A 108,548-nucleotide genomic window follows, 5' to 3' on the forward strand; every position below is an offset into this window, starting at 1 on the left:
GCCATCATCACACGCTATTTTGAATTCAGAAATTTCCCTTACTCTTTTTTTCATTTGTATCAATTAGAAATTGAAAAAAATATATATATTCCGAAGTTAATATGCGAATATGCCAATAATATATTTACAAGGTTCAAGGAACAAGCAGAGACGTTGATACTATACCAGAATTACAGAGGGATCCCTTGTATCCTTTAGAACATCCTTGTAGACAAGTACCGTTGATATGATGACATTGTTCATCATTTAGGCAGTGACCATAGCTGCAGATCTGTAGCTCTCCGAAAAAAATATATATTGATAGACCGGAGAGCTACAGTGCCACCCATTGAAAAAACTGTATATTTATTGCGCACAAAAAAGTGCGCTCGGTTTTCGATTTATTTCTCCATGTTCCTAAAACTGTAATCTCAAAATATTACTAACCGTGTGTTCCTAACATATTCTTTGACTCTTTCCACAACAAAACATTCGTCATAATTGTTGTTAATAGTCCTCCTGACCCTGATATTGTAATCATCGAACATTTCGCTTATTTATGCTGCCATTTTGGTTTCAAAGATAATTCGGTCCAATATGCGTCGTTCAGATGTCAACTACGAGAGTACTTGATAGAGGAGAGAGAATTTTTTTCAAATCTTCTATTTTTGCAACTGAGGTAAGAATTTAGAAGAAATAATCAAGAACCGAGCGCACTTTTTTGTGCGCAATAAATATACAGTTTTTTCAATGGGTGGCACTGTAGCTCTCCGGTCTATCAATATATATTTTTTTCGGAGAGCTACAGATCTGCAGCTAGCAGTGACCACAGACTTGAGTGCAGTTAACACCGCACATTCTTCCGTCACATTCTAGATATTTTAAAAATTTCATAAACTATTAGTATATCATTTTTGTCCGCTTTTAAGTTTGTATTTTTTATCGAATATTTTTTCTTTAAATTTTGAAAAGTTTAAATATATATATATATGTTATATTATTTCATTGTGGAATACACGCGTGGTATAAACAAGTGATTTAATGTTGATATTCTTTGTCAAAATATTACTTGTTTTGCAGAGGGACCCCATGTATCCAGCAGAGCAGCCTTGTAAACAAGTACCATTGATATGATGACATTGTTCATTGTGTAAGCAATGACCACATGACTGAGTACAGTTAACACCATACATCCTGTCCTCACATTCTGAAGATATATTTTAAAAGATGATTTATAGTAAATTCCTTTTACCTCTTTTTTCTCTGTATTGTTGTATATTATGAGTTACACAGCCAGTTAAGGGTTAAATATGGAATTATACAAGGTGTGAAATTGAAATCCATATTGGGCGAGGCGAAGCCGAGTTCTTCCGAATGGATTTCCATTTCACACCCTGTATGACTCCGTATTAGGTCCCTAACTGACTGAGTTACGAATTTATCCCGTTGAAGACTTTTTATATATATAAAAAATATATGCCCATATTGTGAAAATATCTAGTTTTAATTTAATAAAATTAATTGATGACCGTCAAACAAAAACCAGCCTTAAGTAAAATTTTGACATTTTGAGCTGTTTAGTGATCCTAATAGACAAATTTCTCCTCTTTCAAATGATATATAACACGTTGTTGTTCAAAGAATAATATTAGTGAAATTTTTCACATAGAAAAAAATACAAATTCTTCGTCATGACGCTGTGTTTTATCGGTTAACATCAATTATTTTGTTCTCACAATTCCATGGTTGTGTTGTAAAAACTGCACTATAAAAATTACATCGAACAAAAACTGACACTACATAAGTGATTTTTTAATTAATTACAATGTTATTGTTTCTTTTTATAAATGATACTTTTAGCATTTCAAAAGAAAAATCAGGTTTTATTAACCCCCCTCCCCCTTCAAAAAGAGACACAAGATCACGAGATGTTTTGTTTCGTTTTTTATTATCATTTTTTTGTCAGTTTATTATTATTTTTTTTTTGGGGGGGGGGGGTTTATTGTGCCTTTATTGTGTCATTTAACGCATTGTACGCGCATGCACGTGAATGCATATGCAAGATGATCATGGCATGTTGTCTAAACAACTAAAATATCTATATACCGTGAGAATAAATAAAAAATGTTTACAATATACATTTTACTGTTTTTCAAATATATTGGCCATTTTGCGTGCGCAAGTGCATCAATGCATGTTTGTGCATTCATTTTGATAGTACCCTAATGTAGGAATCCATTATACGTATTCATATTCTAAATTTTATCCCGTTCCCTTGAAAACTAAGAAAGTTATAGGCATTTAAAGTTTCAGCCAATCAGATTGCAGCACACATGCATGCGCATGCTTTTCATGATAATTCATGCTGTAGATCTTTATAACGTATAACAATGTTCAAAATTTCAAAGGATTTTGTCGAAAAGCAAGAAAGGTATTGAGACTTTAGTTTCAGCCAATCAGAACGAAGCGCACGTGCATGCGCGTGAAATTTTGCTTTTTTGACCATGTCATCTTGTCTATGCTTCAAATATATACTTATTATATGAGTTTCAAAGCATTTAATCAATAATTTTAATAGTTATGTCTATATCAATTATATTGGACATTTCTCGTGTTGCACGTGCGAGTTCTTGCAAGCACACGTGCATGCACATGCTTTCATGATAATTCTTATATATCAGGATGTAGATCCCCCTAATGTATGACTATGTTCAAAATCTCTTGCAAGCATGTGCGCGCAAAATGCATAACATGCCTACTTACCCTATAAAGGTTTTACCTAACTCGGATGTGTAGTTTCCCAGGAAGAAAAATAATAACTAGAAAGTCTGCTATTGCAAGCAATAGCGTATGTCGTGCATGCGTATGCGCGCAAAATGACCTTCGTTCCATACATCTACACAACATGCCTATTAACTCTAAAAAGGTTTAAGCTCAATTGAATGGACAGTTTCCTAGAACTAGAAGCTTGGACACCATCAACTCATATCAGTCCTTTTAGTACTTTCAGTACTTTGATTTAAAAAATAAATTTCATTATTTCCCTGTTTCCATGGAAACTTTTGACAATTAGCAATTTATAAATCTAATGAGCACAATAACAGATACTAATCATCAATAAAATTTCATGAAGAATGTTCAAGGGACCAAAGAGAAAACTCGCCGACAAAATTCGTCAGTTTGGAGAATAAAAACATGCGTACAATCGCAATATGTCGCCCGACTTCGTTCGGGGCGACATAACAAGAAAGTCTGCTATTGAAAGCAATAGCGTATGTCGCCCCGAACTGGACAAGACTTTCATTTTTTTCATCAGTAATACAATACCCATTAGCTAAGCTTGGACAACCATCAACTCGTATCCGTTGTCTCAGTACTTTGATTTAAAAACCAGAGCAAAGCGCACGTGCACCCGCGTGCATGCATATGCATGATGACCATACCTTCATGTAGGGATCTATTATGTCTATGTTATAAATCCAATCCTGTTTGGTTGAAAACCAAAGGAGTTGTGGCCATTTAAAGTTTTAGCCAATCAGATTGCAGCGCAAGTGCATGCACGTGTTTTCATGATTATATCATGTAGGATATACTAATGCATGACTATATTTGTAATTTCAAAGTATTTCTCAAAAAACAAAAAAGATATTAAGATTTTTGTTTCAGCCAATCAGAGCAAAGTGCACCTGCATGCACGTGATTTCGTGCTAATTTGACAGTGTCATATTATCTATACCATTAATATATTATTATATAATAATCTTATATAATGAGTTTCAAAGCATTCCATCAAAAAATGTAAAAGTTATAGCTATATTACTTATACAAGTCATTTCACGTGTTGCACGCGCCCGCACTTGCATGCTATACGCGCAAAATGACCTTCGTTCCATACATCTACACAACAGGCATATTAACCCTAAAAGGGTTTTAGCTCAATTGGATGGCCAGTTTCCTAGAACTAGAAGCTTGGACAACCATCAACTTGTATTAGTCCTTTCTGTACTTCCAGTCATTTGATTTAAAAATCAAAGTTAAAGAATTTTCTTTTTTCCCCTTTTTCATCGGAAACTATTGATAATTTGCAATTTTAAATCCAATGAGCACAATTACACATCATTACATAAATAAAAGAAGAAGGTATGGTTTTAGATGTATTGCGCCCTAAAAATGTAATGACGTCAAAAAGTTTTGAAACTGGCTTAAATATTAGTTGAATAAATGAATCAGGAAAGAATATGGCATGAAGGTTTACCATTCAGCAAATATAACGTCATTAATGTGAAGCATTTCTCTATTTTCAACAGAAAAAGCCTCAAAATGGCACATTTCAAGGGTGATTTTCCTTTAGAAAACAGTGTCCACAGCCGTCGCCCACGTTAATTTTTTGATATTTTGTGCAAAATTCAATAACAAATCACATATCTCAAGATCTTTGTGGGCGATGCCTGTGGACAATGTTATCTGAAAGAAAATTCCATTGAAAATGTGTGTCTTCTGCAACTTTTTAAGAAAATACGGGAAAATGCACATGTTTATGACGTCATGATTAGCATTAAAAAACACATATGAGAAACTTGACTTGTATGATTTTTCTGCATTGAATTTCAATTATTTAAAAAGCATTAGTTTTCAACTTTTACACCAGTTTCATTTTTTAGAAAATCACAGGGCAAAATTTGTATGGAAACCATACCTTCTTCTTTCATGAAGAATGTTCAAGGGACCAGAGAGAAAACTCGCCGACAAAATTCGTCGCTTTTTGCAGGTTTCCATGGCAACAGTAGCCATTTTGAAACTGAATGACCACACAACACAACTACAACCAGTGATCCTCCTTTGAGGAAAGCTTCAGAAAGATTGTCGCAGCCATCTTCGAGAAACAGTCTGGAGAACAAAAACATGCGTACAATCGCAATATGTTGCCCGACTTCGTTCGGGGCGACATAATAAAAGACAGAGTAAAAACAATATGTTCCCCAACTTCGTTTGGGGAACATAATAAAGAACCTAGACTTTATTAATAGGTTAAAATAGTATGAAACACAAATTTTGTAAAATCAACCAGATGTTAATTGTAACAATAAATATTGAAATCATCAACAACGATCATAAAGTAAGAAAAACAGATTCTACTGATCTTAGAGACTTTTAAGACATTGACTTACGGATTTCGCCCGACTGCATAATACTGGTAGTGGTGTCTGAAAAAAAATTACCTCGTGTAAATAAATAACATAAAATCACACGCATAATTCCATGTAAATGTTGTTTTCCATGCCATATTTGTATAAATAATTAAAACAGTCATGCAACCACTCATTCACTGCAGGTGCAGTTATGTGACGCTCAGCTGGTCCAGTGTAACACCGTGGGAAATTTGTGACAGGGATGAGGTAAAATGATGTGATTTTCTAACCATATTTGTACACAATAAATAATTAGTTCATCACACTTACCTAAACATGAAAGAATGTCACCCGAAGTTATCAATTCAATGGTTTTCACCCCCTGCTGACAAAATTTTTTATACTGTGTTATATTACCGCATTCTCCTCTTACTAGTAACTGTTCAATGATCACGTCAGTTTTGATGTTTTTTAGCCAGCACTCGACTTCGACATATTTTGCCCCATATACACATACATATACTCCCGAACATGTGGCATAGTCTCCGACAAAGTATTTGCACTCCTGACAGGCGCTGGTAAACAAAATGACGTTGAAAAACAAACTGAATACAATTAAATTTTCCATTTTAGTGATACCTTAAATTAATAATCAACGAGTTCAAAATATAGTTCTGGTGGACTTTTATCTAAGGGTATACACTGGTCAGTGTGGTCATCCTTCCTTTTCACTCGTGATTTTATTCGCTTATCAACTGATTTCACTGATTAAAATTGATGTACAGTGCATGCATTCATAATAAAAGTCACTGAATTTGATCAGAAATGTGCTAATTGATCGTTAGGAACTGATTGTAAAAATGTTATCGGAATAATTTCTGTGGCATCTTTCATTTACAGTTTTTTATTTTCACGCTGATGGAATTTCTTTTTCCTCTCGTTTCTCTCTGATTTAAAAAAACGATGACCAGCACATATTTTACATTTTTCTCTCATCGTCAGATTCACTGTATACATTTCAAAATCCCGAATTTATTATCATTCAAATTGGGAACTCATATCACGTGTTTTTCCCCAATAAAAAGAGAAAAAATACCCTTCAAATTTTACCTATCTCTTGACAAGATGGATAAGTATGTTAATATATATTCTTCTACACATTCGATTAATATTTGGGCTCTTTAAATGATTTTTATTTTTTTTAAATTTTTTAATCGACAAATTTTTACTCTCATAGATGCATTTGCGAAGGGAAGCGAAAAACTATTGAATTCTAAAAGAAGTTGGAGTGTCCGTGAGTACTTTAGTATCTTTTTTTTAATTTAGAAACTATGATGTATTTAATAAGTAATTATCTTATTTCATTATAATTGTAATCTTTTACTTTTTATAGTTTTGAAAAAAGATATGGGAAGAGAATAAGATTCATAAAAAAATACTGCCTACCTTTCATTGACTTTTATTTTTTTATCCTTTCTTGTATTAAAATATATATATAATATTTCCAACTTAATTTAGATTCATTATCTTTCATAAGTTAACTAACTCGTATCAGTGATGGAGTCAATTAATGAAAAATATTTTTCTTTAGTACGCCAAATAAAGAGTACCTATGATTCTCATTACCATCATTTCGCTATTCGCTAAATATATATTTTTCACAAGAAATAATAATAAATTGGATTTTTTTTCTTTATATACAGTCCACAATTGACCCCTTAACGGGAGTGGCGACTAGGTTAGTGAATTATAACTTGAATAAAACCAAATCGATTTTAAGTCTATTTTATTAAAGATGTATCGTTTTTAACGAATATATATTGTAACTTTGAAAACAAAATTTAAAACATATCTTTTTATCCATAGAATTCCGAGGGCACCAAAAAGGCCAACGTTAGTACTTTTAAAAAATCGTTTCATTTTGGATAAACGTTTTCTGATAATAATTCAAACTCTTTCATTCCAACTGAGTAAAGAATTAATCGCTGTGATAAATGTAACGATGTAATATGTGATCATTATCTCTCTTTCAGCTCACAAATGGAGACGGAGGGGGAGGACACTCAAGAGGAGACTGACCGGGCTAGGCCTGGCTGGGCTGGGACACTCAAGAGGAGACTGACCAGGACACTCAAGACGAGACTGACCGGGCTAGGACTGACCGGGACACTCAAGAGGAGGAGACTGACCGGGCAAGGGCTGACCGGAACACTCAAGAGGAGACTGACTGGGCTAGGGCTGGCTGGGCTGGGACACTCAAGAGGAGACTGACCAGGATTCTCAAAACGAGACTGACCTGGCTAGGACTGACTGGCACACTCAAGAGGATACTGACCGGCACACTCAAGAGGAGACTAACCGGCACACTCAAGAGGAGACTGACCGGCCTAGGATTGGCCGGGACACTCAAGAGGAGACTGGCCGGGACACTCAAGAGGAGGAGACTGACCGGGCTAGGACTGGCTGGGCTGGAACACTCAAGAGGAGACTGACCAGGACACTCAAGACGAGACTGACCGGGCTAGGACTGACCGGGACACTCAAGAGGAGACTGACCGGCCTAGGACTGGCCGGGACACTCAAGAGGAGACTGGCCGGGACACTCAAGAGGGGACTGGCCGGGACACTCAAGAGGGGACTGGCCAGGACACTCAAGAAGAGACTGACCGGGACACTCAAGAGGAGACTGGCCGGGACACTCTAGAGGAGACTGACCGGGGTAGGACTGACTGGCACACTCAAGAGGAGACTTGCCGAGACACTCAAGAGGAGACTGGCCGGGACACTCAAGAGGAGACTGACCGGGACATTCAAGAGGAGACTGACCGGGCTAGGACTGGCCGGGACACTCTAGAGGAGACTGGCCGGGACACTCTAGAGGAGACTGACCGGGCTAGGACTGACCGGGCTAGGGCTGGCCGGGAGTGAGAAGGGCCAGGAAGACAAACATGTAGTTTCAGTAAGTTTTATATTTATATCTTTGCATACTCAGAAATACGATGTATACATTTTATACATATATATGTTTTAATTTTTCTTTTTTTAAAGAAAGAAATTGTTATTTATACATACAATTGAAGTCTATGAATGATTATTGTTTCATCATTATTGTTAATTTATGAGTAAACCATCTATAGATAGTTGTTCGAATCTAACCCTTAAAAGTTCTGGGTTATTTTTTATTACAATTTCTGAATAACACTCTCTTTTCTGTTTTCAGACCGGATTGACTACATGTTTGAAATAAAATTGAACACAAAATTTATTTTTTGGTCTGAAGTGTTTTGTTTTCATTGAAAAGGTAAACTTCTGTAAGGACAAAGCATATCGATGATTGGACTTTACTTGATTGTTAGAAAACATGTATATATAAAAAAAGATACATAAGTTGTCGTATTCAGTCATTTAACACCTAAACTTCGGTATGTGGCCAGGTTTTATCAGTTCATTCATGTAAAGGGTTTTAAATGATAAACTTTAAGTACCTTGGACAAAACATGCCGATGTTTGAGTTTTATTTCATTGTTAGAAAACATGTGTATTTCTTTCTAAATACAACAAGTTGTCGTATTCAGGCATTTAACATCCGATCTTCGGTATGTGTCCGCATTTTTAAACCGTTCATTCATGTAAAGGGTTTGAAATGATAAACTTTGAGTATGACAAAACATGCCGATGTTTGGGCTTTATTTGATTGTTAGAAAACATGTGTTTTTTTCTTATGAAAAAGATATACAAGTTGTCGTAATCAGTCATTTAAAATCCGAACTTCAGTATGCCAGAGATTTTAAAAGAATCAGTTCATTCATGTCAAGAGTTTCATTGAAAAGATAAACTTTGAGTTTCTTGAATAAAACGTGTCGATGTTGGGGCTTTATTTGATTGCTAGAAAACTTGTGTATTTTTTTTTAAAAATACACCAGTTGTCGTATTCAGTCATTTCACATCCGATCTTCGGTATACCCCTCTTGACTGGTGCTTGAAGGTACGTTATGGCTACATATGGTGAATAAATCTGTACAACATAATGATCTTTATGTAAACAAGACCCGGCATCTTGCTCTCTCTGATACTGTTAAAGATGCCCATTTAGGTTCTGATAATCCCTGAATCTGATAATCTACCTTAGTATTCCTCCTCCGATATATTATCGCCACGGACACAGAGATGTCTTCATGTATTTCAATGTATTCATGTGACAGTTAATATGTTTTGAAGTTTGATCGTGACGGATACAAAGATGTATTCGCGCATGGATAAATTACGAGGGGGGATTTAAAATACATCAGGTATTCGTTGTGTATAAAAGAATCTACCACATTTTACTGATAATGATGTTCTTCCTGAATTAGATAAAGATAACATTATACCTACTTCAATATTATATCTACTTCAATATTTTCATGAACTCTTCAGAGGGACAATAAAATAAGTATTTTCGCACTCTATTTCACAGTTTAGTTTTATCCATTGATCTTACACCCTTGTTCTCCCGGTGATGTCTCCTCCAGGTCACCCAACGGTCAGCCCTGACCTGCCTCTCTCGGACACGGTCTCCTCCAGGTTAAACATCCTTGACCTACCTCCATTTTTTCTCAGTCATGGTCAGGCCTCCTCTAGGTCAACCAGCGGTCATCCCTGACCTGTATCCATTGTTCTCGGTCCCGGTGATGCCCCCCTTCAGGTCAACCAGCGATCATCCCAGCGATCATCCCTGACCTGTCTCCATTGTTCTCGGTCCCAGTGATGCCCCCCTTCAGGTCAACCAGCGATCATCCCTGACCTTGCTCCATTGTTCTCAGTCACGGTCATGTCTCCTAGAGGTCAACCAGCGGTCAGCGCCATTGTTCTCCCATTGTCCTTTCCATTGTTCACCCAAACAATAGGCCCATTGTTTACCCCCTCCCCCCTATGTCGACTATACTACCCATGAACACGTATTCATTTAAAAAAGTAAAAAGCGAAAAATGAATTAACAATCAGAAATAAAAATATACCCCCGCTTTGGCATGTTTTTGTCTTTAACGATTTGTATTGTTAAAAAAACTACGATCATGCAATCTTCTTACAGGCAAGACTTGTCCACAAAAGAAACTAGATGTACTTTGAGCAATGAGCTCACTAAATGATACCCCCGCCTCCCATTGTGTACCTGTGTTGCTATATATTGTTTAACTGTAATGTGTAAAGAGGAATAACTGGTCCTATCAAATGTTATCCAGAAGCTTCTATATGTGACGTCATAGGTAATGTTTTGCTATGGGAAACCTAAAATACGTGTCGAATAAAAAAGAAAAATAGGAGGTGAACAATGGCAATATGTAATAAAAATTCTGTGAAAGTTTCATTAATTTTACTCGGTAGTATAAGAGGAGTTGCGGATAAGAGATAAAGCGTAACAGACTTACGACACTTGTCAACTAAAATATTTCAGGTTTGTGTTGTTCTTGTTAACTTGCAGGCCCCCCTTTTTAAAGGAAATAGCTGACAAGTATGAAATGGAATAAGCATCAATTGCATTCTAGTTTTGATGATTAGGGTGGCCGAAATTAATTCTAAGTTTAACGTCTCCTACATACTTCATAACCTACGAGGGCGGGAGGAAAAAAATGATCAAAATTTTAAACAAATGAGTCTCTACTCATCTACATGAATTCAAATACCCATCCAAGACCTTGGCATGGCACCCACCTACATGAGAAATGAAGCAACGCACCGTTACTTAAAGCAGTTGATGGCCCTCCAATTCCTACCACACCAGTGGAGGCCAAGGTCCACAGCGACAACCTGTGCCGGAAATCCACCACGACTGTGCAGAAGAGCTGACCAAGGCATGGGACAAATACGACGTAAGAGAAGTTAGTGCTGGACATTTCCTCCGTATTTTTGGCTCTGTGTATGCATCCATGTCCAAGGACTAGTTGAGATAGAAGGCAATGGGATAATTGTGACATGATTCAAATGATGTGAAGTGACTGTGCTTTATTTATTAGTATTGTGTATGGATTATTTATCTGTGAGTGACGGACACTTCGCCTGTTTGTGCCGATCATTGAATGCCTGCTTCCAAGGACTTAGAAAATTGGGACATGTGACGTGAATCATATGTGGAATCTAAATTTTAAGATGTGAAGTGATCTGATGTGTTTTATTTCTAGGTATTATATGTATTTTTTATGTCTAGTAAACTATTCAGGACACATAATATGCATTATTTATATGTGGCAATATGCATTGAGTATGATGGAAGAAAATATCAATAGAATTTAGAACAAAAAATGAGTCATCTCTCTTTTTTCTGTTGTCTGTAATTATTCCTATCTTACAATAAGGATGCTACGAACGGACTTGCGTGCTTGATTGTAATATTAATCTTTGACGGCGACTTGATACGGAATATTTCAGGGTGTCATGTGATAAACTTTTATCTTATCAGCTATCTACAAAATTATCTGAAGCGGGATAAAATAAAAATCTAAACAAAGATGACGAGAGATGTAGAAATTACCTCTCTGGCGGGTACGATACATATTCTTAAGATAATCCCTTGCTTTTGTGGATAAAATGTTTGAATGGAGTCAGTTTAATGTCGTCGTATCAAAGCCAAAGAATTTGTTATTTGAAAAAAATAGAAGAAAAATATTTTTACATGAATGTATACGTCTTTTGATTGTTAGATAATAATTCTAATAACAGAAGTCTTATCTACTCAAACCCTCCTGAAGAATATCAATCTAACCAATTTTACCTTTCTTTCATGAGGATGTTGCTAATAAAGGATATGGAGACATCAAACAGTATTCAAGATCAAAAGTCCATAAAACAATACAAAATAGGAGCAGAGCTAACCAGAACCTCTGAAACACCAGAGATTGGATCAGGTGCCATGGAGGAGTGAGTATCCCATGCTGACTGGTCACAGCCGTTGTGTGCTCCTTGTCAATGAGTATGAAAAATGTGCGTCAGCATTTGACTCAATGATAGATTATATTTGCTGACAAGGTCATTATAGCGACCATAGAACTTACGAATGATGACTTTAAACGAGACTGCTGAAATTTTTGTTTCATCAACTTGTTTGACAATAATATACCTCTTTTAAACTGTTCATACGTAGAGCGTGTTTGCGTATGAAATCAACTGAGATACATAAACTCCGTACGCAGGTGATGAAAGTATAGTATCCAAATCTAATTTACACCACTTCTTGAATATTTTGTAGAACAGTATTCTTGAAATTTCCCCTTTAAAACTGTTAATATCTAAGTGAGGAGTTAAGAAAGAGGCTTGGTTGAACATTTACTGGAACGCGCTTTGTATTTCTGTTTGTTGCGATTCTTATGAAGTTTCAGATTCCAGTATATATATGGTAGTTCAAAATCATATGATTTTGAAAAAAATTCTTCCTTAAAAAGGGAACTATGAGTACACGTATAGGTTTGATTACCACTTGCAGAATTTAGTATCTGTTCTTTTGAGATACAATTTATATAATGAGCCTTATAAACAAAGTCAATGTTCTTACTATTTCAAAGCTTTATGTTCATTAAAATATATCCCCCTTTAAATACAGTCCCCTAAAGAATTTTTCAACCTATTCACTAGTTCAAACTATTTAAATCTCTCATAGTTTCTGTTTCTCTTGGGAATAGTTGCTTGTAGGAAGTAAAACTCATTCACCCTATGCCTATGCTTATTCTCTCTAAAACTATTTATTTGGAATAAACAAGACACGGTTCTTCAGAAAAAGACACCTCCACTGTTTTTTTTAAATTTACTGTGAAGCATTTCCTTATCTAGTGTTAATAAGTGAGTCTCCTACCTTTATTTTTTTAACATTTATTTTAACAGTTACCTTGTTCACATAGGAATCCTTTGAAGCCTACAGAACACCCTCCTTGACATGTCCCGTTGACGTGGTTACACTGTGTATTGTTTACACAATGTCCACAAATCTTGTTACAGTTGTGTCCATACATACCACCATCACATTCTGTCAAAATATTGTTGTAAGTTTTTATGCTTGATTGGAATATAAAACCATGAAAGATATAATTTTTCACTGTGAATTATAAAGGCTCTAATACAGGGCCTTTCTTTCATCGGGTATTTTACTACGTTACATTATATACAAGTGCAAATAATGTGCATTTTTATATCATTTCTCAGGAACAAAGATGATAATTAATTACTTAGTTTTGCAGCCCGGTCCCTTGTATCCAGGAGAACATCCATATAAGCAACAACCGTTGATATGATGACATTGTTCATTGTGTAAGCAATGACCACAGGACTGAGTGCAGTTTACACCGTATATTTTCCCGTCACACTCTGTAGAAAAGATATTCTAAGACTGAGAGTATACAATGCAAATGGTTAAACATAAAAAAATATAGACAGATAATAAATTACTCGTTTTACAGCCAGGTCCCTTGTATCCATGAGAACACCCGTGTAAACAAGTACCGCTGATATAATGACACTGTTCATTGTTTAAGCAGTGACCACAGTACTGAGTGCAGTTAACACCGTATGTTCCTCCGTCACATTCTGAAAATTGATGGGGGATTTAAAAAAAAAAACGTAATCGAAGATCTTTGGGTATAAAATTGTTTTTACGTTTTTGTCAGACCGTCTGTATGTTTGTCTGTATGTCCGCAAAAAAAACTTAAACGCTGCCAATAACGTTTACTATGCGGTGCTATAACTTTAATTTTTCACAATTCCTTGTGACAAAACCTTTCTTGGATACCACCAAATCAGACACTTTTATATTGATCTTAGGGTTTAACCCGCTTAAGAAAAAACAAATTTTAAACCTTGGTCATAATTTTGCAACATGCTCATCTAGAGCTTTCATACTTAACATGTGCATTCATTGTAACACAACTTTTCAATGGGTTTACATATTTTTGACATTGATCTTAAATTTTGACCCAATTCCTAAAAACTTTAACCTTGGCCATAAATTTTGAACAGCGAGAACTAAGGCTTTCGTATTTCACAAGTGTATTCTTTGTGAAAAGGCGTTCCTCTAAATAATAAAGAAATGACCTTTGACCTTGGAGTTTGACTTAATTTTTGGCATGGATGTGAAAACCCCCAATCTTCGCCATTAGCTGCTATTCAGAAAATGTAGATAAACTTAGTTTCAAATGATTTTATGTACGCAAAAGCACACATAAACGCGTTTCTATACCCCTTCCAAATCAGAGCTAAGGGGATTAAAATAAAATAATCTTCTGACTCCTCAGTGTTTTACTTATTAAATGAAGGAGATAACGAGCAGAATTCAATATTAAAGTCCATAAAACAATACAAAAGAGGAGTAGAGCAAACACTGAGCTGTAAAACATCAGAGGTGGGATCGGGTGCCATGCAGGATTAATTGAGCATTCATATAAATTGCAAAAAACATATATATTATTTCTCTTTGGAAATATTTTCAACAAATGGAGGGAAATCACTTACTATCACCACATTGCAGACCTATATATCCTGGTAAACAACCATTTACACAGTCACCATTTACGACATCACACTGCTGTCTCTAACAATTGACTGGACATGTTTGATTACAATATTCTCCGTAATATCCTCGAATATGGCATCCTATTTAACAAAATTGTATAATTATTTTTTAATTTCTGTTTATAAATAGTTTTATCTGTCCAGATTATTCACAAAATTTAAGTATATTGAAAAGTAACTCAAAAACTCAAAACTCAGGATATCTATTTAGAAGTTATATTTCTTTTATAATTTGTATTATGCTTGCAACCGCTTTTTGGATTCGTTTTGCATTTTAACCGAAAAAAATGCAGTAATATTCTATAATTTACCATAGACTTCCAATTCACACAACTCATTGTATGCGTACTGAGAGTAGTAGTTAGGATAAGTCACATTCGGTTTCCTTTCATTGTAATATATCACATAACGTCCGTAGAGAGAGCAGTCGATTCTATGGTCCTCTATAGGTGTACCACTTACGTTTTGTATCTCATGGAAACAAAGGAAACCATCATCTTTTGAAGTCGTGTTTGAAATGTAGAGGGAAAATCCAGCAAATCTGCTAGTGTACAAACTTGGACCTGAAATAAAACCGATCGATTTAAATAGGTTTGTATAAAAACTTACATGTTTTTAAATACAAGGACATAAATTCCGAGTCTGCGAAGATTCGATGTAGATTTACTAATCCTGTTTTTCTTTTTCTTAAAGAAAACAATTTTAGAATCCACATAACGTTTTTCTGTCACCTCATTATCATCATTCGCTTCCTCTCTCAAGTGAAGAATAGTCAACGTTTTATCTTTATTTGAGAGAAGAAGTTGATTAATAGTAAAATTTTATGGTGTAAGTCATTTATAAATTTGAAGGGAAATGCTTGCAGTAAATTGGAAATCCCTATTTTTATGCGTTAAACATAGTCTTGTGCATATATTGCAGTTATTGAATATTAGAACATGCATACTTGGTTGATTATCTGTTCTGTAGATGTTGATGTAACTGATGCTGACTACACTCCCTAAATCCACTCTCCACTCGGCTGTAAATTGCTCAGCTGCTGATATGGTACACTGGTTTCCTGTTGCTCCAAGGTCAGTATAATCCCAGTCTACTACCTTGTCTGCTCCCCACGGCCATGCTCCTGAGTAATTGGTTCTCTGCAAGGCAGGTTTCCGTAATACTAAATTTTCTATAAAAAGACAGTAATGCACTTGTCATTTTGAAAAAAAAACTTCATTAGAGTTATTAATTTTAGGCAAAGATATGTAATGAAAAACTACTTTATGTAACTTAATTTCGCTGTTACTCTGTATATATACATTAAGATTTTTTTATGATAACAATGGCGACTTAATAAATTTAATGACCGGTATTTTTTTTGTTACATGTGTAGCAATATATCATCAGCTGCATATTGTGTTGATCTAGTTATTTCGACACACAAATGCAGGCTTTTTTATACAAACAATTTCTAAATCTAGATATGCTTTTGACAAAGACGTTGATGAAACAAAAATACGAACAGTTTTGTTTAAAATTAGCATATCGAAATCCAATGGACAATGCAATTACCCGGCTTGAAATATATTATATTCCTTATTGCCTCTTGGGTATATTTTCGACAAATGGAAAGACATTACTTACTATAACTACAGTGCAAACCAGTATATCCTGATGAGCATCCCTTTTAACATTGCCCTGTTACGGAGTCACACTGCAGTCTTTGACACGTTGCTGGACATTTCTGATTACAATAGTCTCCATAATATCCAGGAAAAGGGCACCCTGTTTATGAAATATTTAAGTTTTGATATCTGTTCATTAAAACTAAAAATTTTCCGGATTATCTTTAAATAATATTAATTTTCAAGTTCATTATCTATTAAAAAAGCATAAAAGCAGATTATTCATGAAGAACTTGTTTTTTTAATTCCTTGAATTAGCAATGAGCAATAAATATATTTGATATATATATTTAATATATTTGAAAGATTTTGTTTTCTTAAACATTTTTTATTGAAAAAGAAGAGTAAAACATGCAGTTATGTTCTGCAATTTACCGTAGACTTCCAATTCACACAATTCATTGAATGCGTGCGTAGAGTAGTACGCAGGGTAAACCACGTCTTGCCTCCGTTCATTGTAATATATCACATAACGTCAATACACAGAACAGATGATTCTCTGGTCCTCTATAGGTGTACCACTCACATTCTGTATCTCATTTTGAAGTAGTGTTAGAAATATAAAGGGAAAATCCAGCAAATCTGCTAGTATACACACTTGGACCTGAAATAAAACAGATTGATTATAATCGACGTGTATAAGAAAAAATATGCTGTTTATATATACGTACATAAATTCGAGATGTTTTTTCCAAGTCTTTGAAGATAAGATGTCGATTTACTGATCCTGTTTAGTTTGTAAAGAACACAATTCGAACAATAGGAAGCCAATGTGGCGTTTTCTGCCACGTGGAGTCTAGAAAATTCATCGTTTTATTTTATTGAGGGAAGAAGCTGCTCGATTTCTGGTTACCGCATGAAACAGTGAAATTCTATGGTAAAAGTCATTTGAATAAATAAAAAAGTAATTAATTTTAAGGGCCGAGCATTAACCGTCTCTCTTACTTCCTTGTACATGTATTGTTTGTACATGTTGTCTGTTTTGGTTTGCTGAAATCACCATTTTAAAAATGATTTCGATTTAATGACAGACATGTAAGTCCAAAAAACTTTTGATCACCCTCGTACCTTGACCCATTTACTGAATACTGTATATTAAAAACATTCATACTTTGTAGATTATCCGTTCTGTAGAAGATGTTGATGTAACTGAAGCTGACTAAACTCCCTAGATCTACTCTCCATTCTGCTGTCTGTTCTTTGTCTGCTGATATTGTACACTGGTTACCTAGTGCTCCTCGGTCAGTATACTTCCCATCCACAGCCTTTCTGCTCCCCATGGCCGGGATTGTGAATAATTGGCCTTCTGCCTGGCAAGTTTCCGTAATGCTAAGTTTTCTATGAAAAAAAACATTATATTTATCATTATTAGGGTTGTTATTTTATCCAAAGGTATATAATGAAAAGTTGTCCCTAGGCAATATGATTTTGCTGTTACTATACATATATAAACATTAAGGCGCTTTTTGATAATGATTGTGATTTCATCTATAAGTCGTTAATTTTCCTTACTTGTATGAAACAAGAATACTCGTATAAACAGTTTTGTTGAAATTTAGCATTTCTCATTTGTAATAAAACCTTGTCTGCAAATTTAATATCTCATTTTATCATATGCTGATGGACTTGTTACGTGTCAGGGTCCGTGTATTTGGGTATAGATCCTTAATCAATCAAATGATTCTATAAGGTAGAGATGGATCAACGAATTTTAGGGAATGATTAAAACTGATTGATGTCAAAACATGTAAGAATGTACAAGTCAATACCGGTATATACAGATAGTTTTAGGATTTCATATCCGTAACATAAAAAAACAAAAATTAATGAATATGGATCTGGCCTGTGTCCTTGTACCATTCTTCATGGAAAATTAAAATAATTTATTAATTGTTTTAAAAAATGAAAATAAATGAATATAACATACAGCCCGGAGAATTAAAATAAATAAATATAAAATAATATTTTACAATCATAATAGATTTATACTGTACATTCACACGCTTTGCTTGTATATACAATCTTTGGATTTATTTCGAATAAAATCACACATTCGATCTTTTAGCCCAATCGACATATCAATATGCCATTTTGATTGGTCGACGCGCTGATTGGTTAATCGCTAATCCTGATTGACAGCTCTATAAAGAAATACCAAACGCACGTTCGCTTTCTGGGACCCCTACTGACTTTGGCGTTCGCTCTCTGGATCCGCTTCGGGTTCACTCTGGGTCCACATCGGGTTCGCTTGGGGTCCGCTAAGGGTTCGTTCGGGGTCAGCCCTAGCGGACCCCGAGCGAACCCGAAGCAGACCCAGAGAGTGAACCTAGGGTTCGCTTTTAGGTTGTGTCCGGTCGGTATTGTATACTAGATACAGTATACTGTACTGCAATTGTCTTTAAATACAACCGTACCTTGTCGTAGTTATCCGTCCTTCTCTCTTGAGCTCCAACTGGCAACTGCCAGCTTTCTACGAACGATCTTTTATACTGTTGATTACCCAGACTACCCGCGGCCGCTATCGTAGCACACTACAATAAAGTAGGGCTGACGTGACTGCTTTACTGGCATCCCGTGCCCGATATGTCATAGACTTTTTCTATAGAAATTTTTAGGCCTTTATATACACACTCAATTGATTGTAGATTTTTACTCTTGTTTTTCCGATCATCACAAGGAGCAAACAACAGGTGTTTTCGTTCGAAAGCTGAAGAATACAGAACATGATCCTTCACGGCAGCTGATCTTATTTTTGATATGGAATATATATGGAGATAACGAACAGTACTCAAGCTCACAAGTCCATTAAACAAGACACTATAGGAGAAGAGGAAAAACGATCCGGCGAAACATCAAAGATGGGATCAGGTGCCACAGAGAAGTGAGCATCCCCAGCCGACCGGTCACGACCGCCGTTTGCTCCTTGTCATGATCTGGAGATACCTAAAAAAAACCATCGTCTATTCAGTATATAAATAAAGGACTAAAAAAATAGTATGAAAAACGTAAGTCAGCACTTGACTCTATGATAAATTGTATTTGCTATCATGTATCGACCATAGAACTTGTTTCATCTACTTGTTTGTCAATAATTTACCTCGTTTGAGAAATAGCACATATGTAGACCATGCTCTTGCATATCGAAATAACTGATAGATATAAAAAAAAACTTATGTAGGTAATGAAGATATATTGCTGTATAAGTAAGCCTAATTGATGGTTGAAAATGCAAAATCATCACCTTTATCATAGAGTTTAATTGTTAGATCTCCATTAACGTCTTTGTCAAGTAAAATATACAAATATGAAATAGATGTGTCAGACTCTGTTGTATCTTTTATCTCAATTTCATCCGGATATATCATATCGACACAAGTATTTTTGAGGCCCGCGTTTGCTGTGCCTCTGATTTGTACTGAATTGGTTTTTGAGCTTTAATAATGCTTGTTATCTCTATGTTTTACAATGGTATTTGTGTAGTTTGTATGCGGAGAAAATAGCACTTTTTCGGTTCATTTTAAATCATTTATTGTGCAAAATTATTCCACACTGACTTTCGCTTTTTTCTTTTACTTTAGATACATTACATGCTATGATTATGTCATTTTGTAGAAATTGATTTTTATTGCAAAAGCTATGGTTGAAATAAAATATTTATATAAATATTAAACCAGAGTTTAAATTAAAAAAATAGTAAAAACTCAATTATGTATAGGCAAAAGTGAATAAACATTAAATGTCATTTTCCTACCATATGCACAAGTAACCGTAGCAGACATCATGACGTAGAAAATACTGGGAATAACTTTCTTCATTCTGTAAGAGTAGTTAAAAAAGTATTCATGTCTTTTGATATAAACATGAAACTACAAATAATTAAAATTCAGTCTATATATCAATTTTCCTTCCTTGCTGTATTTGCCTTTAAACTTTAAGGTATAAATTGATTGAGGAAACTATTTTATATAAAAGAAAAGGGGTAGATCAAATACAGATTTCCTCTGATTTTCCTAAGAAATTAATTTTTTTTCACGTTTACATGTTGTTCTAACTATAAGGGTGACCGTCAAAGTTGTTATCCAACTTTTATTTTACTGTGCGATTTTATTAGATTTGACACCCAGCTCTAAAGATTTTTATTTTCAGAAAAAAGAAACAGTCACATGTAAAACATTTTAAGTTGGCGCTAGTTGAAATTTAAGAAGTTAATATTTGATTCGTTACTAAATAGACTTAACATATTTACAAACGCAATTTTCATTAAACAGTGTCATTTATGAAGCGGAGGTTCGCTTAGAAGAAGAAATGTTAAAATAAAACGTTCCTAATATGTTACATTGTAAAAACATTCCAATTGAATCTTAAACTAGTACAAATGAAAAAAATTAAATCTTACCTTTGAATGTAGATTTCTGTTAACAAAGGTAAAACCTACATTTATATTTGATCTACACTATAAAGTAAATTATGAACTTGATACAAATATTTTGAGAATGATATTTTCAACCTTCCAATTTTGAAAGATGCACAAAGAAGTAAAGGACTATGAAGGTCTTAACGGTATTTGCACTAACGAAAATTTAGATTTTGAACTAAAAAAAGTGTAATGTAGTGCAATTTGAGCGACACAGAATGGTGCAAAATTGATATTAAAATTGACACCTGATAAGGACATTTTCCCCTTTTCATATTGGTAGGCTTTGTATATATATATTTTTTTTGCACAAGAGTTAAAATATCAAATTAAGTCAGGTATTCATGCAAGGGTTATATAGGGAAATTGTAAGCAAAATGACTTGTGTTTATAATGATCTTTATTTTGTTCAGAAACGATTTTATAACAGGATTTAAAAATAAAAATAGTTGGGGTTAATATTTACATGTACCCTACAGTTACATGTATTCCATTCACGATTGTTAAAGCAGAAAGGTCATTAGCCTTGCAGATATTCAAACTTTATAATATGTAATAGGAGACTGCAAGCTTTTCTGTAATTTATTAAACACTATCAAAAAAAATTGCTGAGACAATATCAGAAGTCTCGAGAAAAGTCACATATGGAAAAATGGTGTACAATTTATTCATGAGGTTGCTACCACGTGATTTATTTCTCATTTATATTCATAAAATACTGTATAAACTTAAACTATTTTATTTCTTTATATCTTTTTATTAAAACCTGCAAGCCTTTATCGCTTTGCATTTTGTTTAAGCACTGGGTGAAAAAAGCGGTTTCCCATCATGGGAAACTTTATGGAAACCACATGGAAACCTCAAGTTTACATCATGTTTCCCAGTGGTTTCCGTAGCGGATGCTAGGTTATTCCGCCAAGTTTCCGTGACACGGAAACCCCCTACGCTCCGATTCCATAAGGTATCCCGAACCACGGAAACCTCTGTAAACCTGAAGTTTCCCGAACATCCATGTAGTTTCCCATAATGGGAAACCTGAAGATTCCACTGGTTTCCAGAATCAGGAAACTTGATGGAATCGGAGCGTAGGGGGTTTCCGTGGAATGGAAACTTGGTGGAATCTTTAGGTTTCCTTTTACGGGAAACTACATGGAAGCTCGGGAAACCTCACGATTCCTAAAGTTTCCTTGACTCAGGAAACCATATGGAATCGGAGCGTAGGGGGTTTCCGTGGAATGGAAACTTGATGGAATCTTTAGGTTTCCTTATACGGGAAACTACATGGAAGCTCGGGAAACCTCAGGATTCCTAAAGTTTCCTTGACTCAGGAAACCATAAGGAATATGAGCGTAGTGGTTTCTGTGGAATGGAAACTTGATGGAATCTTAAGGTTTTCTTTTATGGGAAACTACATGGAAGCTCGTGAAACCTTATGATTCCTGAAGTTTCCTTGACTCAGGAAACTATATGGAACTTGTGTAGCACTTTCTGTATGGCAGAAACTTGGTGGAATTATCTGGAGTCCCATTCCTGGTGGAAATTACTGGGAAACTTCAAGATTCCCTAACTTTTCTAAAGGAAGCAATGTGAAATAATGCGTATTCTTTTAAAAGTCTATCAAAAAAATTTATTGCATGTAAAAGAAAAAAGCATTACCATTTTATATGTTTAATAATTCATTTGATGTACAAAAACTGTAACTGAATTTTTCAATGATATCAAAATATTAAATAAATTCATATATCTTAGATAAACAATGGAACAGTCTTTCACATTTAAGTCCATTCATACGGGTCATTAAGTACTTCTTTCAACATCAGTTTCCTGGTTTTCTTCACATCACCTATGATCTGTAATATTCATACAAAATTATTATATGATGTCAGAATTATAATGCTTGAATATAACTTAGAAATCTGAAAGATTAGTCAATGTCCTTTAACATTTGTTTAATATACCAATATCAATGATTCCTTTCCATGACCATGATACATATGATTTCAGCATTTAATGTATCTCTTTAATATTTAATGCTTTATGATAAGCGAAAAAAAATAACATAATATAAATAATGTTTTCAGCCTTATTATGTCATTGAGAATATATTACTACATGTATCTCATACTAAGAACCCTGCTTTAAGTTTGATTAGTTTGAGAGAAAACATACCCTTTATGATAACAAAAATATTAGGGAGAGATTTTTTTTTAATTTTGATATTCGACCTAGAAATTGGTTGAAGATCATTGCAGACCCTCCACCCCATTGCACAAAAGGTAGATTACACCAGGGGAGAAATATACTCTGGACTACAATTTTAAATAAAGATATACAGTAGATTTTGATACTGACCTTTGACCTAGAAAATTAGTCCAAGGTCACTCTTCATCCTCTATTCACAGGCTCTTTGTAGTTTAAGTTTGAGAGAGAAATATGCACAGAACAAGTGATTTCAGATGGAGTGATGGGTAGACACTGTCTTAGGGCATCCACAGAACAGGACCTAAAAATAATGCAATTTTATATGTATTACAGTATATATACACATGTACTTGTATGTGTGACAGGATTTGGTTTTACCCTCAAACTAAGGTACCACTCACAGCACCAATGTAACCGGAATTCGCTACATGGTATCAATGCAATTTAGGAAATTCCACGATACCAGTGTAGCGAAAATGATCGAATGAAAATACCTCTTTAATAACACACACTTTCTTTATCAATAATAGTAATTCGCGTTTTATTCCAATTTCTTACTAACCAATAAACCTCTTGATTTTCAAATTGTCACGAAAGTGACTTACTAACCCAAAAATTTTAATAACAAGAGTTTGAAAATTAACAAATATTTATTATAGCCACAAATGTATTTTATTAACAGCACAAAAATATTTTATTTTACATTATATATTTACAACGAAAAACTGATGTACTAACGACCTTTCACTCACGAGCCTCAATAAAAATAAGTGCCTACCTAACAAATGTACAATGTCCAGAGCCCATCCTACCCAATGCTAAGTCCAAGGGAAAATTACCCATCCCTGCACGATAAATTTACTATGCCTAACCTAACCGGTTTACCAAAAATAGAAATAAGGAACTAGAAAATCGACATAAAAATAAGGAAAACAAAATGGATAATGATGAACGAATGAACGAGATAATCATATTGAATGAAACAGAGACAGAGACCGGGATCAACCCAATTACCCATCTTATCAAAAAGTGAGCTGGCACGAACCTTTGAGAAGGTTCCAAGCCAACTGATCTAATCGTGAAATGCTGGACTTTAAATACACCGCGGTCTAAAGGTGTGTCTCTCTTAACCAATCAAAATCTATGTCCTATGTATAACCCAGACAAGGGCTTTACCCAAATCACTGTATAAAGCTAGAAAGTTTCCGAATGTAAAACAAACGATCGTAACCAATAAGAATTATCGTTATTTACTAACTATGTACAATCAAATCCTACCACATATGTTAATGATTTATCATATGCTGCATTGGACACATATGATTTTATCATGGTTTAAGTATACATGTATCTTATGAGTAATTTTATACCGGTATTGCATGTACGCTCAGTTTATTTAAGAAATAAATAACAAGTTTATAAACTTCAATGGGAGAGATACCACAAATGTATATATAAACAAGTAATTTAATTTTTTTTTTACATATATTGACCAACAATATTTACATCCATTCATCATGTTCATGAATTGGCTGATCAAAATTCAGTCAGTTTTAGATCTATATGATATACCATAAAGGACTTTCACATTTACAAAAGTTATTCCCCTTCGCAGGGTCGATATGGGGTCAACTGGCTTAAGACGCTGTTTTCCCTCTTTAACCGTATCAACTTTGAGGGACAATATCTTAGAAATAAAATCTGTATGAACATATTCATTATGATTTTCATGTTGCCCCCATACTCTGGCAATACAGATACAGATCGTATTGTCCAATATTTTTGAAGATTGAAAATATTAACAAGTAACTTACAAAGGACAAATTTAAGTGGGAAAAATGAGCGATACGCCGACAATTGGAGAAAACTCTTAGAAATGAGAAATTTGTCTATTGGTGATGACAATTCCTGTTTTAATGTCACTGAAAAATTAAGAGACATTAAAAATTTAAGCCCTATTGTCATACACGCATGCTGTTTTTTCATCCATATAACCTTTTAGTATCATAAAATTTACCAAAATTTAATACTTCAAATAATTTCATTATATCTATAAAATAAATGAAACTCTAAAAACTTAATGACTTGCAGAAATTATTCCTTGAAGAGAAAAAAATCTATGATATTTCATATAAATATGTGCATAATGAGCCTTTTTTATGCATTTAGAACATGTGGTATGTGCCTCATTTCCCCAAGAAATTTTCAAAGACAATGGACTATCTGTAAGCAGAAATCATTGCTGTTTACTTACATTGGTAAAATTTATGAAAATAATTAATTTCCTATTTTTTTAATTTTAAATAATGCTAAAAATAATTTAATTTATTAAAAATAATTTAACTGACTGTAAAATAACATTTTTCATAATCTTAATCTATCGGCAGATCACTCTAACTTCATAAAACTACCTGAGATTAAAGTAGAACTCTTTAATGTGCAGTTTTTAGAGCTTCCTTTAAGTAATCAAAATACTGACCAGCAAGAAATCAGTTAATAAGCATTTCCTTTTTTTCATCCAAATTTTTGGAGAGATCTCAGAGTTTTTTCCTGTTCAATTCAGGTTCAAGACGACAAAGTTTTATTGAAGTGTATGTATTAGAGAACTGATTGTGTCAATCATAGCGATACACACATAACATGGAGGGGGGCAAATTGTTTCAGCCCTAGCTTTTACATAAAACTTCTTGTAGCTCACAGCTGATATACTACAGTTCAGTATTTAAATAAAATTTAGAATCTTTTTTTTTTTTCAGGCAATTGTCATACACATACTAATCATGAATGAATTACCACTTACCAAATGACCACATCCTGAATCATCTTACATTTTCTATGATTTTATCTCACTGGTTTTCTTTTAAAGTCACACAGTTTTCTTCTCTCTGAAATGATAAATTATGTCCAGGTACTATTGCATTCTAATTTAAACTAATTATGTAATAGCATTAGCAACAACCGGGATGGAAGAAAAAATAACCAGAAGTCTCTGTCGAGACTATAGCTCTACTGGTTTGTACTTATCAAAAACTGATGCACAGAATTATGTATCTTAGTATAGTCTACTTGTGTGCCAAGTTATATAGAAATCAGACTAAAATTTAAGGAGAAGTAGTGTTTGCAGACAGACGGACGCCGGACGCATTACTATCGCATAAGCTCTTCTGGTCTCTGACCAGTAGAGCTAAAAACAAGATGCGCTTGTGAAATACGGCAACAAAGTTCGAAAATGCAATTTTTTTTAGCATACAGGTCACAGTCAAGATCACATTTAATCATTGTCCTTGTTGCCATTTGAAAGCACTTCTTTAGTGGAGTATGCATACTAAATATGAAGCCACTATCTCGTATAGTTCTAAAGTTATGGTGAAGGTTTAAGTTGACAACAGACACTCAGACAGACACACAGATATACAGTTATGGCAAAAGTTTGAACATTATAACTTGGTATACACACAGCCACTTCGAGGTATCAAGGGTAAAATTCACAGAACAGCGGGACTGCATTTTGACTTCGTGGGATCAAGGGTTTCGAGAGATCAGGAGTTCGAGAAATCAAGAGCAAATCTGCTATTAAGTTATATAGTGAAAAAAATCGGGACCAGAGACTCACTTCAAGCGATCAAGAACTTCCGAGAAATCGAAGTTCAAGCCATCAAGAGTTACCTGTATATACAGATATAAGATTAGAAGCATGTTTCTTATTATTTGCAATTTTGACCTAATGACAGCTAAATCTGTTCAGCAATACAATACCGTGTACATGTATGTAAGTAGTTTTATTGTGCATGATTATTTACTTATTTTCTTGATCTTCTCAACTTGAAGTGTTCTGTATTTAATAACCAAGTTTGTAATAAACATAATGAAACATACCCTTTTCCATATCACATCCTGTATCAGACCTTCGACCATATCCTTCATGAATAATCGGATAAGCTGAGATTGAAGACACTTTTTGTAAAAATATCGATGCTTTTATCAAAGTTTTGAATCAAAAATATTTAATTTATACCTTGCCATAAGTCGTAAGTTCCCAAAAACAAGAGTTGGCTATCCGAAAAATCAGAAAACACATGTATTCAAACCGGATGTTCTACAGTATGAATTTAGCTACGAAACCATGCTCGGTGTAACTATTATCATCCGGATAATTTGAGCGGGGTTAAAAATATTTTTTTTAATTCCGAAAAGTATTCATTTATATATAGAGAGAGAGAACATACATTGGAGCATACATTTTAATTAACATGATAAAAGGTGAAATGTTGCCATTTTACAACATACAGCATGCACATGCACGGTGCCTTCAAATGGGGCCTCCATAATCTAAGTTATGCTATATCACTGTCTCAATTTTTTTTTTCTCTCTCTCTCTTTCTCTCTGCAATATATACACTTAACAATTTAAAACTTAGGTATCCAACTTTTCAAAATGGCGTCAGAACAAAAGTTGACTCCGATAGTGAAGATTTGTTGTTGCCAAATATTACAACTATTTACCGTAAAAAGTTAACAAAAATTTACGTACACTAATCCTTCATCGTTGGCCATTGCCTTTATCACAGTCTTAAAGACACTGGGTGGTGAAACCATCTTAACTTTTCAAATTTTCCAGCTGCTTACACCTTCTTCTTCGTCCTTCTCGATCCTCCAAAAATGGCGCCTCGGGAAATTGACCAATGAAATAAAGCGCCTACAGAGCGATGCAGGATGGGAAATATAAACTGTTTACATTCACTATGATTAAACTTGTGTGATTATGAGATCTTATATTAGAATTTAATTAAGTTTTCCCCTTTTCATGGAATAAAAAGAGGGGCTCCTAAATATTTTTGCCGATATGATGTGTAGGCCTAGTATATTTAGAAAAAAAGCGGTTAAATACATGAGGCAAGAGCAGAAAAAAAATGTTTCTTGCTTGACACCTCAATTTATTTGCCTTCGGGATATGGGTTTCGGGGCTTGGTTGTTGGTAGTGGCCGTCCTTGCTGAAAGTACCCCCCCCTTTCCCCCCTTCTTTTAACTGTTACATGTATGATTATGAATTTATAATGTCACACCAAAAGATGTTAAATTTTTAAAAGCACATTTTTTTTATTGTGAACTTTCCACAGGAATCCTAAAAGGCATGAAAATGAGCTACAATTATAATATGATTATCAAAAACAGTTTTTTTTATTTCAATAGTGATGATTGAAAAGTTCGGTGATTAATAATTCATTGCTAATAAATTGTTGTGTTTTTTTTTGGGGGGGGGGGATTAAATTACTAATTGAACTCCCTCCTTTTCGGGGTTTAATTAGATTTTGAGCCTGATATCAATATTACTGGTGGACCTGCTAGACTTTTCTCTAATTGCTACATGTACATTGTACTTTAAACTCCTTGGCCTTTAGCTAAAAAAAATTCCCACATCATTTTAACACGTAAAATTGTTAAATGAATCAGAATGTTGAAAACCTTTTTCTTACAGTGTAGGAGACTTATATCTCTAGGTGGAACAAAACTAACATCTTATCAAAGGCAGGAAAATATAACAGTATTTTAATTCAGTATTTTAGTCGTGATGGGTATATTAAGTGAATTAAGTCATGGGAAAGATTATGTCGAAAGTCATCTATACTCGTTGATGTGCAGGGCTGTACTTATGCATACAGCTTTAGCTGGTCCCGCCCTGTATTTCTTTAATGTTTTTTTTTTTTTTTTTTTTTTTTTTTTTGGTAAGGTATGCTAGTAAAAATAAATACCGGTTAGTTTATTACTCTTACGGAAATTACTTTCCTACAGGTCTGAAGATTGAGTCTATAGTCACGCAAGTTTTTTTTTAAAAAGAGTAGCATGTCGGCGAATAAAAATAAGGTAGTGTACAACATAGATAAAGAAATGTTTGTTGAAGTATTGACAAACTTCATACCTTTATAGAATGAAATCAACAAAAACTGCACAAAAATACAATCGTGACAATTATACAATGAATTAATTATACATTTCAATTAATTCTTTTAATAGATTGCCTTAGCAAGTACTACTTTAAAAGCCATTGTTCTTAAGGAAAACAAATTAAATCATGGAAAATATTATATATATATATAAACTTTTCTTTATCTAGAGCAATGGCCTTTGGAGAAAAAAAATGGCTGAAAATTTTAAAGTTTGTTGAATATAATGTATGTGCATTTAGGACCCTACATTGTAATTTCATGCGAAAAGTGCAGGCGTTTACTACACGGGGATCTGCGTACATATTTAAACAAAAAAAAGGAAAGAAAAAAACGTTTTATGTGATGAATTATATTATAAACATTTATCTAATAAATGTCTTTGTAGTACGTTAGATTACAAATTTCACACAAAAACCCATCAACAATATTAAATACAGTTTTGATTTCACATTGATCTATTAACGTCATTCTGATTTAATATAATTATACACGACGAGAATTAAGATCTATTCAATACCTATAGAAAATTATTTAATTTCTAAAGAGGATAGTTTTATTTTAAATCAGTAATGAAAATTGAAATAAAAATTCTAAATAGTTTGTTCTTTCATTGAACTTCTTAAATGTAGGTTATTTTATAAATATGTTCTCTTGTATAACTTTATTTATGGAATATACAATTTTTTAAATAATAAAAGAAACACGAATCATTATCTTAATTTAAAAGAATTTTCGGTCGGAGACTGTGTGTGTACATGCTCGACAACAGCCCATTGTTCCCTTTACGTACAAAACCGTCTCAATTCACATAGAATATACAAAAAAAACACAGTGACAGGTGTCTTCGCGGCACGTGTCTCCACCTGAAATGGCACGTGAGGACAGGTGTCCCTAATTACACAGGCCGACCATAGTGACTTTTTCAAAGCATTTTTTTTTGGGGGGGGGGGGGCTTCTCAAGGAAAAAATGAAAAGCAACCCACCCATCCCCAATAATAAAAATAATAATTTAATGAATTAAAAAAAAACAAACAATATTCACTATTAATAGTAAAATACTAGTATGATAATACTCAACCCCAGTCAATTCGATGAATGATTCTTATCTGACCAGTTTATATTAATATATTAATTAATTAAAACAAAATCTTTATCACTTTCTAAACTTGTATTTAAAAACTTGAAACACTAAAAATGTAATTTTGACAAACCAACTGAAGTATTTTTTTCCTGACGGATTACCCCGATATATAAGAAATGCCAACCTCTGGTATCTAACACATATACTTGGTAAGGTACCTTGATGTCTTGTGAATACATGTAATTATGTAAAAATAATTCTTCAATGTCAATTGCAAAATATTGGAAAAAAATTTAGTTATTTTATTGACCTGTCCTTAATCAGTAATCGTAACTTGACATATTTCTTTATTTACTTTTTAATCGATCTTTTTAGTAAACATTTTCTGTAAATAATTTCATTAAATGTACCCTTCCTTACAATGTACATGTAGCTCTTCCATTTTTTCAAAGGAACATTCATCATAGACAGCTTCAAGAAAGTGGGATCGGAAATGATTGATTTCTACATAACTGCATGCACTTACTTTTTTCTATTCCACTTCACGCATTCTATACGAGTTTACCAAAACTTATGTGATAAATCAAATTCAAAATTAAATTAAATTAAATTAATTCAGTTAAATAAAATTAAACTAAAATTGAATTGCGTTCACGGTGCTGAAATATTAAATTAATCACACAGAAATACACATCTAGTTATTTTAACTGTTTGAAGTAACTTATTTTGATACAGCATGTAAACACTTTTGAAATATTTCTATAATTGGTAAAAATATGGTAACATACATGTAATTAAATATTTAACTTTTTGTAAAATAAAAGGTAGGTGGGTTAGTATTGAGATATACTTTCAAAGTTTCCCTGCCTGGGAAACATGAAGAAAACTACACATTGGTGGCTTCCATGTCGGGAATCTGTATGGAAACCACTGAGGCTTGTTTACATGGTTTCCTATCTTAAGAAATTTACGGGAAACCACAGGTTGGTTGTTTCCATATCGGTAATCTACATGGAAACCACCGGGGCATGTTTCCATGGTTTCTATCTTGGGAAACTAACGGGAAACCACAGGTTGATTGTTTCCATGTCGGGAATCTCTGTGGAAACCAGCGGGGTATGTTTCCATGGTTTCCTATCTTGGGAAACTTACGGGAAACCACAGGTTGATTGTTTCCATGTCGGGAATCTATGTGGAAACCACTATGTGGTTTCCATAAAATGAAAACTATATGGAAACTACTGATGTCACGATTCCCATATGTTTCCATCGGGTTTCCAAATTTGGGAAACCTGGCTTTTCATCCTGTGTCCAATATAGTTACACAGCTAGAATTTTGTTCGATTAACACCTGACGACTCAGAATATCATTGTCCGTATATTATTTAGGACATCATAATGTAGGAAATTACCGTCTTCAAATTAGAAAGGCGGTCGTAACTCCTGCGCAGCACTGTTAAGGCCTACTATGTGAAATCAACGGAAAATAGACGTGCAAAAAAGGGGGATTGTTTAAAAATTGAATTTATCTTAATTAAGCTGTTTTATTATTACAGAACTTTAATACTTATGGAAATAGCATAGTATAACCCACTCTGTACTGTATGAAATTTAGTCCCATCAATGGACAGTCATGTGATGAATGCATAGTTCGTGTACTGAATGTAGGTCATTAACAAATTTCAATATCGCAAGGGCATACCCTAGTTGAAATAAAAAGTTTAAACTATTAATTGTTTCTGCATACTTTGAAGTATCTGAAAAGTGCTGCTGCTTGGAATAGAATTCGCGTTTTAATAGTTTAATCTTAAAGTGAATAGGCCAATGTCGAAATATGTTTGACTTTTACCAAATATATTGTGTACTTATAAAATCACGCCCTCGATTTAAAGAAAGCAGCAGCACTTTTCAAGTTAAGGAAAATACCCTTTATCTATATTCAAAAAATAGTTCATATCTATGTAGTGTATGCCCTTGCGAAAGTACGATTTTATGAGGCATCTCGATGTAAAATATAAGTAACCTGTACATAAAAACACGACATAATTAACAAAATACATTCTCTTGGTAGTTAATTAATAATCGCACTAAACAAAGGATATTCTTTGGTATTAATCGACTGTTTAAAACCTGTAAATAATATTCCGTTTAATAATAAGACGCATTTTTCATTGTTAAAAAATTCCTCAATCTGCCTCTCACAGCACATGAAATACGTCATGTTTACCAATATGACGTCATGTTTACAAGTTCATCGCGATCAGTACCATGTTTATACCCAGCTACGTGGGATTTAACTAGCAACATTTTTAATGCATTGATAAGTTATTTTATTGTTTATTATGCTAATATAGTTTAAAGTTGCAAATTGTTTCATTTTCACGTATTATGAGAAATGCATTAACAGTTATGTTTTTGTGTGACGTCACAGTAAACTTTTCCCGTATAAATTAGGCCCCGCCCCCTTTTTCAAGCCTTAACAATGCTGCGTGATGGAATAGTAAATCGTGTGTATTTTATAAAAATAGGCCCCCTTATGTACCTTTAAATCGGCGGAGGAACTCTATCAACTTGCAATAAACTCTTACATTTCATCATCAAAAATGATAAAAACACCATTTCTGTACTCCTTCCTTCATTAAAACAATTCACTCTCGCTTCGAATTTTTAAATTGAAAAGGCTTTCACTTTGGTTTTTACAATCTTGTCATTTCCGGAAGAAAATATAAGGTAGAATCAAACCATTGGCGGAAGAACTTCATCGGAAAGGATATTAAAAATTGCTTTTTTTTGTATTTTCTCTCTATAAACCTTCATGAAATCGGCCGCCATTATAGTTCCTAAATGGCTGATATGCAAATGAGCAGAATGAACACTATTTCTCCATATGATCATTTCGTATGTTCTATGGTCGATACAATGAACTTGTCAGTAAATACAATATATGTCATTCATATGCCTAATGACGTTTTTATACTAATTGTTTGGCTATTTTTACACACTGAATTGTCGACAAATTTTACCGTTATATGTCGAAAAGAAGCAAACGCCGGGTCTGACCGATTGGCAGGAGATGCCCATGTCCTCCATGGCACCTGATCACACTACCGATATTTTAGATTGTTTGATAGTCTTTTGCGCTTGAATACAGTTCGTTATCTCTAAATATTCTATTACTTCTCCTAGGTTCTTTATACTTAATGTATTTCTTGTGTTCAAAGCCTTCTGTAATTTTACCCTGTAAATGATTTATAAAATCGATCACCGTTTATGATCTCAATATCATTATGGCTATCAATAAATATGCTACCCAGTATAGATGAATGATGCATGTGAGTATATTTTTGCACGTTGGTTAAAAACAAAGGAATTATTAAACGTCAGAATACAAAGTGAATGTAAACCTCAAGTGAATCCGGTTCTTTTCAACTAAATTGCCGCTGGTGTAGCTAGATCGGTTTTACTATTCTGACATATACTAATGTGAAATTTTTATTCATTCAAAGCTTCAAATTATCTTTATTAGTTAATTACATGTACAAACCTTTGTCTCTAGAAAAGATACCACAGAGTCTAACACATCTGTTTCATATTTGGATATTTTACTTGAAAAAGAAAGACTTGGTAACCTAATAAACAAGCGTTATGAAAAATTTATTCACTTTAACTTTACAATCATCCATTTTCCTTAATTATGCAGCAAGATACCTTCAGCTTTAAATGAGTCATTCTGAAGTAATTCTGCATTTAATTTAGAAATATACCAAATAAGTGACGTCATATTTCCAGAAAGGTTATCCTTCATGCCATATTCTTTAATGACTTATCATATTTATCTACTCAGCTTTTGTAAAAGTCCATTTCATAAATTTTTAAGAACATGAAATTTTTAGGGCACAATAAAGCCCATACCGTACCTTCTTCTTGTAGCATCCACTCAAACAATGTGGTTTTACAGTATAAGTAACCTTCCTCTGTAATTTTTGCTTGTTTACTCAAAATGCAAAATCTCAAAATAAATAGTGTGGAATATTCTTTTCCAACATTAAAATATTTCTTTTATATGCACTTTGATACGAATACACTTTAGAAAATCTGGTAAAATATTCCTTGTACATGCATTGCGAATATTATCTCTTGTTTAAACTAGTACACCTGTCTAAGTTTAAATTGGAAATGACATTACGCTCATTGCAATAGACTTATTGTGGAGGGGGAAGTCGCGAAACTTTCTGACTAATAGCTTTTTATCTTAAGATTGTATATCATGTTTATGAATATTCAAAATAAGTTGAAGTATTGTCAGTACAAACCATTAAAAGTTATTAAACTAAAGCTGTCATGTAAAAATAAAATGTAAAAACGTGTAACCTTTTTTCACATGACATGAAGAAAGATTTTTTCTGTTAATAGATGTATTATGTTCAGGTCTCTGGATATCCCCTCTAGTCCGATGATCCATTTGTCCAACGGCCTAAAAAATCCGACCATCCACTATTTTGAAGGTCCACAATTCTGAATATTCACAAGTAAGATTAAAAAATGCCTAGCATGCCTGTCTGTATTTTAATGCGACTGTTCAAAACAATTTTTCATCGCTTTTTAGTTTTTTTTGTAATTACTTTTTTTTTTAAATGTTTAAAATTTAAGCACAGTCCTTGCTTAAGTATGTCATTTGGTGGGTTTCATTTTTGTACAAACCCCATATCAACTTTATGTTTATCCGTGTGGATGTCCTTTCTAAAGTTCTGTAGCAGTTTTCTAAGCATGTACTTAATACAAATGTTTAAAAATTTGAACACACTCTTTTTTGCGCATATTAAATCATAGGAATCATTGCAAATCATCCGATGTCAACTTCCACTTACTCCCCGCATCTCTCTATACCAAATATCCGTCACAGTTATCTCAGGAACTAAATATTGCAGATGCAAAATATTATTGCACACTCTTTCTGTTTCCATGCCATATGGTGGTATTTAAGTTTACTTAAGTCGTAGAAAATTTGAGAAATACAACAGAACCTTTAGAAAGTACTTTTTATTAAATTTTATTAATAAATATTAATTCAAAAAAGTGAAAGGATATCTGACATTTCAACGCGTCTCAAATTCATAATTTGAAAAAAAAAAATTAAGAAAAAATAATGTTTTGCATATTATAATATAGAGAATGTTTGTAAAGCTGAAACAACATATTACTTTTCTCTTTTGTACTAAAATCAGAGAAAAATATTCCCTTCAAATATGTGTTTAGATCTTGAATGCATACTTTATAGATACAAAATTGAAAAAAAATGATATGCAGTTTGTAGTAATTAAATTTTTCTGGCTCATCATAGGCTGAGGTAGAAAACAATTATAATAATTGTGGACAACGTAAAGTTAAAACCTTTGAACATTAGCATTACTATAATCTCCTTCCTCAATAATGTGTTGTTATAGAATTCCGTTGAGAGGTGTACAAAAGTCCAATTAGTAAATAAATTTGACACAGAATACATTTAAAGAAATATTCAAAGAAACACGCACGCTAACTCTCGATTCCCGCCTACATTTTGGAACCAATTTATTCAATATGAATAGCAATTTGGCCATAAAATCTTTGTTTAATACAAAGAACAGTTTAATGGTAATTGATAAGTCGTCCTAATACCAGCGCTTAACAGTAAATTATCCATAAATCCAGCTCTTGAAAAAAGGGGGGTAGACGATATTTTCCATTGAAATCGGAGTTTCAAGCATCACCGTATTTTGAAATAGTCTTGGATATGATTAAATGTTCCTTATATCTTTTCTTATGTTTTAGGCAAATAAATAAAACATAAATATATAATTCAATAGAATATAATGTTTCAGTTGTATATCGCTTTGAAATTGGTAGAAAATAAGCATTTTTATCGTTTTTTGTCAATAAACATATGTCCCCCCCCCCCGTGTCTCACAAAAAGGTTTGGTATGAATTTGTTAAATACCATTCCATATTACCTCTAAAAAGAATTTTTGTGACACGGGGGGGGGGAGATGTTTTAAAAATATTTTCCGTTTTCCATTGATTTCCATAGTGAAAAACACAAGTTTTACCAAAATTATAGAGTTATCTCTCTTAGTTTTCCCAAATAAATAATTGTTTATGAAAATCCATATAATTATCTATAAAAAGTAAAAAAAATCATCGAACATGTTAACTTTTGAAAATTGACTTGGAGGTAGGCGGGAGAACAATACTATCATAATTTAGGGTACATGTGGAATGGTTTTATATCAATGTTGAGTACAAGCTTATACGTAAACACATGGATATCAGCAATCTCTTCTCCACAACATGGTGTAGAAGGAGATTATGGTTGGGATATGTGAAGAAAGATAAAAAATGCCTATCAAAGCTGAGAGTATTTGACAGATGTCTTCTCAATAAGAAATGAACGCCACCATCTACATTTTCTCGTCTGCTTTTACATGTCGATGAATTTGTTCATAAGTGTTGGTGTGGTCAAGTTCTGTTAGTTCTGCATAAGGGGAAATATTCCTGTCAGAGTAAAAAATATTTAGAAATCAATCCTGGAAAAGGTTTTAAGTAAAGTGAAAAAGTTCAATATATAAGTGAATAAGACAATACATACATATCTTGCCCACTCTGTTTATCTGAAAATTATAAGCTTAAAAATTACTACCTTCCTGATAAAGTGTCCCTTTTTTTTCACATGTTATGTGATCGACATTTCATTTGTTAACAACAGCTTTACACTTTGTAGTTCTTTAACATTTTCCCAACAGTCGTCATCATTTGCAGACCAATTATATAATTCTTACTCAAGAATGAATGAAATGGAGTTTTTTTTAAACATAGCATTAGCTTTAATCTTTTAAGAAGATGATTTCAAAATACAGTGGTATTGATTGGATACTTCAACTAATATTGTAGACATCGAATTGAACACCATTGAATTTCATCGTTAACTTTGTTCATATTACAGTGTTAATATGATCAAAATGCCCTTTACATGTGTATATTTTATCATACCTCCTATACGAACAGATGGGAATTCGTTGTAATAGTCTTTGTCATTTGGGGTGTCTAAAACCGCCCCTTTTTCTGTAAAAAAAAAGTTGAATACATTGATACAGAAGGATTATTTTTTAAAAAAAAAGAAGATGTCTTATCGTGTACCATTTTTAACGGATTCTGTAAAAGCACTGAGTCTATTGATTAATGTCTTCCTATTATATGATATGTTAAAAAGTATTACTTTTTTCTTAAAAGAACAGGAATCTGTTTTTTTCTTTTCTTTCTTTATTTTTTTTTTTTGGAAATGTTAAGTTTAAATTGGCTTTTTCGGAGCAGTTTAAAAGACACATAAATGACAATGATAGAATAAAACATTTACGTACGCTGCATTTTCCTCCAGATGACAAAATTTAGGAGACTGCTCATCAACACAATTAAAATACAGACAACAACACTGGTAATGGTAATTGTATAGTCATTCTTACATGTGTTGGAAAACTGTGCCTGCAAAAATTTGGACAAAAAGGACTACAATTTAAATATAGAACATTTGCGACATAATTATGTATTTATAGTTTATCACAAAATGAAATTGGTTTCAACTACAAATAAAATAGATTTGATTATTTCATCACCTGTTTCAAATCTTTTTTTTAAGAGGCTTTGTCCTTCGTATGTTTTATTAGTTACATTACCTGTGCGTTTAATAGACAATGTCCTGACTCGTGATGACAAGTCTGGCTGACACACTCTGTACTACAGGTCTCTTTACAATTGACTCCCCAGTGCGATCGACTGCAAACTACAAAACAATTAACAGGTTGAAGGACATTAACGTTCAACCCGTGTATCAAAGAAGTACATAATGAAGTTTTTCATGATAGAGCACACAAAAAAGATAATAATTCTCCTGGCATAAAAGATGAAATTGAATAAAAAAAAAAACTTTCAAATAAACAAACATTACAAAATGAAACGTATTTTTCATACCATTTGTACAAAGAGGCCCGTGGTATCCCACAGAACATCCTTCTTGACATGTACCGTTGACGTGGTTACACGTGGTATTGTGCATACAGTGTCTACAGCTTTCATTGCAGTTATAGCCATACTTTCCAACTTCACACGCTATTAAAAATATCATTACTGATATCCTATTCTGTTTTTTTAGTACAAACATGTTAATCTAACTTTTCTAGGGGAAAAATCTATGTTTAGTTTCAACTAATCTTCCAAAAAACTTGTTTTCTATTACACACACAATATTGAAAATAACAGCTCTATAATCTAAAGAAGCTGGAGGGTTGCAGCCATTTTCAGACTATTTCGATCTCCTTTAGAAGAAGAGCTCCATATTAAGATATACAAAAACGATCAAATTTTAAAACTAAAATGTACGAATTTTTCCTTTGCCAAATGATGATTGACAGCTTAAGATACCGTATCTAAAAAAATTAGTTAAATCTGGTGGTTAATTTGATGACCCCCCCCCCCCCCCCGCCTCCTTAAAGCTTAAAAAACAATAATTTATTATCATTAATAAGTATTTTAATTGTGTATAACTACTAAATTTTGCAAATCCAGGGAAGTAAATGACAAATAAAAGTTGAATATCTACATGTAATATGAGAGATCACGAATAAATAAGTAAAGAGAATTGAAATTCAGAAGATGTAAACAAATTTAAATAAGTTTGTGATATCTTTGTTAGTTGTGCATGTTATTGTTCTAGATTTAGATGCCATAAACAAACCTACACACGGATTCTTCACGCCCAACCCCCATCACTACAAAAAAAATACCAATTTTGCAGAGGGTTCTCCTGTATCCTTTTGAACATCCTTGTAAACAGGTGCCGTTGATATGATGGCACTGCTCATTGTTCAGACAATGACCACATACTCGATTGCAATTAACGCCATACATTCCACCGTCACATGCTGAATATACAAAGGTTTGGGAAGAAACCATAATATGAACATATATTAAAGATTCGAAATAATTGACATGGAATTGAAAATAGGATACCGTTGTCGCAAAGTAATCCTTTGAATCCTACGGAGCATCCTTCATAACATAAACCATTAACGTGGTTACACTGAATATTGTTAATACAATGTCCACAGCTTTGGTTGCAGTTTTCCCCATACAAGCCATCATCACAAGCTATTTTGAATTCAGAAATTTTCCTTACTATTCCTTACTACATGTATTTGTTTTCATTTGTATCAAAATAGAAAATTAAAAAAAGAATGTATTTCGAAGTTAATATCTGAATATGCCAATAATATATTTACAATGTTCAAAGAACAAGCAAAGACGTTAATACCATACCAGAATTGCAGAAAGAAGCAAGGATGCTAATAATTTACCAGAATTGCAGAGAGATCCCTTATATCCTTGAGAACATCCTTGTAAACAACTACCGTTGATATGATGACATTGTTCATAATTAATGCAATGACCACATACTTGATTGCAGTTAATACCATACATCCCACTATCACATTCTAGATATTTTAAAAGTTTTATAAACCATTATGATATCGATATCATTTTGTCTGTATTTGTTTATAAGTTGATATTCTTCTATTGAACATTTTTCTGTTTTATTTTGCAAAATTGAAATATAATTAAGTTATATGATTTCATTGTGATATACAGTATAGAAGTGATGAAACAATTATGTATATGTATACGTTGTAGAATCCTATATAGGCTTTTTCATATTCTTTTCATATTCTTTATCAAAATCAATTTAATATAGATTGATAATTACTAGCTTTGCAGCCCGGTCCCTTGTATCCAGGAGAACAACCCTGTAAACAAGTACCGTTGATATGATGACACTGTTCATTGTTTAAGCAGTGACCACAGGACTGAGTGCAGTTAACACCATATGTTCCTCCGCCACATTCTGAAAATTAATGGAAGATATTTTAAAAACCCGTAATCGAAGATCTTTGGGTATAAAGTTTTTTTTTAATGTTTCCGTCTGAGCGTCTGTATGTTTGTCAGTTTGTCTACAAAAATGAAACTTAAACGCTGTCCGTAACATTTTACTTTGTGGTGCTATGATTTTAATTTTTCACAAGTTCATTCCTTGTGACAAGACCTTTCTTCGGACACCACCAAATGAAACCCTTTTACCTTGATCTTAGGGTTGAACCCACTTAAAAAATACTTAACCTTGGCTATAACTTTGTAACATTTTGATCTAAAGCTTTCATACTTAACATGTGCATTCATTGTGACACAACTTTTCAATAGTTTTAAATATTTTTAACATTGAACTCAAATTTTGACCCAATTCCTAAAAAACTTTAACCTTGGACATAATTTTTAAACAGTTAGAATCAGGACTTTTGTATTTCACAAGGTTATACTTTGTGAAAAGGCATTTCTCTAATAAATAAAAATATGATCTTGAAGTTTGACTTAAGTTTTGGCTTGCATATGAAAAACTGTAATCTTCGCTATTAGCTGCCATTCTTAAAATGTAAATAATCATGGTATATTCAATTATTTTATATACAGTATCATCTTTTTGTTTTGTCTTTGTATTGAGGTATATAACAAACAAGGAAACAAGAAAGAGTATGTTGAACGAAATGATCCGAAAGCATTTTCTTATAATAATATAACACTTAATTGTCGTAGAAAAAGCTTTTTTAGACATTATTTGAAGTCGAGTCTAATAGAAATTACACAACTTCTGTTTTGCCTATAGACAAACTAACACATACGCAAAAATACACATAAACGCGTTTCTATATCCCCTCCAACTCAGATCTGAGGTGATTAAAATAAAATAACCTACTGACTCTTCAGTGTTTTACTTATTAAATGAAGGAAATAACGAACAGTATTCAATATCATAGTCCATAAAGGAATAAAAAACAGGGTCCGTTGTTATAAAATATGCTTAAGTCTGAGAATGCTCTCAAGTCTGAGGATTTTCTCAAATCCAGAATTCTCAGACTCAGCGGCCGTCATAAAAAAGTTGAGAAAAATAAAAAATACCTTAAACTCTTTTATTATCAAATTCTCAGCTTCGTAATTCTGAAGATTTGAGTTGAGGATTATTTTAAAGAATTCTCAAAGTTTTATGACAGCGGACCCAGGAGCAGAACAAACATGGACCTCTGAAACATCAGAGGTGGGATCAGGTGCCATGGAGGAGTGGGCATTCATATAAATTGCAAATATATATATATATATATATATATATATATATATATATATATATATATATATATATATATATATATATATATATATATTTATAATTCCTTTTTGGAAATATTTTTAACAAATGGAGGGAAATCACTTACTATCACCACATTTCAGACCTATATATCCTGGTAAACATCCATTTACACAGTCACCATTTACGACATCACACTGCTGTCTCTGGCAATTGACTGGACATGTTTGATTACAAAATTCTCCATAATATCCTGGAATATGGCATCCTATTTAACAAATTGTATTATTTTTTTGAAATTTCTGTTAATCAATAGTTTTATCTGTCCAGATTATCCACAGATATTAAGTATATTGAAAGTAACTCAAAAACTCAGGATACCAATTTACAAGTTATGTTTCTTGAAATGTGAAATACATAAATTTTTATTATGCTTGCAACCACTTGTTGAATTCCTTTTGCATTTTAATAAAAAAAAAAATGCAGTAATGTTCTGTAATTTACCATATACTTCCAATTCACACAATTCATTGTATGCGTACTGAGAGTAATAGTTAGGATAAGTCACATTCGGTCTCCTTTCATTATAATATATCACATAACGTCCATAGACAGAACAGTTGATTCTCTGATCCTCTATAGGTGTACCACTCACATTCTGTATCTCGTGGAAACAAAGGTAGCCATCATCTTTTGAAGTCGTGTTTGAAATGAAGAGGAAAAATCCAGCAAATCTGCCAGTGTACGCACTTGGACCTGAAATGGAACCGATCGATTTTAATTTTAATTTTAACAAATTATATATACTGGTCATGGATGTACATACATAATAATACATACCCTTTTCCATATCACATCCTGTATCAGCCCGAGGCAGCAATATCAGCCAGAGCGCCGAAGGCCCGAGGACTGATATTGGTCGAGGGCTGATACAAGATGTGACAAGAAAGAGGGTATTTCTAGTAATAAAATACAGTTCACATTCAGTTGAGAAGAAAATTAGTAAATAATCATGCACTGACTTCTTACATGTACACAGTTAATTGTTGTCATACGGTTTGGGTTTGTTTCTTCATGTACTCCATTTTCAAATGTGCCCGATTCGTTATTTGAATATAATCTTTTCTTTGTCAATTAGACAATCCTTACATTCAAAAAAATAAAATTAAGATATACGTAACCCCAAAACATGTGTATGATCACAAGTACCGTTTTGTTGGTTTAATTTACTAGGGGTGTTACATCGATCCGTATCAGCACAGCAAATCCATATCATACCTGCAGGGCTGATACGGCTATTGTGACTTCAGGCATATCGCATATTCAAAAATCCTGTATTTATAACTTAGTATGTAATAAATAAATAAAACAACGTTCATACTACATACTAAGATAATTATCCGTCCTGTAGAAGATGTTGATGTAACTGATGCTGACCACACTACCTAAATCCACTCTCCACTCTGCTGTCAATTGTTCAACTGCTGATATTGTACACTGGTTACCATTTGCTCCGCGATCAGTATACTTCCCATCCACAGCCTTTCCTGCTCCCCATGGCCGGGGTTGTGAGTAATTGGCTCTCTGCCAGGCAGGTTTCCGTAATGCTAAATTTTCTATTAAAAGACAACAATGCACTTATCATTTTAAAAATAGTAATTAGAGTTATTAATTTTATGCAAAGATATGTAATGAAAAGCTACTTTGTGTTATGAAATTTCACTGTTATTCTATATATGTACATTAAGATTTTTTATGATGACAGTGTTGACCTTATCAATTTAATTACCGATATTAAAGGTATTTAATTTTTTTTACATGTTTAGTAATATATCATTATCATATTGCGTATTGAGTTGATCTAGTCATTTTGACACGGAAATGCAGGCTTTTTATAAAAACAATTTCTAAATCTAGATATGCTATTGTCAAAGACTTTAATGAAACATAAATATGAAGAGATTTGTTTAAAGGTAACATATAGAAAATTGCAATGGACAATACCATTACCTTGGCTAGAAAAAAAATTAAATTCTTTGTTTCTTCTTGGGAATTTTTTCGACAAATTGGAAGAAATTACTTACTATAATTACATTGCAAACCAGCATATCCTGATAAGCATCCCTTTACACATTGCCCTGTCACGGCGTCACACTGCTGTCCCTGGCATGTTACTGGACATGACTGATTACAGTAGTCTCCATAATATCCAGGAACAGGGCATCCTGTTAAACAAATGGTTATATTTTATCTCTGTTTATTAATACTATATTTTTTCCGGACTATCTAAAATTAATATTTATTTTCAAGTTCATGATCTATTAAAAATAAAAACACACGACACAGTTTATTTATGTAGAACTTGTTTTTTTTTTTAAATATTTCTTTGAAAGAGCAATATATATACTCACCGTCAATGAAAACGCAACACTCTAATATTAGGGTGAAAAGTATATACGGGTTATAACTATAGCAAAAAAGTTAGGACATTTTTTATTTTGCTAGATCAGTTATATAACGGTTGAATGAACTTCTTTCCTCTACCAGAAGTTGCTTTTTAGCCCTCTTAACAGAAATCAAATTTTTGCATTTTTAATAAAATTTTTAACAATATTTTGGGTTTTCAAGGTTTTGTAGCTGTTTATCACAAGTATTGTACTAAAATCTCGGGAAAAAATCCTTCTTTCTTTACCAGATGTGATGCCTATATTTCCTCAAAATGACTCATTTTCATTGCTAATGCTGGAGATTCTCAAAATAAAGAAAAAAAAATAGTGCAGATGCAAATGTACACTATTTAACGACTCATCAGGCTTATGTGTTTCAATAGATAAATAACAGTTTTTTGACCGGAAGTCCAAGAGTTACTACACTACGCCAAGTTAGAGAAAATTCGACCGCAGTATCTGAACAACAGGCAATTAAAAATGCCCAAGAATATTTATTTCGCTCAGATAAAGACATTGATAAACCTAATGCACGGTAGAAATCGGACTGCGTACATGTATGTTGTAAATGGCGGAATAGCATGTTTTGATTAAATGGTCGGAAGGGGGGGGGGGTGTTTTATTTAAATGTTATCTGTTAAGAGGGCTAAAAAATTAACTATCGGTAATGGCATGAAAACCATTCAACCATTAAATAATTGATTTGACAAAGTAAAGATGTCCTTACTTGTTTGGTACATAGTTGTTTTCTTAAACATTTTCTTTTATTAAAAAAGAACATTAAAACATGCAGTTATGAATATTCTGCAATTTACCGTATACTTCCAATTCACATAATTCATTGAATGCGTACGTAGAGTAGTAATCACGGTAAGTCACATTTGGTGTCCTTTCATTGTAATATATCACATAACGTCCATACACAGAACAGTTGATTATATATGAAAGATGATCGGACATTTAATCTCTCTGGAAGAATTTACATTTTGTTTTCTTAATCATTTTTTTTTATTGAAAAAGAACAGTAAAACATGCAGTTAGGTTCTGCAATTTACCGTAGACTTCCAATTCACACAATTCATTGAATGCGTACGTGGAGTAGTAATCAGGGTAAACCACGTCAGGTCTCCGTTCATTATAGTATATCACATAACGTCCATTAAGAGAGCAGTTGATTCGCTGATCCTCTATAGGTGTGCCACTAACGTTCTGTATCTCGTGGAAACAAAGGAAACCATCATCTTTTGAAGTCGTGTTTGAAATGTAGAGGAAAAATCCTGCAAATCTGCTTTCGTACCCACTTGGACCTGAAATGAAACCGATCGATTGTATTGCCTTGTATACAATTTTTATATATTGTTCATATATGTACAAAAATATGGTTTATCCTACACACTGGGACGATTATCCGTCCTGTAGAAGATGTTGATGTGACTGATGCTGACCACACTCTCTAGATCCACTCTCCACTCTGCTGTCTGTTGATAATCTGCTGATATCGTACACTGATTGCCAAGTGCTCCACGATAAGTATAATTCCCATCCACAGCTTTGTCAGCTCCCCATGTCCTGGCTCCTGGGTAATTGGATTTCTGCCAAGCAGGTTTCCCTAATGATAAATTTTCTATCGAAAGACAATGCACGTTTAATTTTAAAAGATTTTAAATTCTTTGCGAAGATATATAAAAGAAAAAAGCGTATGCAAAATTGATTTCACTGTTGCTCTCTATGTAAACGTACAGAAGTTTTATGATAACTGAGGTGACTTCATCATTTTAATTGTTAATTTCCATTACATGTGTAGAAATATGTAGTTATCACCTGCATATTGACTTTATTTCGTTCATTCGATGGGCAAGAGCAGGCTCTTTATACGAACAATTTGTAAAACGAGAGACCTTGATGGAATAAGAATATGGACAGATTTGTTTAACGTTCGCATTTCAAAATTGCAAAGGACAATTCAATAATCTTGGCTGCAAATTCAAACTATCCTTAAGTCGAATACTGATGAACTTGTTGGTAGAAATTGTAAGGCCATTACATATGCTCTAAACTGTCTGAAGATATTTTCTGTTTTTCTTGATCACGAATAGAAGCAAAGAACATACCGGGGTATGTATTCAGTCGGCAGGTGATGAATACAGGGTATGATCCTTCATGACACTTGATTCTACCTCTGATAATTAAGATGTCTGCGCTTACTTTTCTGCTGATTTGTATTGTCTGAATGGACTATAAAGGTTGAATATTGTTCGTTTCCTCTTAAAAGACATTTTTGTAGTTTTATTGTGTAGATCAAAACAGTGTGATTTTCTTTTAAATCAGTTACTGTGCAAAACAATACGACACTGACCTCTCACTCTTTTGACTATAGACTCATCAATTGCTTTAATTGAATTATTTGTCCAGGTCATCCAACACTCTATTGGAATTCACATAAGCAGCAATTGCACTCCCTTATTAGCAGACCTATTTTTGTATTCATATGAAGCAGAATTTGTGCAAAATCTTATGCGTGAAAAGAAACAAGAGGCCCATGGGCCACATCGCTCACCTGAGAATCTTTTGTCATATTGTTCTTTACCAGATTTCCCCCTTGTAATACATATTGTGGTCTCGCCCTACCCCCGGGGTCATGATTAGAACAACTTAGAATCTACACTACCCCAGGGTGCTTCCACATCAGTTTCAGCTTTTCTAGCCCAGTGGTTCTTGAGAAGAAGATTTTCAAAGATTTTTCCTGTATATTTCTATGTAAATCTTTGATTCCCCATTGTGGCCCCGCCCTACTCCCGGGGGTCATGATTTGAACAATTTAGAATCTTCACTACCCCAGGGTGCTTCTACATCACTTTCAGCTTTTCTGGCCTAGTGGTTCTTGAGAGGAAGATTTTCAAAGATTTTTCCAAAATATTTCTATGTAAGACTTTGATTCACCATTGTGGCACCGCCCAACCCCCAGGGGTCATGATTTGAACAATTTAGAATCAACACTACCCAACAATGCTACCACATGAGTTTCAACTTTTCTGGCCCAGTGGTTCTTGAGAAGAAGATTTTCAAAGATTTTCCCTATATATTTCTATGTTAAACTTTGATTCCCCATTGTGGCCCCGCCCTACTCCCGGGGTTCATGATTTGAACAATTTAGAATCTACACCACCTGAGGATGCTTCCACATCAGTTTCATCTTTTCTTGCCCAGTGGTTCTTGAGAAGAAGATTTTCAAAGATTTTTCCAAAATATTTCAATGTTAAACTTTGATTCCCCATTGTGGCCCCGCCCAACCCCCAGGGGTCATGATTTGAACAATTTAAAATCTACGCTACCCCACAATGCTACCACATGAGTTTCAGCTTTTCTGGCCCAGTGGTTGTTGAGAAGATTTTCAAAGATTTTCCCTATATATTTCTATGTAAAATTTTGATTCCGCATTGGTTCATGATTTGAACAATTTAGAATCAACACTACCCAACAATGCTACCACATGAGTTTCAACTTTTCTTGCCCAGTGGTTCTTGAGAAGAAGATTTTCCCTATATATTTCTATGTTAAACTTTGATTCCCCATTGTGGCCCCGCCCTACCCCCGGGGTTCATGATTTGAACAATTTAGAATCTACACCACCTGAGGATGCTTCCACATCAGTTTCATCTTTTCTTGCCCAGTGGTTCTTGAGAAGAAGATTTTCAAAGATTTTTCCAAAATATTTCTATGTTAAACTTTGATTCCCCATTGTGGCCCCGCCCAACCCCCAGGGGTCATGATTTGAACAATTTAAAATTTACGCTACCCCACAAAGCTACCACATGAGTTTCAGCTTTTCTGGCCCAGTGGTTGTTGAGAAGATTTTCAAAGATTTTCCCTATATATTTCTATGTAAAATTTTGATTCCGCATTGGTTCATGATTTGAACAATTTAGAATCAACACTACCCAACAATGCTACCACATGAGTTTCAACTTTTCTGGCCCAGTGGTTCTTGAGAAGAAGATTTTCCCTATATATTTCTATGTTAAACTTTGAATCCCCATTGTGGCCCCGCCCAACCCCCAGGGGTCATGATTTGAACAATTTAGAATATACGCTACCCCACAATGCTACCACATGAGTTTCAGCTTTTCTGGCCCAGTGGTTCTTGAGAAGATTTTCAAAGATTTTCCCTATATATTTCTATGTAAAACGTTGATTCCACATTGTGACCCCGTCCTACTCCCGGGGGTCATGATTTGAATAACTTAGAATCTACACTACACCAGGGTGCTTCCACATCAGTTTCAGCTTTTCTTGCCCAGTGGTTCTTGAGAAGAAGATTTTCAAAGATTTTTCCAAAATATTTCAATGTTAAACTTTGATTCCCCATTTTGGCCCCGCCCAACCCCCGGGGTCATGATTTGAGCAATATAGAATCTACTCTATCCCAGGGTGCCTCCACATCAGTTTAAGCCTTATTTGCCCAGTGGTTCTTGAGGAGAAGATTTTTTAATGACCCAACCCTATTTTGGTCTTTTCTTGATTATCTCCCCTTGTGAGGAGACTTGACCCTTCATTTTAACAATTTAAATTTCTCTTCACGCAAGAATGCTTTGTACCAAGTTTGGTCAAAATTGGCCTAGTGGTTCTTGAGAAGAAGTCGAAAATGTGAAAAGTTTACAGACGGACGGACGGTCAGACAGGCGGACGGACGACCGACAAAATGTGATCAGAAAAGCTCACCTGAGCTGAGCTGTGGCCTTCAACTCGACATTTAGATATATCGATGACGTATTGTTCATTAACGATGGTAATTTCAATTCCTATGTCAATAGTTATAGCAATGCCCAAGCAAGGGGGAGATAACTTTTCAGATTTCCTCAGCCTCGTTTTGATTCCGTATCAGAAAAGAGCTTGAAAAAAACGGCTTAATAAACTACTTTCCCTCGTGTTTTCAAACGTTTTGATGACTTTTCTATGAAGTTTGAGATGCCCCCTAGTATTACCAACCCTGAATGTTTGAAGTATGGCGCGATTAGTCGTTTTAAAAATAGATTGAAAAATTAAAAAAATCTCTAATTTTCATATACGGACGAGTAATGTGTCAAAACATGCATAAGTAGCTTCCTCTGTTAAAATACTACAAATGCTTATCACATGCAGGCAAATATTCAACCGTTCTTGTTCGCCATACGAATTTTCTAAGGTACTGGAGCAAATTCGGATCGTTCATATCCAGAATGGCAGCAAACATGCGTGTTGAAAAATATGTAAACACTGTGAATTGAACGTCTGACGGTCTGTTTACTTCATTGTCAAGGTGATACAATGTTATATTTTTGTTTTTGAACTATGCTTATTAATAAGCATTTTAATAATTAAATTTCGTGCAAAGGCTATTTCGTGTGCGAAAACGAAAGTAGGTTTCATCTCAATGTGAACAAGAATAAATTTCAAGATTGACTTACTTTGGTGAAGAAAACAGTGAAAGTCAAATAAAAACTTCATTTATAATCATACTTTGATTTTTATTGATAAGTTTATTACTTTAAATGACAACACAGCAAACGAATAATGAGACATAAGCTATTCTGTTTAAATTAGGAAAACAAAGGAAGACAACTCTTGCATTTTACATTCTGTGTCATATTTTCTTCTCAACAGAATATTATGAAATTTCAGATAAAGTTAACTACATGTAACTGGTACCTAAGTTATATCTAAAATTGTTTTAATCTAGCATTCCTGAATTATCTGCTTTTAATTTGCTGATGTACACTTTCCAATCATTTTCCTCGGAAAGATGGATAATTCTGTAAGAATTCTGCATTTTAAATACATTTATAAAAAGCTTAATTTTCACCCGATTTTTTAGAAATGATTGCTGATATGGAATCAGTGGGTTATACTTTACACAATGGACATAAAACACTGACAATTTTTTGACTCCTTAAAAATCATTGGGCATTGCTACAATAGATATATCCTGATGAGCTTCAGATGAAATATTCCAAAGAGTCTGACACATCTGTTTCATACTTGGATATTTTACTTTAAAAAGACGTTAATGGTAATCTAACAACTATGTTCTATGATAAACGTGATGATTTTAACGTCTCTATCGTCAACTTCCCTTACTTATGCAGCAATATACCTTCATTACTTGCATACGGCGTTTATATATCTCAGTTGATTCGATACTCAACAGCATGCTCTACGTTTTAAAAATTTTCTAAATCGAGGTAAATAATTGACAAACAAGTTGATGTAACATGAATAGCAGCAGTCTCATGTAAAATCATAATTTTGTAAGTTCTTTGGTCGATACAATGACCTTGTCACCAAATACAACTTATTATTGAGTCAAATGTTGACTGACATTTTTCATACTAATTGTTATTCCATTATTTATACACTGAATTGACGAATTATTTTCCGTTAATTCCCTATCATGGCAAGGATCACATGGCGGATGTGACCGGTCAGCAGGGGATGCTCCCTCCTCCATAGCACCTGTTCCCACCTCTGATGTTTTAGAGGTCCATGTTTTCTCTGCTCCTTTTTTGTATTGTGTTATGGATTTTGATATTGAATACTGTTCGTTATCTCCACATCCTTCATTTGAAATAAAATAATTTTTAATTTTAGTTGCTATGGTATTTATATGAATATATGATTATATCCTCAAAAAATAAAGAAGAAAAACACGTAAAACTTTATTGAAGTTTTTATGTTTTTCTTTTTTATTTTAAGTATTTCATTCCGACCAATTTTTTTTTCTTTTTATTGGATTTTCCATATATAATGATATCTTTATTTATCTATATCTGTATTTACATGAATATCAAGCCAGAAAGTTAAAGAACAACTAGAAAGAACTAAATTTTAGAGAAAATAAACATTAAATTTTCTTACGATATGCACAGGTACAAGTGGCATGCAAGAAGACGTAGATAATTCTGAGATTTATCCTCTTCATTCTGACAGAATTAAAGTTTTAAACACAATTTTTTTTATGACGAACTACACATAAAAAGTATACATGTATATTACAGCAGATGATATAAACATGAAACTAGATCAATTAAAAATAATAAAGATAAAGAATATCTTAATACAAATTCTATTGAGCTGCTTCTATCATCAACTCATCAATGTCTATTTTGTCATTTCAGTGTATATATCAAAGTTTCTTCAAAGTGTACGGTAGTAGCTCGCAGGTATATGAAGATAAAACGGTATAATGAATATATATTTACAAAGGACAAGTGCACTTAAGCAATACTTAATGGGCCCTTTTTATGTACCATTTTACATTAGAATATCTTACTAAATCGTTCTATGTTGGAAATACTTAGATACTACGGTATATTTCTGATTAAAATGCACGTTAAGCATCACCTAAAACAGCATGTATTTGAAACCATTAAATATTTTTAAATGCCTATGGATACCCTAAATCCGGAAAAGTCGTACCGACCCTTCTTTTAGTTTCGTTTATGTAAATCAAGGCGAACAGATATTTAAATCGACACAATCTGATGATGGATCATAGTCTGGCGCGTTTGTGGAATATGTTACTTTTTACCAAATATGTTTTAGAAAATTAAATGAAGTTGTGTAGTTGCCTGTAGTCATTATGATCAAACAAATTGGTATCTACTCTTGCATATGAACAATTTCTTAAACGAGGTAAATTATTGACAGGCAAGTTGATGAAACAAGAATATCAGCAGTCTCATTTGAAGTCATCATTTCGTAAGTTCTATGGTCGACACAATGACCTTGTCAGCAAATACAATTTATCATTGAGTCAAATGCTGACTGACGTTTTTCATACCAATTGTTAGTCCATTATTTATACACTGAATTGACGACGGATTTTTTCCGTTATTTCCTGATCATGACAACGAGCACACGGCGGGTGTGACCGGTCGGCAGGGGATGCTCACTCCTCCATGGCACCTGAGCCCACCTCTGATGTTTCGGAGGTCCGTGTTTGCTTTGCTCTGATTTTGTATATTGTTTAATGGACTTTGAGATTGAATACTGTTCGTTATCTCCATATCCTTCTTGCATTTTAAAAAAAAATACAACGATAGTTTCATTGAATTAGAAATTAAAAAGGAGTGTTTAGGTGGCTTTCGATTTACCTGTTTCAATGTCTTGCAAGAATGTTAAAAAATTTTGACACTTTTATGAATGGCATTAAACTCTCTTTACCCTCTCGTTATCTTAAACACAAATACAAATTCTAAGTGGCACAACTGACTAAATGATACAAAACCTGCCGATGTTTTATAGTGAGCCCTTTGAGGAAAGTTTACCTGAGTAGAACGCACGTCACTATCAGTATTTAAATAATTTATTCCACACGTAGGTTCAACATGGGTCATACAGGTGAATAGCACTCACTAGCTATTGGAAAAATATTGTACTTTTTGTAAATTTTTTATATTCTAAGTACCAGCCTAAGTACCAGCCTAATCGTGTACAAATTTCCTACTTTCACACAAGTTTTATAAATGTATTATGCGTCTTTTGTCATTCGCACAGTTTGTACACAGTTAGGCTCATATTAAATTAAAGCTTTGAAATGAATGATCGTTCTCTATTTCCTATAAAAAATCACAAATGTCGGCTGACCCCTGCCACATTCTATGGTTTTGTTCTTTGTATATTCGTGAATTTCAGCGGTAAAATTTGTTGAATCGTACGGTGAAGATATCAGTTAATGATTTGGAATGAAAAATTTTGCTTAATTTGATTGTTTATTTTTTCACATTTTACCGGGGCCCATAAGTGCACTCGTTCTTTAAAATATTTGGCGCAAATTTAAATATCAGCAAGTCAGCTAAGATTTGACTAAGTACAGTAGTGAATAAACATTTTTTTTTTACTTATTTGCATAAATACATGCCAGTATACAATGTTATTTACTAAGCGGAAGCTGTTTTCACGAAGCACGCATAAAAGAAGACATGTTTAAATATAGATCGCTCGCAATATTTATAAATTGTAAAGAGATACAATATTGAAAGTTTAATTATAAAATAATACAGATGACTAAAATTTTAATCTTACCTTAGTGTTAGGATATTTTGATAACAAAATTCTACTTTTATATTTGATATACACCAGGAAGTCAGCTATAAACTTAACACAAATATTTTGAGAATGATATGTAATATTTCACCTGCCTACTTTAAAAGATGCGGAAAAAGGTTGAACACCGTGAAGTGTATATGCTAAGGAAATTGTATCTCACTAAAATTTGAATTTTCAACCAGGTATTTCTGAATTACGCTATCATTTTCCTATGATTCACAATAAAAATTTAAATGTAAGATGACAATTAAATGTGCGAATAAAGTGACACACAATTAGACAAAATTAATTTTTAAGATTACATCTGATGAGGAAATTTTTCCCTCCTTTATATTTTTTATTTACTTATTTTACACAAAAGATGGAATTTTAAATGAAGTCAGGTATTTATGTAAGGGTTGTACAGGGAAATTGGTAACACACTGACTTATAATGATCTTTAAATTATTCAAGAAGGATTTCCTCCATTTTTATAATTATAAGAAAATTATATTTACCATAACATTATTCTATATACCAAGGGTAAATTAAAAAGGCCATCAGCATTATACTGGCAGATATTCAGTCTTTGAAAACTTTTAAAATTTGTTATCTATTAAACACTCCCAAACACTTGTCCTATTGTCTGCCTGTTAACAGTGTCCTTGCTAAACTTTGAAAATAGAGGAAGACTGGCATATTTTCCCCAAAGATTTCCTGTGTGTAAGGAATTGTCATGATGTTTCTTAGTGTCATTTTTCTGAGCCTTTTGCACTGAAAGAAAAGGTATACATACAATATTAGAACTGAATTAGATTATGAGTTCATACTTTACCTGATAAGAACTAAAAATCTTCAAACGAGAATAAATTGTATTTACTTGACCTAAGATACATGAGATCTGCACATGACTGCATTGACTGTGATATATGATACACGATGTCAACATATTGCTGTTTATGTAATTCTATGTTAAAATTTTCAAGCTTTGAAGTGAGTTAAAATACAAGTTGTCGGCGAATGGCTGCTTATGTTATTTGTATGTTAAAATCTGCCTGCATTTAATGTGAGCTACGGTACATGGGGTCAGCATATTGCTTCTCATGTAAATTGCATGATATCTTCCTGCGTTCTTGTCGTATGTTCAACCTCAACATAATTTTTCCATGAATTGTCTCCATTAGGTCAGCATAAGAATGCTAATATGAAATGTATTTAGTCCATGCATGTATATGTTTAGTCATTTAAATACACATGTCTGTTCATGTTTATGCACCACTATGTATGCATTATACTAATAATAACTTGTTTTAATACAATCTGAAATTTTATTCAGTTAATTGTAAATTTGATTACATGCATGTAGTTTTACCATAGTCAATTAAAGACAATTCAATAATTTCAACAAATCGTCCTTTTTTGGCAATTTTTATTTCAATGTTATTCAAATAAAATGCCTTTTACTTTGGTGGTGCTCCATGCGCCATGTAATCATTTTCATGTAGTATGCCTTCTGACTCCTTTTTTGTACGCTACCTTCTTGCTGGACAAACCATTCTAACATTATCTATACAATCGCTTGGATAAGTACTTGGTTGCAATGTAACATATCTTAATTGAAATTTTTTATCAATGACCTTATCCAAACTTTATTGTAACTTATATAATATTATACATTCTTTTGTTTCACTTCTTGTCATTTATCCTGGCAAAAAGAATTGAGAAACTTAAGTTTTGTTTTCCTTAAGTGGTTTAAGCAACAAGAACAAGCAAAAGAAAATGCATTTAACTAATGTAATGTGTGTAATTTGTTTAATGAAAACTTGAGAATATAAAAGCAATTTTATTAATTTATATTTACTTGAAAGAAGTAGGAAGCTCTCATAAAAAGTAAACTAAAATTAAAACAAATTAAATTCATGCACGCACGTGTAACATATTAGAAGAATATTTCCTTCAACAGAACACAACGCAATTCTACGGCGCTGCTGGAGGGCCAGGTAAAAAAATATTTATATTTGTTCGGACAAATTAGAAATTCGTTCGGACGAATTAGTTATTTGTTCGGACGAATTAGATATTCGTTCGGACAAATTAGAAATTCGTTCGGACGAATTAGAATTAGATATTCGTTCGGACAAATTAGAAATTCGTTCGGACGAATTAGAAATTTGTTCGGACGAATTAGAAATTTGTTCGGACGAATTAGAAATTTGTTCGGACAAATAGGTTATTTGTTCGAACAAATTAGATATTTGTTCGGACGAATTAGATATTTGTTCGGACAAATTAGATATTTGTTCGGACGAATTAGAAATTCGTTCGGACGAATTAGTTATTTGTTCGGACGAATTAGAAATTCGTTCGGACAAATTAGTTATTTGTACGGACGAATTAGAAATTCGTTCGGACGAATTAGTTATTTGTTCGGACAAATTAGAGAAAATGTGAACAACTGTCAGGACACCGCGATTAATGTGCGATTTGCACCAAGATGGTTCATTTTATTTTGATTCTTTGAAAATAACTTTAATGAACAACATCATCAATATATATTTTGAAGATAAGTCGTTTTAATGTTGACCTCTTTCTTATAATTTTATGTACATATTCACTACCCTGCAATTTATTAATCATGACATCTAAATGATTTTTGAAATACATTTCTGATACATATGTCGCCGATATGTAGCTGAAATATTGCCGATTCGGCGTAAAACATTCAATCAATCAATCTGGTACATATGCGGTGTATAAAATGAAAAAAGGTCCTCAATGAGTTTTTAATTAAATATTCCTGTTTGTGAATTAAGAAAACTTCACAAAAATGAACCTGTTCGTATTGATCTCAGGTTGTTCCTATGACGCGCGAGCCGGTGAATTAAGATGTCAACCGGTCAGTCTGGTATATTCCCTAGTCCATTGATTTACAGAGCATAATTATAGCCCCCTCCCCTTATTGGAGAGGTTCATGTAGTCGAACAAACTATTTAATTTCACTTTCAGCATTTCTTAATTTTGTTTAAACGCTTTTACAGTTGAATACCAGTTCGAAGGTTTGATAGGCCAATGACTCACTAGAAAGAGGAATTATGAAACCAACCCCTTTTATGGGGAAAATAAATCATGAATGAATGATTGTCAAAATATTTTCAAGTAACAACCCCCCCCCCCCCCCCTATTTAAAAACGATCGATTGTCTTAATCATTGAGAAGCTTAACTTGCATTAAATTATGATGTGTTTTTAATTTTTACTGCACTTTCTAGGAACGTAGATCTACATGTATTCATCTATATTTTTTTTTATCCTTTTCCTGGAAAAGGGCGTGTGTTTAATTTGGTCAATATTATACCTGCATGTTTTAATTCATGCGCTTTTCTGATATTGAAATATAAAACAAAATTTATATAGATACTTATTAATAGTTTTTATCGATCTTAGAAAGAATCCATTGGAAATGGACTTATGAGATTCCCTCTTTTTGTTCCTTTATCACAAAATACTTAAATGTGGGAACAGCGGTATAGAAGCCAAACTACAAATGTTCTAGGTAGTAAGCCCCACCTTAAAAAAATTAAGACCCATCGAATGAGAGGCTTCATATTTTGAGTCCGAAGTTTATCTTATATGATACAATACAGCCACGTTGCAGCGTCTTTGAAAGTGGGGGGGGGGGCTTAGAAAAAAAATTGACAAGCAAAAAAAAAGGGGGACACAGGAAAAGTTGCCTAAAGTTGACAGTCCTATTTCGTGGGGGGGGGGGGGCTTACCAATTTAACACCACCAGCAAAAGTTGGTCTGGTAGAACCAGATTGTTTGTTTATGACAAATCTTATGAGTGTGTCAGGGATGGGAGTGAAAAGCTGTTTGACACTTTGAATTTACTAGTGGGCTCAAAGATAATATACTTTCAGAATGGCAGACTTTAGGCCTATAATATATACCGGTATAGAGCCATTATTTCAGAATATTTACAATCAACATACCCGACTTTAATAGCACATTTCTAGTTGCAACGTGTGTATGTCATGGTCCAAAGAGCTATTTATGTATTAAAAAGGGATGAATCTTCCTGAATAGACAAATTGTATATCTCTCTTTACAAGATGATTTGTGCAAACATCTGATTTGTCCGAACAAATATCTAATCCGTCCGAACAAATTTCTAATTCGTCTGAACGAACATTTTATTCGTCCGAACAAATAACTAATTCGTCCGAACGAATTTCTAATTTGTCCGAACAAATATCTAATTTTTCCGAACAAATAACTTATATGTCTGAACAAATTTCTAATTCGTCCGAAAGAATTTCTAATTTGTCCGAACGAATATCTAATTTGTCCGAACAAATAACTTATATGTCCGAACAAATTTCTAATTCGTCCGAACGAATTTCTAATTTGTCCGAACGAATATTTTTTTCGTCCGAACGAATTTATAATTTGTCCGAACAAATAACTTATTTGTCCGAACAAATTTCTAATTCGTCCGAACAAATTTCTAATTTGTCCGAACGAATATCTAGTTCGTCCGAACAAATAACTAATTCATCCGAACGAATTTCTAATTTGTCCGAACAAATTTCTAATTCGTCCGAACGAATATCTAATTCGTCCGAACGAATATCTAATTCGTCCAAACGAATATCTAATTTGTCCGAACAAATAAAAATATTTTTTTACCTGGCCCTCCAGCGGCGCCGTACAATTCGAAGTTGATACAGGTAACTTACTCTTCATTTAACAAGAGGCCCACGGGCCTTATAGGTCACCTGACTATCATGTAACAACTTTCCAGCGATTGTATTTGGTTCGTGTTTTAATCCAAAAGCCATGAAATTCACAAATTTGAAGGAGGCACCATTGCTCATCAAAGGGCAGATTTCAAAGCATTAATTTATTTTTAGTCAAAGTACCCCCCTGGTACCCCTGACCCAGCGGCCCTGAAATTATCTATTTTGAAAGAGGCCCCTTTCTTCATTATAAGGCCAGCATTTTTTTTTATGTTTAGGTTTAGTTATGAACGTGAGAATGAAAAAGACCCGAAGGAGAAGGAAATAAAAAAATTTTTTGGATAAATCAATTATTAACATTTGTACATTCTTTTTTATGCTATTCAAATAGGCTCCTTACCACTGGACACATAATGCTTTAAAACAAATAGGAAAGTAGAACATTTAATTGCTTATTTCATCATCTGCCAGTTTGGGCCACTTATATAAATTTTGTGATGTTGGTCAAAATATATTTTAAAAAATCAATTCTTTAAAAGTCTTTCAATATATCTTCATTTTTTTTAATAGGTGAATGTGTGGACATTGTTCTAAAATTTACTTGATGCCTAAAATTATAATTCCTATCATAAAACAGACAGGGAGTATTGTGAACATTTTTTCAATTAAGTGTAAAATAATTTTTCTGGCTGATACAAATGATACTACATGCCTGTATATGTATATTCTTGCCTTTTAATAGTTGATTTTTTTTTAATTTCTTCGGGTTATTGTTTATTTCTTCCTCAAATGGACTTAACTTCTCCCATAGTTTTATTCATTACATCTGATGCATAAGCAACCCTTTTCAGAAGAATGATGCTTAGACTGTAAGCTATAACAGAGACCTAAACAAAGTCGCTGGCAATATGCAATAGCTACCACGGGCAGTTTAAAACCTGGGGGAGGAAAATAATTTACATGCAGACAGATACTTTTGAAACGAAAACAAAATTATCTCACCAGCATGTCATTGTGCAACAAAGTCGTCAGCATTATATTTGTCCTTTGAACGAGTGAAACGTTTTGAATGGCAGTCGTATCGATGGATTTTACACTAAACCAATTAGCTATCTTCTTAAATCTAGCTTTATTTACCCGCCGTTTCATCTTAAAACCGGAAGTGCGAGTTCGTAAATTTGAAATCTCGATCCCGACTCAAATTTGACATTGGAAAGAAAAAAAATTGTTTTATTTTTTTTCTGAAAATTCAAAACCTTGAGCGGAGGGTTTGTAAAACTGAAAATAAAATAAATCCTGGCCTTAAATATGTAATTAGATCATTAGTATATTAACCAGGAGGAAAGGATAAGATGTTCAAAGAATTCATGCATTTCACTATATAATCATTAGAGCCCCACCCTAAAACAAGAACCCCTGACCCTGGGGCCATAAAATTCAAAATTTTGGTAGAGGCACTCTTGCTCATCATAACTATGTACTTAGTTAGTTTATTGAATACCCAGGAGCAGAGAAGAAGATTTTCAAAGAATTAATGTATTTTCACTATGTAATCAATAGTGCCCCGCCCTAACATCAGAATTCCTGACCCTGGGGCCATAAAATTCATGAAATTCACAATTTTTGTTCCCCTTCACCCATAGATGCTTTGTGCTAAATTTGGTTGAAATTGGTTCAGTGGTTGCAGAGAAGAAGCTGAAAATGTTCAAATGTTAACGCACGACGGACGACGGACGACGACGGACGCAAACAGACAGCAATAGGTCACCTGAGTTTCAGGTGACCTAATAAAAAAATGTAAGCAAAAACGGGGTTGATTGAATTGAGATTTGTTTTTTCCTTAAAAAAAATTAAATTCAGTGACAATGACATTCTTTGGGACATTACGTTCGACATCTTCGATCTAAAGCATTGGAACAACGTTATATTATTGATTGTGTTTATCTTTATGTTTTATTTTGTTCTGCACTGAAAGCAGAGACTGACAAAACCTGTGCCATCACTTCGTTTTTAAAAACCTTTCTAAAGTTTTTAATGTTCAATTTTCATTATACCCCCACTTGAAAAATGGGAGGGTTTACTGTAATTATGTCGGTCCGTCCGTCTGTTACGCTTTAAGGTACCCATCTCTTATCCGCAACTCCTCTGATACCACTGAGTGAAATTTAATGAAACTTTCACAAAGCCTTTATTACATATTGCCATTGTGCACCTCATATTTTTTTTTTTGATCCCACACATATTTTGGTTTGTCCGGCAACAGCAAAACATGGACTTTTCCATTATAATCATATGGAAGGCGGGATGTATCATTTAGTGAGCTCATTGTTCACAATACCTCTAGTTCGGATTATAAGAACTTTTTTTTTCTCGCAAGTACACAATCATTTATATATTTGCCTGAAATATATAGGTAGAAATAGTACTCAAAATCTGTTTAAATTCCTTATTTATAAAGCATTAAAGGAGAAAAACAACAATAACTTGTGACATGCAAATAATTATGAACTGCTTTTCTATATCTTTTGTAAAAAGTTTATTCTTTCTATATTATTGTCACTTGTAGTATGTTTCTAATTTTTGATTTTTGTAAAAAATTAAATTTTACACGTTCTTTTAAAAGAATTTAAAGTATAACATATTTACACGTACATTTTCTATTCCTTGGCTATGTACATGTATTTTCCATATTTACATTACCAGAGTCACTGTCAGATCTACTCATGAACTCTTATTAACCGGTCAAAATATATTCGACTGAGTTTAAGCAACAAAGTTTCCTTGTAAACCGCATAACACAATTTTATAGGAGATCGAATCGTGATTTTATATCATGGACATTTAAATCTAATTCCAAAATATTCTTTCAAGGGGCGGGTAAGCCATATTAAGGTAAATATGGGAAATCAAATTCGTTGCATTCTTCCATATACATGTAATATAAAACGAGAGATGTCGTGCCTAAAACAAAATTTAAAAGTTGACAAAATAAATTTACAAAGAAAATGGAATCTTTGATTCTTAATGATACAAGAATATGAGTATTCAAACATGCATCAAATATGTAATTATATTGAAATTCCTAGATAAAAAAAGATGCATACTATGATAATGAGTAGGTGTGCAATAATATAACAACATATACTTTTTCATAATGTATAAAAAAGAGAAATATTAACTTCAATTACGTGCTTTATACACAGTACCATCTGCTCACGTTTTATATGAATACAATACAGTGGAATTCAATGTGATTATCAAATATCTCTGGCTCGTTATAAGCTTAGACGGTGTACATTTTGAAGAATAATGTGATAATTTTGATAACAAAAGTTTATAAAGTGCATTAAGGAGGGAATCATTCTACCTCCATAACGTGCTATAGATTGATTGATTAATTGTATATTGTTTAACGTTCCTCTCGAGATTTTTTCACTCATATGGAGACGTCACCGTATGCCGGTGAAGGGCTTCAAATTTTGACCTTTACTCGGCACTCAGGGCCATTGAGCAGTGGGGGATCTTTATCGTGCCAACGCCTGCCGCTGACACGGGACCTCGGTCTCATCCGAAGGACCCGCAACTTTCACTTCAAAGTGCCGAGCGCATGGCGAAGGAACAGTTGCTACCAATTTTAACGACTAGGTCAGTCGAGGCCGAGATACGAACTCACGACCTCCTGATCACGGAGCGAGCGCTCTACCGACTGAGCTACCATGAACGGTACGTGCTATAGAAGGTATTTGTTTGTAGTTGAGATGTTTGAAAAAATTTCAAATAAGTTTGACATAAAATAGAATTTGACACGATATAATTTGGAAAAATATGACAATCTTGATTCTCTAAAACACATATACATGTCCTGAGGTTTTACTTCAAAATTGACCCAGAGCTTATCCCTTAACATAAGAATATAACGATTTAAGCAATGTTATTATCCTTCAGAATTATACAGTCAATCTGATTGGTTTAGAGCAGGTCACGTGCAGGGAGACAACTCGTGATGTCTCCCTCACACGCAGGGTGACAACTGTTATCTCCCTTCAGATGACAATGAAATAGCGTAAGCGAGCATGCAGGGTTACAACTGTGTTGTCGCCCTTTTGATAAAAACTACCGTGGTTTAAGTGAGATAACTCCTATTTATAAGTACAATGGCTAAATATGCGGGATCGGTAAACAATAAATTGTAACGATGACGTCAAAGTTGTCTGTTGACATATTTTGAAAGGATGGAATCGGAGCAGAGTAGAAGAAAACAAGAGGTTTGATTACTATTTTCTACTCTATCTATAATTGATAATTGAATATTCTTCAGGATAATAAAACTATTATGGACTGTTTAGAAGGGAGACATCACCAATTATCAGGTCTGAGTAGGGTTGTCACCCTCGGGCACAAGCGCCCTCGGGCAACAACCCTACTCAGACCTGATAATTGGTGATGTCTCCCTTCTAAGCAGTCCATAATTGTATATTAAATCAATATGAGACTTTTGGTCCAAATGCGGTATTTGTAAAACAATGAATAAACATCACACATATTTTCCTCATGAACTTCACGTTTTTTTTCGAAATCGTTTAAGATTTTGAGAAAAACAAATGCCAGTTAACTTTTTCCGTGTTTAAAGAGGGGACATTAGCAAGAGGCCCATGGGCCTTATAGGTCTCCTGAGCATCATGCAACAACTTAACAACGATTGACTTTGTTTCAAGTTTTAAACTAGATGTCATGGCATTCAAAATTTTGAAAGAGGCACCATTACTAATCATAACTAAACACTCAGCATGTTTAGTTTGGTAACTTAATACCCATAGACAGAGTAGGGGAACAAAAAATGCATTTCGACTAGTCAGTAATATTCAGCAATAATCCGTATAGTGCACCTACCACACCTTAACCCCTGACCCTTGGTCCACACATTTCACAATATTTTATGAATACAAAGATTTCAATCAATTAATTCAATTTCATTATATAAGTAGAGCCCCCCCCCCCTCTATGGTACCCCTGACCCAGGGGCATAGAAATTCACAATTCAGAAAGAATGGCCCTTGCTCATCATAGCTATATAGGTAGTTCATCTGCTTAATTCCCAGGAGCAAAGAAAAAGATTTTCAAACAATTTCTGGATTTTCTCTATATAACCAATAGAGCCCCGCCCTAACACCATACCTCCTGACCCTGGGGTTATACAATTCACAAAGGTATTCTTCCACATCATAACTATGTACTTAGTTAGTTTATTTAATACCCAGGAAAAGAAAGAACATTTTTAAAGAAATCTCTTTTCACTATATAATCAATAGAGCCCCGATCTAACCTCAGTACCCCCGACCCTGGGGTCATAGAATTCATAATTTTGGAAGAGCATTTTTGCTCATCTTAACTATATACTTAGTTAGTTTGTTGAATACCCAGCAGCAGAGAAGATTTTCAAACAATTTCTGCATTTCATTTTTTTTATATACAGGTCATCAATAGAGCCCCGCCCTAACACTAGAACCCCTCACCCTTGGGCCATCAAATTCACAATTTTGGCATTCTTCCTTATCATAAATATGTACTTGGTTAGTTTATTTATTATACAGGAGCAGAGAAGAAGATTTTTAAAGAAATATTTCATTTTCACTACATAATCTATAGAGCCCCGCCCTAGCACTGGAACCCCTGATCCTGGGGCCATAAAATTCACAATTTTGTAAAAGGCTCTCTTCCACATCATAAATATGTACTTGGTTAATTTATTTAATATACAGGAGCAGAGAAGAAGATTTTTAAAGAAATAATCCATTTTCACCATATAATCAATAGAGTCCCGCCCTAGCACTAGCTAGAACCCTTGACGCTGGGGCCATAAATTCACAATTTTGCAAAAGGCATTCTTCCTCATCATAACTATGTACTTAGTTAGTTTATATAATACCCAGGAGCAGAGAGAAAGACTTTTAAAGAAAAAATGCATTTTCACTATATAATAAATAGAGCCCCACCCTAGCACTATAACCCCTGACCCTGGGACCATGAATTTCATAATTTTGGTAGAGGACTCAATGGTCATTACATTCATGCTAACAGTTTGACTGCTTGATGTTCAGGAGTAAAGAAGAGGATTTTTTAAAGATTGCACTAATTTTAGTGGTTTTGGCCCCAATCCTTAGACCCCAGGGGGGCAGGGACCATGAAATTCACAATTTTTGTTTCACTTCACCCATAAAAATTAATGCTTTATGTAAAATTTGGTGGAAATTGGTTGAGTGGTTGCAGAGGAGAAGCTGAAAATGTTCAAATGTTAACACACGACGAACGACGCACGACGACAGACAAAAACAGATAGCAATAGGTCACCTGAGTTTACTCAGGTGACCTAAAAACCAAGTTTGTAGTTGAACCATGTTTTGGCTGTCTCTGTTTAAACTTCTTTACAGTGATAGATAACCATGCGTCCGTGGATTTAATTATTACATGCATCGCAAGCGAAAGTATTTTATCTTCCTTTGTTAAGCATTTCGTCTGTTGTCAAAATACATTGATATACTATCTTCTGCTCGATATTCTGCCGACGACGGTGATTTTCTAATGTACATAGAAAATGATTGCATGAGCCAGAGTAGTGTTTTATCTTATGCAAGTCCTCTCGATAAGAAACAAGAATATGCATTGATATTAAACAATTAAAAAAAGTCTATGTAAATAAATGTAAAGATGGACGTGAGTTCTACATTTAAATATTAACATCAGCAATCCGTACATCCTCATCTACATCTTTCCGTCTGCTTTTTCATATTGGTGAAGTTCTTCATAAGTGCTTTGGTGGTCGAGTTCACTAAGTTCTGCATAAGGGGAAGTGACCCTGTTCGATAAGAAAATGATTTTTGCATAAAGACGTAAATCTTAAAGTAAGAATTTATTTAAGTAAAAAATAATTAAATAAGGGAGCAAAACAATACATACACATCTCGCTCACTTTGTTTATCTGCAAATTGAAAAAAAGGTACAAATTACTACCTTTCCGAAAAAGTTTATACTTTTATGCTCCCGTATCGAGAGATTTGTTTTGTCCCGTCTGTATGTTTGTCAACTTTAACCTAGGCCACAACTATTGCGCTGTCAAGGGTAAGTACATATATACCTCTTCAGTCTACATCCCACTCCTGAATATGTAGCAATCGGGGGCATAGTGTTTAACAAACAGATCGTGTTTTAAATCATGTAATACTTTTGACATATTCATTTGTTATCAACACCTTTAGTTACAGATTTCAATTCAAAAATATTTTCCCCTACAGTTCGTGGCATTTGTACACGATTTATATAATAATCTTCCAAAAATATGATTGTAATGGAAACTTTTTACATTACATTCGCTTTTGATAAGTTGATTTCAAATATATTGGTTGTATCTTTTTTACTCCATTCAATATCATAGACATGGAATTGAAACACCATTGGAATAACCGACGTTAAGATTGTAAACAATATCCTGTCTTTATGATAAAAATGATTTTTCCATTACATGTCTTTATTTAATATTATTACCTCCTGTATCCACAACTGAAAATTCGTTGTAATACTCTCTGTCATTGTGGGTGTCCACAACCGTCCCTTTTGCTGCATGAAAAAAAGAAATTGCAGTAAAATACATTAGAATAAGAGGCCCATGAGCTTTATAGGTCACCTGAGCATCATGCAATAACTTTCAAGTGATTACATTAGGTTCATGTTTTAAGCTAGATGCTATGGCATTAACAATTTTGAAGGAGCCCCCAACCCTGGGGCCATTAATTTAACAATTTTGGAAAATGCACTCTTGTCCATCATAACTATGTACTAAGTTAGTTTATTTAATACCCAGAAGCAGAGAAATAAATTTTCAAAGAAGTAATACATTTTCACTATATAATCAATAGAGCCCCGCCCTTACACCAGAACCCCAAACCCTGGGGCCATAAAATTCACAATTTTGTAAAAGGTAGTCTTATTCAACATAACTGTGAACTTGGTTTGTTTATTTAATACCCAGGAGCGGAAGAGAAGATTTTCAAAGAAATTATGTATTTTCACCATAAAATCTATATAGCCCCGCCCTAGCACTAGAACCCCTTTAATGAATTTAACAATTTTGGTAGAAGACTCAATGTTAATTACAATTATTCAAACAGTTTGACTGCTTGATGTCCAGGAGTAAAGAAGAAGATTTTTAAAGATTGCATCAATTTTAGTGGTTTTGGCACCAACCCTCAGGCCCCAGGTTTGGACAGGGACCATGAAATTCACAATTTTTCCCCCTTTACCCATAGATGCTTTATGCCAAAATTGGTTGAAATTTGTTGAGTGGTTGCAGAGAAGAAGCTGAAAATGTTCAAATGTTAACGCACGACGCCGGACGAAAAACGGATAGCAATAGGTCACATGAGTTTACTCAGGTGACCTAAGAATTAGAGCGAGTAATTTTATTGCTTTTGTGGTGAATCTAGCGAAATTACGCAAAAATTAATTCAACGTGTACATGTATATATAAGAATTTACAGTTTTATATTTATAGAATAAAATTAACCCTTTCAAGAGATATATATTGAAAGACACATAAATAACAAAAAAGTATAATAAAAAAAATAACTTACGCTGCATTCTTCTCCAGATGAGATAGTTAATGAGACTTCCCATCACAACAATTAATATAGAGACAACAATGCTTGTAATGGTAATTGTGTAGTCATTCTTACATGTACATCTGCCGCAAGACTCTGCCTGCAAAAATTGGACAAAAAAGGTGACGATTTTTATGTAAAACATTTGCGTCTTTGTCTATTTATTTTTCAATATAAAGTGATCACTTGATCATATACATGTATTTTCAAAAATCAGTCTGATGTTGCCACTTCCTTCGTTTGTATATTTATATCTTACTTCACCTGTTCGTATGATAGACAATGTCCTGATTCGTGATGACAAGTCTGGCTGACGCATTCCGTACTACATCTTTCTTTACAATTGACTCCCCAGTTCGATGGTCTACAGACTACAAAATTAACATGTCCAAGGACCTTAACTCTTTACAACTTACTGAACATTTATGCAACATACACTTAATGTTCACGTCATGGAAATAGAAATTTACCATTTCCCTGCAAGCACCTTATAGCGTGGTACACGTTTCTCTACACTTTAGCGTAAATAATATCATGACGTAGAATTATAATACAAATATAACTTTTCTTATTTTATGAGATCTTTGCAAGTATAAAAATGAATAAAATTGGCATTAAATTAAAGATTTAATGAACTTTTTAAAGTGTGTGAAAATGCGTGATTGCGGGGAAACGGTATATGCGTGATTTTGCGTTAGAAATAGGAAATGGTATATGCGTTAAAATGCGTGACTGCGGGGAAAGGGGTTAACTCACATGGCGCATCAAAATCAATTATCAAAGTGATTTAGGCTCAACTCGACAAAAACCACTTTTAAAAAGATTGTTTTGGATTATCAATATCAATAGATGCAATGAGATGATTATAATATGTATAAAGAAATTTCAAAAGAAAAGTAACCGATAAAAATGTAGTTAACGAACAGTGACCGATTTCTTTAGCACGACTGGAGAAAACACAAAGGAAAACTGTTTTTCTTAGTTAAAGAATTATTCAGGAATTCAAATTAAATTTTCTCATATCAAATGAACATCATTGCTCAGTTGTAATCATAAACATGGTATTGAACGTTATTTCCATTCATTGACGATGACAGTATACGAAAGATAAATATGCTTCAGGCATTTTGACACTTCCTAAATGCGTAAAAAATGTAAGACTGTTTTAATCTCCGTCGATTTGTAATATTCATTAGATTTTGATATTCTTAAAATATGAAGTGAGAAAGCCTTTGCAGCATTTTACACTTTCCTCTTATTCAATTGAGAAATGAAAGAATCCGTAACTTACCCGGAAACAAGGTATATAATTAGATATATAACAGGCTTTTATAGTATATACATGTACATGTAGAGCTTTCAATAAAGTTACAAGTTAGTATTTATTTGATGAAACGAACGTATTATTGCAAAGGCATGTAGAATAAAAAATACCCTTTACACGCACACGAAGTTTTGGATATCAAAACTTAATCGAAAAAGAGTTACTCTACGCATTAAAAGATATGATAAATATCTTATTTCTACAAAATATTAAAAGTATTCATACCATTCGTACAAAGAGACCCCTCGTATCCTACAGCACACCCCTCTGGACATGTACCGTTGACATGGTTACACGTGGTATTGTTCATACAATGTCCACAGCTTTCATTACAGTTATAACCATACTTTCCACCTTCACACTCTTTAAAGGGTGGAACAGTTACTGATAATTCACCTTTATGTACAAACAAGGTCAAATAATTTTTTCTGTTTTAATTTAAACTTACCTTCCGAATATTTTTTTTCTAGTAAAAAGGAAAATAATTTTTAAAATGGAAAGACTGATTATTTAGAACTATTCATATCATTTATTATTTTTTTTATCGTAGATAAATACTACGTTTTACTAATTCAATGAAGTAAATTTTATGAATATTCGATTTATTGATTGATTATATATTGTTTAACGTCCCTCTCCAGAACATTTCACTGATATGGAGACGTCACCATTGCCGGCGAAGGGCTCCAAATTTAGGCCTATGCTCGGACTTACGGCCTTTGAGCAGGGAGGGATCTTTATCGTGCCACACCTTCTGTAACGATGGGCCTCGATGTATGCGGTCTCATCCGAAGGACAGCCCCGTTTAGTCGCCTTTTACGACAAGCAAGGGGGTACTGAGAACCTATTCTAACCCGGTTCCCTACGGGGCTTTTGAATATCGACCATAATAGATTATGAACAAAAAACAAAAAAACGAAAAATGTATTCAGAAGTTTCTGTGCTGCAGTTTATGTGTGCATTATTTGTTTTTTCTTAAGGGTCCTCCACACCATGTGACCTTTGACGTATATAGAGAAAAAATACTTTTACTTCCGGTTTTATTGAGAAAATACATGAACGAATTGTCCTACCACCGTTTGTAAACAATGAACACATGGCATGATGATCACGGAGTGACCGATGAAAAGGATTTAAAAAAAAAAAAAAAGAACAAAAAGAACAACAGTCGTCTTGGATTATGTTAATAAAGATAATAATTCCTAGACAACAGGTACCGGTGGGTATGACGAGAAACGTATAGGTTATTTACACTTTCAGGCTAAATAACAGAGTCTGTTTTTGATGGTTGAACATGTTGAAATTTCGGCACACTAATTTGTACGTTTCAATAATACATTATTTCATTGTGTGTTTATAAATATTGATAAAATAGTGTGCGTTTCTAGTTTTCCTCTTTTATTTTTGTCCAGTTCAGTGGCCAGTATATTACTAAATATAGTATGGTGACTTATGCGGAGACTTGCCAAAGTTTTTGAGTCCTAAGCAACAGGAAAGATAACTCCAAAAAGGAACTTTGATACCAGAGATTTTGAAAATGTTTTTCTACATCAGTGCATTTAATTTTAATTCAATTTTTTGATGTAATCTAATTCATTAATGTTTCTTCTCTACAAAAGGAGTCCTTGTTGATTATTCTCGTGATGTATTTCAGAGAAAATGAGTTTTATGTACTTTTTATATATAAAATAAATTTCTGTAAAAAAAATGTGTTGATCAATAAAATTAAGTTTTTATGGTTATTCTGTGAGCTTAAAAATATACGAAAGGGTAAGACAATTTTTTTTTTGCTAGGTATGAAAACGCCTTGGGAAAAATTTCTTGAAACTTGTGAAATACATGTAATTAATTTAAAAAATCAGTATAAATTTCATTTTAATCCCTGGACAGTTTTTAAAGGTTGAAATGCTTTTTAAAAGTAATGCTCAATAATATGAGAACATAAGCTGTGGGTGTGTGGAGGACCCTTAATTCCCTTTCAAATCATAAGACCATACCAGCATTACAGAGAGATCCGTTGTACCCTTTAGAACATCGCTGTAAACAAGTTCCGTTTATATGATGGCATTTTTCATAATTTAGGCAGTGACCACAGACTTGAATGCAGTTAATACCATACATCCCATCATCACATTCTTTGTATTTGTATAGGTGTTTATTTATAAGATTAATCCATAGTCTTTTATTCTTCATTCTCTCTGAATAATTGTTTATTTCAAACATTTAAGCATATGAAAATTAATAAATGTCTGTCTTTTACCTTTAGTACAAAGCAATCCTTTGTATCCAATCGAACATCCTTGTAAACAAGTACCGTTTATATGGTAACATTGTTCGTCGTCAAAACAGTGCCCACATTTTCTGTTACAGTTCTCACCATACATTCTACCATCACATTCTATGAAAAAGAAATGAAATATATAGTATATCGACAACAATGCAAACGATACTTAAATGCAAACATCTAAAAGGAATCCATTTCATACGCTTTACTTCATGTAGCTGCAGGACTGTAGCTCTCTGCTTGAGAAAATTCGGACAGATAAAGCAGAGAGCTACAGATCCAAGTGTTGTAAAAACCTTCGATTTACGCCGACGATTTTTTTGTCGCTACTTAAGGTATTATTTCAAGTAGTTTAAGCTTTTTCTGGCTTTTAGAATAGTATCCTATAATAAATCATATACTGAACTCTTATATTTGATACTTTGTTTTCCTTTTAATACCTTGTTTACCTTTCAACGGTCCGAAACAGTCCTGCATATTGTTTTGTAATGTCGGTTTAAAAGAGTTCCATTTCGATGTCCGTAACCAAAAACTGCCATTTGTTAGCGTTGAGAGGTAAGTAAATGATCAAGAATTGAAGTTAAATGTATGATTAATTTATAGATACCATTTAAAATTATTTTCAAAGTTGGGGAATGTATGAAATACACGAAAAAATACCCATAGTGAGCGATAAAAAATCGTCGGCGTAAATCGAAGGTGTATACAACGCTTAGATCTGTAGCTCTCTGCTTTATCTGTCCGAATTTTCTCAAGCAGAGAGCTACAATTCTGCAGTAACGTTTTACTTCATGGATTTTTTTATTTTTAATTTTTTTGCTCCTAATTGGTCGATATTTTAATTTATTGCGTAAATTTCTCCCATGAAAAAACTTCGTACTTGTTGGTAATTTTATTACGTTTAAAACATTTAATGTATCTTTTTTCATTAATAATAAATCTATTTATAAAGTTTCATAAATGTATAATAGTACCCTTGAGAAGCAGCACATTAGAAAGGGAGTTTCGTGCAACAAATACATGTATATTAAAATATCTATAATTAAATTATTCATAGTTCAACTTCAAGATGAGAATTTTGACATTCACACAAATAATCGGAATTCCCATCCACCCGTGAGTAGAAATTGAAAAAAAATAACTACAGTCTGCATTTCCTAAAATCCATTTAATCATTGTCAAAAAATGAATAAATAAACAACATTTGTAAAATTACCACAGAGATCTCAAATTTATTTTATTATGATAATTAAATGTTCTTTATATTTTAGATTTGAAGCCTTGCAAGTATTTTATTTAAAATATTGCAGTAACTAAACAAAGTAATATTTTCGTCTTATCTAAAAAACCGTTTATCAGGTCTATCGTGTGATGTGTTTATCGTATTTTGCGTGTATCGTATTTTGCGTTTATCGTATCGTGCGTGTATCCTATCTTATCGTGCGTGTATCCTATCGTAATGTGTGTGTATCCTATCATATCGTGCGTGTATTCTATCGTATCGTGTATTCTGTAAAGAATAACAATGCGTGTGCTGTACAATATAGATTACCTTCAGAACAAAGCACCTTTTTATATCCAGCTGAACATCCTTGTAAGCAGCTTCCATTAATATGATTGCACTGTGTGTCATTAAGACAATGACCGCAGCTTATATTGCAGTTATAACCGTACATTCCACCGCTACATTCTTTAAAATAAAGAATTAGTATAATTAGTGTTTTTATAATGTTTTTTCATATAGTTTTTGTTGATATGAGACAATATTAGATGGTATCATCAGACTGTTTGCAGCTCTACCAAAAAAGAGAGAAAAAACGAATTCATTCCATGTGTTCAGTAGAATATATTCAATTACAGATTTCATAATTAAAGCAATGGCTTTTTCTACAACAACAGGATAATTACTTACCAGTCTTACAAAGAGAATCTGTATATCCAGGAGAGCACCCCTCTAAACAGGTTCCGTTTTCATGGTAACAGTCAGCGCCGCCATAGATACACTCTCCACAGGTTTGATTGCATTTCAAGCCGTACCTCCCATCGTCACATTCTGCCAAAAATTTCAGAAAGATTTCAGGAAATGATGGAAGTTATTCCTTTGTATATTTGTTTTCAATCCTGAGTCAAAGTGTGTTTGCGATTAGCTTGTATTTTTACTAATGTGACAAAAGCACAGACAAAAATTATCTGTAATTGTAAGGACAGCAGGATATAAACAAAAAACATTTTAGATAACTTCACATATTATTGCAGGGATCTTCAATTGCAATTGTTCCTCAAAGTATCTAACCTTTCTTACAAAGAATCCATTCGTATCCTGCAGAACATCCTTGTAAGCAAGAACCGTTGACATGGTGGCACTGTGTATCATTTAAACAAAAACCACATGTTTCACTGCAGTATGTTCCGTACATTCCACTGTCGCATTCTAAAAATAGTTCCATACATGAAACATACGGAGATAACGTACAGCATTCAAGTACAACAGTAAAAAAAATCAAAATAGGAGCAGAGCAAACATGGACCTCTCAAACATCATGTCGAGACAGGTGACATGAAGGAGTGCGCATCGCCTAGCGACAGGTAACACCCGCCATTTACTCCCTGTCATGATCGGGAAATAACGGAAAAATCCGTCGCCAATTCAGTGTATAAATAATGGACTAACGATAAGTATTGAAAACATAAGTCAGTATTTCACTCAATGATAAATTGTATTCACTGACAAGGTCATTGTATTGACAAAAGAACTTACGAAATGATGACTTTAAACGAGACTGCTAATATTCCTGTTTCATAAATTTTGTTCATCAATAATTTACCTTGTTTTAGAAATTGTTCATTCGTAGAACATGTTTTGCAGAACGAATCAACTGAGATATATAAACTTATTAAATTCCGTTTGCAGGCGATGAAGGTATACTGCTGCATAAGCAATGAAAGTTGACGATAGAAAAGTTAGTCATCACATTTATCACAGAGCTTAGTTGTTAGATTACGATTAACGTCTTTTTCAAGTAAAATATTCAAGTATTAAAGAATGTGTCACACTCTATAATATCTTTTATCTCAAGGTTACCAGGGTATATCGTATCGAATAATGAATGGCAATTACAATTCTTAATTGAAAATACGTCGTCGATATATCTAAATGTCGAGTTGAAGGTCACAGCAAGTTTTTTTCTTCTTTTCACGCATAAGATTCTGGACAAAATTTGTTTCATATGAATACAAAAATATTAATACCGCTAATACCGGAGGTACCCTTGAAAATTCCAATAATAAAACTTACTTTCTTTACAGAGGGGTGCCTTATATCCAGGGGTACAACCTCCGCTACATGATCCGTCAATGTGGCTACAATAAGCACCATTTAAACAATGTCCACAGGTTTTGTTACATTCCAAGCCAAACCTTCCACCGTCACATTCTTTGAAATAAGTGTTTTCTTCAAATCATTATCAATTACTGTACTTCTTATTACTAAGTATTTTTTTTTTTCAATTGTGCAAGTATTTATTGTTTAACGAATAAAAAGTTAATAATATATTAGAAATATGATTACTACAAACAATTCCTAAATGTTAACATATTAAATGTCAATTTGATAACATGAACATGTTTAATCCACATGTAACAATATGTTTTCTACTTCAGCATTCATAATGGACTTTTACGAGAAGCACTGACTTTTATAGTTGACTATTTACTTGGACATTTAAACATTCACATCTACGGAGGTACAGAATTGATAATGGAAAAGAAAACCTTTCTACTGGTCATGGTAATGGTGTAAGGGGCACTTATATGTGAAAGCCTGGATTTGAGGGTATGACGGTTGTCGTTTTCTTCAAGGACAACTTATCTATGTATTGAAATAGCCCGTTATTTTCGTTAAATTATGTTTGAGCTTAATTATTATATGGTAAAAGAGTCTCCGTACACTGTCCTAATGTAAGAGTAATTCGTCAACTGTAAAAGTCAGCGCTCCTCGTAAAAGTCCAATAGGATAAATGTTTTTCCCTGAAAACTTCATACGTTTTTGACATAAAGATCCTTCGTATCCCGCGGAGCACCCTCCAGTACAGAAACCATTGATGTGATGACATTGTGTGTTATGTAAACAGTGTCCACAACTGTGATTGCAGGCAGGTCCGTACATTCTACCGTCACATTCTTTAATGTAAATATAAAACGATATGTTAAATGAAACACCCTGTCCATACCATCAATTAACGCTCACAAAACGATAACATCTTAAATGATACAACAAACATATAAATAACTATTTTTTTTAAAATAAAATGTATATGTATTAAGTATTATGGTCATGATTTCATTTTTCAAAAGAAGAAAAAATACAAAGTAAAGGAAACGAGAATTCTTATACCATTTCAAGGAATACACGTGGAGCATCTGTCGTACATGTATTTTTGGTAAATTAGGTCAGGTAACCTCTGTAGTAAGAGTGAATTGGTCACAACAGTTTGCATCGATAGAAAGGATATTCCAAAGGAAGCACACGTAAAAAATGTCAGTTCTAGCTCCTTTCTTTCAATAGTTACAGTGCAGGTTTAAAGATGCACGGACACAAATTTGAAGTTTATATTTTCTGTATAATATCATGACATATATATTTATAGCATTTCACACAAAAATATATTAAAATTTTATTTCATCTTAAAGTTATTGAAACTTTAAATGTTTGGATGGGTTTGATTGACACATCCTTGCACTCTCACATATTTCTAATTACATTACTTTTATTCTTAATACTTAGGAAAAGTTGCAATCTTGTTGTTTAATACTTGTTGTTTAATAATGAAAAATATTTAAACTTTAATCCAGAAAAATAATTATATTCAGAGTAGAAATGATAGGAACCAAAACCCCTTCTGTTGTGTACAAAGTTTAGTTGATTGATCAAACCCATGAATTGTACACAATTTTTGTAATCAGGGCACGAGATCTATTATTCTTGATGTTTACGATTCACCCGGAGCGTTGAATTGGTAAAGTCCGCTCACCACAACTGCACTGACTGACAATATACTGTGTGTATGCTTTGCTTTCGAACATTTCTACTCTGAATTTTCTAGATTTTTTTTTTTTATTTTTCATTTATACACAACAAGATTGCCAATAAAATGAAAATCTGTGAAAGTGCAAGGATTTATTTTTAGATGAAATAAGATTTTTAATATATTTTTGTGTGAAATGCTTTTAAAATATATAAGTATAATATTATATAGAAAATATTAACTTAAAACCTGTGTCCATGCACCTTTAAAGATTTAAATAGACAACCAAAGGTTTATCTCCAAAATCATTTGCCCCAGTATCCTCGATTCCGAATGAATACCAAAAATATTATATAAATATAATCCCAGAAAAAATTCATAAGAAAATAAAAAAGATTTTTAAAAAGTGAAAATTAGGGGAAAAATAGATTGGAGGGAAGTGTAGAACAATAAATGAATCAGTCTTTAACTTCCAATAAAGCGCATTTTGTTTTATATGAATAATTTATGTATTTACATTCACTTACCCCGACTACAGTGTTGTCCTTTATAACCCGGATTACACTCAAAACAGTTTCCCGTAAACATATTACATCTTTGCTCAAGACAGTTTTCTGGACATAATTGGTCACAATACTGGCCGTAGAACTTAGATTCTGGGCACCCTGTTAGATGCAAAGAATACATTTCTTGTCTTTAAAGGAAAATGTGTAAATAATTTTAGTACTTTTTAAACGACGATACTATATGAAATTAAAATTATTGTATATTTTAAAAATTATTGTATACTTTAAAACTCACCGTAAACTTCCAATTCACACAAATCATTATATGCATATTGTGAGTAGTAACTTGGATACGTCACTTCGGGTCTCCTTTCGTTGTAATATATAACATACCGGCCGTCATAAGGACAGTTGATTTTCTGGTCTTCTGTTGGTGTACCGCTTATTTGTTGCAATTCATGAAAACAAAGACAACCACTGTCTTTATCGGTACTGTTTGAAACGTAAACATAAAATCCAGCAAATCTTTTGTGGTAAACACTAGGGCCTAAACATATAAAAATGTTTTTTCATTGCCATTTGTTGGTGTTTTCGTAGTTTATTTTAGATTTGTTGTATATGAAATCAAAGTAAATCAGGGATTTTTAAATTGATTTTCTGTATAATAGAAACAGCAACATCACGTTGAAGTTTTTTCTAGGCATAAATGTAAAAAATATGAGGCAATACACTGAAATTATAATGCACTTATTCAAATATGACTATGTCAAAATATTCTAATTGAAATATTTTAATATCTCACATTCTTCAAGCTAAAACGTCTGAAATAAAATTGGGAAAAAGAGCATCCACCAAGTTGGATCTGTTGACTCGGAGGAGTAAATATCTTATGTCTAACGATCACACCCGTAGAGTCAGTCTTCTTTGTCAGTTGTAAAAAAATTATAACAAACAATTTCCTTACAAAAACAATTGATAAGCTAACACAATATTCCTCTTGACGATTGTTCGTGTTTTGTACCAAGGTCAGTTCAAATGAACTTTTAGAAATGAAACGTGAAATTATAGTAACAAGAGGCCCATGGACCTTATAGGTCACCTGAGCATCATGCTATGGCATTCACAATTTTGAAAGAGGCACCATTGCTCATTATAACTATACACTTAGCAATTGCTAAGTTTGGTTATAAAGATTTAATGTATTTTCACTATATAATAAATCAATAGAGCTCCGCTCGAACACAAGAACCCCTGACCCTGAGGCCATAAAATTTAATTTTTGTTGAGGCACTCTTGCTTATCATAACTATGTACTTAGTAAGTTTATGTAATACCCAGAAGCACACAAGAAGATTTTTAAAGAATAAATGCATTTTCACTATATAATCTATATAGCCCCGCCTTAGCACTAGAACCCCTGACCTTGGGGCCATGAATTTCATAATTTTTGTAGATGACTCAATGCTCATTACAATCATGCCAACAGCTTGGCTGCTTGATATCAAGGAGCAAAGAAGAAGATTTTTAAAGATCGCACTAGTTTTAGTGATTTTGGCCCCACCCCTCAGGCCCCAAGGGGGCAGGGATCATGAAATTTATAATTTATGTTCCCCTTCACCCATAGATGCTTTATGCTAAAATTGGTTTAAATTGGTTGAGCGGGTGCAAAGGAAAAGCTAAAAATGTTTAAATGTAAAACACACGACTCACGACGCACACCATACACCGCACGACGCCAGACGAGAACGGATAATAATAGGTCACCTGAGTTTACTCAGGTGACCTAAAAAACATTCCTTAAGGTAGGTCGCGGGTTTACGGCATAAAAATTCTTACGAGAAAACATGTCCTGAAAATTTGATCTAATGTTCCTTAGAATTCACAGCGTATTATCTGCAATTTTCATTAAATTTGCCTACGTAGTTTCAATGCTATATTACTGTAAACGCGGTATTGTTGTTAGTACTTTTTTTACGCTTTACTATTGAAATGTATGAAAAATGACGTTTTTAAGCCAATTTTGTGAAAACAGTTTCTTTTAAAAAGGTTGGATAACTTTTTAAAGACGTAGACGAATTAGTCAGGAATATCAAAATGTCAAGTTGAGGTAAAATCAAAACTATTAATATAAAAAAATCAATATGTCTTCTCGCTAGATTTTTTGCTAAATAATTTCAAAATTTTCTTTTATACTGCTAAAATGTTGCGTTTATGACGTTATTAAAATTTTCAACGTCATTTGTTGAACGTAGATACGTTTAGAGTACGATGAAAGATTCAAAAGGCGATATAGATACAAAATTTAAATTCATTCATCTTTTAATTTTTGCGGAGACATATTAGGTTGCCCAACAACTTATTTTCACTAGTATTATGAAATTCATTTTCTGATCACAAAGTCAGAATGATCGGTATAAACATTCCTCATGCATGAGAATTAACACACAGCGACAACAACGCGAGTGTTAAAATATTAGTACCTGTATTTTTAGGAAATTCATGGTCAATAGGATTTCAGACATAACACAAAGAATTGATCACTTTATTCTAAAACGGTAAGAAAAACATCCCGATACTGAGGAAATAAGCGGGGGGGGGGGGGGGGGGTACCTGCAATGTTCTTACGATATTAGTCGCAAGCTATAGTGAAGGGTCCATAATCTCAAACATTTGTTAATATCGAATTATCTGAATCAAAGGACCATATATGATTCGAGCCAATTTTGGCCCCCTAAAAATCAACATTTTAGAATGATTTTCAGATATGTTTAATTAATATTCATTTTGTAAAAGAGATTATATCAGGAATATTTCCAATATATTTTTCCACATTTATATGCAATCATTGGTTGTAAATAACATGAGAAGTAATGCTTATTTTGCTATCTAACAGAAAATCTAAAAATATGCCTTTTTCATGATGTTTATTCTTATGGGAAACATAGAGCGCAGTGAAGAACATGCATAATTTTTCTGTCAGTAATTAGTATTGGATAGATACATCTTTGGTAAAAATATAAAGTCTGTTCTAGGCTGCGCTCTATATTTTCTGGAAGAAAAACTGCTTGAAAATAAGCAGTTTTGTATAAAATATGCTAAAATGGCGGGAAAACGTGAACTTGTGATGTCATATTTCTAAAATATTGGCATTTTCACCAAATTGAAAATGACAAATAAAGGTGGCATGTATAGCTGTTCAAATTAAAGCTATATAAAAAGTAAAATTAAGATGTTCATTTTAAGGGGCCATTTGAGACACTTATCATATATTGCTCTTTCAATACACAAAATGTAAAACACTTGCATTTAGCTTATACACTTTGAGCTTTTGTTATAAAAAAAATGTGTAAAAAATACCTGTAAATTGTTTACAGTGTCTTATAAGTCTTACAGTCCAGGCGTTTGAATAAATTTGATTTTTAAATGCATTTCACAAGTTATTAGCCAACAAAACAAGGCGAGTGCACAAGATTTAAATACATAACAATCAAACAATAATAATGATGATAATAAAAAAAAAGGAAAATAAAAGTAATTAAATTAAACCTGTCTTTAGTGAGGAGGATTGATCCATCCTGAAAAGTATAAACATATTTACGCCCTGGATTTGGTTGGCAGTCACTGTGCAACACGCGTACGCATGTTCCTCTGAGTTTCAAATAACGTGCGCACATATAACCCTCAAGTTTGCCGCTAAGCAATTTTTATTCATGATAACTTTCTTTCTGCAAACCATCTTTTACGCTTCAAATTATTCTGACTTTAAACAGTTTAGTTACACTACCTTAACGACCTATAAAAAGTACAGGCTTAGAGCAACATGCCAAGTTTCTTTAAATGTAACTCGAGGTACTTCCCTTGTCATTGGTCTCAGAGATAATTTTTTGTTTGAAAACCTGTCTGATTGTTCACACAAATACACTGAAGTTAAAAGTAAAAATATGCTCAAGTTTCCTAACTGACATTGTATTTGTAGTTTATGGAGAACAGGTTTTCAAGCAATCATGCCCAATGCTTAAGGCTTTTTAGTAGTTTTATTATTTATTCATATGAAGCATAATTCTATAAACGTTTGTGACCTCCAAGTCGACATTTAGATATAAGGTATTGACAATGCACTTCCATTTATATGGTCGACTCGAACTTTCCATATGATCTCGAAATAAAAGACACAACGAAATACGAAACGTTTGTTTTAATAGCCAAAACCTTGATGGTAACTTACCACAGTAACTTAATGATAAACGTTGTGTCTTCGACTTTTCTATCGCAAAATTCCCTTTATTTATGTGGCAATATGCCGTACTACCCCTATATTGAGTTCATTCGATGCGCTGACGCAAGCCTAACTTCCGAAAAATTTCTAAATCGAGACAAGACTTTGGCACATAGGTTAATGAAATAAGGATAAGTTTTGTTTATATCATCATTTCGGAAATTGTACTATCGATATAAAAATGTTGGCAGCATATACAGTCTGTGCATATAATAAGATTTTAAACTTTAAAGTTTGAGTTAAGTGAAGCCAATCATTTACAAAACTGAAATTCATTTTATAAAAATCGATTTCATACTTGCAAAATTATCAGTCCTATAATAGATGTGGATGTGACTAATGCTGACTATTTTCTCTAGATCTACTCTCCACTCTGCTGTTCGCTGACTAGGGCCTGATATTGTACACTGTCCTCCAATAGCTCCACGGTCGGAATATCTCCCGTCGACTGCTTTCCCTGCTCCCCATGCTACTGGTTTATCTGGCCAATTGTGTTCCTGCCAGGCAGGTCTCCTCAAGGCTAAATTCACTTGTAAACAAAATGACAATGTGTAATATATTTTTTAAGGTCAAGGATAAATCAACGTAGATTAAGGAAAGGTATTATTTATGGAAAAAAACTGATTACAAAGAGGAAAATATGAAACAAAGGAACAAACACTTTAATACATTTTATTTAATTACTTACAGTAACTACAGTGTGACCCTTGATACCCTGATAAACAACCTTTCACACAGTCACCAGTGACGGCGTCACACTGCTGTCCCTGACAATTGACTGGACATGTTTGATTACAATATTCTCCATAATATCCAGGGATTGGACAGCCTATGTAACAAATCATTATTATTGGTAACTAATGTACTTATTTGAAGCTTTATCATTCCACATAATTTCTATTAAGGCAGTAATGCAAGACATTGTCGCGGAAATTTCGCACATATCATGTAGGATGTACATGCAAGTTACATATACAGTGTATCTGCTGGAACTCACCATAAACCTCCAATTCACAAAGTGCGTTGAATGCAAACTGAGAGTAGTAGGTAGGATAGACCACACCACTAAGACGTTCATTGTAGTATATAACATATTGTCCATACACGGAACAGTTGATCCTCTGATCTTCTACAGGTGTACCGCTAACAGTCTGTAATTCGTGGAAACAGAGTATGCCGCCCTCTTTTGAAGTCGTGTTGGAGACATAGACGTAAAATCCAGCAAATCGAAAAGCGTATGAACCTGCATACAGAGGTACAAATTCAATATCATATATTCTCGATCAATGAAGTTTCTTCTGAACCAATAATTTAATAATTCATTAAATTATTAATTTTTACAATTATGAAAAACGTTATGGATGTGATATCAATACGAGCATCTACATGTATCTTATACCTAAAACGCATACCAGGATTATTATCCGTTCTGTAGAAGATATTGATATAACTGATGCTGACCACACTCCCTAGATCTACTCTCCATTCTGCCGTCTGTTGTTTGTCGGCTGATATTGTACACTGATTACCATTTGCTCCGCGGTCAGTATATTTGCCATCCACCGCCTTGTCTGCTCCCCATGGCAGGGATTGTGAAAAAGCGGTCCTCTGCCAGGCAGGTTTCCCTAATGCTAAATTGTCTAAATAAAGAGATGAAATTAATTAATTTTTTTTTGGAATTAGAAGTTTAAAGTATGCAAAGTTAAAATATCTTCTGCAAAATAACAGTAAATATATTTCATTCTTCTTGTTTTTTAACATTATGAAGTATCCTGAAGTGTTTAAGTATGTTTAAAGAAGAACTTAAACACGCCTTATTCATTCGTTGTTTTATTTCTTTTAAAAAATATATAATTAAACTAATCCTGAATATCTCTTAATGATACCGCAATGATCAAAAACACTCCCCTATATTTTTATTCATGTCAAATGCTAAATCTTTAGAGGATTAAGTTATTTTGATTTAAAAAAATGTTTTATACATTGCAAATAATACATGATCAGGCCTGGGGCCGTAACACTTAGATGAGCTCACGTTTGATCTTAATTTTACTTTTTCCAGATATTAATAATATGAAAACGAGACTGCAATGAAAAGTGAGCTTGTCTAAGTTTCATGGCCCCCAGACCAGATATCAAGGATAATATATATTTAACAAAAGTTTACTTAAAATTTTTACAATCTTACTATATGCACAAGTACACGTTGTACTCAGGATAAGTTGGAGGATACAGCGAATCATTCTACTCATTCTGAAAAATTATAATATAAGCAATAACAAGATACGACCGGGCAATATTGCTCACTCACACTTGTTGAAAAAAAAACAAAAAATCATTTTAGTATTGAAAAGTTAACTGGATCAAACTTGAATTTACCTCAACCTCAGGATGCATCCAAAGAGATATTACAAACCATTGCTTTGCTATTTCTAAGCAAATTTAAATCAATTTTGGCAAAAAAGTGTAGCTAAAAGAAAACATATATTTAGAAATTTATGGCCCTTTCTCTTAACGGCCTTTGGGGTTTTGATAAAACCAGCAAAATTATTACAATCTTAAGATATATTTCTCGATATCAAGCGATCAAACATGATTGTAGTAAACACCGAGCCTTAAGCTAAATTATGAAACTCATGGCCCCAACATCAGGTATTCACGAGTTATACACTGGGAAAAGTACGGAAGCCCATTTAGGACCTATCAAAAAATATTTTTGAATTCGTTATAACGATTTTTAGAATTCGTTATAACGAATTTAATTTGTTATAACAGATTTTTAGAATTCGTTATAACGAATTTAATTTGTTATAACAAATTTATTGAATTCGTTATAACGAATTTAATCTTTTATTACAGATTTGTTGAATTCGTTATAACCAATTCAAGAATTTGGTTATAACGAATTCAACAAATCTGTAATAACAGATTAAATTCTAAAAATCGTTATAACGAATTCAAAAATATTTTTTGATAGGTCCTAAATGGGCTTCCGTACAAAAGTGGCTGGTTGATTGATTGTTTTATTGTTCAACGTTCCATTTTTCGCTCGATTATATAGAAATGTCACAGTATGGCGGTGAAGGGCTTCAAATTTAGGCCATTACTCACTCAGGGCTATTGAGCAGTAAGGGATCTTTATCGTGCTAACGCCTACAGTTACACGGGACCTACTTTTTTAAGGTATTATCCAAAGGACCCGTTACTTTCACTTTTAATGTCGAGCGCTTGGCGAAGGAACAATCACTACCTATATTTACGTCTTAGGTTTGACACGGCGCCGCGAACAAATATTGAATAAGTGCATCCCGATCACGATTATTTTTGATGAGCAAAGTGCAAAGTGCATGTGCTTCTTCAAAAATTGTTAATTTATTCCCATTGGGTCAGGGGTTCTGGTGGTAGGACGAGGCTCTCTTGATTATATAGTGAATTGGATTATTATTTCAAAAATGTCTTCTTTTCCTCAGGGTATTAAACAAATTGAATAAGTACATAGTTATGATAAGCAATGTTGCCTCTTCCAAATTTGTGAATTTACCGCCATGGCCCTTGGATCAAAAGTTCGACCATAAGTTCTGGTGTTACAATTAGGGCGAGGCTCTATTGGTTCTAAAGTGAATACGCATTTATACTTCTTAGGTTCGTGGTACTAATTTAAGGTAGGATTGTTCTCTCATTTCTTGTATTTAAAAATTAATGAAATTTTTACAGAATCAAGAGGACAATATCACTAAGTGATGGTATCAGTGAGATTAAATTTGACCGATTAATATTAGAGGCAAGGTCAGGTCAAAGTCACTACCTTTTTTCTGGACATTAAGAATAAAAAATTACTGTTTCCAATCATGCGATCCCTACTTGTAATTCAAAAGATTGAAAATTTTTCTTTTTGCATAAAAAGATACAACCATATAGGGCCTATAAGATGATATTACCAAATTGACATGAATAATTTAAATAAAATGGATATTTTCTAATCCGAATTTCCTCTACTTTTCTTAAATTCTTAGGATTTATTGTTATTTTTATATGCTTCCTATATTCAACTTTTTCCAATTTTCACATATAGTAAAGTTGCCACATAAAGGTACAAAATGATACGAAAACTAATCGTTTTGATCGTTTACTAAGAGAGAAATAACACTTTTTATGGGTTATTGGCTCAAATCTGTACTTAGATTTGAAGCATTTAAATGCCAACATAGTTCTAGTATGTGTGAAAACTCTGATTTATTTGATATATTTTGAAACTTTAGTCCCTTATTATTAATATAACTTACATTTGAGAATTTAGCCTAGTCTTTGATTGCGTAAAAATTATAACTAAATTCAATGTTCTATGATAATTTTGAGAGGCAGAAAAGAAGATATTTTCATACGCAACCATTCCGCCAAAAATATAGTCCCTGCTAGTTTTCAAACGCAGTTTACCATTTCTTTGTAAAAGTTATATAATTCTGATGAGGAAAGAAAAATATGGTCTTTTAAATCTCTTACATCGAAATATATAAGACATATCAACAAATGTACTTTAAATATTCTATCTAGTCAGAAACCAGAGAAGAATCCTACCTTAACAAATTAAGTGAATTATGATAAATAAGGATGTTTCTTTCAAAATGGGGAAATTTTTTTGCCCCACTGTAGGGAGTTCTATTGCTCAACAGATTTTATAGTGGAAAGACGTTTTTTTATAAAAATATTCTTTTGAGTTGCTAGTTATGAATCAAAACGCTAAACGTGTAACTATGATGAGCATGAAAGCTTCGTTCCAAGTAGTGAATTTCGTAACCCTTTACTAAGATGTTCTGGTTTAAGGGTCGGCCTCTTGATAAAATTGTGAAAATGATTTTATTCTAAAATTATCTTATCTGCTTCTTTGTATTTAACAGATAAACAAAGCCTTAAGGTAGAACCTGTGTCGGAGAAGTCTTTTCATAATTTTCATTTTGAATTCTCTTGAGAAAAGTTATTCCCCGTTGCCATTTACTCTAAAAAATTAATCAGTGTAATAACTTTTTGAAAGATTAATATAATAAGATATTTTTGCAAGAAAGTTTATTTTTGAATACAAAAAGTAATTTAATAGTGTGTTTTAATGATGATCGGGAAGACTTGTAAGTAAAATAAATAAAAGACAAAAATATTTTGCCTTTTCAAAAGGTCTTCAAAGATGAAGAGATGTCAATGCAAGATGAAGATATTAGAGGTTTAAATAGTAATTTATGTAGTACAGAAGCTCTGATAATTATCTCATGGGCAGTATAGTGATAGTGATAAATATAGAAAGATCTGAACCTTATTTATGAATTATTTTTGAATACTATATTTATTTGTTAATCCTGGTCATCCTATTACCCCTGGTTCCGGTCAATAAAATTCATCTAATTTAATTTAATACTTCGTGGTTACTCTCAGTTGTGTGCCCATGAAGGCCGCTGGTCTTGTTAAAGATATATTTTGTATATATTCATGTATCACTTTGACGAACTGTTGTAAACACGTCTTACATATACCCAAAGTTGCCATGATTTGTACAAACTTCATATTCTACACTACCTGAGAACATTTTATATTGATATGTCAATTCATGAGGAAGTTGTTATTGAGCAGTTTTTTTAAAAATATTTGATATCCTTTCCATTTATGAAGGCATTGACGTGAAAAGCAGGAAAAAGGCTAAAACTTTTTTATAAATGTTAATGTATTGCGTTGACCAAAAATGTGAATATTTATCGAATATTTAGTATCAAAAATAGAGCACTATATGTGAAAAAACCCCATAAGATTTGAAACTTGATAAATTACATTTTGCATTTTAAATTTGTAACATAAAAAAAATTACACCCTAGTTTAATCAAAAACATTTTTATCTTACCTTTGCAAGCATACATCTCTTCGGCAGAGGTTAAAAAAAATAAATAGATTTTGGAGCTTTCCCTTACTGATTGAATCAAGTTGTTAACCAGGAAGTTAAATGAAAGATAGATAAGGTATACACATGTAGTTTTACATTTAAACGTCTTAATACAAGTGCCTCTTCAAGTCTGAGCACTTGACTGCGTCTTATTTAAAGAGAGCTGATTATGTTTATTCAAGTAGTAGTAAGTTATGATTATAAAAAATAAAGACAACTGTATTGAAGTACAGGCAATCATTAACGTTATTTTCAACCCCTGTTTTTGTACTATTGAAGAATGGATTCTAAATAAGTTTAATATTCATTGCTGTTTTGATAGACAAGCAATACTATTTGGTAAATATGATAATATGAATGTTTACAGATTTCAAAAGCTTTTAATACTTAATTAAAGTAATTAATTTTTGCTAGTAAATATATGAATGTTCCAAAAATAGATGCTAAAGCTGTATTTAAGAGGATCACAGATAGAATTTTTATTATAACATTTTTACTGATTGTAGATATGAGGAATATGAAAGGCATTGGCAAAATATTTGCGATGCATTGTAAGCAACAGAGTTACGTATGCATGTATATATACATCCAATAACTTATTTGAGTGATTTTATATCTTTATTTTTGTATTATTTGTAATAGAAGAATTTTTTTCTTGCTGACCCCCCCCCCTTTTTTGTCTTTTTTCTACAAAACAACGTTCACATTCTATAAGTATAACTATGTATTTTGTAGATCCGATGTAATTGTATACCATAAGATGAAAATACCCTACATATACATGTGAAAGTATTATATCAATAAAAAGATTAGAATGTTAGAATAATTTTGCTGAACAATTATGGAGTATTACAATTCATATATTTGTGGAAGCATATACACGTAGGATGCATAAACACAGGGATTGTTTATATTTTAGGCAGTGCATCTAAATCATAGTGTATGCTATCAAATAAACCTATCATGTATAGCGATCTCTGTATCATTTTAAAAAGAAAATTAGATTTCAAATGCTAGTCTACGGCATTTTTTTAAATACAATAATTTAAGGGTTTTCTATAATTTTTACAATTTTTTTGTTAACGAAAACCGAATGTCTGATTCGACAACGTGTAGACAATATATGAATGTTACTTTTGTAAGTCAATGTATTTAATAGGATAAGGTTGAATTTTATCTAGTTTTTTTTATAATAAGTACCTGGAGTTCGAGTGTATTTATGCAATGATGTAAAATTCTATCCCCCCTCCCCCCATAATCGCTTCACTCCACAATGAAATGATCGTATGTATATGTTAAAATGTTTTCTATTGTTAATAATTTGACTATGTTTCAATCTTTGTACGTGTATAATTCGCGGTATTTGCTAAGAACAAGATCTTTGAACTTTTTGAAAAATTTGAACAAAGAATATTTTATACAAGATTACTTGTAATAAAAATAAAATCAGTCTAATTAGTCACGGAAGTTAAAATAAGTACAAATAAAAGGACAAAGAGGTCATGACCGAATTTGTCTCTTATTTGAAACTGTAGAAATCAAATGACAGCTAAAGAGCTTTAGTTTGCAGTTAAGAACTATAAATATTGTAAGAGGGTTTCAAAGTTGGGTATGTTATCGATTTTTTTTTATTTATTCTAATAGAATTTGGTCAAATTTGAGGCTTTTTTCACTTCGGGAAACACAGAGCACAAGCTTGCCTATGTAAGACTTCTCTATTCATAAGAAGCATATGTTTTGAAACAAGAAGTGCTATATATTAATAGAAAAAAAATAGAGACAACTGCATTTAGGTAAACAAAATTAATAACATAATTTTGACCCCTGTAAGACTTACATGTATGTAAATTCTAGAAAAATAAATAAAGGGGAATACACTGAATATTTCAGGCTTTAGAAGTCCCTTTGTTTGGAAATTACTACATACTTTTACAGAAACCAAACACGGTTAATTGAAATCGAAGATAACAAAAGGGAAGTAAACAAGAGGACCATGGGCCACATTGCTCACCTTAGAAGCTTTGACCATTCTGTTTTCTACCAGACTTCCCCCTTGTAATACATAATGCATCCCCACTCTACCCCACTTATCATAATTTAGACATTTTGAAATCTACACTACCCAAGGATGCTTCCATGTGCACATAAGTTTAAGCTTTTCTTGCCCAGTGGCTCTTGAGTAGAAGATTTTCAAAGATATTTCCTATATATTTCTATGTAAAAATTTGATTCCCCATTGTGGCCCCGCCCTTCCCTGAGGGGTCATGATTTGAACAATTTAGAATCTACACTACCCCGGATGCTTCCAGGTAAGTTTCAGCTTTTCTGACCCAGTGGTTCTTTAGAAGAAGATTTTCAAAGATTATTCCTATATATTTCTATGTAAATCTTTAATCCCCATTGTGTCCCCGCCTTTTTCTCGGGGGTCATGATTTGAACAATTTAGAATCTACACTACCCTAGAATGCTTCCACAAGTTTCAGCTTTTCTGACCCAGTGGTTCTTGAGAAGAAGATTTTTTAATGACCCCAACCTATTTTTGTCTTTTCTTGATTATCCCACCTTGTGAGAGAACTTGGCCCTTTATTTTAACAATTTAAATTTCCCTTCACCCAAGGATGCGTTGTACCAAGTTTGGTCAAAATTGGCCCAGTGGTTCTTAAGAAGAAGTCGAAAATGTGAAAAGTTTAAAGACAGAGAGACAGACGGACAGGCAGACGGACGGACGGACGGACGGACAAAATATGATCAGAAAAGCTCACTTGAGCCTTCGGCTCAGGTGAGCTAAAAAATAAAGCTAGAACGCAGTGCAGAAATCAACACGGAAGGAAAGTGAAGAAATAAAGAGATAATTTTCATATCACAAAGTAACAAAAACTCATTCAATGTGAAATTTAAAAGGAAACATTTTTGAACTTTTAATAGGGAGCCTGGAACATGACACTGCTATTGACATACTGTCTTGTTAAATGTGATATCAGTACAAATCTTTGAGAGAAGATAATTATTCTTATACAGCATACACTGTACATATCTGTGTGTTGAAACCTCTTAATTAAATACTTTCACGATAAGAAATTACAATATACGAGACATGTAACACTTTGTCCTTTCTCTGGACTAATTTTTTTTAAGTTACTGCATAAAAACATTCATAAATTTTAAAATAACGTTTAGAGATGAAACATACAATTTTTTCCTTGTCACAGCTTACCAATTTACTCTCCATGGTATTGAATTATATAGTGTGCATATATCATATATTCATATAGTTGTCAACCAAAAGGAAAAACTCTACCAACCGTGCTTGCTGTGCTGTTGAGAAATCAAGTAAATATGATGATACAAAAATAGGGTAACGCCATTGAAATGAGCATGATTAGGTACAATATTACCCTTTTTTTAAGGCAGTATAATAAAACAGAAGTTTTGTTTCTTTATTTTAATCTAGCAAATCATTGATACATATACGGTTCAGAAATCCAGATACAGAGAAAATATATTAATGTCTTGGCTGAAATATAAAATTATTTTGACCTATTTTTGTTTTAAATAATCTTTTGAATATGTAAACTTTATTTGATGTTCAATATTCAATCTTGCTACAATTATAAAGCATCCATCTTTATCTAAACAATTTTTTGTCAAATAGAAAAAAATTCCATTTTTGTGAAATTTTGAATGAAAAATTTAAATCGATGCGGTTTAACTTATGCATTTTACAGATATGAATAAAACTGAAGTTGTTATTTTCAGGATTTTTTTATACTATTTTGTTGGTTTCCTTTGTCCTTAATCCAAGAGAAAAAGATACATGTACTTCCACATCCGGTTTTAAAGTTATGCATCGTTTATAAGTATTTAGTTTTCACTTCTCTATCAAAAGTTATTTTTGATTTTTTTTTTTAAAAAAAAAAAAAAAGGACGTCGGCGTATTTAACATTATTTTTCTTACTTTTTTGGGGGAATTTTAAATGATGCTTGGGCTGTATACGTTTTGATATAAATATGATGTGTTTTGGTGCATTACTTAATTATATATCAAAGTAATCGTCACTTTGTAAAAAAAATATTGAGAAATAATGTACTTTGTATGTTTTTAGTATTTCTAAGGTGTTTCTTTGCTGTCAGTAGTATCCGGTTGTTTTAACATTATGCACTAATTTTCAACTTATTTACTTTATACTTGCGAACATCGTTTGATTTCATTTAAGTAAAATTTTTAATTTTTCTGCTCGGTCGTTCTTCTTCGTGCTTAGTAACACAAATAAGATACTTCATTATTGCATTTACTTGTAGAAGTATATATATCTATAAAGGAAGCGCAAAAATGCACGCTCAAAAACATGACATTATATTTTCTTCTTCAAACTCAGAGTGACCTATTGTTATCTGTTTTCGTCCGTCGTCGTTCGTCGTGCGTTACCATTTAAACATTTTCAGCTTCTTCTCTGAAATCGCTGAACCGATTTCAACCAATTTTGGCATATAGCTTCTGTGAACAAAGATTTGGAATTTCATGGTCCTGCCCGCCTAGGGGGTAGGGCCAAAACCACTAAAATTAGTGCAATCTTTCTATACTCACGGACATTAAGCAGTCAAACTGTTTGTATGATTGTAATCAGCATTGAGTTCTAGTGCTAGGGTGGGGCTATATTGATTATATAGTGAAAATTTCTTTGAAAATCTTCTTCTCTGCTCCTGAGCATTAAATAAACTAACTAAATACATCGTTATGATGAACAAGAGTACCTCTATCACAATTGTGAATTTAATGGACCCAGGGTCAGGGGTTCTATTGTTAGGGCGGGGCTCTTTTGATTATATAGTAAAAATATATTATTTTTTGAAATTCTTCTTCTCTGCTCTTGGGTATTAAATAAACTAACTAGGTACACAGTTATGATGAGCAAGAGTGCCTCTGCCAAAATTGTAAATTTTATGGCCCCAGGATAAGTGGTTCTGGTGTTAGGGCGGGGCTCTATTGATTATATACTAGGTGAAAATGCATTATTTCTTTGAAAATCTCCTCTGTTCCTGAGTATTAAATAAACTAATTAAGTACATAGTTATGATGAACAAGAGTGCCTCTACCAAAACTGTGAAATTAATGGCCAGGGGTTCTGGTGTTAGGACGGGGATACATTACATTACAGGTATGAAACTCTTTTTCTTTACTCCTGGGTAATAAGAAGATGAACTAATATATAGTTATGAGGTGCAAGGGGTCTTCTTCCAGAATTGTGAATTTGAAGACCCCTGGGTCAGGGATACCAAAGAGGGGAGGGGGCTTTACTTATATACATACTGAAAATGAATTGTTTGAAATCTGCTCCTTGGTATTAATCAAACATTTTTGATAAGCAAGTGTGCATTTTCAAAAATTGTGCAATGTGTAGACCTAGGGTCAGGGGTTCATGTGGGGTAGGGGCACTTCTAATTATTGCTGAATATTACTGATTAGTTTAAATGTATTTTTGGTTCCCCTACCCTTCATCTGTGTTTAAGTAAACAAACTAAAAAATTGCTAAGTGTATAGTTATGATTCGAAATGATGCCTCTTTCAAAATTGTTACTGCTATAGCATCTAGCTTAAAACATGAACCAAATTCAATCATTTGAAAGTTGTTGCATGATGCTCAGGTGACCTATAAAGCCCATGGGCCTCTTGTTGTATAAAACGATGGAAGGAACCCCGACATTTTATGTAGATAACAAAACCAATGCTAAAGCAGTCTACATGTCATTCCTATACACGATAACTCATATATCGGCACTTTGTTGGTCATTATTTACACTGTCCTTAAAACACAACATCGTATTAGACAATTATCAATAATTAAACTTTTTAATGATTAAATTAAAGTAATACATAAGTTATTATCTTATTTGATGATTTCATGTACATATTAATCTATCTATGAAATATTTTACCATATGTGCAACTTGAAAAATTAGTTGAAATGCCTTTATACCAGAGATGTCTGAAAAAGGAACGAACGACAACTCTGCATGGGAGAATGACAAATTATGTCATAGTACACCAAATGTCACCTAGCAACATTTCTTAAGCAAAAGCATCATTGAGAGAACTTGTTTTTCAAATTCTTGATATCTGAAGGTTCCGTTCATTAAATAGATTTGACTTAAGCTTTTAGCATGAAATATATGGAGATAATGAACAGTATTCAAGTTCGAAATTTCAAAAAGCAATACAATAATTTTATTTTCAATAACTTCAAAATTTACATTCAATGATTAGTGTTTCTAGACATTCAAAGAAACATAATTGAAATTTTCCTGAAAAAAAAGACTACATGCTTTCTCTGCTGTGTTTTCAAGCATGGGAAATTTTTATTCGATTAAGGAAGATGAAAGAATATTTATGTGGGTTTTTTTGCAAAGAAGTAAACATAAACATAGTTACTTTAAAGTGCATCAGGTAATGAATAAGCCCTAAAAAGTAACACAGATTATAGCAACGAAAAATATGTACATGAAAATAAATATTTTCCAGTTTAAAGCCACTTAAACAATAAGTGGCATTCCTACATTTTGTTTAATGCACTTTAGAAATTAAATGAACACAGATGTTATCGCAATATGATGAGGAGATATACTATTGTTTTTTTATTGCAATTAAAATCTATATTTTTGATTCTGGAACTTTCCCCCAAAAAGTCATTTACATTTTCATTCCAGAATGTTATCATTGGTTGCTATAAATGTTTTCCTTTGATGTTTCCTCTTGTACCCGGATGTAGTCCAGGACAACATTGTAGATTATCATATACTCCTCCTTAAGGAACAAAAAAATTATCATTAAAATAGACTGACCAACACATATTATTGCAAAATGGAGAATCATATAGGAAATCAAAAATGCATCGTATCAAATGTATGGAGGAGATGTACATGTATATATCTATTTAAAAAGAAACGGTATAAAATTTTAAAATATAGATCTGAGATTGACAACACTTTTTATTGCAGAATGAGGAATCGCATGAGAAATCAATAATACATTGTATTTAATGTTTAGAGATCAGGAGATGTATTAATGATGGAAGTTACCAGGTTGGAGCAGAGTTCCGGTCGTCTTATCTGTAACTGACGGACGGCAGTAAAAATTTCCACCTCTCCGTCCATAGTTAGCTGTTGTAGTGTGTTAAACACAGAGCAGAACACCCCACATAGGGCTGCCCCATCACTGAAAATAAAAAAAAATAAAATCAATATATGTCGATAATTGTTATAATGTGTTATATACAGCATACGATACCCCACATAGGGCTGCCCCGTAACTGAAAATAAAAATATATATGTAGATTACTCTTATAATGTGTTATATACAGTTCAAAAAACATCGGGCAGCTCCCTCACTAATGATAATTTTAAAAAATATAAATATCCATAAACATTTCTTATAATGTCTTAAACACAGCTCAGAAAACTCCACATAGTGACAGCTCCGTCATTGATCATAAAAAAATTATAAATATCTATAGACAAATGTTGTAGTGTGTTAAGCACAGAACGGAAACACGGCAACTCCATTAAGGGCTGCACTATCATTGATAATAAAAAAAAATACCAATTTCCGTTGATTATTGTTGTTTTTACTATATATTTATTAAGTTAGGATATGAATGTACCTGCACTTTTTATGCATTGATTCCAAAAAGAGACACTTATTTGGACGTGATATAACGAAATTGTGTTAAGGTTGTTTTTTGTTTATCGTCCCATAAAACATTTTTCTATGCGATATCTTTCGATGTATTACGATTTATTTTCTTTACCTGCTGACCACTGTAATGGGGCCCTCAGTTTTACTTTGAAGTGCAGATGAAACCAAATGTAACATCTGTATTGTCGCCTGTGAGTTTTCTACTATTTTCAAGCTTCCTGTTGGTTCTATGATCGACACGGAACATCCCTCGTCATTTGCCTAATAAAAGAGAGAGAGCTACAACTTAAAAGGATGCTTCAAAATCTATGGAGTAACAAAAATATCTTAAATGGTAAAAATAAAAACCAATTACTTAATTTTATAGAATCGGTTCGATAAATATTACCTACCCCATCTTGGATAATGTTGATTATTGAACATTTGATATCTGTGACTTGCTCTTGTCCACAATTGACAGTGAATGGAGCGACAGATTTCTTACTATTGGCAGCTGGTAGCCACATCTTTGTCTACATATCATAGAGATTTTCAAAATGAACATTATTTATTGGTAATCGTTTGTAAGAATAAAATCAAGTTATAAGAATTATTTACTCACTGATTCAACTTTCGTTAGGGGATCCATGCAAATGACTATATCTGATTCGTGGTCAGTAAGCAGGCGCAGAAAGTCGACAGCGTCCCCTGCTGGTGGATAATGTGTTATTATAAATGCCTTGTTCTTGGTGTAGGACTGAAAAAAGGAAATAAGTCAATAAAAGAGCATTTTGTTTTTGTAAATCACACTCTACATTGATACAAAAGAATTTTTTCATCTGCTCATTAATCTTATATATATTATTCAATGCAAAAAAACGGTTTTAATTTTTCAGCACCGTAAATATTAATATTGATATTCTTGAGAAGTTATTTTTTTCGGCAGTTTGCATGAATTTGAAGTACTTTCATTCAGATTGACTTCGTTGTAACGTACTTTTATTTCTTACCGTTAACACTCATTTTAATCAATTGCTAAGCAAAACAAATATTTACATACAGGAAGTGTAATGGCATTGATGTAGTTCCCGCGTTTTGGTACACTTGATGACAGGAACAGGCGATACTTGTCAACTAGAAAAGAGAAGTTTTACTTTGTATAAAACCACATCTCTGAATGGTACGTGCATAACTCAAATGAGTGTACACAGTTTACGGGGAAAAATAAAATTGCATCTTTGTTACCGAATTAGCTGATGCACTTTAATGGCATATAAAATATTTCAAAGTTTATGTGTTCATTTGAGCAGATTTCTTTTTTCAATATTGCCGAGAACAATGTATATTCTGATCTTGAAAAGAGGAATATTCTTAAATTTACACAGGAAAAATAGTGTTAACTTAAATTCATTTGCAGACTAAGATGAAAATAAACGTTTACTTTATGGCAAACAAGTGGGTTTTTATGGTTTAACATTTGCATATAAACTATCAATCAGAGTGAACCATTATGCATATAATAAGTAAATGCATATGCAGTACTTTAATTAACGTATGGATAACTTACGTGGAAGAACACCTAATTTACTTCCACTGCTCTCTATAGCAAATTTGTAGGCTGCTTCTGTGTATCTGGGCCTTACTCTTAGGAGATTCTAAATATGTGAGTTAGAGACAGATGATTCATTTTTTCATCAATACCAATTTAAAATCATGTTTGAGCAAGCAAAAATACATAGATTAATGTTTTTAATTAAGGAGGCTGGGGGATCAACAAGTTAATCAAAAGATAACTAACAGATTTAACTTATTTCTTTAGGTACATTATCTTAAGCTGTCAACTCTCATTTGGCAAAGAAAAAAATCATACTTTTTGGTTTTGAAATTTGATCATTTTTTTTATATCTTTGTATGGAGCTCCTCTTTTAAAGGAGATCGAAATAGTCTGAAAATGGCTGCCACCCCAGCCTCTTTAAGTTAAACAAGAATGAAATTTAAAGTAATTAAATCTTTAATAGAATAAAACGGACGAAAAGCAAAGAAAGGTTTCAATTTTTTGAAGACATAGACACCTATCTCAAACTTTTTTCTAAACAAAATACGTATAAACATATCATCAATCAGGTCAACCAATTCTGGATTTTCTTTAAGCTTTAATTTTAATTGACCTATAACTATACATGGAACCAAACTAATAATATATACTGTCAGTTTGCTCTAGAAGACGTAAAAATAATATGAAAATCTTTAAAAACAAAAACGTTAAGAGAACCTGGAACTCTTTTCTAAGTTCGCTTTCATTGGCTGGTTTATCCTGGGTCATTAACTCTGCCTTCCTTGTAAATTCAGGTTTGGTGAAGACACATGTTGGAGCTTTGAACACTGCTTCAAGCGCGAGGAAAATAGTCTGGTACTGTTCCTGTAACGTCCACATACCAACACCAAAATCAGCAATTAAGTATAGTTCATTATTTCAACATGCATTGTACTAGTTATATTTTCTTTTTTTTTTAAAGAATGTGTTTTCGGGTATGACGATGATAACATACCCTCTTCCTTTGTAATTGGAAAATTTAATAATAATCTGTTTTGCTCGTTTGAAATAATAAAGCTCGTAAAGAACATGTAACATTCATATACCGATACAATGAATTTGTCAAAAGTGTTTCAGAATTCATGACCGTAGAGAAATAAATCAGAATAATGTGTCTTCAATGTGTTTTATAATTATACGATTTTAAAATTCAACATTTTGCTTTGGTAAATGCTACGTTTCAATTCTTTTTTTTTAAACTAAAAACAAAAACATATAAATACAGTGTTTTGTACGAACTTTGACATTTTTATTAAAGAACTCTTCCCGAGATATAAGGTTGAATTATGTTTGCTTTAAAAGAATTATTAATCTTTGGAGAACTACTATAATTGGTGCAATGGTGACAGATAAAACGAAATGACTTGTATCTAAAACTTGAATTTTGTTCGGAATTTACTTACGTAAGTTTGGACCATGTTCATTCTGCCTTCCCTCATTTTCTTCACGTATTCCGCGATGTTGACTTTCCTCTCTGATTTTCCCGCCTTGTATAAAGCATCTAAAGCAATATAAGTACCAGTCCGCCCTATCCCTGCGCTAAGGTCATCAGGGTTAAACAAAAAGACATTTTTAAACAACGTTCGTTCTTCAAAGATACCTCATGGTCTAATTTAAAAGGTTAAAATAGTCAATCAATCTTTTTTCACAAAGTGCCTTAAAAAACAATCCTTTCTACACATTTTAAAACTTATAAGCACTTTGAATTAGAAATTCTAAATTTTTTTTTCTTCGGTTTAATATAAATGCAACGTAAACAGTATCAATTATATTTAAATAACCTGCAATGAACTAATTTGGGACCAGCATTTTGTTGATCCATCGTCCTTGTCACGTGATCATGCAACACTACAAGACAGAGCGGTTCCGGAATCCCGTGATCCGGCCAGGCAGTGTAGTGGTACTGGGTCACAATGCGGGATTTTTTATGCTAATGATTAAAAGATGAATTCGGTTCGCTTATGTTATTATTTAATCATTAATGGCGTCAAACCCTCAACAAGAAATATAGCATTCATACTTAACAAATTAATATGTAATTTTCTTTTTCACATAAATTAGTTTCATGCTCTTCAAATATGGGATTTTATTGTATTTACTTCTTTGATCTGCAATATTTCCCAACACTGTGATGCAAAATATTAAATTTCAATCTAACTTTCAATTTTGCTTTCTTAAAATGTCCTCCTGTATTGCTAAATCCAAAACCATATGAAGAAATTCCAAAAATGATTTTTATTTGAATGAAGGTCTCAAAAAAGGTTTAATTCAATATTCACAGAGAACATATAATTACAAAAATCAATATAATGAAAACCTTTAATGGACAGCTTGATCCCTTGTTTTCAATCTTTTTTTTTTTTTCAGAATGTATTGTTTATATTATTTCATATCTAAATATAAGACGAGCACTTTATAACATAACAAGTACTTAAACATGAGTACTTACCACTTTATGGGTTACTCTAAATTTCAGGATTTTATAATTGGCGTACATTTGCTCCTCTTCAGCCAGTAGCGAGATGACACCAAATGATATAGACTGATACAGATCTGGCCAGTACTTGGAACATTTCGCCTGATTTATAAGTGATTTTTTGTAGATTAAATAATTGAATGAATTCCATCTAAACAATTGAACTTTTAAAACATAGATGGATAAGGAGGTAACGAACAATATTCAATTTCAAAATCATAAAACAATACAAAATTGGAGAAGAGCAAACAGGGACCTCCGAAACATCAGAGGTGGGATTAGGTGCCATGGAGGAGCGAGTATCCCCTGCTGACCGGTCACACCCGCCGTGTGTCTTTGTCATGATCATAAAATAACGGAAAAGTCCGTCGTCAATTCATTGTATATATAATAGAAATTTCGAGTATTAGGGATATGCCAGACAGAGCTGGGTGTCTATTTGTTCGCATTATTTTTTTCAGTCTGATTCTTAAATATCAAAGTATTTTGCATCTTATCGAGTTCAAATGAACGAGATTTATCGTTATCAGATTTTGAATACGCCTGGTATATTATGTAAACAAATTGTGCAGAAAAATTGCTACCTTCTTTCCTTCTTTGAGATTGGTCAGCATGATTATTTGGTCTACGTTTTCCTGCCAAATCATCGTCCAGAAGTCCTTAATGGTGTTTTGTCGAGGCCCTGTTACAGAGAAACATTTATGTTATCATGATTATTGTATTTTTATTAATCATTAACCATCATAATGTGTCAACACAAAGACAGTGGATATATAAATAAACAGGTGCCCGTTTAATAAAAAAAATTTGCAACTTAATCTAGAATTACATTTTGCTTACAACATCATATGTGTACTAAACGCTTATTATCTTTTTAAAAGATATTTTTAGATATGTTTAAAATCATAATTTTAAATACAATAATAAATTTAAATGAATTACAACAAGTGGCAATTTCTTTTGTAAAACGTACTCCAAATGTTCTGTACCTTGTGCTGCAATATATTCTTTTGACTTGGCAATACCCTGAAAATAAAAGGAGAATGTTCGGCAATGAAAAGTATTGAAATTTGACTACTATTACATTTTTTTCTTCAGATAAAATACAAAATTGATTGAAGAGGATCATGATTGACCTTAGAATGCTCATATATGGCAATGTTGCATAACATTAATCCTGCTTTTCTTTTCAAAGACATTTTGTCTTAATTATATTTATTTTAAACAAGAGGCCCAAGGGCCTTGAATTGCTCTCCTGATAAATTGTACAATCCATCACTTCTATTTGAAGCCTCTAACTCTAAGTATCCCAAGAAAGTTTGATGATTCCTAGCCAGTTAGGAATGAAGATATTTCAGTATAGCTATAAAATGCCATAAGTAGGTAACGGGGACCTACTTTTTCATTTGAAACATTCTGAGGACTCAAGATGCATTAATTGACAAAGATTGATGGTTCTAAGCCAAAAAGTACCACATATATATTCAAAAAGAGGTCACTGCGACCTTCTTATGGTTGACATTCTCAGAAAACCCAAGATGCATCAACTGACAACGTTTGACAATTCTAGGCCAATAAGTACCCCGGATACTTAAATATAGCCATAAATGTCAAAAATAGGTCACCGTGACCTACTTCTTGGTCGACATATTCTGAGGACCTAAGATGCATCAACTGACAATGTTTGATGATTCTAAGCCAACAAGTATCTGAGATAATAAAAAGTAGGTCACCGTGACCTACTTTTTGGTCAACATTCTCTAAAAACTCAAGATGCCTCAACTGACAACGTGTGATAATTCTTAGCCAAAAAGTACCTAAGATACTTAAATATAGCTATAAAATGTCAAAACTAGGTCAAAGTGACCTACTTTTTGGTTAACATTCTCATAAAACCCAAGTTGCATCGTCTGACAAAGTTTGATAATTCTAAGCCAATAAGTACCTGAAATAATCAAAAGTAGGTCATTGAGACCTACTTTTTGGTCGACTTTCTCAGAAAACCCAAGATCCCTCAACTGACAATGATTGATGATTCTAGGCCAATAAGTACCCGGGATACTTAAATATAGCCATACAATTCAAAACTAGGTCACAGTGACCTACTTTTTGGTAAACATGTTCCGAAAACCCAAGTTGCATCAACTGACAAAGTTTTATGATTCTAAGCCAAAAAGTGAATAAGATACTTAGATATAGCCATAAAATTCAAAACTAGGTCACAGTGATCTACTTTTTGGTCGACATTCTCTGTAAACTGAAGTTGCATCAACTGACGAAGTTTGATGATTCTAAGCCAATAAGTACCTAAGATATTATATATAGCTATAAAACGTCGAAAGTAGGTCACCATGACCTACTTTTTGATTGAAATTTTTCGAAGACCCAAGATGCATCAACTGACAAAGTTTGATGAGCATAGGTCCAAAAGTCTTCAAAATGTGCCTTTTAAACAATTTGAAAACAAATGCCTGCAAAATTCAAAAAGTAGGTCACAGTGACCTACTTTTTCATAAATATGTTTTAAGGCCCCAAGATACATCAACTTATAAGAGTTGGTGATTCTAAACCTCTCAGTGTCTGAAATAATGGGATTAAATGTTTTAGAAAAGATGAGCTATAAAATTCAAAAAGTAGGTCAAGGTGACCTACTTTTAAGTTGACCTTGTTTAACGACCCAAGATGCATCAACTGACAAAGTTTGATGATCATAGGCCTTAAAGTGTCCAAAATATGCCTCCAAATCAATTTGAAAACAAAAGCCCGTAAAATTTTAAAAGTAGGTCAACGTGACCTACTTTTGTGTTAACATGATGTGAAGTCCTAAGATGCATCAACTTACAAGATTTAATGATCCTAGTCTTTTTAGTAAGCAAAATATCAACGTTTTTATTAAGTGTAAATTTTCTTTAACTTTGAAGTGACCATGAGACCACACCCTTTGCCCCAGGGTCATGCCTTGAACAATTTTTAAATCTTCAACATATCCTGACCCTTGTATGTAAGTTTGGTGAAAATCTGCCTGGTGGTTCTGGAGAAGAAGACTTTTTAGCAACCAGTACTTTTGGTTTCATTTTCCTGATTATCTCCCCTTGTTTTAGGGTCCCAACCCTAGTTTTAGTATAAAAGGTAGCCCTTGGGCCAAAGATACCCTGTGACAAATTTGACAATGATTGGCCAAGGGGTTTTTAAGTTATGACCCATATTCTAAAAAGTTAACGCACACCGCACACCGCACAAATGGCCATAGCATTAGCTCTTTGAGCCTTTGGCTCAGAAGAGCTAAAAAGTATTTTGGCAAAATATAATGATAAAATTACAATACCCGTTATAAGGTTTAAATATCCTTTATAATTTAATTTTAAAAAAAACATACATTCAATCAGCTGCCAAAATATAGCTGAAATATTGTCGAGTTGGCGAAAAACAACAATTATAATCAATCATATATATTCAGTGGGATAAAGTTCTATTTAATCCTACTTACGTCAATATAATTAGCGTTAATGTAGTCAGACTGGCTATCTGACAATATGATTCTTGAATGGTCATCTGGAAATAATCATTTATAATTATCAATCATTACATATAGAGCATAATGTAAATTCTTGGCAAAATCTTTAGTTGTGGTTTTCTTGATATCATTATTGATATATTGTCTTAGCACCATTAATTGACTTTATTTTAAAAATGCCTAATTCCACATATATTTATCTCTGGGATTAAGATAAAGGATGGTTTATCATACATGGAAATGTGGTCTTGAATCTGTTTTTCGGCACGTTTTCTGGTAGCTTTCCAGCATCGCAAGGGTACTTCTCACCATATGGCATGGCCTGTTTAACAAATCATTATATACATGTACTGTTCTTTCATCAGTTTCATCTATTTACTACATGTATCAAATGTATATATAAAAAGTTTCCTTACTGCATATTCCCTTTTAAAACCATCATCTTCATTTTTCCTTTTTTCCTTTATTACGTTCTCCAATTTGTCAATATCTATATCTGGGATTGTTTCCTCATTTAAATAGAAATCTCCATATGGCTTTTCGTCATGTAGTTTTTCGTCGTTGTCAATATCATCTTCGCGCTCGTTGTTTCCTAATGTGATATCTATACCCGTTTTTTGGAAATTTTCGGAATTTATCTTTTTCTCCTTGAATTGTGGTAATCCTTTTGTATTCTCATAAATATCTGTAAACCCCGTCTTTTCTTTTTTTGATGATGCTTCAATGCAAAAATATGCGTATTTAGATTGATTTTGTCACGATTGTGACATTACATATATAGAATAACCAATTTATTATATTTGTTTAAAAGTCATTCTAAATTTTTACGTATTTTCTCGTTTTCAAACAAATAATAAAAAATCATTTTTTTTAGTTTAAAAAAATGTTATCCTCATACTAAATGTGTTTATCTCTTCATTGGTCTTCATTGTTTCTTGATCAGTCCCTTTCAAAGTCCGCGACCTTTAAAGGAAGGTTTATTAATTATAAAGATACTGTATTTGCTCATATATCTGTGATTAATTTATTTCTTATAAAAAGGTTTCGCTTAACAAAAATATAATGAAGTGGAGACACTAAGTTGTTGACACGAGAAAATAATATAGATAAGATATACATATCGATATTCTTTTTTAGCGATAGAAAGGATTATGGTCTTATGGTCTTATACGATGTGTATGTGTCAATCTGATTGAACACAGACGGGGTTGTGATATTTATTAGGTCAATAAAAATGATATCAAAATTATAAAACACACACACACACACATACACTCACACACACACGTTTATCATGACAAGTACAATTTTTCATTACACTTTGTAATGCACAAATACTTTAATATTTCCTCTATTAATCAACTTACCGCCTAATAAAGATGACAACAAGTATGATAACAACGAGTACAACAACAATAGCAGCGATGGATCCCCCAACTACTGGAAGAGTATTTTCTTCGGTTTTTAATGGCTCACTACAGAGGGATCCCCCAAATCCATCAGCACATCCTCCTTCTGAGCATTCACCGTTAATATGGTGACACTGTCTCGCACTACGACACTTTCCACATGTTTGGATGCAGTTTGTACCATACATTCCGCCGTCACATTCTTCAAAGATACATTTAAAATGATTATTTCTATTACAATTTTTTGGTGGTACTATAAGACTGGCGGCCTGTTATACAGAGCAAACGCTCGCGAGCGCCAAAATTCCTTGTACCTCCTACAGAAATGTTTGCAAGCGCCCTCTCTCTGTTGAATACGCCTCATACTTACATATGAGATTGTTGCCCGCCTGGCGCGGAGGTTAGAGCGTCTGCTCTATAGTAGCAAAGTAAGGAGTGGATCCTTACGTCGCGGGTTCGAATCCCACTGTGGGACGTGGAGACCGGTCTTTCGGATGAGACCGTATAAACCGAGGTCCCGTGTCGCAGTAGTTGCTGGCACAAAAAAGATCCCTCCCTGTTCAATGGCCCTGAGTGCCGAGTATAGGACAAAATTTGCAGCTCTCCACCGGCAAGTAGTGGCGCCTCCATATGACAGAAAAATTCTCGAGAAGGAAGTTAGATAATATACAATCAATCAATCAATACATATGAAATTTGTTCATATTTTACAAAGCAATCTTTTGTATTCAATCGAACATCCTTGTAAACAAGTACCATTTATATGGTCACATTGCTCGTTCTCTGAACAGTGCCCACATTTTCTGTTATAGTTCTTGCCATACATTCTACTTTCACATTCTTAGAAAAAATTCAAAGATATATGAACAGCAAATGACATTTTCATGTATAATCTGTAAAACCTTTCACGTTTCACAGCCTTTGAATTATTTTAATTATAGGATAAGGAGATTACAAGCTTTTCATACTTTTATCTGCTTTTGACCCGCTTATTCAATACTTGAACATCGCAATCACTTACCATCTTTACAGTATGGTTCCTTGTAACCAATACACCCGCCTGGACATTTTCCAGTGATGTGATGACAGTGAGTACCATTAAGACAGTGTCCGCAGCTCTGATTGCATTTATATCCATACAAACCACCATCACATTCTGGGGGGAAAAGTTTAAACAAAGTGTTAATTACAGGTATTTTTAATTCGAAAGTTGTTGGAAGAATATATCTTAATGATCAGAAATAGATAAAAGGATATTCTGCAAAAAATAAAGAATGCCCTGTTCCTTATATAATTATGTAAAAATTAATTAGTCCAGAAATACTCATTACTTGTAATCATTGTTAGACTGGATTTAATATTTGTTTGCTATACAACTATTTTTTTCTATGGACTTCTGAGCTTAACGTAGGTCGCGGGTTTACAGGGCTTTTAAAAATGTTCGAAAACATACCATGAAAATTTCCTATTTGATTTCTCTACCTTTGATGTCCATTCTCTGAAAATTTGATAAAATTCGTCTGCACCGTTTTTGTGTAATTGAATTCCAAAGATGTCATTGTTATAGTTACATTTTCAACGGTATTCTATTGAATTGTATAGGAAAAACGTCGTTTTTAGCTTATTTTCAAGCAAGGATTTGATTAGAAAAATATCAGTAACTTTTAAATTGTGCAAAAGAATTTGTTTATCCTTTGGTATTTAAAAAAATAATTGATTTGAAATAAATCTATGTGAAAAAATTAATGTGTCTTCGGGTTCATTTTTTCCTAATTTAATTGTAGATACTTGCTTTTATATTGAAAAATGTAGCATTTTTAAGAACAACGTCATAAAATATCGCGACATCACGCTTGACGTCGTGAATATCGATCCGGTATACAGAGCAAAAAAAATTATACGGATTTTAAGAAAAAGGAAATTCACGTATATCTGCTTTCAAATGACCAGTATCATAATAATTCAATAAAATAATTATTAGACATTTTCGTTTCAAGCTTATTACGTCTAATATTAGTTAAAATTCACGTAAAAGGCGTGAACCAACAATCAGTCTTTTAGTTTCTTTTTTATATATATATATTTTCTTCATGTTTATTTCTTACCGTTTCTTTTTTTTGTTTTGTTTTATTCATTGCGCGGATTTGCAAAATAAAAGTGACTATGTATTCCATTCTGGAAAAGGCAGATTCCCCACCCCCGTTGAAATCGATCGCAGATCTGTGATCCAAGTTTCAGTTTGTTTGAAAAGTCGTAGGTATGAAGATAATTCAGAAGTCAAGGACTACTAACACCCCAAATCCCCAGCCCCGAAATATGTTTTTGTATGTACCTTTTTTCTTTAGAAAATTCAGCAAGGCTATAAAATCGACAATAGTTTCTTAAGAATCAATTTCCGCCAAATATCCACCCGAGTATTAGACTAGTACGTGTATTAATGCATTCAGTGTTTATATTGAAAATATTTTTGCTTAAGTTAACAAAGATGCAGCAAATAATTGAAATAAATCTTAATTTGATTTTATTTTATGCTTATACGTATAAGGATAGAAAAAAAACGTACAAAGAATTCTTAGAGGGGTAAATGGGACGATAATTTAAACATTAATTTTATTTGGGGCAATCAACAGGCAGATTTTATTTTGTTCTTAGACTTTCAATGTATACATATAACATTAATTCTACTGAATGAACATGGAAAGCAATGCAGGGAATAAAATATGTATGTGTAACTAACAAGAACGTGTGCCGTTATTTACACAGGCAATTTGAGTATCGACCCCCCTCCCCTTCATTATTTTAGATTTTTAATACGTATTGCATTTATCTCTTAAAGCGTAGTGAATCATGGAATATGCAGAAATTAGAAACACGCTCTTCTTCCTTTTTCAGATTTATATTTATACAATTCTTTGTGTGCCTCCGATTATTAAATATTTCGATTAAATCAACATGCACATATCGGATGGAGTTAAAATTCAAAAATTGGAAAAAGTTTACTCACCCCGGCCTTAGCACTACAAGTAAAAAATGGAAAGGAGGAAGGGGGTCATATCCTACGTGCCTGTGGTTATTTACGAGAGGACAATGATGTTCAAAAAATGTATTTAATCAAGTTTATGTTTCATTTTCTAGTTTTACCCTGGTAGTGCCTTAAATAAGTAGCAGTTTTAAATTTGTGATCAACCTGTATATAGATTTGATACCGCTTCGTAATTGAGTTCGACTTTCCATCGGTGAGCAGAGTTTTGACGCTGTTTACAGAGATAAATGAAAGCAAAAACATGCATGCAAATAATGCCATATATGGTTGTGTAAATAAATTGTCGTAGAAGACAATGGTAATTAACAGTTTGTTATAATGCATTTCCACTGAAAGTGCACACTAAAATAAGCGCGTTTCTGAGGAGGAGGTATCGAGTGTGATTCGGATTTAGATAATCTGTTTTATAATTATACACATTTAATACATGTTTTTAATATTTATAAATCATACATGATACAAGGGTTAAAATTTATTTCCGAAACAAGTACATACATGTGCTCTCAGAATAGACCCGAGAAGATGCGATTGATAACACATAATGAAACGCTTTCTAACACTTTCAGTGATGGTCATTCGAATCAAAATGAGCCTTCGTTATTTTTTATAACTTCAGCATGTTCTATACTGTTACACTAAACTACGAATTTCAACAAAAGTTATAGCTAGATAATGAACTGAATTTTTCCCTTTCTCACCGTGACGTCATAATCAGATGTGCACAAGAAAGTCGCCCAAATCATATAAATTGCGTACCCAGTTTTAATGACGTCAGGAAACCCGCGACCTAGGTTAAATACTTGCATATTCAATATACAAAAAAGTCTAAAGATGCACCCTTAAACACGTTACGTGTTATTATTTCATTAGTAAAAAAAATTATAGATTAACTAATTGCAGTTTCGCTTGATAGTTACAGGATATTGATTAAATAAACAGATATTATAAATTATTTCAAATATTTTAAAATGTTAATCTAGCCTTCAAGATCTTAACTTCAATTTAGTTGCAGAGCATAAAATTTTATTACATATAACAAAGAAGTTCATTATTCAAAGATAATGTACCCTCAATATCAATATCTGATTATATTCAGAAATGATGACATTCCAAAATTTCACTATGCTTCCTGATAATCTTGCTTTTTATAATTTATTTTTGTTTTTGTAGATGTTTCAAAAAACTGATACTTTTTTCAATGATGTAATCAATCTTGTCCATATCTTTTTGAATAATTTCTCAGTTAAATAAATAAATGACAATATTCATGATGACCTGATAGTTATATAGAAAGAGGGTTTATCAGCAGTCCCGTTTTTTTTTTTTTTGACAGATGATTTTAACCCTAATTTATTTTGTGCTCTTAAAACAATTATGCAGAATGTTCGTAAATGTACAATATGTTTTACCTTCAGTACAATGCGTCCCTTTATATCCAGCTGAACATCCTTGTGAGCAGTTCCCATAAATGTGATGACATTGTGTATCGTCAAGACAGTGGCCACAGCGTGTATTGCAGTTAAAACCATACATTCCAGCGCTGCATTCTTATGTATTTAAAATAAATATAATTTATAACATTTTTATTCTTATCATGTATTTTGGTATGCCATACATATTATACTCAGCATATATACAGATTTGTAGAATTTATGTAATAATGCTTCATAGTTAAACATTTTTCTTACTCATTTTACAATTAGATCCTTCGTATCCTGCAGAACATCCTTCTGAACAAGAACCGTCGATATGGTAACACTTTGTATCATTAAAACACTGACCACATTCCTCACCGCAGGATGCTCCATACCATCCTTCATCACATTCTTAAATATTTTTATATACATTTGACCAATGTGCTTATGTTTATCATTACTGTTTTACATTTACTTTTTATTAATCAGAAAAACATTCTATGAGAAAGATTATCATTTGGACTAAGTATTAAAATGTATTTATGTGTTACAATTTTGATGGAAAACCTCTTGATATTGCTTGAAATAAGCTTGAAATTGTGGACATTAAGTTCTTTACTTACTGTCGATACATAGAGGTCCCTTGTATCCAGGTGAACACCCTCCTAAACATGATCCATTAATGTGGTGACAAGGCACGCCATTAAGGCAATGTCCACAGATTTTGTTGCATTTTAAGCCAAACTTTCCACCGTCACATTCTTTCGGAAAGAACAAACATTTTAATTGCACTCTCATTATCCCATTAATGACTTTTTAAAAATCTTATTTTTTAATAAATATCATATAATGAGAAAATGCCATATGTCATTGTAATGCACTATATAATGCGCGTTCAACAACGCCAACACTAAGCCTAGTAAATTTTTTTAGGCACTGAGGGGCATTGAGCAGTGAGGGATCTTTTTCGTGTCAGTACCTACTTCGACACGGGACCTCGGTCTATACTGTACGGTAAAATATATGGAGATATATTTACGGTCTTTTCCGAAGGACAGGGATCCGTTTTAAAAAAGAAAAAATATGACTAAGTCCAAAAGCTTGAACTATTTAAAAATTTTGCAAAACTGATGATTCAGTTTAAAATTACCAGCGTAAAAATATATATCTATATTCCTTTCAGGAAGCTTCAAATCATTTTCAATAAAATAATATAGATTAGAAAATTACCGGTATAGACTTAACATAAAAAAATATTGGTATTAGTCGTAAGTTCTTTGGTAAAAGGGGTCCCTGGTCTCCACGTTCCACAGTGGGATTCGAACCCGCGTCGTAAGGATCATCTCCTTACTCCGCGACTTTAGAGCAGACGCTCTTCCACTTCGCCAAGTATGTGACTAAAACACACGTTAACAATGACAGTGCTCACACCAACCCTTCAACAGTTATGGTGGTGGTTTAAGGATTTCCGAATTTAGTTACAAACACACATTTATACCCATTATTTTGCCCCCGAAAATTCAATTCCGAATAAAATAAATAAATTTTATATTGAATAAAATCCCAGACAAAATGTAAAAAAAAATATTAAGACATATATTATAATAGTGTTTGTTAGGAAAGATTTGAAGACATTTAAATGATTTGACGAAGAATACTACCGTAAACGTTAAAATGAATTTAATCTGCAATTTCTTCTGATACGTATACATTAGAAATAAGAACATTGTGTTTTAGGCATTTTTACGAGTAGTTTTAAAGGTTTTCTATTACTTACTCTGACTACAGCGATGACTTTTAAATCCGGGTTTACACTCAAAACAGTTCCCTGAAGAAATATTACATCTTTGCTCGAGGCAGTTTTCTGGACAAAAGTGGACACAATACTGGCCATAGTACTTAGATTCAGGGCATCCTGTTTAGTACCATGAAAATATTAAATGTCTCCCTCTAAAAAATGTTACAAAGGTTTAATACAATTATAGTTTATCGTGTAAAACGTACCGCAATATTTAAACTCACCGTACACCTCCAA

At 33.1% G+C, this 108,548-nt stretch overlaps 3 protein-coding genes and 1 long non-coding RNA gene across 5 annotated transcripts; all 4 read right to left on the reverse strand.

Annotated features, from left to right (window-relative positions):
• Positions 1-22,372: 22,372 nt before the first annotated feature.
• LOC134282471 (uncharacterized) lies at positions 22,373-23,221 on the reverse strand. The gene is made up of 2 exons (XR_009995298.1): positions 23,073-23,221; positions 22,373-22,570 (listed from the first exon to the last, which is right to left on the reverse strand). It is a non-coding gene; the product is annotated as an uncharacterized LOC134282471 (long non-coding RNA).
• A 13,161-nt stretch (positions 23,222-36,382) lies between these two features.
• Positions 36,383-46,027, reverse strand: LOC134282468 (multiple epidermal growth factor-like domains protein 10). Its single transcript, XM_062764877.1, has 14 exons — positions 45,967-46,027; positions 45,007-45,234; positions 44,666-44,917; positions 41,291-41,431; positions 39,736-39,873; positions 39,329-39,466; positions 38,985-39,122; positions 38,759-38,896; positions 37,947-38,084; positions 37,652-37,758; positions 37,340-37,460; positions 36,972-37,043; positions 36,571-36,592; positions 36,383-36,476 (listed from the first exon to the last, which is right to left on the reverse strand). The coding sequence occupies exons 1-14, from the start codon at positions 46,025-46,027 to the stop codon at positions 36,383-36,385; spliced, it is 1,788 nt and encodes a 595-aa protein (XP_062620861.1).
• A 7,262-nt stretch (positions 46,028-53,289) lies between these two features.
• LOC134282469 (multiple epidermal growth factor-like domains protein 10) lies at positions 53,290-85,460 on the reverse strand. Its single transcript, XM_062764878.1, has 20 exons — positions 85,355-85,460; positions 81,662-81,726; positions 80,886-81,113; positions 80,471-80,716; positions 80,162-80,302; positions 79,772-80,002; positions 75,493-75,744; positions 75,219-75,356; positions 73,709-73,846; positions 72,963-73,100; positions 71,961-72,098; positions 71,580-71,720; positions 71,220-71,357; positions 69,644-69,781; positions 69,381-69,518; positions 67,609-67,746; positions 66,324-66,430; positions 66,033-66,159; positions 64,948-65,019; positions 53,290-53,447 (listed from the first exon to the last, which is right to left on the reverse strand). Exons 2-20 carry the CDS (start codon positions 81,723-81,725, stop codon positions 53,290-53,292), a joined length of 2,871 nt encoding a protein of 956 aa, XP_062620862.1. The 5' UTR covers position 81,726; positions 85,355-85,460.
• A 5,888-nt stretch (positions 85,461-91,348) lies between these two features.
• On the reverse strand, positions 91,349-106,900 carry LOC134282470 (receptor-type tyrosine-protein phosphatase epsilon-like). Of its 2 annotated transcripts, XM_062764879.1 has the most exons (21): positions 106,787-106,900; positions 106,508-106,645; positions 103,077-103,211; positions 102,014-102,257; positions 101,545-101,609; positions 101,063-101,349; positions 100,881-100,968; positions 100,620-100,684; positions 98,122-98,158; positions 97,717-97,814; positions 97,106-97,234; positions 96,438-96,586; positions 96,060-96,195; positions 95,335-95,481; positions 94,630-94,717; positions 94,123-94,196; positions 93,685-93,819; positions 93,476-93,595; positions 93,196-93,344; positions 92,468-92,603; positions 91,349-92,192 (listed from the first exon to the last, which is right to left on the reverse strand). In XM_062764879.1, the coding sequence occupies exons 1-21, from the start codon at positions 106,788-106,790 to the stop codon at positions 92,103-92,105; spliced, it is 2,514 nt and encodes an 837-aa protein (XP_062620863.1). In that variant the 5' UTR covers positions 106,791-106,900; the 3' UTR covers positions 91,349-92,102. The 2 variants fall into 2 exon arrangements, with proteins under 2 accessions (XP_062620863.1, XP_062620864.1); XM_062764880.1 differs by lacking the exon at positions 103,077-103,211 and having other exon boundaries at positions 101,063-101,364.
• Between the last annotated feature and the right edge of the window lie 1,648 nt (positions 106,901-108,548).

Source organism: Saccostrea cucullata, unplaced genomic scaffold (genome assembly GCF_032062105.1).
Source record: "Saccostrea cucullata isolate Sc308-1 unplaced genomic scaffold, CSIRO_AGI_Scuc_v1 ctg1137, whole genome shotgun sequence".
NCBI classification, from domain to species: domain Eukaryota; kingdom Metazoa; phylum Mollusca; class Bivalvia; order Ostreida; family Ostreidae; genus Saccostrea; species Saccostrea cuccullata.

Excerpts from the sequence above, each read along its gene's own strand:
- LOC134282468 (XM_062764877.1), bottom strand. The coding sequence starts at position 46,027 with ATGACCTGGACAAATAATTCAATTAAAGCAATTGATGAGTCTATAGTC. Across the intron at positions 41,432-44,665 it reads GTGTGAATTGGAAGTCTACG|GATGCCATATTCCAGGATAT; the intron begins GTAAATTGCAGA and ends TTTGTTAAATAG. Across the intron at positions 37,461-37,651 it reads ATTGTCTATTAAACGCACAG|GCACAGTTTTCCAACACATG; the intron begins GTAATGTAACTA and ends AAATTTTTGCAG.
- LOC134282469 (XM_062764878.1), bottom strand. The coding sequence starts at position 81,725 with ATGAGTAGAATGATTCGCTGTATCCTCCAACTTATCCTGAGTACAACG. Across the intron at positions 67,747-69,380 it reads CGGATCTCTCTGTAATGCTG|AGTGTGAAGGTGGAAAGTAT; the intron begins GTATGGTCTTAT and ends CACCCTTTAAAG. Across the intron at positions 66,431-67,608 it reads GGGGTCTCTTTGTACGAATG|TCTGTAGACCATCGAACTGG; the intron begins GTATGAATACTT and ends TTAATTTTGTAG.
- LOC134282470 (XM_062764879.1), bottom strand. Across the intron at positions 97,815-98,121 it reads AGAATATATTGCAGCACAAG|GGCCTCGACAAAACACCATT; the intron begins GTACAGAACATT and ends TCTCTGTAACAG. Across the intron at positions 96,587-97,105 it reads TTAGAGTAACCCATAAAGTG|CATAAAAAATCCCGCATTGT; the intron begins GTAAGTACTCAT and ends TTTAATCATTAG.